This window comes from Notamacropus eugenii, chromosome 2, assembly GCF_028372415.1.
Source record: "Notamacropus eugenii isolate mMacEug1 chromosome 2, mMacEug1.pri_v2, whole genome shotgun sequence".
NCBI lineage: Eukaryota > Metazoa > Chordata > Mammalia > Diprotodontia > Macropodidae > Notamacropus > Notamacropus eugenii.
In genome coordinates this window covers 253,465,431-253,579,873 of record NC_092873.1, presented here as the reverse complement: position 1 = coordinate 253,579,873, position 114,443 = coordinate 253,465,431, and the positions used below count along the sequence as shown (strand labels likewise).

The following is a 114,443-nucleotide window of genomic DNA, read 5'->3' as shown; positions in this document are numbered from 1 at the left end:
TGTAGCCAGAGGCACTGGTTCTGATGGGAGCCTGCTTAACGAGCTGTTTAATATTCTCCAACACACCCCCAGGGCGGGGCAGGTAAATGTAAATGCACATTGATGTACGACCAGGGAGGGGGAACATACCCAGGAGAACAAGCAATGGCTGGGACCTAGCATTCAGACAATGGAGAATAAGAAGGGGGGGGGGGGTGATTTGAATGGGGAACAGGCAGTAAGTAGCCTTCCATTTGTCTGAGCTAATTGTGTGGGATGGCTCAGGTCCCTACATAAATCAGTTACTCAGAGGCCTCTCAAAGTGATGACAGAAAAGTGATTTATTCAATTCTGGAGAAGCCGGGCTTACCTGTAGGAGTAGAAAAGCCGAAGACAAAGAAAAGATTTATATAGACCCTTCGTTACGCAAGTCCCTCCTCCCCCACTGACCATTATCCTCATTAGCTGAGAATATGATCTCACATTCTAGACACGAAATCTAACCAATCCCTTTGGAAATAAAGACATGGAGAAATTATGTAAGTTTTGTCCAATCATTGAAACCCTAATACACTACAGTTTTACATCCTTATATGGAACTATTCTATTCTAAAAATATTGTAACCTTGAGCCTTCAGGCCTTACCTCACCCCTGGGAGAAGAATTACAATCTGAGAAGTCTTCACTAAACCTATCCCACTCATAATGTACTCCTTTGGGGAGTTACCCATTCACAGGGCATGTAAAATAAACGTAAACTCAAACGGGAGCTTTCCTGGCTTCAGCACCAAGCATTGTTCTTTCTAGAGCAACAGGATTCTCACTGGAAGACTGAAGGAAGGAAGGGACGGACAAAGGGGAAGAGAAAGAAGGGAGAGAGAGAAAGGGAAGAGGGAAAGGCTCAGGTATGGAATGAACAGGTCACACTACACAATTGTTAACGTTCCCTTCAGCTCTCAAGACCTCATGATTATGTGATTCTCAGGCAGAGAATAAGGAGACTCCTTACCACAAAGCAAACAGAATGACTGGACACAGGAATAATTAAGGAAGTTGTTTCTCTAAACTTACTTGTGCAACTTGGGTTGTCCAGGGTTAAAGTACACATTGACTCGTGAGCAGAAGGAGCCCAGCTAAATTTAGAGCAAACATTTTATTTTGGATTGTGCCGCCTTGAGAATGCTAACTTTTCACATTTCCACTTTCCCAGACTACAGGCAGAGACACCGGTACAGGGAAGCCTGCTCTGGAGCTGGGGGTGGCGGGGGGAGCTAAGTCTGCAAGAGAGATTTCCCCAACCTGCCTTGTACATTACCACTTAGTTGCCATTTCATTACAACCCTCCTGGAAAGGTGACTGGAGCAAATTACTTAACCTCTCTGGTCCTGACTTCCTTCATCTGTGACCTCTAAAGTTCTTCCAGTTCTGATCCTAGGACTCTCCAATCCACTAGGGACCTTCCTCTGAAACAGCATGCAGTCTATTCAACTGGAAGCAGCTAGACACTCTAGAGATCTGGACTTAAAGTCAGCAAGACCCAAGTTCACATTGGACTTTAGACACACTTATTAGCTGAGTGACTCTGGGCAAAGCACTTAACTTGGCTGCCTCGGTTTCCTCAGCTGTAAAATGAGGTTAATAATAGCACTAAGGTTATTATCAGGATTAAAAGGGATATTTATGAAGCACTTAGCACAGTGCCCAGAGTGTAGTAGGTACTTAGTAAATGTTCATTCCTTCTTTTCCTTTCAGTTATCCCTAGGCCCTGGGTAGCTAGGTGGTGCAGTGGATAACAAGTACTGCGTCTGTTGTCAGGAAGACCTGAGTTTAAATCTGGCCTTTGATACTTACTGGCTGTGTGACCCTGGGCAAGTCACTTAACCTTGTTTGCCTCAGTTTCCTCATCTGTCAAATGAGCTAGAGAAGGAAATGGCAAACCACTCTGGTATCTTCCCCCCCCCCTCAAAAAAAAGCCAACTGGGGTCACAAAGAGTCAGACACAACTGAAAATGACTGGACAAGTCCCTTACTTCGACATCTTCATTCCTTTCCAGGCTGCACTTCTGACTCTCCTGGGTCTTTCTCTATGATACCCCAGAAATCTCCTCACCCTGGAAACTCGGTCTAATCCAGGACTTCACACATTAGAAATATGTACCCCCTACTTTGGCTTTGCACATGGTAACCTGTATGTAACCTGAGATGTATAAATCTTTGCAGAGACAAATAGCATGCAACGTAAGTAACTGGAATGAAGGGTGGCAAAAGGTATCACATACATCACAAGTATAACTCTTATTCTCTTTACCTAAAATAGCTCTTAGTAACTATTGTTCTCTACATTTTCTTGTTTACATCATGTTTAGACAAATGATAACATTCCCCTACAAAGGGAATTCAAAAATGCACTATGCAGACTTAGGACCTTACCTCACTAGTCCTCATCCTTCCTGCTCCTATCTACTGGTTAACAAGAAAGCAAAAGACAAAAACAAACAAAAAAAAAGAACCCTCTCTAGGAAATACAAATAAAATTAAGTCAAACAAGGGTGGGTAGAAAGGGAAAGAAAAGAAGGGAAGAAGTAGAAAAGGGTCATCCCTAGTACCATCTACAAGCTTTGAGGACTAAAAGCCCTGGATATTTTAGGATTTGGGGCAGCTAAGTGGTGCAGTAGATAGACTACTAGACCTAAAATCAAGAAGACTCATCTTCCTGAGTCCAAATTTAGCCTTAGACACTAGTTATGTGACCCTAGGCAAATCATTTAACCCTCTTTGTCTCAGTTTCTTCTTCTGTAAAATAACCTGGAGAGGGAAATGACAAACAACTCCCAAAAAATCCCAAATGGGTCATGAGTACAACTTAACATTATTTTAGGATATCTTTCCCCAACGATAAAATCTACTAGATCGTAGAATAGTTTCCCCAAAAGAATCTAGAGGAAACTGAGTCATTAAAATAAATTAATTCATAATAATAAGCAGGTAGAACCATCTGTTCAGTCAGTCAACATTTATTAAGCATCTATCTGCCACAAATTGTGCTAAGCACTGTGGATACAAAGAACGGTAAAAAATAGTCCTTGCCCTCCAGTAGCTAACAATCTCTTACCCCCCCAGAACAGAAATAAAGTATTTTCCATATCTTGTTTTCCATTATACAAAAATACATTAGAGTGGGAAGAACGTAAAGGGGAAGATTGGTAGATTTATTTCTAAGAAGAGTACTATAGATTCTTAAGGTTAGAAAGAGCAGCTTTTCCTCTTGCCAGTTAAAAAGGTCCCAAATTCTAACTTCTACCATACAAATTGCCCCATAGTGATTATTTTCTGTTGTTACTAGAATTTTGTAAAAACTGCATGCGAAAATAATTTTTTTTTTCCTAGGGAAGGTAAGTGGCATGAATTATAAGTTATATCTTTATTTAAAAAAAAAACCTCACCCCAAAGAGATCAAAGAAAGAGGAAAAGGACCCATTTGCACAAAAATATAGCAGCAATTTGTGTCATCAAAGAAACTAAGGAGGTGCCCATTAGCTAGGGAATGACCGAACAAATGCAATGAAACACTGTTTATCCCCTATGAAATGACAAAAGGGGCAGTTTCAGAGAAACCTGGGAAGACTTGTATAAACTGATGCAGAATGAAGTGAGCAGAGCCAGTGGAACAATTTATACTATAACAGCACTATAAAAACAATGTTGAAAGACTTTAGAATTCTAATCAATGTAATGATCAACTATAATTACAGGGGACCAATGATAAAGCATGTTAATGCTACCTACCTCCTGAAAGAGAGGTGATAGACTCAGGATGCAGAACAAGGTCTTTTTGGACATGATCAATGTAGAAATTTGTTTTGATTAACCATGCACATTTGTTACAAGGATTTGGCTTTTCTTTTTTCAATGGGGGGAAGTCAAAAAGAAAATACTCACACTCACACTGAAGAACTAGGAAGTCTGAATTTTGAAGGAGTATCAGTATATCAATACTCAGTCAAAACCCAGACTTCCCAGGTCCTCAATCTACTCAATTTTCATAATATTCCTCCATTCTTTCTCAGCTACAAAGATGATTATATCTTGCCATCACCACAGGTGGAGACACCACCACTGGAGATATAGTGGACCGGGTTAGCACAGGAATGATTTCCTTCTGTACCATTTAGCAGCATGGGAATAAAAGCAGATAAGGTGATGGTGGGAATAATCCAAGTATGGGGTTTGAAAAGGGATGAGTGACAATTGGATAAAAGAGGCACAGTATTCAATGGCAAAAAGACAGCTCAAGTGGAACTGCTTTTATAGGGTCAAGATTCTGAAGACAGGAAAAGAGTGATTTATGTAGTTGTGTCCCTTTAGAAATTAAAAAAATAACTCCGATGGACTTATAAAAAATGCCATCCATCCCCAGACAAAGAATTAATGGTGTCTGAATGCAGATTGAAGCATACTTTTTAAAAACTTTATTTTTCTTGATTTTTTTTTTGTTTTCTTTCACAACTTGACTATTATGGAAGTGTTTTACATGACTAGTTGTGTATAACCTGTATCGAATTATTTGCCTTTTCAGTGGGAGGTGGGGAAAGGGAGAGAATTTGGAGCTCAAAGTTTTAAAAATGAATTTTAAAAATTGTTTTTACATGTAACTGGGAAAAATAAAATACTACTAAATTTTTATAAAGAAATTTTTAAAATACCCCAAATATGGATTTCTAACAGTGAAGGAATTCTCGTAAAAGATAACATGAAAAATTCAGCAAAAACTATAAACATCTTAAGTGCTCTGGACCCTGCCCCTCCATTCATACATTCTACCAGATGGAGATTAAGGGAGAGAGGGGAATCTAGGAAGTTATAGAAAAACTCCAAGAGAATAGAGGCTGTTTAAAAGCTATTCATGTGTGGTATGAAACAAGGATTACTGTCTTATTTTGTTATTTTGCAACATTTTCACTCCCAAAGACCTACTGAGATTCTCTAAGAGAATCAAATCAGTCAGAAAGTACAATAAAAGATCATGAAATCATAGATCTAGAGCTGGGACATTTGAGATCATTTGTCCAACCTCCTTGGGTTGGTTGGATTTGACATGAAAACACTAAGACCCAGAGAGATTATTAAGTGACTTGCCCTGTATGACTGCACAGGTAATAAATAACCCAGACAGATTTGAACTCTGATTCCAAATCTAGAGCTTCTTCCACTATAATCATGAAAAGAAGACCTTGCTTTAAAACACAGAATCTATAGGTAGTGACAAGGAAACACAGCCCTCATCCATTTAACAAATATTGATTCCCTATTTACAAGATACAAGAGATATTGATCAACATTTATTAAGCACCTACTATGTGCCAGGCACTGTGATAAGAGCTTGAGATACAAAGAGAGACAAAAGATAACCCTGCTCTTAAGGAGTTTACAAAAAATACAGGCTAGACAAGAGGTCAGGACACTACAGCCTAGTTTATAGCCTGATTTTGTACTACCCCCTTTGAGCATTGAGAATGATTTTTTTTACATAAAAATAGTGTTACTAAATTTAAAAAAATGAAAAAATCATTCTTAGCTGTACAAAAATAGGCCTGCTGGCTGGCCAGCGGTAGTTTGCAAGCCCCTACAGCGTTCAAAACTCCAAAGCTTTGTTTTACTTCAAGTGCAATTTTAAAAATGGGTAAGCAAGTGTAGTGGCCTTTGGATAGGAAAGGCTTCTCTAAAAAGATAGGATTTGAGCAAATTCCCAAGGGATGTTGGATCTGAACAAGAAGCACCTTTGTGAGGGCATTCTGACATTCCAATTTTTTTTCCAGAGGTTAGGGGAACTAGAAAACAGTATGAACAATCAAAATTCTGTGGTTTCCTTGGATCAAACACATCTGAACACTATTTTCAACTGTTTTTCCCCCTGCTGACCTATACTTTTTCCTTGACTAAAGTAAAAGGGATTTTTATAAGAATACTGAACTCATTTGAAGTGTTTCTCAAAAATGAAGTGTTCCTATAAACCAAACCCACTGTACGCTGAGAGTGTACAACATACAATGTCTGAATACAACGTATTCAGAGATGTTCTAGCAATAATGATTCTTGACATTGTCACCCTGTGCTTTCTTGCCTATTTCTTTCCCTCTCTTTAAGCCAATTAAAGAGATCCTGTAATGAATCCATTCTGTAAAATGAATTGTCAATCACTATTTGTTAAAAGGTGAATTTTCCTATTTCATGTTTTCTTAAAATGGCACCTGTAAAAAAAAAAAAAGATCAGATCACGTAACATATGGGCTAAAAAGGAAACTTTACAGTTTAACAGTGGAATCAGATGAAAAGGGGGGGGGAGGTAGTGAGGGGACCACTACCCTTATTTGTGCTTAGGCCAGGGTATAAGACCAATTGCTGACAAGTCGACTGTTTCAGCTCCTCTGGTCACTAATGGCTATAAATCCTGACTGTTGAAATACAAATGGGACATGAATGCATCATCCAGAGTGCAAAGACCTTTCCCACCACCTTTTAGGATGGATATGCCTTTTGCCCTGGAACAGGCAATTCTAGGGAATAACTAGAACTATTGCTTCTGTTTTTCCCCCAAGGGTGGGTGGGGGTACGGGAGAAATAGCAACCACATGCAGATAATGTGCCTGGAGATGGGTAAACAGCCCATCTAACATGAGTCTTACAAAGATTTTTGTGAAGCTAAGTATGAATTAATTAACTTAGAGGAAGCCTAAATACATTTCCTTGACTGTATCCTGAGTTTCTGAGATATAAGATGCCAGTGGTACAGATCATGCCTTCTGGATATTTTATCCAAAGTCTAAAATAGTATGTTTTGCAATTAAAAACACTGATCAAAAAGCATTCAGGCATTGCTCCAAGGCAAAGTCTGGGCTAATGTTACTTTTTCCCCCCATAAAGAACACTGACAAGTTATTCTTCCCAATTAAACTTTTTCTTTATTAAATCTACTTAGAAAAGTAGTCTTCAACAGAACCAAAATTACCCTAAATCCATCAGTCATTTACTCTTCTCATGATGTTGAAATGTGTTTAAAAAAAAAAAAGTTAGCACAGTCTTTTATCTACGCAACTTGTATCTCTCGTCTCACAAGATATTTTTACCAGCCACCCTGGAATCTGATTAATGAATTCACTGACAGTCATCAAAATGATTTGGGCTTTTGTCCCAATAGTACATTTCTTCCCATTTGCTTCTGGAAAGAATTTTCTCCTACAAGCCAATGCTACTGAAACCCACAATTGTGTGGCACCAGAACTCTGGAGAAGGACACACTCGAGAGATCTGGGGTAGGAAAAGAAACCTAGGAAAGATTTCACAAGCTCATTTTAAAATACCCTTAAGAGAGAAGTCATGGAGAATGGAATTTCAAGGGCAAAGTTGAGATGGGGCAACGGTTTCTGAAGACTTCACTGTATGTGCGATGGAGATCCTCCAAGAATAAAAGCCAGAAAGGCCCAAGCAGTAACAACACCACAGATTCTGCAAGAAAATGATGGAAGGTAGATGGCCTTCTAACCAAGAATCACTTGGTTTTTTGGGCTACATGTCTATTTTTCTCTTATCACTTCCTGAATCTTGCTCAATTTAGGAAGAAATTCTTTACCACTCAAGGTCCAGGGCTATCACACTAACTTCATACATATATACATCCCTAAGATGGTGCCCTTGTGTTCTGAAAATCAATTTTCCTAGTAAATTTACAGAAGCTCATAGAAACTAAAAGTTGATTTCTTGGCATCCAAGGGGGCAATTTTTATAGAAACATATAATGTAAAAGTTCTATTCAGATGCCATTATCCTCATTTAGCATTTATGTAGCTCAAAGACATTTAATTAGTTGTTCCCTTGCATCATAAATCAACTAGTGAAGATGCCATGATTCAACAAACTGACATCATCTATCTGAAAGTGGAGAATGACACAAAATGACATTTTATGACCCTGGCCACTTACTGGAGTACGCAGTTGATATTAGGTGAATGCCTCCAGTATCGGTACAGGGTCACTTGCAGGTCAGGGTGATACCTGTATTCTTGCAACACAATCCTGACACTTGAGAGGGGGAGAAAAAAGGCATTTTCCCAGTTATTTAGTGATTAGCACTACACAAGTAGGGAGATAATCCTGACCCATTAGACTAGAAGGCAGTAAAAGATGCTATTTCAAGGATGGGGAAAAGTTGGGAGCCACCTACTCCTTGAACTTGTTGGTCATAAGCAGGAACTGGTTTTGGGTGAATCGCCGGACATCGAATTTGCAGAGGTCTTTGAACTCATAATAGATCTGCTCTTCATCCACCCCAGGCCACCTCCGGACTCTGAGGATAAGGGTAGGTGGTCGGCTGCTGGGGAAATCTGGGCCAGAGAAATTCTGGAAAACATATTATGAACTGTCCACAGAAATAAATGCTTTAAATTTCAAATCTGTTATTGCTATTATCTCTACAAACTTAGAGACTAAAAAACTACATTTAGTCACTACTTTTTATTTTGGAGATCCTTAGGGACCACCACCAGTTCCCAGGTCTCACAACTAAAAGGTCACAGGATCACGGACTTAGAGCTGGAGAGAAACAGTGAAGTCATCTGGTTCTACTACTTCATGTCATAAATGAGGAGCAAGACAAATTAAGTGACTTTCCCAGGGTCACCCAGTTAAAAAATGACAGACAGGAAGGACTGGGCCTAAAGAAAATACTGATGTATCTTATATGTTTGAGAAAACTTTAAAAAGACCAGACCCAACAATAAATATGTAAGCTTGGCTTTTATAGATTTGTCAGGATAAAATACACAAGCTGTCACTCTCCTTCCTGCCATCAGTTTTGGTCTCTTGAGTAGGTATAGAGAGGCAATTTGATAACACTGAGAATCATATGTTAAATGCCTAAAAATCTAGAGAGTCACTGCCCTCAAGGAGCTAATAATCTACTGGGGTAAAACACGTGCACAGATAGTAAGTAAATATAAAGTATACACAGAGTAAACACAAGATGCTTAGATCTCAACAGTTTAGGACAATCAAGATGGAGACTGAGAAGCTAGGGACTGGACTCATGTCTGCACAATAACTAACCAGAGCGCCATTCCTGCTGTCTGGCCCTGAGGAAGCATCCATCCCACCCAGCTTACACAGAGTGAGCATGCAGTGGCCTACATCCAGGACTGCCCTTACGCTGAAGACTGGGAGAGGTCACTGGGATCCCTATACCCAACACCCTACCCCTTCTCCAGCCCCAACCACCAAGTGTCTTGCCACTCATGGGCCCCCTCGAATAAAGCAAAATAAAACACACACAACTACTCACGATTTTAGAGATACATGCTCGGATAAGGTTCACCTGGTTCACATAGGGAGCCAGCACATCAAGATACTGCGGGAACGTGGGTTCCATTCTTATGCCACTGTTAGGTGAAAGAGAAAACCCCCAGTCAGTTCCGATACACACATGTAATCACATTATGCTCTGCATCAGATAAAGATTACAATATAGGGTTCACAGATTAAGAGGCAGGTACATCTTTGGAGATCTCCTTTTGCAGAGGCCCAGAGAGAGAGAGATTAACTAATTTGTTGGAGGTCACATCAGTATTAAGTAGCTGAGTCAGGATTTGAAGCCAGGTCCGTCAACCAAACCCAGGACTCTTCATTCCAACACGCTGCCTCCCATGTGGGGGTGGGGCACAGTCTTTGGGAAAGGCTGCTCTATCTATTTCTAGGAACTCTCTCCTCACATTTAAACCTTGCTCAGCTTTTTCTCTCCTCAGTAAAATAAAGCCACTACTATGCATGCTACTCCCTTCACGGGGTTATATTATGAAGAAGTTGAAAATTGTTTTAAATCACTTAATTTCCTTCAAGACAGCAAAAATGCTACCTTCTACGTAAGACCTCTCCTGGTCCTACCAGCAGCTAATGCCTACCCTCCCCCCCCATAGCTACCTTCCACCTCCTCTATGTGGATCTTGAAGATCCTTGTGTAATTTATATAATGTTGTAAACTGTTCCTGAAGGGCAGGAATTATTGTTGCTTTTTCTTTGTATCTCCAGCAATCAGCACAGTGCCTAGCTCATAATAAGCACTTGTTGATGTAAATACTTACTGAATGATTGAAAATGCTTCCCAGTTACAAAAAGCTAAATAAATCTTAAGTTTTTATGAGCATTTAAAATGGGCTAAGGTGCATCAAATAATAAAATTTAAAAACTTTTTATTATCACCTCCACTGAAGTCCACCTTTGATACTTTACTGTACCATGGGGGTGACCCTGGGTTCCTCCAGATTATTCTAGCCATGGTTGGTCCTACCAAGTACAAGCCCAGTCCAATGCCTGAAGATTAGTCAAGCTAAGTTCTGAGGGTTTCATCACTATGTTTGCCCTTGGTAATAAATATCAGGGCCACAACAACTCACTGACTTAAAAAAGGATCTGTGTTAGTGGAAGAAGTACAAGACCAACAAAGTCTCAGGTCTCTGAAGTACTCACCAATTCCATAGGAAAATTCTACTCCCCTAGCTCCATACTACCAGCAATGGCTCTCTTGGCCTGGGACCCACTTTGGACAAGGGTCATTGAGGCTCAGAAGGGGAACAGGGAGGATAAGGGCTAGATAAGGGAAGTGAGGAGTTACAGCTTTGGAGTTAAGAGTAAAGAACAAAGGTTAGGGCAGATCAGGAGCTAAAATGGGAGCTCCAGAAACATTATGTCCTTCCCAACCACTGTCTGCATTGGACTGGATTAGACTGAGCAGTAGAAACCAGCTGAAGGGTCAGGAGGAAAGAAGGGAGAGAAATCCTTCGTATCAGTATTGTGAGGAAAGGTGGGAAGTTCTGGGGTTTTGTTCAACCAAACAGGCTCTTCGAGAAAGAAAAGGACATGAATCAGAACCTGCCAAGTCAGGGGTTTCCCATACTTGTGATGACTCTGTCCTCATTTTCCCACAGCCAGGACCATGCTGGGTACATAGTAAATGTTTAGAAAGTATTTGTTGATCAACTTTTAAAAGTACAAGATGAAAAGAAATACTCACCCGGTTGATCTATATAGAAGCAAGTGTGCCACCTTCAAGAGAACTGGAAGGAAAGAAAATCTGAAAAATAAGTGACTCCCTGGCTCAAATTTCTTTCTCCAATTTATCCCCTACCCAAATGACAAAGAGATTTTCCCAAAATGCAGATCTAATGATGGTCACTCCCCTACTCAATAAACTTCAAAGGCTTCCTACAGCTTCCAGGAACAAATACAAATTCCTGTTTGGTATTTAAAGTCCTTTACAACCTGAACACAACCTACCTCTCCAGCCTTCTTACTCATTACTCCCTTTCCCAAACTCAAGCCCAGTCAGACTAGCCTTCTTGGAATTCCTCACAAGACAATCATGTCCCAACTCTGTGCCTTTGTACTGGCAATGCCCCTTCAAATCTCAACACAAGTACGACTTTCTACATGAAACCTGTCCTGATCCCCACTCTCCAAATTGCCTTGTATTCATTTTATAGAAGATATATACATTTTCTCCAAAACTGGAACATAAGGGTCCTGAGGGTACAGAGTGTTTGCCTTTGACCTCTGAATTCCCAATATCTAGCACAATGCCTCTCAAAGCAGGTATCTAAGAAATGTTTATTGATTAACTGACTCCAAGCTTCATTTTTGTCCCCCATCAATTTCAGAGTGCCATCACATGATGTTTCTGCTTATTCTAAAAGGTGCAAAGTCCCATGAATGTACCTCAGAGAAGTACCAGAACCAGCTGCTTTCTGCCCTGGACTATTGTTTTTTTGGTTTTGGATTTTTTTAAAGTCTTGAGTTTTCCTAAACTTGCCCAGGCTTTAGCCTTACTGCAGTTCAGATTTCCCCAAAATTTAATCAATCCACCAGCCTCAGCCTCCTCACAAGCCAACACTACCACCACTTTTCCCTGACCTATTTTTTCCAGACTCTTCACTGGCTTCCCTGCCTCCTGTCTCTCTCTCTTCATTCACCCCACCCTCCTCCCAGAATAATTTCCTAATGCAGGATCTGAAAATGTCACTCTCCTAATTCTAAAACCTCCCCTCATTTTATCTAATATAAATGTCTTAGCTAGGATTCAAGGCCTCAGTAATCTGACTCCAAATTGCCTTTCCAGACTTATCTTGGACTTTTCTCCTTTACATACTCCATAGTCTGCCAACCCCACGTGAATAAAATAGACTCAGCCCCACACTGCCAACAGTGAAAAGCCTTCCCCTTCTTCCCTCAATCTCTCCAGCTAGAAGTAATGTCTCCCTTTTGGAGTCTCTCAGACATTCCCTTTTGACCTCTCCTATGCACTTATAAACTATAATAAGCACCATCTTACTTGTACATCTGTCTCTCACACAGACACACACTGAGGGGAGGAGTTGTGTCTTCTTTTACCTTCAGCTCTTTAACATAGCACACCTTGCACACAGTAAGTATCTTACAACTATATGAATGGAAATTTTTTAAAAAATAAGTTCGTTTTTTTACCTGATCCACAAAGGAAGGCATCATAAGCTGCTTCATGAGGGTATTTGGTCTCAACTGACACATTTTTCCCCACAAGGTAAAAAAATAAAGAATTGAGTTATGATTAGAAACAAAATTTGGACCAAGAACTATCTACTCTCGATTCCAATCCAACCAACTTTCTACCTTCTTTGGCAGTTAGGATTATAAATGCTTAGCCCATGCCTGCCCTCTCCCAAAATTATGTCTAACACTTTTTTCTTCCTAATTGTGTCAAAGTAAGAAAAAGCAAATATAAAGGCAAGAGAGTGGCAAGGAAAGGAGAGAAGAAAGAGCTTATTGAAGAAAACTGACAGGATGTATCACAAGATCAGTCACAATTTCCCCAGTACCTAGAACACTGCAGATGTTTAATAATTGTTCCTTGAATTAAACTGAATCAAAGACAACTTAGGTGAGAAACACTGAGTGAGAATGTGCCTTCCTGGGGATGAGGCACATTTCAGGGAAATAGTGCTCCCCAATCAGCAGGCCTCACTTTAAATGAAATGTACCATATTTGATACACTCGCTTGCATGGATGATCACTGGACAAGAATTCTTGGTAGGATTCAGGTCACTATAAGAAAGAAAGCAAAAGGTCAGGGATTTTTTCTTCCTTGCAAATGTTCACTCTTTCACAACAGTACATGCACTCAAACATCCTCTTTTCCCTCTGACTAAGCAAAAATAACCCAAGTCCAAAATACTGTGACTCTTGAAGGGAGAGCTCATTCAAAGGACAGGACAAATTACAGAACATGGGTAGTGACCAAACAACACTGCTCTGAGGGACTTGCAAGATTCCTCTATCATCCCTGAACCCTGATCAACATCCTCTACACCTTCTGCCCCTGCCATGGACAGACGCTCCAGGTATATTATATCTAAATCACTAAATCCCAGTTAGTTGACACAGAAACATTAAAAGCAGATTAAGTGTCTAAACCAGCTACAGCTCTCACATCTCTCATTTCTCCACCCCCAAGTGGCTGAGCTTCCTCACAGGGAAGTGGATACAGCTGATGCCTCCCTTTGAAGTGAGGGCATTTCTGTCAATCTGCAAACCCATCCCAACTCAAGGCTTAGGGCAAAGATAAGGCAATTCTTCCTCCTAAAAAAGGCTGGGTTTCCACAAAACCACATTTACAGGGGATGTTCTCCTTCTCTGTATTTTGGCCCATATTATTCAAATCAGAAAATAGCCTAAAGGTCAAAAGTGAACATAAAAACCCTATTGCTCAAAGACACTTCCCATCATGAAAGTGCTGAGATGCCATAGTTTCTGCCCTCAAGGACCAATATCAAAGACCTCTTGCTTGCCTGTTTAGTACTTCATAAACTTCCAAAAGATTTGAAGCTCTTGGGAAACTTAGTTCCTGTGGGGGAGAAAAAACAAGAGGAAAAAAAACTGGGGCATGAGAGTTGAAATCAGCTGGAATTTTATAAATTTTTCACTTTAAATATACCCCAAATGACCTGTATAATAGCCCTTTTGTCCTCTCCAATGTCATCCAACAGAACAACCATCCCTGTTCCTCCAATCAAGACTGAACGAATATGTAGCCTCCTTGGGGATGAGCAAGTAACTCCAATGACAGGTCATAGAAAGACTGACCCCAGACACATAAAGCAGACTGACACACCTCTTTGCCAGGAGACCAATGTACTAAGGTGGTGATCTGAGCCTCAAGTGAAGAGACCAAGGACACACCCTGGGATTTCCAGGTCTCAGCAGCACCAAATAACCATTTTGGTCCAACAGTGTCTAAGGAGTCAAGTTTCATCTTGCATTGCCATCATTATAGCTGACATTTATATAACCCTCTAAGGTTTTGCAAATCGCTTTACATGTTCTCACCACTACCCTGTAAGGTAAGTGCTATTATTACTTCTACTTTAAGGTCAAGGAAACTGAGGCTCTGAATGGTGAACTGACTTGCCCAGCGTTGCCACACAGCCACCAAGTACCTAAGGGGGGGATGTGAACACAGGTCTTCCTGACAGCACCCTACTCACTAGAATAGTCATGCTACCTCCTAGGGAAAAATGCTTCTCTGGGGAGGCAGACTGTCGCTCTGCCCGAACAACTGTGGCCTGGGTCCTGTAAGAGCTAGCAATTATATTTTGACATTTTTTGTCAGTCCCTAAATCATGCAAATTTTGTTTGGTCACTTCTTCATTTTCCAACTCCAACATAATGGGTAAGATTTCTATCTAAGTTCTAAATCACTTTTTCTAAGGGTGATGGGTGATTCAACTACTGATAGCACCCTGAAAAGCGTTTCCCTTGAGGGTTGTACAGATAGTTATACAGTTCCAAAAATATGTGGAATACTAAGAAAGACTAAAGAAAGTCCCTGCCCTGATGATCTCAGTAAACAAAACAAATAGGGAAAAGCACACAAATTTTCATAAAAGATAGAATCAATTTTACTTACCATTCATAACCTTGCACATGACAAGGTAAAGACAGTTACTAGAGCCTGAACTTTAAACTTTCCGGGAAACTGAAGGCAGAAGAAAAACGTACATTGAAAATAACAAAGCATTCCCTTTCCCAAATGCAGCTCGTTTATTTACCTTCCAAATCTCTTTTGTCACGTTCTTGGTATCTATGAGGACAGGAAACAAGCCATGGATGTTCAGCTTAAACTGCTCATAGGATTCTGAGAAAAGATTCAATTAATCAGCATTTGTTAAATATTTTACCACGTGCCAGGAACTGTGTCTGAGGACAGGAATATAAGAGAAAAGGGAAATCTCTGTCCTCAAGAAATGTAGTTTAGCCAGGGGAGACAACATAGACATATAAGGCATCTCCAAAGTTATTAAAGCTTAAAACTGTACTAAGACTTTGGGGACCCTCTATTATATGAGTAAGGTACCATCTCCTTTTATGGTTCTACCTGTTTGTATGGAGCAAAGCAACCTACTCAGAATTCTAAGGGAAGCAGTTACTTCGATTCAAAATTCAGATGATCATCTTGGAATGGACCAAGCTGTGGTATATACTGGAGAAGATATGGGCCACTTTCTAACCGTAAAACAAATGTAATTTATTTTATTTTAGCCTGAAGATGACACTTTCATCACTAATCATAAACTAAGATGGTTGTCAACTCAAAAAGAGAAAGGTGAAAGCTGACTAAAAACTGAATCAGCTAAGCTTGAAGCTGGAAGTGCCATACAGTAAGCTTGGCTGAGATGTGGTACCCAGTGAGGGACTTGGGCTTCCTCCCAAAAGCAGCTAAAATAATATATAAATATATGTAAAATAAAATAAAGGGCTAAAGCCGCCTTCCTGGTGGTGAAGGATAAAAGGCAGAAGGGTGGATGGTTTTTGTTCCAAGAAGATAAACCAGATAAATCACAATAAGCGGCCCCTGTCTGACTCCAAGGTGCTCTAGATATGGAAGAGGAGCATGTATCTGTGGAGGGGGGCAGGTGGCTAGGAAAGGAAATTCCCCCACCTCACTCCAGTCCCTATAATCCCCTAAAGACTAAAAAAGTTGTGTGCTTTCTCAGGTCAAGTTCTCTCTCCAAAGTCCCAGGTCAGGTTTTGCTGGGATGAAAAAGGGGCAAGGACTTCTCCTTCCCTACCTGGGAGAGGTCTGTAGAACTTTTCATGAAGGTGCAGAAGATCCATCATCATGTTATGCCCTACCAAAGGCTAGAAAGAATAGGGCCAAGAGACACAAGAAATGAATCAAAGAAATGAATTAAAGTCACCAAATGTCATCAGTATTTTCTTGCAAAGAAGTCAGCATATCAGTAGCTGTGGGTAACCTCTTCAACCCTCTTTGCACATCAATCTCTCTCTTCCTTTGAAGAAAAGAAGTTCAAGTGCTCAACAAGCAGTTATTAAGCACCTATTATGTACCAAATGCTCTAATAAGCTCCCAAGAAAGCAAAGACAAAAAGAAAATAGGCCCTGCCCTTAATAAACATTAATTTAAAAAGTTTTTTAAGAGAAGGGAAGAAAGGAGTAGGAAGAACTCAGGAAATCTTCAGGATTTTCTTAATCATAAAATCAATCACAAGATGGAGGGAAGATAGCCTACTTTGCTAATAAATACCACCATTTAATTTAAAACTCAGAGCACCAGCACTCTGCTTCAAAACAAACACAGAGCTTCATCACCCAAGGAACAAGGCAATGCCGTAATGATTTACTTAAGGGGCAGTCCTTTTCTAAAGTCATCTGACATCACATTAGTAAGAGTGTGTGTGTTCATCCTTTGTTGCCAAAGAAGACCATGCCATCAGAGAAATAATGACATGACTTGCACTTGACTTTGTTTTGAGTGAGGGAGGGCTGTGCAGGTCACCAGTCTCACTTCTCCTCCTCCAAAGCCATCTGAATCCAGTGACTAGATACTCATCAGGATGACTGGAGATGACCCAGGATGAGGTAATTGGGGTTAAATGACTTGCCCAAGGTCACACAGCTAGTAAGTGTCTGAGGTGACATTTGAACTCATGTCCTCCTGACTCTGGTCAGCACTGGTGCTCTATCCACTGTACCACCTAGCTGCCCCTTAAAAGTTAATTATATTTTACTGGGAAAATAAATGCCAGTGTGCTGTGTCCTTATAGCTGCATTTCCAGCTCAATATTTATTTTTTCAGTGGTATAGAGCTGATTCTACTCCAAGCCTTCAAGTAACAGAAAGGTGGTATTTTTTATTATCTTTTTATCACTAGGCTTTCTTTTTAATATGAATGTGGGTCTCTACCTTCCTGGCTTTCACCAGCATCTGGAAAAAGACAGCAAAACCCCGGGCTGAGAGGAGAATCTTCTCCCTCCTGCAGTCATCATGGTCACGAGAAGAGTTCTCTAGACACCAGCGGTATTGCCTGCTCACTTTCTTTACTAGCACCTGCCAGGAGAGATCAAGGACATGTTATCCTTGGCCTTAGACTTGAGGCAAGGAAAAGAACTCCAAAGCTTAAGAAAAAAGGAAAGAGTGGAGGAGAAGGAAGGAAATCTCAAAGGCGGGCTATAATAATCTGGCAGTTAATCCAGCCTCCCCAAAACAATCTTTTTTCCAGACTTCCACTGAGGAACCCTAGCATCTGGCCCACAGAGCACGGGTCTTTCACAGAGGACAAATTTAAACTAGGTTTGGCTGGGTGACAAAGACTAATAAATTAAGAGGCTACCAAGGGCTCCTCTTGAACAAGGCAGGAAGCATCCTTTAGTCTAAAAGCACAGAATTCTTAACTCACCCCTTTGTCTTTCATCAGGGTCCAAACTGTGGGGAGAGCCTGCCTTAGTACCAACTGTACCTCAAAAGCCTGGAACCCTGAGGCAAAGAAGGGGAAGCAAGACAGACAACAAAGACTGAAATGAACGAATATTCAGATTTGAAAAAATATTCCACTTTCCCTCCTAAATCTATACCTCAAGGTATTTAGACCACAGTAGGAACAAATGGAAAACTATCTCCATACACCCACATGAAATGCTATCATCATGTTCAATACAACCCAGAGCCAGCATCATCTTCTGTTCACATGACATGAGAAGTTTTAGGCAATGAGGGAATGCAGAAGGAAAAACAGAACTGATCAATACGAAAAGTATTCAGAATTACGCTTAGGAAGAGGGCCCTGAATGTCTATGCATTTATGAATCCCCAATCCAGAATGAATCCTACTCTCAAGAGTCACACTTCTATACAGCATGACCCTAAGTTATCCAAAGAGAAGGTACCAGCATCAGAAGTCCTACCTTCTAAGACCTGCCTCTTACCAACAGGCAGGGTCTCAAGTATAAAGAAAAATCCTTATTTTTTTTTAATCTGGCTAGAAGTTTTGTGGGTTGGTGTCATGGACCTGGCTGAGTACTCTTTTCATTTTCTCCTATCTACAAAAAGGAGTCATCTTGCCTACCAGTTATATCAGGAAGAGTCATCCAATCTCCTTCTTGTGCCATCTCCAACCACCGAGTTACCTCATCAATCACCACCTTCATTTGGTCTTTGTCCAATGTACTATAAATAAAATTCCAAGAAGAAAAGGAGACTACAACTAAATAAAATGAAACAATTCCAAATAAACCAGACAACCAAATAAAATGACTCCAAAACTAAATTACTGTTTCCTATGTCTCAATTTTGAGCATTATGATTTAATGCAGAAAATGGGCCACCAAAAAGAGATTACCACTCTTTCTATACAAGTAGTAAAAATAATTTTTTTTTAAAAAGATCTACATTTCTCCTTTTAAGAGAGATAAGTTTCCTGATCCATTCCTGCCTCATAAGGACATTAGGAAAGAAATAAATGTGTTTTCTTCAATGCTAAGCATCATTATTAGTACTGCATTCAAAAGACAAGAGAACCACATGATTTAAAAAAAAAAAAAAAGCTAGCAACAGAGATCCTGGTAAACACAGGCTAAACTATGTCAAAAATACTATCACCTCCCCTCCAACTCTGGTAGGGACAGCCTAGGACCCTGTGCCCAAAGACCCTAGGAATACTCTATCCCCTCACCCCATCAAGTACCAGTCTTGCTTCCAACCCAGGCTCACAGCCAATATCTAGGGGAATGATCTTATATAGATATGGGATGTGGTACCTGTCTCAATAGATACTACATATCCTGCTTCCTCAATAACTACAGCTACTGAAAACCCAGAAAAGAAAGTTCTTGACACCAAAATCCTTGATATTGGTATCAAATGTTTCAACATCAGGAAGAAATGCAGGATTACCAATGGAAACAACACTGAAAGAACAGATTACCCTCTGTTTTGCATTGTATCCTAAGGACCACAGGGCCTTTCCATGGGCCCTGCAACTGAACCCTCTTCTGTTGTCTCTCACTATTAGAATATAAACTCCTTGGGAGCAGAGACAACTGTCTTGTTTTTCTACATATGAGCCAAGTGCTTTTTGAACATTGAAAGTGCTTATTAAAAATCTTTTTATTTATTTCTTCATTTGGGTGAAAAAAAAAAAAAGGAATTGCTATTCAGGAAATAAGGACAATGACCTACCTCTGATGTTTAAAAAAAAAAAAAAAAGAGGAAAAGGTTGAAATTTCAGGCTTGTTCCCTAAGGAATGCTTTTTAATTAAGGAGATAAAAACAAGTAAGACTTTGGGGGAAACTTCAGCACACCTGAAGACGGTGGGATGGATTTCAAAGTTTTTTCTGGTTTTCTGATTCTATGAAACTGGTATCACACATGGACTACTTTCACCAACAGTCAATAGCTAACATTTATATAGCAAGGACTGCTTTCCCAAATGCTAGGTAATACTTCCCTCTGGCACATTAGTACCAAATATATAACTATAAAAGTTCAGTTTATACACACTTTTAGAGAATGCTAAATAAACTGGAGGAGAAACACTTTACCTACGAACTTTCCAATTCCCTGTCAGAAGGTCTTGCTTAATTTTCTTCTCCTGTTCCTCATTCATATATGGGATCCCATTTTTGAGGAACTAAAGAAAATAAGGAAAAAATGCAGTAGTCATCAATGTGCCAGCACCATAAAGTTAAATGGATATTTTGATTTGAAAGGTATGAATAAGAGACAGGGAAAGGCCTTAGTCCTATGTTCTTATAAACATGTCCTTTTGAGACTGTATTCTCTCAATCTACTAAACTAGTGAAAGTTGAGCAAAGGAAAAAACCAACTAACATACCTTATTATAATCGAAACCGTATTGATTCAAAAATAGAATACTAGAGGCCTGGAAGGAAAATTCTGAATCCATAATGCCAAGTGTGGTAGGGAAGAGGAAGAAGTTATATGAATGGGCTATATACCTATTAAAAAAAAAAAAGAAAGAAATATAAGATTGCATGCTGTCATGGGGAGGGAGAGGGGAGAGAGAAGGAGAAAAATTTAAAATTTATGGAAGTGATTATTGAAAAGTGAAAACAAATTAATTATAAAAAAAACACAAAGGAAAAAAATTTTTTAAATATTGGACACTTGTAGATTGCAGTATCTTTAAGTCTCCTGTACTCAAATGTGACTTATATCAAAATAAAATAAATAAAAGACCAAGGTCAATGGCCTAGCAGAATGCCTCATACATAATAGGGGCAGACACTTGAAAGATTTAGGAGGCGGAGGTTTGATTATGTTTTAGGGTAGCCTTTTTTTTAAACTAATTTTTTTCTTTTTTATTTCTTCCTAACAATCTTTAGGGGGACAGACCTGTCATTTCATTGACACAAGGAGCTCTCGATGAGGAAACCCTCTCCACCAAAGCAGCTCTCCCACCTCGAACTTCCTCTACAACTTACCTAGAATTTTCTGGGTTATTGAGAGGTTAAGTGAAATTGCTAGGTAAGTAAAATTGCCCAGGGTCACAAAGCCAGCATTTGTCGGAGGTGGGGCTCAAAACTGGGTATTCCTGATTCTGCAGCTAGCTCTCAATCCGCTGTATCATACTTCCCCTTTCTGCTTTATTTTTACACTGCTGACATTTCCCAGTTCCACCTCTTTTTTCATAACAGAAAAGTTCCTTTCATCAAAACAAACCAGAATATCAATGTGTGAAAGAATATGCTACGTTCTACACCTGCTGTACATGAGGGACGCCTTGCACATACTTAGTTGTTGAATTTTACTGGAAAAAAGTCCTTAAACTTACTTGTTTGACTTTCTTCCCATGCTTGAAAACATCGACAACCCTAAAAGAACAATGCGGGGAGGGGAAGGGAGGCTGAGGTTATAAAAAATTTTATTTCCATTCGCATCCCCTCAAATCACAAATTACATAACTTTTTTTGTAATACTCTGTGTAGCCACATTTCCAAGAAAAGAAAACATACAGTTCCTAAACATGCTCTTGCCATTATAAGAGGTGATCCCTACAGGTTGTTCTCCTCTACTTACATCAGAGTTAAGACTTATTTAATTAAGTCTCTGAAGACAAAAGTAAGTCTTCTCTTAGGGAGAGAAATGCACATTCAAGACAAAGGCTTCACAGGCAAACGAACAACAGATGTGAAAGAATCAGGAATAGGTCGGGCTTCAATTTTCTCTATGGGAATGTTTCAGGACAAAAAAGGAGACAGGCAGACTAACAATAATTTTAGGACAGATTCTATCCTTAGGTGCAGCCTTGTGACTGAGTCCAAGTTGTACAGAACAAATCTTTTTATTAAGGGGATATGTTTTGTGAAGTCTGGATTTAGTCAGAGGGCTGCACTTGAGGACCTAGAGGGTCATATGTGGCCTTGAGGCTGAAGGTTCCCCCACCCCTGGTAGAACATATCCTGATGGTTTGACCAAGAAGAAGCTAGACTTCACGCTTCTACTGAGGCTGAATGTCTCCTGTTAAAAAATGAAGATTGCATAAATAGAAGAGATCAACTCTACAAAGTTTACAACAGAGAGAATTTTGCCTCTTCCTGGACATGAAAGCACTTCATCCCCCCCTTATGCATTTTCATTGACTGTCTCCATTGCCTGGAATTCTCTCCCTCTTCATCTTTGCCTCCTGGCTTTCCTGAAGTCTCAGTTAAAATCTTTCCCCTCCCCCTTCTTCCTCCTTCCTCTGAGATTACCACTCATCTGCCCTATATATAATTTTGGCCTTTCTATTCCCAGTGTTTGGCACAGTTTTAGCACAAAGCAATCACTTAATACATGTTTGTTAACTTAAGGAAGTCTAAAAGGAAAAATATGTCAAGATCACAGGAAACATAAAGTATGATATACATTTACATTATTAAACTAGCTTGGTGATAATCTGAAAATGTGGGAATCCTTTATCAAGTTTTGAAATTAATGAGTTAAACATAATTTTAAAGACTTTTCCAAATTTATCAAAGGACGGCAAGCAACTTGAAAAGATTAATCTCAAAGCAATAAATAATCTGATGATCAATAGGTCCTACTTTAAACAGGTGTATGTCAAAATGAAACTAATGCTTCTACCTACATAAAAATGATTCCAAAGAAATGGCTCAGCTCAGTGAAGGAAACCCTAATCTAGGGAACTGTGAATAACATGGCACCAAAAATCATCACCAGTTCAAGCTGAACAACAAACTTTTGGATAAACCAACTTCCCAACACTCCCAAGTGCACCTAACGATAACAGGATTATTGATTTAAAACTGGACCAGCCCATCTTACAAATGAAGTGATTTGCTCAGGGTAACACAGGAATTAAGTAACAAAACAAGGTCTCAAACCTAGCACTCTCTCCATTAAAGTTAACCAACTTTCATATACCTAAGAGTTTAGAACCACAGGGAACTTAAAGAGATACTAAGGGTGCCACCATCTTTAACCAAGGAACTCACCAATTTGACATACTGTAAACTGCTGAATGCTTCGCTTGGTCTTTAGATACCACTCTGCTGGTGAGTCAAAGAGACTGTTCAAAGAAAACAGGTATTTTACAAATATTGAGAAAATATCTCCAAATAAGCAGCTTTCATTTTGATATTAAGAGAGTTATCGGGCAGTAGAAAGAACACAGAAGTTAAGAGTCAGAAGACAGAAGTCTGAGTTTTGGCTCCAATATTCATTCTATCTATGATACTTAAATTTTTTTAATGTTGCTGAGCTTCAGTTTCCTTATCAATAAAATTATATTTTCCTCTATGTTCCTCCTAAGGTTATGAAGAAAACCTTAGGAACTTTACAAGAAAACCTTGGGAATTTTACTTTTAAGAAAATCTTGTAAACCTTAAATTTTATAAGTTTTATGTGATTATGAGTTATTATCATTAGCACAAATTCATGTAAATGCTAGAAAGAATTCCTGTTCAAGCATGGATTCCGCTTCCCCTCTCTGAGGGAAGAAGATAATACACTTTTATATGGTCCGTATCATGTGCCAGGCAATGCGCTGAACACTTTAAATTTTGTCTCATTTGATCGTCACAATAACCCTTCCAGATGGATGGATACTGTTACTCTATTTTAAGGTTAAGGAAACAGAGGCAAACAGAGGTTAAATAATTTGCCCAGGGTCATACAGTTAAGGGTCTGGGGCCAAATTTGAACTCAGGTCTTCTTGACTGCAGTTCCAGTGCTCTACCTATTGTGCCTCTGTGTGTGACTCAAGTAAGTCCCACCAAGATTCTTCTATACACCCAGAATAAAGGATTTTCCAACTTTACCTTGTTTGCTGGCCTTTTGGAAAGATGGACCTCAAGCCTGTAAATTCTATGTCCAAACCTACAGGTGAAATTCATAAAAGGAAAGGAAGTCCATTTGTGAACAGAGGACCACATTAGTCACCAGGCAGTATTTAGTGAGCACTCAGCAGGCAGGATGCTGTAAGCCTAATGCAAAACGAATGGCTTCACATGTAGAACGGATATCGTATTTCTTGCCTTTACAAATGGATGGTGGAGGGAAGGAGAGAATTTGCAACTAAAAGTAAAGATAAGTTTTCTAAAAAGATGAATGCAGAACGATATTGGGGAGCAAAAATGGATGTGACGTCATCGATTTGTATGTTTCCTCATCTCCTCTCATTCTTGTCTACGTTCTCCCACAGATTCTTGGCCAGATTCTGACCTAACCGAAGGGGTGACCAAGGAAGCTTGTCCACCAGTAAGCAGACCTGGGGACAACAGGACCAATGGGCATGCGGGGCTCAGAATTAAGCAGAGGACGGGGTCCGGGGCTGCCTTCAGGAGCCTGCAAAGCTTGGGCTCTCCGAAGGCCAGGAGAGGAGAAACAGGAAGACTGGCAAACAGCCCAACTGGCCCCAGCCCTCCGAGCCTCCCGGGCTGAGGCTCAGGACTCACTGGGAGCTGGACCTCCGAGGGGGCAATTCGGCTCCCGGTTAAGGGCAGACACCTTCCAGCCCGCAGGGAAGCCCTAACCCAAAGCCAGGGCAGCGGGGCGGGAGTTAGAAGACCACGGAGCAGAAGCGGTTCCGATGCGCCTCTACCACTAACTGGCGGGGGACCCGGAGGGATGGGATGGGGTGGGATGGGACGGCATGGCCTCCCTGCTCTGCCCGCTCCGTTCCCTCGCCTGTAAAACGCAAGGGCCGGACACTCGCGGCCGTGGGCCGTGGAGCCGGGTCCCGCCCCCCCAGTGACACAGGAGGACGCGGGGCAGCTGCCCAGGCCCGGGGGGGCCTCTCCCGCCCAGCGCTCAGCCCAGGCCCGCAGCCGCGACGCCACAGGCGCCCGGGCCCTCGCTCCCTCGGGACGTCCCTGCCGGGCCGCGCGGACCAGGGGAGGGGCGTGGGGGCTTCTGTACCCAGAAAGTCGGAGCCCAGAATGAGCTCCTCCAGCAGGGGCAGCTTCTGCTCAAAGGCGTCGGCGCCCACCTCCATGGCCAACCACGTGCGCACTGAGGCCCGCTCAGCGGAGCCAGGCCCAGACCCTCGGCTTCTTAAAGGGGAAGCGCCCCCGCCCCCGCCCGAGGCCACGCGAGGGGCACGTGGGGCGATGGGGAGGGGGGAGGGGAAAGCAGCAAGAGGAGGGGCAGCGTGGAGTTGCAAGAGACCTAAGAGGAATGGGGGGAAAGAGAGAAGAGGTGAAGGACGGGGAGAGGGAGAGGAGGGAAAACCAGGGGGGAAGGAGGAGCGCGCTTGTGGTTGGTTGTCTGTTCCTCTGTGTGGTCTTCAGCCTGAGCAGAGGTCTGAAAGGGTAGAGGGTCAGTTCAGATGCGGACACCGCAAACCACTGCCCCTTTCCAGATTCCCCACCAGCCTCAACGTTGCAGCTCTCGGTTTCTGTGCCCAGTCTGCTGGCTAAGTTGGGAGTCACAAAGTAAACTTGATTGTCTCCAGGCTATCCTCTGCTTTTTGTAACCCTAACTCTGTTTGAGGCTTGCCGGTGAACTTTTTTAGCAGCTACTTATAACATCTTCCCATTAAATCTCTCCTAATAGTCTCGTTTTAAACACATCCTCTTGTTTACCTTGGCAGGTTGTAGTGGTTCCTAATTGCTATATATCAAATCAAGATTCCTAGTATATGTTTCTGTGCTATCCTAATGAGGTCAAAGAAATAATTACAGTGTAACCTGGGACACTGGACAAGTCAAGACCTGGGATTAAACCTTCATTTTCTACTTATCTTTGTGGCAACCCAGTAAAGTACATAACCTCTTTGGGCCTGTTTCCTCTTCCATAAAATGAGGATCTTAGACAAGAGAAGAGGTAGCATGGTGCATAGAATGTAGTGCTCTCAGCAGTCAAGAAGGCCTGAGCTCAAGTACTTTTGACCTTACTAGCTCAGTGATTCTGGGCCAGGCATTAAACTTCTCTGTGCTTCAGCTAACTCATCTATAAAATAAGTGCCTGGATTCAGTAGTCTCTAAGGTTTCTTCCAGCTCTAAATCCTTCCAGCCTCTGAAGAAGGGGAAAAAAATCCACTAGGATGGTAGATTTTTAGAACCCTTCATTACCTGTCCTAGCTCCTTCCTAGCTTTCTCCACATTTTACTACTTTTCATGTACTGTTACAATTCAGTAGCTCTGCTCTCTTGGCTGTTGCTATCATGAGACTCCATCTCTCAAGTCCTGCCCTTTTCACTGGCTGTACCCCATCTGGGAATGCTCTCCTTCCTCACCTCTGTCTCCTTACTTCCTTCAAGTCTCTACTAAGATCTCACATTGTACAGGAAGCTTTTCCTAGTTCCCTTAATGACATTATCTTCCCTCTGAGATCAACATCCATCTACCATATGTACGTCATTGTGCATTGCCTTCCCCTTTAGACTATGAGCACAGTGCACTGGAAGACTTTTCATTCTTTGTATCCTCAATGCTTAGCTGTGTCTGGCACATAGTGTCAGTGCTTAGTCAATGCTTGTTAACTGACTACGCAGAATCCGCTTGGAAGATCATTTCCACCAAACTTAATTATCAGTTAACGTTAAATTAGTCAATAATGCAGTGTTCACCAATTACCTTCTCCTTGTATTCCTAAATTAAAACCAAGGTCAGAGGAATAGTGGAGACCAGTATAGGAAGGCAATGTCCTGCTGGACCAGAAATGAGGAATGGAGGTTCAAATTCCCCAGACTTACTAGTTATATAACCCTGAGCAAGTTCACTGACTCTCTGAGCTTGTTTCCTCAGCTGTAAAATGAGGCTAATGTGGTTGTGAGGATCAAATGAGATTATGTATAAAATGTATGTGCATACATATAAAAATATATCAATAAAAATATGTATATAAGCATTCTGTGGACCTTAAAGTTCTCTATGTGAGCAGAGTTTTTTTAATTTTCCAAAGGAGTAAGCAGTAATAAACATTAATGAATCTTCACTGATGGAGTCCTAATAGAGCTGCTCCCAGCTCCAATAATCTAAACCTCATTACAGACCCACTGTGCCTATCTGGATTCCCCCCCCTTTAATGTCCTAACTTCTTCACGTAGGCTTCACTGTTTAGTAGAACAGGTGTGTGTCTGAACTATTAATTCTCACAGAAACAGTAGGCATGTCCAGGTGATGGGAACCCAGCCACTGCCTCTACCTAGCTACTGCCCCCAGACCTATTCCCACATATTGGAACAGGTGTATTCTTGTATTCAATCACAATCACATCATCCATCTAGCCCAAGACAAGACCCCAATACCTAACTATCTATCTTGACCAGACAGGACCACAATAGCTAGCCAATTGGAGGGTAGCATGACCAGAATGTTTAACCATGGAAGCATAGATGGGACCCCTCCCCCATTACCTAATCCCTTAACAAACTCCTCCTGCCTTTTTAATATATTCTATGTAAATTTCTGTTATATAATTGCATCTTTACCCTATAAAAATCCATCTTGCTTTCTCTTGGAACTTTGCCTGCTTCATGAGAGGCGTCAATTTCAATAAACGCCTATACTTGGATTACAGGTGGTCTGACTGACTTCTGAGACGGTTCCACCCCAACACATCATGAAACCTCAGCAGTTTTTGGTTTCCTTGGGTTTAAACCTCAATACTCACCATGCAGCTTAGGGTAGCTAAGTGGTCCAGGGAAGAGTACTAGGCCTGGAGGCAAGAAGACTTGAGTTTGAATCTGACTTGACACTAGCTTTGTGCCTGTAATCAAGAGTTAACTTTCTGTCTGCCTCAGTTTCCTCAATTGTAAAATGGGGGTAATAACAGTACCTCCCTCTCAGGGTTGTTGAGAGGATCCAATGAGATATTTATAAAGCACTTAGCATCCCTGGAACACAGGAGGCACTTAATACATGCTTGAAGTCTTCCTCCCTTCTTTTCTTTACCACATGAGGCAAAGGGACCATTTCCAGTTAGAGCCCCTAATGTGTCCAAATGGAGGAAAGCTGCAGTGTGTTAATGACTCTAAGGCACAAGGCCTTCCATTATTTTCTCCCTGATTTTTGGATCTAATCAATTCACATCATATCAAATCCATTTTGGATTTGCTCAGCCAGGCAAACTTACTTTGTGACCCAGTAGATGCTCTCACCTTCCTATGTGCCCTTCCTCCTTCAGAAAATGCCTCTTCTCTGATCATATCCCTAACTCTCTTTAAAAATGAGATCTCTCCCATAATTACTCTGTATGATCTCTAAAATCCATTCCATTGCGTTCAATCTTTTCAAAATAGGATTCCCTCAATACTCCATCCATACTGATTGTACCTGTTTATTTTCTTTGCCTTTGTTCCTAAATATTTATTTGTCATCTCCCTCATACACTTGAGACATCATCATGCTACCAGTGTCTTGGTATCAAGCCCCAAATTTAGTAGATTAGTACTACCACTGTGAAAAATACAAAATGATTCACAAAAGTTCACATTTGATACTCATAAAAATCCCTAATCTGGCAGTGTTATTCCCATATTAAAGATAAAGGGACTAATTGACAAAAATATCTTTAAAATATTTAACATTCTTCTAATATTGTTTAATCTGTGAATTACTTCATTTACCTCATACTTTAAAATCAGCCAGATTTCACTCTTGAAAGAGAATGTGTCTGAAAGACAACTAAAATTAGATTTGGAAGAGAGCTGGATGTAGCCTGAATAAAATAATCACAAAAGAAAAAAATATTTAAAAACTGTCACATTTATTATACTGTAAAATACCAACATGATTATCCCTCAAATTCCTATCTCTTGATAAAAGGGTATCAACTGATTTTTTTAAATTATAAGTCCAAAAGAAATTAAATTTCTCTTTTATTCATAGATTCTTCGGGGTTCCTGTAGCACCACCCCACCTTCTTTCATGGCATTCTGTAGTCGCTGTATCTGGTTTTCAGATAGAGAAGGAGAAAAATAGATTCAGTTAGCACTACACTGAGGTTTAATAAGATTTATGCTTTATGATAGCATAAAGAAAATCTATGTACCTATTACTGTCCCAAAAGAGAAAGTACTTAAAATAACACCAACTCTTGAGGTAATTTTTCCTACTACAAAGAAGAAACAATGTTATTTTTCAAGGAATATATAATTAGTACCTGCTACGTATGAGTTGGCCTTAATAATATTGGACTAACATAAGTGTGCCAAAGACCCTTAGTACCTTGATATGGAAAAGATAAAGTGCTTACAAAGATAATCCCAAAGTCCCAAATAACTGGGACTGCTGCAGGGCAAAGAATTCAATATACAGCTACTCAACCTCATCCAAAAACAATTTATTTCCATCTAAATAACTTGAAAAGTGAACATGCCGATTCTGAGGATGATTCCCAAGAAGTGGGGTAGAAGACCATGAAGTTGATTCCGGCCTCCAGGCACCGCTGAGCCAGAACCCTTCCGATATTCTCACTGGCATTAACACTTCGAGTACTGTAGAGGTGCTTTTTAATAGCCCACTCTCGGGTGGATGCTGAAACCACAACCTCCCCATTATGATGCTCAACAAAGGCTTCTATGTGGTGCTGGGTCCGCTGAACTCGCAACCTAGAGGAAAAGAGGGAAAAAGAAAGATGAGATGATGAAGCAGACCATTTAACTACCAAATGATTCCACCAACTATAATTTCATTTCAGACTCCCTAAAATATTTGCCTGGAAGAACTGTTGTTTTAGGAATGATGTGTAGTATCACTGATTGCAATATGTTTAACTTATATTTCCTCTCAAGGAATCACAAAATCATAGATTTAGAGCAGAAAGAATTGTTTTAAAGACCATTCTGAGTATTGAGATCCAAATTAATAAATTATTTCAACTCAGAAATCTGTCATTAGAGCTATAGATTTGGAAGAGACATGAACAATTATCCTGATTATGTCTGACCCCCTTGCTTTGACAGATAAGAACAAAAAAGGATGCTCAGGGAGACAGACTTGTGTAAAGCAGGTCCAGGTTTCATTTTCTGCCCTCTTGTGGTCAGGCTGGTAAATACACAGAGAAGAAACCCTACTTCAGGCCCCGGGTCTTTACACAACCCCCGAACCTAAAGCATGCTCTCAGCAGGACGGGCAGAAAGAAAAGAAACTTCGGGGTGGAGGTTTCCAGGAGCCCCCGGGCTCCCTCCTTCCAGCTCGCTTCACGCCCGCGGGCCCGTTATGGCCCGGACTCACCTGTGCCAATAAGCCCGGGGCGGCCACACCGTGGCCCAGCCCCGCTCCTTCCGGGCCAGGGCCAAGCGCTCCAGATTGCGAGGGTTCCGGTTCGTGAATTCCGGCGCGACCTCCTCATTTTCCTTCGGGTCCCTCTCGGGCGCTGGAGCCGGGTTAGGACTGGTGGTCAGGGGCGCCAAGCGAAACCCTGCGGACCCGGAACCAAGTGACAGGGAAGGAGGCAGGGGTACTTAAAGGACTCGCCAAGCCCGAGCCCCGCCGCGCGGGGGCCGAGAGGAGCTGCTCGCCCTCCTCCCCCCTCCCTCGGCCTGTGGGCCTGTCCCGGGAACTGCAGAAGCAGGAGCGCAGGACTCCGCGCCCCGCGGCCTCCCTCCCCTACCCCGCCGAGGGCTGCGGCCTGTCCAGCGCTGAACCTTTACTTTAAAGGCGAGCCGCGCGGGCTACTTCCGAGAGAGTTCTTACCGGGCTTCCTGCACAGAGCCAACAGGTCCCGACCCCGCGTCCGCAGCGCAATCATGCTGATAACCTCCGGGGAAGCGGCCTCGGCGGTCCGTTCTGTACAGATCAAGGAAGCAGAGGGGACTGTCTGGGCGCAGCCATATTGGTTCAGGGCAAAGCGTCTAGGAACACTGCGCATGCTCATTACCCGAATTGCGCGCGCGGCACTAGCCGGAACAAAGATGGCCCTTTGCCTGAGCCAGTCTAAAGCAACCAGCTGTATCTCCTTGACTCTTAGGGACGCGTGACCCTGGGCAAGTCGGCAGCCTCTCAGTGTCCCAGGCGACTGTTTACGACCGTAAGAGTGGATAAATGGTCAACGCTACACCAATCAGTAGCAAAGAGGTATTTTACAAAAATCGACAAAATAATAACTTGTCTAGAGAAACAAAAAATCAAGACTATCAAGGAAAATAATGAAAAAGCGTAGAAATGAAGGGGGAATGGCATTTCCAGGCTTCCAACTGTCTTATAAAGCAGCAGTCGTAAAAACTTTCTGACTTTGGTTAGACGGAGAAGACTTCTCTATATGACAAAAACTGCTGAGAAAAGTGGAAAGCAGCCTGGCAGAATTAGGCTTATATCAGCTTCTGATGCCATGATACATTCAAAATGGATAATTACAATATTAAAGATCAGACCATAAAATATCAGAAGAGCAGCAGATCATATGAATCTCACGGCTATACATAGGAGATGTATTCTTAACTAAACAAGAGATAGCAGTAATTACAAAAGATGAAATCATGTTGATTGCACTGGTCAATCAGTTGAGTCAATAAAGGTTGAATAAACACTGGTTTATAAGAAATTATAATATAAAGTAATATGCTGTTCTGTGCTAATAGATGGGGATACAAAGAAAGTCAAAAAACAGTATCTCTCCTCAAAGAGCTCACAGTCTAATGTGGGGAAGACAACTTATAAACTGCTATGTACAAACAAGCTACATACAGGAGAAATTGGAGGTAATTAACAGAAAGAAAGCAATCCTGCAGAAGGGAGGATTTTAGTCAAAACTTGAAGGAAGACAGGGAAGCCAGGAGGCAGAGGTGAGAAGGGAAGAGAAAAAGACAGCTGGTGAAAATACCCAGAGGCAGTGTCTTGTTTGAAAACCTACTAGGAAGCAAATAAAAAGGTAGAGCTTGTGGTGGGTCTACACTGTGTAAGAAGACTGGAAAACAAGAAGGGGACAAGAGTTATGAAATGCCTTGAATGCAAAGCAGAGGGTTTTATATTTAATCCTGGAGGTGACAGGGAACCACCTGACTAATTCACTAAGTAGGGAGGTGACATGGTCAGATCTATGCTTTAGGAATACCACTTTGGCAAGAAATCAATAAAACCATATGCATACAAATGCAATAGTATTGAACCATTTGACATTGCTAAGGACTTTCTTCTCTGGGTCCCCAGAATCTATTTGCTGAGGAGTTGGTGAGAGGGTACCTCCAAAGAGCCTGTAGCCAGTTTTGCATCTTCACATGGGTCTGACTCCTGGATGACCGCTTTCCCAATCAGATGCAAGTAGGGCCTATGGGGGAGAAGGGAAAGAAGAGTGGGACACTACTATTCTTTAAGTTCATGATTTCAGAATCCTGGGCTGCCTCCTCTGAGATCAAATTGAATCTGGTGATTTGTTCTGTAAAAACACAGAAGGCAGAACTAGGAGCAATGAGAAGAAGCTGTAGAGAGGCATGTTTAGGGTTTGACATAAAGAATAAACTTCCTAACAATTAAAGCTGTCCAAAAGTAGAATGGGCTGACTTAGGAGATAATGGGTTCTGACTCACTAGAAGTCTTCAAGTGATATATCCTTCATCCAGGATATTGCAGAGGGAATTCTTATTCAACCACAAGTAGACTGCAAATCTTCTGATGTCCCTTCCAACCAAAGCAAACTACAAACCTTAACACAAGTAGACAACTGTGACCTTATAAGTATCAGAGACTTGGGATGCAATCCCATCATGGAAATGTGGCAGAACAGTTTAGGTAAAGAAGGGCAGGGTAGTGGAATCACATTATATATTAAGTTAAATTATTTATGTGAAAAAATCCAGGAATGAAAGCAAGGAAGCATGATGGAGAACATATGGCTAAAGGACAACAAAGGTAAAAACAGTTTTGAGAGAAATGATTATTAAATAACCAATTATTGGGGAGATCCAGGGGTTTCCCCCTTCCTGTTTCTTCATGCTCTACTAGGTCAAAACAGCATTTGAAGGACATTGGTGATAATGATATTAGATTAAATTTCTCCTTAATCTTGTTCAGACTCCACCTAAGTGGGGAAGCCCATTATGTTCTACACTGTCTTGGGTGGGGGTGAGAGTGGGGAAGGGGGCGGGCAAGAGCCTTTGTCTAGATTGCCTGAGGCTGGGGGTGGTCTGGAAGCAAGAGTGATCAGAGTCATATCCCCCAACCCTTCATTAGAATAGGCCCACCTCTCATTATAATATTCATTCTCTCATTGTTAACCAATTAATTGAGTTGATTCCCCACTGTTGGGAACACCCACTCTTCCAAGGGCATGTAAGCATCTAGAAGCTACCATGATGGTCTTTGACCTTCGAGAGTACTGCTGATCATTTTATTAATTATCTGCAATAATTAATAAAATGATTAATTACCCAAAAATTGTCTCTCAAACTTTTTATAAGTCAGTATTATAAGCAGAGTGTAATAAATATTTGTTGAATAGAGTTTAAATCAATCAACTGGATTTTTAAAAGATGTACACAAGTATCAAACTATCAATGATAAAAATTTTGTTGGACTGTGAAAAGACTAGTATACTCACACTATTGTTGGAGCTGTGAATTACTTCAAACTCTCTGGAAAACACTTTGGAACTATGGCAGAAAAAGGCACTAAATTATTCATATCCTTTAGAGATAACACTATTGGGCATATATCATAAGGAAGTCCATGATAGAAACAAAATTCCTATGTATAACAAAATATTCATAGCAGCATTCTCTTTGGAAGCAAAACAAAAACCTGGAAACAAAATGGGCACTGAACAAGTTGCAGCATATTATAGTTTCATAGACTCAGATTTTGATCCAGAAGAAACTTTAAGGTCATCTAGTCCAGCCTCCTTATTAGACAAATGAGAAAACAGAGGTTAAGTGACTTGCCCAAGATCACACAAGATATTAGATGGAGGAAGCAGGATTTGAATATAGCTCCTCTGACTCCAAATGTAGTGCTTTTCCCACTGCCTTTTGTAATGGAATACTAATGTGGCTTATGTTCAGAGAAACCTGGGAAGACATTGTAAATGATGCAAAAAAAATTGTAGAATCAAGAGAACGGTAAATACAGTATAATAATGTAAACCAGGATAACTGAGTGTAAGGGAATTTTGTGTGGTAGCAGTGTAAAAGTTGGATGGGGGAGTGGGGTACTGGGAAAGGCAATGAGAAATTCTATTAAGAATGATCAATTTGGAGGCCAAGCAAGAGGTAATAAGGGTGATCCAGCAATATCACTATTAGATGTTTCCTAAGGTAACCAGGGGAAAAGGGAAAGAACCTATATGTTCTAAAATATTGATGGCTGTTGTCTTTGGGGTGGCAAAGAACCAGAGATTGAGGGGAAGTCCATCACTTGGGGAATGGCTGAACAAATTGTGGTATATGGTTGTGATAATATGCTTTCCGTTTGATTTCTGACATTGGTTTCCTAGCTTTTTCCTCCAACAAGAAATTAATTTTCAACTTTGGGCATTTGTACTCTAACATGCTGGGAATTCTCTTCCTTCTTCATCTGCCTCCTGACTTCAAGTCTGCACTAAAATCCCACCTTCTGCAGGGAGCCTTGACTGCTCCTCCTAAATTCTAGTGCCTTCTCTCTGTTGGTGATCATTGCTTTATCCTGTATATAGTTTGTTGGTACATTGTTGTTTAATGTTGTCTTCCCCTTTGGACTGTGAGTTCCTTGAGAGAAGATACTGTTTTTTTAACTTTCTTTGTATCTCCAGCTCTTAGCTTGCCACTTAAGAGCCACTTAATAAATGCTGATTGACTTGATTTGAGGTATGCCTGCCAGTAGGATTCCTGGGTCAAAGGCTGTGGGCATTTTATTTACTCTTTAGCAAATTTCTAGACGACTAGGTGACCTCTGAAGTTGCTTCCAGCTCCAGAACTACATTATAATTCTAAAATTATCTGAAAGATGTGTGAGGTTAATCATAGGAAAGGCTTTGGGGAGAGGTGGCATTTGACACTAGCTCTTTCAGAACACGGCTTTTAGAACCCTGGTAAACTTAATACACATCCCAATCCACTCCCTCTATCACTTCATACACAGAAAGTCTTAAAGTAATATGATCTCCTTTAATTCAAGGGTGAGAAATAAAAAGCTCTCAGTCCTCTGGAAGGTCTCATTGAGGTTCCTCAGTCAATAAGACTTTTGATTATTCACTGTGTATCAGACATTGTGCTAAGAGTCAAGGATACAAAGAAAATATAGACCCTCAAGAAGTTCACGTTGTATTCAGATACAGAACACACAAGTAACTTATAGTTACATTGCAAGATATTTGTTATTGCAAGATATGGCTCAGGTTTCCTCAGAGGGAGGGCACTAGCAATTGTCAGGAAGAGGGGCGAGGGCTTGTAAAGCCTTCATTCAGAGGAGATGAATCTTTAAGGAAGCCAAGAGCTAAAGGGGAGGGAGCAAGTGAAAAGACAAGGGAATCTGATGTTATTGTAGCAGAACTCCATGAACACCTGAGTCTCTGGAGGAGGATGCAGAGACTAAGAACAGGACTAAACTATCCTAAAAGTCGTAGGACAAGATAACCTCACTGTACGTAATGTGGATTTTAGTGGGTGTAAAGTGAATTTTGTTATTATTTCTCAGAGTTCAGGTTCCCAGGATCCATAGCCATAACAATCAATAGTTCTCAAGTATTAGATATGAGTTCCAACAGTTGTAGCTCAAAACATCTCCACCACGCTTACACATAGTTATATAAAGACAAAGAATATAAATGTCCACTGCAGCAACACAGGAGCTATAGGAATGGGGTGAACTGGTGAGGCTATTGTGGACAATATGCCTTCTTTGTTGGTCTATAAAACAGGTGGTCCCTAGACAGTGAATGGGGAAACTTAGGGTTGAACGCACAAGCTGGAACGCCATGCATGCCTTGATCACCCCCATCAAGACTTGGGGGGGAATCAGTGTTTGCCTCTGCTAGCCCCCATTGAGGCTTGGGGATTTAGGGGAAGCACAAATTGCACCTATCTCTACTGACCTCATGGACAGGTAGGGGTAGTTGCCCCCTTCTCCCGACCCCTGTGAGAAGGGTCTGTGAGAAGGGTCATTAGGGAATGCTGTAGGAGTTATGCTCCAGTTATCAGCAATCCTCTTCTGAGAAAACTAGACTAGAAAAAAGTAAGATTATTAACCCCTTCTGGAATGAACCTGTGCTAGCAGCCCTCAGGTGTGCTGTGTTTATGTCTTACACCCCCACACCCAGGGCATGGGAGTGGCCAAACAAGGATTTGGATCCTGGCAGCATTTTGAACCCAACTCTTCTAAATCCCGTGATCTTTCCATGGCATCACATACTGGAACACTGCGAATTTAGGAACACGAGGTAAAGCTCTTCTGGGCCCCAAGCCTCCTCTATCCATTTGGGCAGCCTGGGCCCATATAAAGGAGAGAACAGTTCTTGCTGTCGGAGAGTTTTTACGTAGTGCTCGAATGTGTTCTTCTAAGCCTGAAATGGAAAACGTAGAAAATCCTAAAATAGTGGACACAAGTTGGGACCGCAGCATCTTCAACCTTAAACTTACGTGCCCCACCCAGCCAGTTTTCTAGAAACCACTAGAATTTCCTAGCCCGCCTGCGCACCTCGGCACCTGCCCAACTAGTCTTCCTTCTTCCGCTAGCACTAGAAACCAACTCCTCCCATCCCCGTGCGCTTTTCCTCCTATCCTTTCTTTGATTGGGCCAGGGCCTCCTACGTCACTAGTCGGCTCTCCCCGCCCCTTCCCTCCTCCCGTAGTCAATTTCCCTGGGCTCGGTTATTTCGTACGGTTCCTTCTTTCCCCCTCCCTCCACTCCCCCACCGCCGTAGGAGAAAGGAGGGGGCGGGGAAAAAAGGGTTACCCAGCAGCTCCCGCGGCGCTGTTCCCCCTTCCTTCCCCGCTCCCTTTCTCCACGCTGTTGCAGCTTCTGCTTTTCGCGGGCCTGTTTGGATAGCAGGGAAGATGGAGGGGCCCTTGTCCGTGTTCGGAGAACGGACCACTGGGGAGTCTATCCGCTCCCAAAACGGTGAGGGCGAGCTGGGCGGGCGGTGTGGGAGGCCTGCTCGGAGGGACCGCGCTCCCCGGCGCCGCCGCCACCTCAGGCCTAGGTTGCGGCGCCGGCCCGGCCCCACCCCCACTCCTCATCCCCTAGGCCCAGCCGTGGCCCCTCAGCGTGGCGTCGGGGAAGGAAGGGGGCGAGTTCCATTCTCTAGGAAAGCTGGCAGGGCGGGTGGCCGCGGAGATACCGGCGGCCACGTTTTCTTGGCGGGGCCTTGGGCCGCGGAAGTGGGACGCCTGCCAGGGAAAGATGCGTCCCCGGCCCGCGAGCGCGCACGTTTTTACCGACTTAGGCCGGGTCTCTTTTGGTGGGGAGGTATCTGAGATCCAAAGCGAGCCTCCAGCCGTTCTTTTTGGGGGAGGGGGAGGAGATGGCACATGTCCAACCCTGCCCTCCACCCAGCCTACCAGCTTCTTGTGTCTCACGCCCCAATGTTGCGATTAAAGCGTGGCTTTAAAGGACTTGACCAACATCAAACAGCCAGTGCAAGAGTATGGCCCCCGGTGCCTTTTACCCCTAGTCCATTGCTGACTCCATATTTGCTCTTAACCAAAAATACGACCAGAGTTAAAACTGGGTGGCAGTTTTTCTGTTGATTTTCCAGAGGTACGGAGAAAGTGATAGCACCAGAGAGACCTTACCCCTCCTCCATTCCCAGCTTCTCGCCACAGGAGACCCCAGGGTTAAAACGTGGCTAGAATCTTAACTCCACAGAAGGCCTTAGAAATTCCCATAACCAAAGTCCCCATTATATTTGAGAAAACCATGTAATAAGAGTGGCATTCTTACAGCCACTTAACTGAGTACGTGATGTTATTGATTGTGGACCCAGGTGTATCATTTCTTCAGTCCAATGCTGTCTTCCCTTCCTCCCTCCGTTTCTTTTAACTTTATAAGTTTTTTATGGAAATGGTAGGGCCAAAATTAAGCTGGATGACAGCTTTTCTGATTTCCAAGAGTTCTGGGAAAAGGAATTGCTTTTAGTTAATTGAATCACTTTTAGTGTGGATAAAATATTAACATTTCTGCTGCACTTTGATCCCTTACCACATTTTAGTTGAAAGATAAATTTTGATTGGTTATAAGTGGAGAGTAATTGAAAAATAGCTCCCACCTCTTAAGAGGGACTACCACTAGAGCAGTTATCTTTTGTTTTTGTACGATTTTTGTCGTTAGAAGCTAGAGTTCAGTTTGGGATGCTGAAGAAAGTATTTACACAAATGAGTAGTAGAAAATGAAAAGACACCACTGAAACTTTTCAAAAGCTTTTTCGAGATTGAGGCTCTGTTAATGGTACAGAGAAGGAATTGCCAGAGTGTGAAGGAGAGAGCTGAGTGAAATTGTAGAATATAGATGGTCAGACAACATTAACCAAAGCTTCTTCAAATAGTAAATATATTTTGATTAACTGAAGGTTTCACATTTTTTCTTCAGAGAGTAGATTTAAGGTCTGCTCTAAGCTTTATTTATGGGTCTAACTTTTAACAGAAATACTGTGAAATAATTTCCTTGGGAGGTATGGTTTTAGATAGATTGGCTTGTTTAGAAGTGCAATACAAATGTAGCATTAAATTATAATTACTGTAACAGTAACTGTCCACCTCATGGATTACATGATGTAAGAGGGGAAAGGAACAAACATTTATTAAGCCCATACTATGTGCGCTGTGCTTTACAAAGATCTCACAACAATTCTAGGAGGTGGGTACTATTTGTTCTCATTTTACCGTTAAGGAGACAGGCTCATTTGCCCAGGGTCACAGAGTCTAGGGCAGAACTTGAACTAGGATTTTCTTGACTCCAGGTTCAGCATTCTATCCACTGAAACACAAAGCTACTTCCAGTAGAAAAGAATAGTGTACCAATCCCTTCTATACATGGGAGTTTATGTCTGATATGACTAAAATTTTTTTTTCTTATAGGTATTCTATTATGAGGCTTCTTGAAGCTAGTACTAATGTCAGATAGCAACAAATATCATTTGAAATAATCAAGATGCTTCCTCTAATTATCTTATTCTTATATTTTTACAGTTATGGCTGCAGCTTCTATTGCCAATATTGTAAAAAGTTCTCTTGGCCCAGTTGGCTTGGATAAGATGTTGGTGGATGATATTGGTGTAAGTACAGATGTGACTTTTTTTTTAAGACAACCTAAGAGTTATAAGGATAAGGTATTTTGTGGGGTTTTGTTTAATAGTTTGTCATATGAATTCTTTGCTTTTGTTAGTATTGTGGAGCTACATAATATATTTATAGGAAATTTCCTTAATTTTTTAAATGTTCTCTCATGGGAATATAAAATACTAATTTATTCTAATGTTTATTGCTCAATTTCCAAAACAGGATGTGACTATTACTAATGATGGGGCAACCATTCTGAAATTGCTAGAGGTAGAACATCCTGCAGCTAAAGTGCTCTGTGAGTTGGCTGATCTGCAAGACAAAGAAGTTGGAGATGGAACCACATCTGTGGTAGGTAGACACACTAAAAATATGTTGGACTTTATCAGACAATTGCAATATGTGCAAATTAAATGAATACATCATTTTTATATATTAAGCCTGAAATAAAAGTTGGGAGGAGAGAGCAGTATTACTTACATAGTACATAAATGAAACCGAAAGAGCCAATGTGGTTTGGTTACTAGATTGCTGGTCAGGCAGTCTGTGTCACATTTCATCTATATCACTAGATTCCATTTGCGTTATTTCATGGACTTTCAAATGATTAGTTTCTTTGATGTGACAATTAGATTAGCACACAGGAAGACTGTTATGGATTGTGATGTATGATTTTCAAATGCCAGTGTTCAAAGCTTTCCCTTTTTTCTTTGTGGGGTCTTAAGAATTCATCGGAATTTGAACAAAACAACTTTATATTGGAGATTGCATTTTATCTATTTTTCTTAGTTTTGTTTTTACCACCTTCACTATGATAGTTTGGAGTTTGTCACTTTTGAATTAGAATGTAGTCCCAATTTAAGGAGCCAGATGAGTTTCTGATCATTCAAGTGGAAAAAGGGGTGTTGGTATGATATTTGTTTTTAATCTCAGGCCAACCTAAAGTTAGGGTCATCTAGATTCTTTCTGGAACTGTAGTACTTCCTGGGCATGTACCATGTGAGTGAAAGCCCTGATGACCAGTCTTTCACAAAATTGGTCTTCCCTAAAGTGTGAGAAGAAATCAAAACCTGAGCTGAAGACAGCAGCTGTTATGTTGGCAGTAGTTACATTTAAGCAGCTCAAAGGGACACGGGATCAGTGTCTTCCCATTTGACTACCACTTTTTCACTTCATAGATTCAGTGGCTATGCTTATGGGATAAAATACAGCTGCCATGGTCTGATGGAGAAAGAGTGGTCATGTCTTTTTTTCCTGTATGAAATGGCAGAACAATCTAGCTTTATTCTGTGTTATATTTGATTTTAAAATGATGTCTTAGTTAACCGCAACTACTGTAATATCCTTGTCAAACTTAATAATAGCAATCTCTTGAGTGAGGAGCCTGAAAACAGATAAAATGAAGAAAGGCTCAAGAATTGTATTCCTTCCCTATGACTTGCGCTTTTTTGAAGCAGAGCTTTAAGAGAGAGATTTTAATGGCATAAAACAAAAGCTTCACATATTTGTGGAACACTATGCCCTTTTTTGCTAGGGACCTTAGTAGTCATTCTATTCTGCCTTGTATATATAATGAACGTTGGTGTTAAAAGGCATGCTGGCTATAAACATTTCTTCTCTCAACAGGTTATTATTGCAGCAGAACTTCTGAAAAATGCAGATGAATTAGTCAAGCAGAAAATTCATCCTACATCAATTATTGGTGGCTATAGACTTGCTTGCAAGTATGATACATTCATAACAAAATTCCTGTTAATTGAAATGTCTGCTCTGAAGTCACTTAATCTCATAGTCTCCTTGTCTGTAAAATAGATACGATCATCCTTCTACCACCCTATATGTTGTAGTATCTTGAACTCCTCCAGAGGCTGATTGTGAGGAAAGTACTTATATAGATAAAGTGTGTATGTGTGTGTGAACTAACATTTTAATTGAAGGTTTCTGTTATTAATTCTCTAGTTAATTTCACTTTGAATAAAATGAAAAGATTATGTTGGCAGTTGTCACATTTGAGCAACTCAGATGAAGACCAGTTAGTTCAGTAGCTTCCCATTTGACTACCACTTTTTCACTTCATAGATTCAGTGGCTATGCTTATGGGATAAAATACAGCTGCCGTGGTCTGATGGAGAAAGAGTAGCCATGTCTTTTTTTCCTATATGAAATGGCAGAACAATCTATCTCTACTGTATCTTTGATACGAAAATGATGGTTAACTACTGTAATATTCTTGTGAAACTTAATAAGTATTGATTTCTGTGTTTTTAAAATGTTAATTATAGGGAAGCAGTGCGCTATATCAACGAAAACCTCATCATTAACACAGATGAACTTGGAAAAGATTGTCTCATCAATGCTGCAAAAACATCCATGTCTTCTAAGATCATTGGAATGTATCCTTTGTTGATTACAGTTCATAGCTATTTAAATTAATTGAGCCCTTGTATATAATATGTTAGTTGTAATGCTTCAATTATACGGTCCTAGCATATGGAAGTTATATTTGGTAATACCTGAGTTCAGCAGGTAATTCCTAAAGAAAAGTTCTGTCTTGAAAATGAGATTTAATGTAGAGTTGAGGTGTCCTAATACCTGAGGATTCTCAGCTCATTGGTAATGATTGAATTCAATGTAGTATTTACTTCAGATGAAAGGAGTTCTTATGGCATGTGTCTCTGGAATAGTGATTGCGTTTTTGAAAGGGGAAATTTGCAGGAAAGTGAAATTATTTGTTCATAGCTTTCTTAGATTAAGAAATCTAGGAATTTCTTCCAGAGCTTTTGAGGTACTTAAAAAAATTAGGGCAGAGAAATCATGGTATTTTAGAAAGGCATAGAGGTTGGTTGTAGGATTATATTGACATATGTATATATAACATCCACGGTAAAGGCTCCAGCATGTCTGGGTGTAAGTAAGAAATATAATTCTAAGACTAAAGATGTGGATTTTTAAATGAATATGTTGTCTAAAGGGGGCAGTCTCATTAACATCCAAGTAGAATTCTGCCTACTGCTAAATTTGTGGACATTTACCAGTTAGAATGAGGAAGAATATTTGTCAGACTAACAGGATTGGAAAAGGTCCGTTTGCTTAAAAGATGTTTTCAAGGGGGAACTAGAAATGCTAATAATCACCTGTAAAGTGAGTATAGCAATACTTAAAAGATTTATTATAAGCATTGTCTTTGCTGAAGTTAGATCATCAGTCATAAAGTTGCTACAAGTAGAAAGCATATGGAGTAAAGTACTTAAGGCAAGTAGGCTTGTCTCATGGTGTGGAGTTGTGCCAAAAGGGTTCAGAAGAGGGAATGTAGGTGTGAAGACAAGAAGCACAGTCTATAACTGTGAAGCTCTGTATGGGTGTAAATATTTCTTTGGATTTCAAAATTGGCAAGATAAAAACTTTGACTTTTTTCTGATTTCTATACATTACAAATAGCAAATTATAGGTGGAGAAGCCATTTTGTCTTTTTTATTATCTAGCATTTTATGTTTTCCCCAATTACTTGTAAAAACAATTTTTAATATTCCTTTTTTTTTTAAAGTTTGGGTTCCAAATTCCCTCCTTTCTCTCCCCTTCCATTGAGAAAGCAAGCAATTTGATGCAAGATAGACATCTGCATTTGTGCAAAACATTCCATATTAGTCATGTTGTAGAAGAAAAATACCAAGAAAAATTAAGTTTTTTTAAAAAAAAAGTGTGCTTCAATCTGTTTTCAGATGTCTTTTGAATCCAAAGAACCATCAGTTCTTTCTCTGGAGGTAGATAGCATTTTTCATCACAAGTCCTTTGGAATTGTCTTGGATCATTGCATTTCTGAAAATAGCTAAGTTATTCAGTTGATCATCATACAATATTGCTGTTACTGTATACATGTGTAAGTCATTTTTTAAAAATTTTTATTTATTTTCAGTATTCTACAATCACTACGTTATAACTTAGATTATCATTTTTCCCTCCTTCCTCCTACCTTCCCCCTTCCTCTCTGAGACAGCATTACAATTTTGTATAGGTTCTACACATACATTTTTATTAAATACATTTTCAAAATAGTCATGCTGTGTTTAAGAATTAAAATGAGTGGGAAAAATCATCTAACGTGTAAGTCATTTTTTAAGACAAAGTATAACATAATGGTGTGGGCATTGAACTAGGTGTCAGAAAATAGGGGTTCTGATTGCTAGTCAGTGTAACTTTTGGGTAGCGGGTAGCTCATTTAATTTTTGGGCGTGGTGATACTTGTTTGAACTACTCTAAGGTTGTCAGTGATTTGTAAATTGCAAAGCACTGTATCAGTGAAAAACACTTTTAATTGGTTTATGTGTTTATGCTTGCTATCTCTAGGAGTTTGAGTTTGTTGGAAAGCTTAATGGCAAAGACCTTTTCTTTTTTAAATTCCCTTTTATAGTTGCTCCATTGCAAGTCTTTTTATCCTTGACACTGTTGTTGGCTTAGTGACGGTGACTTTTTTGCCAATATGGTGGTAGATGCAGTACTTGCAGTTAAATATACAGATGTGAAAGGCCAGCCTCGCTTTCCAATAAATTCTATTAATGTTTTGAAGGCCCATGGGCGAAGTCAGAAGGAGAGCATGCTTATAAATGGTTATGCGCTGAATTGTGTGGTGGCATCACAGGGTAAGTAAGCTTCAAGGAGTTTGCTCTCTTAACTCTCCACACTTTTCTACTTCTTGTGGTTACCACCAGCCACCCAAGTTTTCCATCTGAGTCTGTTGTTTCTTTCTGCTGTATCACATTCCCCTCCATTCCCATGGCTAACACCTTAGTTTAGGCTGTTATCACTCATAATTGTTAGCACTCGTTCTGCTTCTCTTCTGTACCACTGCCAAAGTGATTCTGAAAGCTTAAGTCTGACCATATCACTGCCTATTGTTTATAGCCCCTTGAAGTCTGGCTTCAGCCAAACGAGCTATGCTCTACTTACTGTTGATTATACAATACATTGTATTTCTGTGCTTTTGACAGCTAGGAGCGCTGCTGCCCCCTTGTCTGAGATGTTGTATCTCCTTACTGCCACCTTCTATATTTGTGCTAACCTGATCATCATCCTTCAGGACTCCTCCAGAGTTATTTTTTACTCCATATGTTTTGTCTTTACTTATCTGTCTAAATGTTGTACTCCAGGAAAATGAAAGCTTGAGGGCATTTTTAGTTTTGGATCCCCACTGCCTGACCCACAGTCGGTGCTAGATAAATTTGTTGAATGAATGGTTCCATGCAAGGGATGTTGGCAATTATTATTCTTTATCAGCTCTCCTTCATACATACTGCCCTTTTTCTTTTTAAACATGATCCCAGAGATTCAAACTATTTTTAATAGACCTAACAGGAATATGAATCATAGCACATATTTAGGTCATCCCCATAGTATTTGCAAGTCACTTTAACTCTAAAAAGTATAGGGAAAATAGCAGAAACATGTGAAGGAGGCTTTGAGTATATATTCCAATGCCTGGTCACCCTTTAGCTGTTTTGTCTTTTATGTCATAATTTAAGCTAATATGTCAGTTGTGATAAATTTGTTTTTCAGAACTGATGAATGGGAGAATTCAGTTCAGAAAGTGACTTTTTTACTTAACGATAAAGAGTTTTAATAAATTTTGTTAGAGAAGCTCTGAATGTAGATAAAAGCCTACATTTTTTTTAATGCTTACCCACAATTGAAAGACATGCCTTTTTTCTTTCTCTTTTTAAGGAAATCTACTTATTAAAATTAGAGTTGAAAGGTAGTAAGTAGTAGTTTAGGGTAAATGTTAAAAATCTTACTTAAAAGAAATCTGATGTTCCATTTTGTTTTTAGGCATGCCCAAAAGAATAGTCAGTGCAAAAATTGCTTGCCTGGACTTTAGCCTACAGAAAACAAAAATGAAGCTTGGTGTGCAAGTGGTCATTACAGACCCAGAAAAACTTGATCAAATTAGAAAGAGGTAGGTTGGGGTTCTCTCCTATTTCAGTCTGTTACTCTTTCCTTCTCACTCTGTCCCTCTCCTTCTCTCTTTCTTCATGATGTCTAAGACAGGGATGCAAACAATTCATGTTTTTGTCTGAGCAGGATAATATTAGAATTGTTCACTAAGCTGAACTGAATTTTGAGTTTATACAAATTAATGTTAGAATAGGCTTCAAGGAAATAAACATTTTAAAATTAATTGAAATCACAACCTATTTTGCAAAAATCTCTGGGAAACTAGAATAGTACAAATTAGAATACACATTCCAAAAGATTTATACTTTTTTTTTTTTTTAAACAATGCTAGGCCTTTATACTTGAGGTTGAAATAGTTTTTTACTATGATGTTTGCTTAATAATGTAACTTTTCATATTTTGTTGTGCTACAAGCATATGTGTGCAAATGACAATCAGATAGAAAACATCTAGTCCTAGCTGCAGAAGCTACAAAAAGCAAGAAGGAATGTTATAGCAAGTGAGACTGTAGGATTGATCCTAACAGGCTTGCCTAAGATTAGTCCTAAAGGCATGGGAACCCTGCTTATTTAATATCCTGCTACCATAAGTCCTTGTAAAGCATAAAATTTCTGTTGTAAGCATGTTTTTGTTAGTGTTTGGCTATGCTAGCACAATTATTAAAGTTGTTGTGAAGAATTACATTGTAATGAATTAAGCACTTGAATATCAAATTTGTTGGAATGGCATTGTCTATAAATCTTGAACTATATTTTTACAGTGCACATGTATACGTGTATATACATGTGTGTATATATGTGCATACTTTGTCAAGAATCTTAAGTAGTACATATACAGAATGTTTTATAGTTGTTAGTGTAAAATCCACATTGATACTTTAACTTAGATTAAAATATGTGGGAAAGACTAACATTTTTACAGCATTTTGAATCTTTGAAATAGTCTCACAATTTAATCCATAAGCTTTCAAAAATTAATGTGATCCTTTATCATTAGAATGATCGATGGTGTTGGTAAATTTGTACACAATACCTTGGTAGAATTTTTGAAGTGTGAAAAATATTAAGACCTTTTTAAACTTTGTAGAGGAAGTTGATTTGGGTAGATAATGTAATCTTAAATGTTATAGAAGAATTATTTGTTAGAATGAAGTCAGTAAATAAAATCGAGTAGCCTATGTGTATTTCTGTTGAACATTTTATTTAGGATACTCAAAACTTTCCTGTGTTAAGAGGGAAATTTAGATTAATAGTGATTATTATGTCTCTTTAGAGAATCTGATATCACAAAGGAGAGAATTCAAAAAATACTGGCCACTGGTGCCAACGTCATTTTAACCACTGGTGGAATTGATGATATGTGTCTAAAATACTTTGTTGAGTCTTCAACTATAGCAGTCCGAAGAGTTTTAAAAAGGGACCTTAAGCGAATTGCTAAAGCATCTGGAGGTAAGTCTGAATATTTAGGAGCTAGTTATTCTGTGCTGGAATTAGAACCGTTAAAGTTGATCAGCTTTTTCCATAGGTATGCCTTAAAATAAAAAGTAACTTTGTGATCTCTCAAACTTGTAATGAGGTGCTTAACTTTTGCTGTGTATACTTTAGCACTTAAAAAAGAAAACATAAACAGCTATTTTTCATTTAGCTGATTACTGCTAACCAGATTTTTAATGAGTTTTGGCAAATAAAAATGTAATACTGACCTTACAAAACTTTTTTCAGTTTGGCTCAGTATTCTTTTTGATTCACTTTGGAAAGTGTTAAACTCATTTCTTAGCAGTCACTTTAGAAGGGATACAACTATCTTAATTGAAGTGATATGTGTGGTTGGTTGGTCCTTTTTCTTAATATGTAGGGGTGTTTGTGGAGTGTAGTTTTTTTTTTACATCCTATCAAGTTGTTACTTGTTAATATGTAGGAAAGTCAGTAGTTCGTGTGGTAACAAAATTGGTCATTTATTTGTACAAGAGAAATCGGGAAAATGCATGTACAATTTTCTCTTTCCTTTCCACTTAATAGCAACCATTTTGTCAACCTTGGCTAACCTGGAAGGTGAAGAAAGTTTTGAAGCTTCGATGTTGGGACAAGCAGAAGAAGTAGTACAAGAGAGGATTTGTGATGATGAGCTAATTTTAATCAAAAAGTAAGCCTTACTATAGAATAATACCAAGCTTATCTAAATTTTTTTATTATTAAATTAAGAGTCACATAATTCCCATTTATTTGCTGCCATTCTTTCAGTAGAATGAGCAGTTATACGCATGGGAGACATTAAGATTAGTCCTGTAAGTTAAGGTGAAAACATCATTTCATCTGTGTTACAGGCTCTTATCACATTGTTTTTGCTAATACACAGAGGAGAGACATTGAGAATTTGGAAAGCATCATACAGAGAGGACCTTTGTCTTGTTTGTGCCATATCAGTGTAGGGCAGTAGTTACCAAAGGATGGGGGGTGATCCAAGAGGGATCTGACTTGTTCTGCATGGCCCTGGGGCAGCAGTGGGTGGAGAGACAGAAAAAGAAAGGCCTGTTTCAGTTGGCACTAACCCAAAATGAAAAAGGCTGTTTGGGCCTTTGTAGAGAGAGACCTTCAAGTAATGGCTGAATTCTTCAGGCACATTGTAGTTGTAGATGGGATTAGTTTTCTGATGTGGGTTAGACTGGTAGTCAGTTGGGTTTTTCAAAAGTCTGAATGACTAATAAACCTTTTAACAATTTTATATGATTTTATGTAGTTTTACCTCATTAAGTTTGAAGAAAATATTTATTAGCTGTCCTGTGAAGTATTAACATTTTAGACTTTTAAATTCTAGAATTCTGCTTTATTATAAAATTGGTTAACCAAGCCTATTTATTACAGCACTAGAGCTCGGACATCTGCCTCCATTATCTTACGTGGAGCAAATGACTTCATGTGTGATGAGATGGAGCGCTCTTTACATGATGCTCTCTGTGTGGTTAAGAGAGTCCTGGAGTCTAAGTCTGTCGTACCAGGTGGTGGTGCTGTAGAAGCAGCCCTTTCCATTTATCTGGAAAACTATGCAACCAGCATGGTAAGAAGAGTGCAGAAACTAAGGAGGGTGGAGGAGGGGAACCCACTCCCATTGCTCATTAGAGTTAATTTCCTTTTTCTTCCTTTAGGGATCACGGGAACAACTTGCTATTGCAGAATTTGCCAGATCTCTTCTTATTATTCCCAATACATTGGCAGTTAATGCTGCCCAAGACTCCACAGATTTGGTTGCCAAGTTAAGAGCTTTTCATAATGAGGCTCAAGTTAACCCAGAACGCAAGAACCTAAAATGGCAAGTATAAATTTTTCTGTCTTTATTGTCCTATTTGCACATACAAAGAGGGCAGAATTTTGGGAGTGCTTTTGTCTAAAGCACATTTAAGAAAATGTAGTCTTTGTTATTAATTGAGGCATAGGGAGGTAAATAGCTTCCCAGAAATTTATATGCAAGCACTATAGTTAAAACACTCAAAGTTGTGAGTTGGAGGAAAGGGAGGGGAGACAGGAAAATAGTTTTATAAGAGATGAAATAGCCTTTTTTTCCCCCAATTGCAGGATTGGTCTTGATTTAATCAATGGAAAACCTCGAGACAACAGGCAGAGTGGTGTGTTTGAACCTACCATGGTTAAAGTTAAGAGCTTGAAGTTTGCAACAGAAGCTGCAATTACCATTCTTCGAATTGATGACCTCATTAAGTTACATCCAGAAAGTAAAGATGATAAAAGAGGAGGAGGAGGAAGTTATGAAGATGCTGTTCACTCTGGGGCTATTGAAGACTGATCTGATTTTTCTTTATTTATAACAGTGTTAATGATTAGTTTCATCCTGTACCATTTTGTCTTGCACTTATTAGACATAAAAAATGCAACAATCTGTCATGCTGATTTGAGTTTTTATAAGAGAGATGAAAGAAAATAAAATCTCTTTCCCTCTGCTGCTTTTGGTCCCTGAAACATGTTTTCACAGGTAGTTAGTCCATTTTAAGATTTAAAGAATTAAAATGTGAAATTTTACTTGAGACCCACAATTATTAGATTTTTTTTTCATCCTCTTTGAACACACATTGCTATTCCCATCCCTCCTCCAATGCAAAGAGCAGCAACTCCACGGGTTCCACCAGTTCTCTCCAGTGTATGTAGTAGAGTAACAAGAATTCGACACCCTGAGGCCCCAATGGGATGCCCCAAAGCTATGGCTCCACCTTGAATGTTGACCTTAAAAAAAAAAAAAGACATTTAAAATCTCCATATTTGCTGTAAATGAAAATCATTTTTCTTGGGTGGATCTAATGTCTAGCTTGTTGCTGTAATATAATGGGAACTTACTTTCCCACTCTGATGGATCAGCTATTTGTTGCCTATGAAGCAGGCAAGGAAATAATTATTTCTGTGCCAGGCACTATGCTGAGGGCTTTTACAAATACTATCATCAGACCCTGTAAAAGACTCAAACAACAGACTCACCTTTTCTGGATTCAATCCCAGTTCCTTTGATACTGCTACAGCAAGGGATGCAAAGGCCTCATTGATTTCAAATACATCAACATCCTCTAGTGTCCAGTTTGCTTTGGCAACCTAAGTGAAAAAGTTGGTGAGTATAGGTAGTATAGTCCTACGAGAAAGTCTCCCTGTCCCTCCCCCAACAGTGGACTTAACCTTTCACTACCCATGCAGTTCTCCTAAAGTTACAAATTGCAGGACAGGTACATTAGTAAGACTGTTCAGTGAAAGTTTCTTAACCATGGATTCATCCCAGAAGGAAAAGAATGAATGGTTGTATTGCATAATAGAAGATCAATGTGAAACCTAAGGATCTGGATTCAAAATCCTAGGTAATCATTGACCTCTGTGGGCCCCTAATTCATCTGTAAAATGAAGGGTTAAGATTATATGATCACCCTCTAAGTTCCCTTCCATCCATAAAATCCTGACTACTATTTAAAATTCAGTACTTACAGCCTGCTTTATTGCTGGGATTGGTCCTGCTCCCATAATCGCAGGTTCTATACCAGCCTGGGACCAGGATACAATTTGTGCTAAAGGTGTAAGACCTCGTCTTTCTGCTTCTGACTTCTTCATGAGGACCACAGCTGCAGCTCCATCATTCATTCCTACGTTAAGTTTTTTCAAGATAGACATTATTCTCAACCCATGCCAAATCTCTCCCTATCACCTGATAGTTTATATCTACTGGAATGCTATATACTATAAAGTTTTACCCAGAAATTTTGGTTAATCTACCATTCTACTCCAAATGAAATGCTCATATTGGACATGATTTATCCCATAATTTATAAATGTGGAAGATAACTGACAATTTTAGTTATGCCTTAAGTAGAACTGCTCTTTTAAAAAAAGGCTAGAATGAAATGAGTTGGAGGAGGCAGGCCTACTTTACTCCAAGTATCCAGATAGCCCTGACTTCCCCTTAACTCATCCAAACTGAGTGAAATCCCAAACTCCATGCCTTGAGTAAACCCTAGGAATTTCCAACTGAGAAAAATGAAGTTATAGGTGGAAGGGAATAAGCATTTACATAGCACCTACAATGTCCTAAGCACTGTGCTAAGCTAATTTTATCCTTAATAACCCTGAGGTAGGTGCTATTATGTGTTTCAGTTGAGGAAACTGAGGCAGACAGGTTTCCCAGGGTCAGCTACGACATCAGCAAGTGTCTGAGGCCTGAACTGACTTAAAACCCAGTGCTCTGTCTATTGAACCACGAGATGCCTAGAAAAACGTCTCTCACAAGTGTGCTTGCTGACTTCTTTACTCTATGGTTAGAACCCAGAGACCCAAATTAACTTGATGGTACTTAACAAGATTAAAGCAATAAAATTATAAAAAAAAAAAAATTAACCTGACAAAATATTAATACCACTCTGTAGTAACAGGACTAGAAATAATGGATGCCTATCAACTGGGGAACAGTTGAGCAAACAGATGAAGGTGGTGGAATATACAGCTATGAGAAATGATAACATGAGGAATGCAGAGAAACATGGAAAGATCTTCATAAACTTATGGAGAGAAATAAAACAATTGGAAGAAAAACACATTAAAATGACTAGGACAATGTAAATAAAATACAAAAAAATGTTTAACTGAAACGAAGGTCATCAAGAAGAAAGAAAAGTCCCTCCTACTGGCAGAAAAGCAGGGGTCTTTGAAGACTTGCAGATAGATACTCTCAGCCACCATATCACACACATTTCTTGCTTCACTTTGTTCATAAGAAGGGTTCAGTTTTAGAACGGAGTGAAGAACATATATGACTGACATTTTAAAAAGGCACACCAATATTGACATTACAAGCAACTTGGTCTCTTAAAGAAACCAAAAAAAGGTGATAACTCTCAATTATGAAATGCTTTGTAGTTTACCAAATGTTTTCTCTTAATTACTAGAAGGTATGTATGATGTTAACTATCCCCATTTTTAAACTGAGCCTCAAAGCCAGGACGCAAACCCAAGTTTTCATGACTCCAACACTATAGCACTATTCAGGAAGGAGTAAACAGATGACTTTGGCCATAGATCAAGTGAGCTTGGGAGCTTTCCTACTACCCTCCCAAAAAAACTCACCTGAAGCATTAGCAGCAGTTACTGTTCCTGATCCATCTGTCAGGAAGCAAGGCTTCAGTTTGGACATTGCTTCTAAAGTGCTTCCATGACGAGGAAATTCATCTGTTTTAACTTCCACAGGTCCTGAAAGGAGAAAAGCAACTCCCTGAGAGTTGTTACATTTACAGACATGGCACTGGCCTTTAGCAGAAACTCCAGATCACATTCCTAGTGACCTTTAGGGAACATGTGTGTGGTGCAGTGTTCTTACCAGAACACACTAGAAAGGACTTAGGCTTCCATGGACTGGAGGTCTCATGTAAACCTAAAGTACTATTAGTAATACTGTCAATAGACACCAACGTAATTCAAAGAGGACAAAGAAAGGAATAAAACAAAGGATTATTATTTTAACTGAAACAACCGCAGAATTCAATCTTTTAAATTAAATCAACATGCACAGGTTTGAGTTTTACCTGCCATGAAAACTAGACTTTAAAAATAAACAAAACCTGGTATAAATGGAGGGTATTAGCAAGAAGTACATAACTCTTCCAATGAATTCTATTTTAAGGGATGTTCCTTTTAAACAATGACCATTAGGCTGTTAGAAGACTATCTCATTCCTTTTCACTTGCTCCACCATATAACAGTGAGTTGCCAAAATGATGAACACAAAAGGAAAAAGGAGAGGGACATAATACATGTTTTTTAGGCCCTTTTAAAAACATGGTGTTGACCCTTTGGCTACGTATATGCAAATGTACAAGAAAGGTGATATTGTAGATATCAAGGGTATGGGCACAGTTCAGCAAGGAAAGCCCCACAAAATGTTACCGTGGAAAGATTGAATGGTTCTATATTACTCAACATGCTTAAACAAACAGGTTAAGGGCAAGATTCTAGCCAAGAGAATTAATGTGTGTATTAAGCATGTTAAACATTCTAAGAGCAGAGATAGCCTCCTGAAGCAGGTAAAGGAAAATGATCAGAAGAAGAAAGAAGCCAAAGAAAAAGGCACTTGGGTTCAACTGAAACACCAGCCTGCTCCACCCAGAGAAGCACACTTTGTGAGAACCAATGACAAGACGCCTGAGCTATTGGAACCAAACTCCTCCTACAAATTTGTGGCATAAATGATTGTAAAAAAAAATTTTAAAAACCAACAACAACAACAACAAAAATTCTGGATTATGAAAAAAAAATATCTCATTTAGATTTATCCCTTTTTTTTTTTGCAGTAGGAGGCAGCTTGGGGTGAAGAAGGAGACTGGTCTCTGTATCTTGACCAAGCTGGAAATGCTAGTTCCCAAAACTGACTGGTATGGAAGGTTGAAAATGCTTCATCTTCCCAACCTGGCTCACTTCAACCCTCATGTAGCCTGGTGATCCCCTGCCCTGTGACATGGAAGCACATCTGGTTGCAAGTTGAAGGCTCTGGCCAAACTGTTCCCATTGCACAGGCTTCACACTACCAATGAACTGATCTCAAAGTTACTGAAAGTGAGAGCTGAATTTCACCTTAGAATGCTCTAGGAGGCCAGAAGATCTGTGTGACAGAGAAAAAAAAAAAATCACACTTTCTCTCTGGGCCTAGTTTCTCACCTGATAAACTGGGATACTTAGACAAAGTATCTAAACTCCTTTATAACTGATTCTAAGGTGCCATGACAGAGACAAATGAAAACAATACGATCTCCAATGGATCTTGGTCTTCACTTCAACTGGCAAATAAGAGAATTTTCAAGTCTCCTTATCACAATGAGACTATAATTCTTTATAATCCATTTTGAAATTCTTGGACAAAACAGTTGCCTTTTCCTAATCAAAAAGATCACCAATACTAAACATGCTCAATAACCACTGATGTGACCTTTAGATGAATATATTAAATTATGTTTCACTGGTGGCTTTCTGCCAGAAAATGGAAGTAAAAAACCAGCCAGCATCTGCTTCAGTTGATGAAAATACTGAGCCTGGTAAAAAGCATGATGCTAAGACAAAAAGACAGGCAGGCAGGCAGACTTAGTTTATAGTTCCAAGTCTACTCAAGAGCTGTCACTCTGGGATCAGACATTTAATCTCCAAGCTTCTGTTTCCTCATGGGTAAAACAAAGGCTGGATTAGCATATTATGTGTAATAAGTCCTTCAGTAGTAGGTAAACTCCTAAAGAGCTGGGGTTATCTTTTTGCTTTTGTACATAGTAGGTGTGTAACAAATACTTGTCTAGCTTAGCTCATGATTTCTGAGGTCCTTTTAAGTTCTGAGATGCTAAGATTCTCTACAAGCCAGCTCCTGCTCTTCTCTTATTTAAGGAATCTGCAGGCCACTTACTTTCCCTAGAACCTTCAAAAACATTCTTATATAAGCATGGCCCCCAAAAAGAGCTATGAGAAGGCACTTCCTCCCACTTTTCTGCAGAGATGGAACTTTGCAAATACTTTCAAATGATCTTATTTTTTCTGCTTCTTGTTTTTTCCCCACCTTCCACTTTTTATTTTAAAAAAATTATTATTATGTTAACGTAACTATCTAGAAGGAAAGGGGGAATGATGCGGGGAAAATTTGGATGACATAAAAACAAAAAGCTATTAATAAAAAAGTATTTTTAGAAATTCCAGTATGTTCACGTTACATGATTTTCTTCTTATATTTAAATATCTCTACTAGTATTTTATGTACTGCAATTCACACCTACCTTTTCTGGAAGGCACAGAAACAGGTACAATCTCTTTGTCAAAATAGCCTGCTTTCTGAGCATTCTCTGTCCTGTTCTGTGACAAGATAGCATATCCATCTTGGTCTTCTCTACTCACTTTCCATTTTTGTGCCACATTTTCAGCTGTTGAAGGAGTACAAGACAACAAAATATATTGGTATATATACGGTTGACTTCTAGAAAAAGAAATATCTTCTACTAAAAACAAGCATCTGCCTTCAACATTGGCATTTACACAGGCTGATTAAATAATTTCTCTCAATTCTTGTTCTAGAATGTTCTTAAGCAGACATTGTGGCTAGAAGTTGTGATGTGACTTTTAAGAAACTATTTTTTCCCCATACAAGTTACATCACCTCCTACAAAAATGAAAAAAGCAATGCTGGGAACACACACGTATGATGCAGTTCAATTGAGGCCAAAGGTATAGAAGAACCCAGACAAGGACATTTGGTAAAGCCTGGTGGCATCATTTAACTTAAGCCTACTGAATTCTGTGAACCCCAGCAGAAGTCAACGTCTGACTACCAGGTCATCAGGAAAGGAGGCCTTACCTCTCTGTGAGACCCTGTCATTCTTTCCCTGCCCCTATTTCTCACTCCTGCCTATGATCGTCACTAACCCCCAAGAAAACAGACATGCTTAATTGAGGGTAAATTAATGTCAACCTTTCCAACTTTCAACAATAGTTTCAGGGACACTGAATATAGATAACGCACTGCAACCTAAGAATCCTCCTATACAAAAAGGGAATTAGATATTCAGAGACTTAAAACCATCCTATACTAGTCTAACATAATTTTGGGAAGGTGGAAGGAATGCCCCCAAAGGTCTGGTTAACTTCATCTGGCTATTAAACAGAAAGAGACAGAGAAGATAAGTAGACAGGTAAAGATTTTCCTATAGAAGCACTGACTGACCTACAGTAAATCCTCTAAGCTCCCTAGGCCTCAGCTTCCTCACTTGTAAAGATTGGACAGCATCTTTAAGGTTGCTTTCATTTCCAATACTCTACAACGATAGGGGCATAATCACAATTGATTCACAGCAATCATACATTTCTATAATTTTTTTTAACCAAAACTATTTTACTACCTTACCTGTAACACCCATGTGATAATTGTGGAATGCATCCGTAAGGCCATCATAGATCACACTGTCCTTCAAGGGGGTCTCTCCCATTTTCAATCCTGTTCTCAAGTGAACAAAATGAGGAGCCTGGAAACAAGAAATGTACCATCACTTTAGACAGAGGTGGGTAAGTCCAACGAAGTCCTTTCCTTAGGGTGCCAGGCAAAAAAGGGCGAAACAGGTTCGCCTTTGTGAATCTCCAACTTGGAGACAAGCAGCAGAGGCAGTACACGAAAGAACCTGAGAAGATGAGCTGACCTTAACAAAAACATAAGTGACGTTCTACAGCTAACTCAGTTTGAGAGAAGGGCAGAGAACATGATGTGAGTTAAGGATGTGCTTTTGGCAGTGAATCTCATAACTACAGTAACTTCAAAGTCATGATGAGTATAAATGAGATTTCAAGATATCTACAACTGTAAGGAGATACTAAAATATTTGTGATGGCTATTGACAACTAAATCACAGGTATCGCTAATGCTACTGTGGTTTTGTGGTCTATATCCATAATTGAAGAAATGCTTAATTTCAGTTCAAATTAGTGAAAATAAAGATGGGTTGGTTTGTTTGCTTTTCTCTTTTCCCACCTAAGTTTAAGGACCCCCTGAAATCTAGCCACATACTCCTTGGGCTATAGGTCAAGGGATATGTATTGAGTGTCATAATCTAATTCCTGTATGAGTGCTTAGACCAAACTCTTTTGCATGGTCACAGACCTCCCCTAGGACGCGCTGATGCTACCAGCAATGAGGACATGCACAAAGGCATTTTTGTGGCAATCTAATGGGAAAGAATACTCCCTTTAATTTAGCTCTCACCGAGGGAAACACCTTCAGCAAGCATTCACCTCCGTTTTATGCAAATAATTTTATCACAGACTTTATTCACCATCCAGGGTAATACAATCACCACACTTGGATTCAATACTACGATCCCCAGTATGCTTTTAAATGAGATAGAAAAGGGACAAAGGGCAAAGACAGGGCCAGGCATGCCACTGAATACCTGTAATCCCTGCTACTGGAGAGGCTGAGGCTGGTGGATCTTTTGGGCTTAATTCTGATCTGCAGTGGGTTTAAGCTAATCAGGACCCGGAACTAAGTTTCCCATTAATGTAGTGAGCTCTGAGGAATGGGGGTCTATTCACAACATACCAGAAAAAGGAAATGGTACCAAAGCTTCAGACCTTATAGTGCCAAAAAAAGTTGACTGAGAGAACAACAGCAACTACTGACCTGAATGTCTACTCTGGCACCCATGACGGTTCACTGATTCCCTCTGCTTTACTTGGCATTACCGCTCATAATCTTTATTATTCTGTGCTCTCTCTAAAATTTCACAAACAAGTTTATATTTTAAACTGGTGTTGTCTTTTGGCTACCATTTCAATCTGCCTGGCAATTAAGTCACCTGTTTGCCGCCTAACTGACTATTTAGGTTCCTCTGGTCCTTGGCTTATAGCGATTTGTTTATTTCAGTCACACTTCTAAAATGATTATAGTTTCCGTATTTTCTTCTGACTGTCATTTTTCATGATCAATAATAGATTAGAATTGTTTCAAGAAAGGAATTTGTGGTTTTGTCACACAAAAAAAAGCAACGTGATCACAGATTCAAGGACCCAGAGGCAAGCTAATCCAGTCCCTTTATTTTACAGATGAGGAAACAGAGGCTAACAGAAGTCAAGTGACTTGGCCAAGGTCACAAAAGTAGTAAAATGGCAGAGTTGAGATATACAATACATTTCACATCACTTGACAAAGTGTTGAAGAGATAGAGGAAATATGATTACAGCTTTTCTCCCTGCAGTCTTCTTTCCAAAAAGAAAGAAGATATAAGTGTGTATCTATCTTCTTGACCTTCAGGTCAAATCGTTGTTACTCAAAAAGTAATTAAACAAATGGGATGAGTACAAGGGTTATCAAATTAGGGTAGTTCATTTTCTCCCCTTAATTTACACTTTTGTTTAGTTCATAACCCTTCTTAAAATAAATCTAAGGACAGTTTATCTTGCTTCTGATTAAATAGAATTTTTTTTCTCTTGTTAAGGGAAGGGTCATGGAGACTCCTTCATTTCTCCAGAGGCCATACCTTGCTCATGCTTTCCATGCCTCCTGCTACAACAATGCTGGACTCTCCAGTTCCAATAGACTGAGCCCCAAGGCACACGGCTTTGAGGCCTGACCCACAGATCATCTGACAGCTCCAAGCTGGCACAGCGTATGGGATTCCAGCCCCCACACTGGCCTGGCGAACAGGATTTTGACCACAACCTAAAAGGAGGGATTGTCAGAGTTAAGAGTTTGAAGTAGAAAGAGTGGCAAACACTCATAGGGATTGTTGAAGAAATTTTAAGTTTTGACCCAGGGTGAGCAGAGGACAGTACAAGGACATTACAGTGAGCAGAAGCAGCAGATGAGTGGGAGGCTTTCTAATGCGGTTGATTAGAGACCTCCTGAAAAGTGTGGCTAACAGAGCCAGATGACCTTCGTTCAAATCCTGGTTGCGACATACACTGGCTGTGAGACTCTGAGCTGTTTGAAGTGGCCCTAGGTTTCTAACTTGCAGAGAAGGTGCCTATCTGCGAAGGTGGAAGGCGTTTTCCCACCTGGAAATTCCTTTTTTAACCAATGATGTCTAGCCCCTAACCTTATTCTGGTTTGAGCCAATCAACTATGGAACTAAAGAACGAAGAGAAACACAAGAATATAAGACAGTAGGGTTAGTTATAATCAAACTTTAGGCTCTACTTCTTTTTTCTTTATGCTTATCAGGCAGCTCCGTGGCAAATCGGACAATGCAGCACCAGGCCTGGAGTCAAGGAAGACTCAAGTTCAAGTCTAGCCTCAGATACTTACTAGCTGTGTGACCCTGGGCAATTCACTTAACCTTTGCCTGCTTCACTTTCTTCAATTGTAGCATGGGGATAATAATATCACTTGCCTTCCTTGTGAGGATTAAATGAGATGTTTTCAAAGCACTTAGCATGTTGCCTGGTATATTAGAGGAACTTAAATGCTTTGTTTCCTTCCTTCCCCAAGGTAAGGGTAAGGTGGTGGTGTTAAGTATTCTTATGTATCTCAGATTCTCTCCTAACACTTGAGAAAATTAATTTGTTAATTTTATTCACATGAAGATGTTAGGGATTACTGTGTTAGCCTCTCAAAGGGTAGCTGTATTTTAAAGCGGATCCTAGAAAGAAAGTAATGTTTTTAACACAAAAGAATAAATCCCTAAAGGTAAAAATGCTTGCATCTGTAAAGAGAGGTATATGCCAAGGCTCTGTGGCTCCTGAACATTAATGGGAAGAAAGGAGTAATCAGTGAATGTGCTATAATTCAGGAAAGGCTTCCCGAAATGGAGTTGGCAATAATAGATCATTAACGAAGAATGTACTAGAGCAGGTAGGTACCGAAAGACCAAAATCTCTAGCAAATCCCCAAATCTGAAATTCGGTGTTAGGCTTACCTGCTGACAAAACATGCCCAAAAATGACCTGGGACACATCTTCAGCAGTGACACCAGCCCTTTTTAAGACTTCTTTAATGACAGTGGAGCCCAGCTCATGGACAGGGACAGTAGATAAAGCACCATTAAAGGACCCTGAAAGAAAATAGTGAAACTTTAATTGAGCTCCTCACAGGGAGCCGGTGGTTTTGGGAAGACACATTACTAAGGTTTTGCCATCTTCTCCAACCCAGCCCACTGTTATCAAAATAGGCATGGAATTAGGACTAATGAAGACAGCTCTTTTTTTTTTTTTAATCTCACTCCTAATTTTATTTTATTTTATTTTTTTATTTTTTATTTTTTTAATGTTTAACAATCACTGCCATACAATTGCGATTTTATCCCTCCCCACCCACCCCCCACTACCTCCCTCCCTCCCCACGACTGCATACAATTCTGTATAGATTCTACATATACTTTCCTATTGAGTATATTTTCACTATAGTCATGCTATGTAGTCAGACTAAGATAAATGAAAGAATCCGTATAACAAATCAGAACATGATACACAAACAGATACACATACACAAACATGATCTGCTACATTATGTGAGTGACTTCCATATTTCTCTCTCTGAGTGTGGAAGGCATTTTGCCTTGAGGTCCACCATTGGGATTTTTTTTTTTTTTCAGAAGTTCTTGTGTTATTACAAAAATCTAAGTCTACCAGAAAAAACTCTCACACACTGTGGTTGTTGCTGTGCATAAAGTTCTCCTGGTTCTGCTCCTTTCACTCAGCATCAGGTCATATAAGTCCTTCCAGGCCTCTCTGAAGTCTTCTTGTTCATCATTTCTTATGGCACAATAGTACTCCATTACATTCATATACCATATTTATTCAGCCATTCCCCAATTGATGGACATCCCCCTGACTTCCAGTTTTTGGCAACTACATAGAGTGCTGCTATAAATATTTTTAAGACAGCTCTTTTTAAAGGAAGCCTGGGCCTCTTTGGCGTTGGGGATTCAGGGCTTTTTGGTCCATTGATACGCTGATTCAACAACTTACAAGAAATGACGCTAATGATCGGGTACATTATCACCCTTCATTCCTGAGACACTAAAATTCTACTTATGGAGTTAGGAGTCTGGAAGACCTGATTCTCAAATCCTGTCTTAAATACCGTATAACAATGGGTAAGTTGCTTAACCTGTGCCTCAGTTTCCTCCCCTGTAACATGGCCTTTAATGTCCCTTGTAATTGGGGTTTGCTGGAGCCAGTTCTAACCGGAGAACCTTCCATTTTCAGTGTAAGCTTTCACACCTCAAAAACCAAAACCTGCTACGAATCTGAGCTTGACTTATGGTTCTGCTGATCGCCTAGACTTAAGTATCAATGATGCCAATCCAACTTAAAAGTGCGTGGTTTTCCCGCAAGAACACCTGGTTAATAAGCATTTATCGGCACAGCTTTGCTTCCAGCTATAAAATTATGATCCAGTGAGACCTCCATTCATTTCTCAACTAAGGAACTACACCTCTGCTTGCCTATAGATACCCTCAGTAAGCCCCAAAGCAGGAGTACTCCGCCCCCCCGGACAACGTGTGATAAGCCCATAGCTCCACTGGGCGCTGACCAATCAGAGGCCAATGGCGAGAACGTGTCTTTCCCCCAGCCAATGGGGGGGGTCAACATTAGAGGTGGTCCTACGTCAGCGAGCCAATCACTGCAACAGGAGCAGGGGTGGGCCGGAGCCGCCCCACGGCCAAAGAACGCAGCGCCCCTGGCCTCGACCCCTCGCCTAGGTCTCCTCCCTTCTCGCTTCCCCTTCCCGGACCACGCGAGACCACCATCACGCAGGGCAGCGAGTCCCTAAGACAACCCCCCGCCCCACAACCCCCCGTGCCAGCGCCGGCTGCTGCCCCAGCCTCGCCCCAGGAGCCCGCTCCGCCCGGCGTGGGGATGGCCGCTCACCTATCGCAGTCCTGGCCGCAGAGACTATGGCCACGGGGTCCGCGCCTGCGCTCATCCTGCAGCTGGTGTCGGGCGGCGGCGGCGGCGGCTAGAGCTGCTCGGCTGTGCGGCTTCCCCGGAGCGTGCTCAGGTCCCGTCTCTCCGTGGCAGACTGGGGCGCTGGCACCGCACCTCGGAGCCCTCCTCTTCTCCCGCCTTGCCCACCCCTTCCTCCTCGGCCCGCCTCCAGGGCCCGTGCGCACTTCCTGGTGGGCGGGGAGACCGAGGGAGGGGCGCGGCCTTCCCCGGCTACCCCGCTCTCCGAACGCGCTCCGTGTGCGAAGCCGAGCGTGTGGAACCGACTGCCGCGCGCGGCCCCGCCCCCTCCCCTCCCCCACTACCTGGGGCTGCCCCGCTGCGGGGAGCCCTGGCCCTGCCTTGTTCCATCCGCTTCGAGGCAGGAATTCAGGAGAACCGGCCTCCGAGGAGAATGAGTTGAACATTTTTTACATTTTGAGTTCCAAATTCAACCGCACTTCTCCCGTGTCTGCGGAGGAGGCCAGCCAGGCGCTCTCAGTTACACGTGTGAAATCAGGCAGATCTAGGAGGACGAGTTTGAAAGATGGCATCCGGCATCCTGGAGCAAGGACTGTCTCTTAAGATTTCCAGTCTCTGGAGCTGGCCCAGTCAGCAGTGTTCACTCCCTTCGAGGAGGCTTCCCCCCCAGTCCATCCTCTCTTCTCAGCTGTCAAATTAATGTCTCTTAAAAGCAGGTCTGACCTTTGCTCCCTGTTACCTCCAGGATCGAGTCTAAAACCCAAATAAACATGCATGGAGCACCTCCAACGCTCTGGGCGTTGTAGGGATACAAAGTGAGACGAAAGGCAGCTTCTGCCTTCAAGGAGTCATCTGATGGGAAAAGACGAAATTCAAACCCACACGAAGCAAGCGACGTGCCCGATAAATAGGAAAAGTGGGCAGAGGACAAGCGCGGGGATTGAAAGGAGCTGAGGAAGGAGATGGGGTTGTCCTTGGTGCTTGGAGGAGGCCGGGGAGGTCAGTAGACCAGACGGGAGGGAGAATGGTCCAGGCATGGAGAACGAGCCAGAGGCTGGGGAGCAACCTGGAAGCCGTGTCACAGGATCAGACAGGGCATGTTGGCAAGGAGAGTGTAAGAAGATTACAGTCCTACGAAGGTAGGAGGGGGCTAGGCTATGAAGGGCTTCAGTGCCAAACGGCGATCCCTCCCCACCTTTTCAGACACATTTCTTACTGACCCCACCCACCTCTTTTGTTGTTGAGGTGACAAGAAGTATTTATTGTAAAGAAGTGTTCAAAAGGCTGTACTACGACATTAATGAATTCCCAACTGGAGGCCCTGGTTTAAAATCCCATCTGGTTGGTGCAATCCAGGGACTTGTACAAGAAGCCGCAGCCTTCCAGCTCCATGGGTTCTCCCTCGCCATCCCCCTGCTTGTAATTCTCTACGTCTCCATGTCTGGGCTTCTTTAATTTCTTTCTGCCTCCTAAAATCCCCCCTTCTACAAGAAATCTTTCTGGATCACCCTTAGTGCTAGCGCCTTACCTCTGGGATGACCTCTCAGTTACCTTTTCGGGCTCTTGTTTGTATGTGGCTGTTTGCATGTTCCACCCCCCACTCCAGATTTTGAGCTCTTGAAGGTAGGGGTTGGTTTTTGCCTTTCTTGCATCCCTAGTGTTTCACACAGTGCCAGACATATAACTAATTAATTATTAATTAATTAATGTTGATTTGACTTGCTGACTGGGTAAATAGAGTAATACCCCTGCCAAGGATAACATGAACTGACCTTAATGTCTTCATAGTAGTAAAAGGCAGCACATATTTCTTAACTATCTCTATAACCTCTCAAGCAGTCTGACAGTTATATTCTTATGTATTTCTTCTGCTTGTCAATTTTAATTTTCCTGGAAGATGAGCTAGCAATTACTTGGGAATCTGGTATTAGAAGATTCTAGATTCAAAGCCTACCACTTACTATCTGTTTAGCCATGGACAGATTACTTCATTTCTCTGAGTTCTAAAATGACAGGTTTAGACTAGATGATCTCTAAGGTCCTTTACAACTGGCAACTTGAGCCAGTGAGTCATTCTTACCTTCGTTACTCTAAAACAAAATAATTCACAGTTCCTGAGTTCTTTACTAGGTCTCGTACTCAGTGAATCAGGCCCAGATCCTGCCTCTTGGTAGTTTACTGTGTATCAGAGACACACAAGTAAACATGTAAAGTGAAGTGCAGATAATTTTGACAAATTATTGAATAATTAAATCAAATAGGGGATTAAAAATCCACTTTATTCTTTTTTTATGTACAACTTGCTGTTCCTTTTATTTTTATTTTTAAATATTAATTTATTTTAGTTTTCAACATTCGCTTTCACAAGATTTTGAGTTCCACATTTTCTCCCCATCTCTCCCCTTTCCCGACCCCAAGACAGCCTGCATTCTGATTATCATTTCCCCCAATCTGCCCTCTCTTCTATCATACCCCTTCTTTCTCTTATCCCCTTCCCTTCTATTTTCTTGTAGGGCAAGATACATTTCTATACCCCATTGCCTGTATGTTTTATTTTCCAGTTGCATGTAAAAACAATTTTTAACATTCATTTTTCAAACTTTGAATTTCAACTACTCTCCCTTCCTCCCTTCCCACCCATCCCCACTGAGAAGGTAAGCAATTAATTCAATGTAGGTTATACATGTGTAGTTATGCAAAACACTTCCATAGCAGTCATATTGTGAAAGATTAACTATATTTCCCTCTATCCTATCTTGCCCCCCCGTTTATTCTATTCTCTCATTTGACCCTATTCCTCCTCAAAAGTATTTACTTCTAATTACCTCCCCTCCCATTTGCTCTCTCTTCTATCATCCTCCTCCCCCTTCTATAATCCCTTATCCCCTTCCCCCGTACTTTCATGTAATGTAAGATAGATTTTCATACCAAATTGAGTGTACATGTTATTCCCTCCTTAAGCCAAGTTCGATAAGAGTAAGGTTCACTCTTTCCCTCTCACCTCCCCACTCTTCCCCATCATTGAAAAAGCTTTTTCTTGCCTCTTTTATGTGAGATAGTTTGCTTTGTTCTATTTCTCCCTTTCTACTCCGAATATATTCCTCTCTCACCCCTTAATTTTATGTTTTTAGGTATTATCCCTACCTATTCAACTTATCCTGTGCCCTCTGTCTATATGTATATAGTCCCTCCAGCTACCCTAATACTGAGGAAAATCTCAAGAGTTACAAATATGATCTTTCCATGTAGGAATATAAACAGCTCAACTTTAGTAAGTATGATCTTTCCATGTAGGAATATAAACAGCTCAACTTTAGTAAGTCCCTTATGATTTCTCTTTCCTTTTTACCTTTCATGCTTCTTTTGATTCCTGTATTTGAAAGTCAAATTTTCTCTTCAACTCAGGTCTTTTCAACAAGAATACTTGAAAGTCCTCTATTTCATTGAATAACCATTTTTTCCTCTGAAGTATTATACTCAGTTTTGCTGAGTAGGTGATTCTTGGTTTTAATTCTAGCTCATTTGACCTCTGGAGTATCATATTCCAAGTCCTGTAATCCCTTAATGTAGAAGCTCCTAGATCTTGTGTTATCCTGATTGTATTTCCACAATACTCAAATGGTTTCTTTCTGGCTGCCTGCAGTATTTTCTCCTTGATCTGGGAGCTCTGAAATTTGGCTACCATATTCCTAGGAGTTTTTCTTTTGGGATTTCTTCCAATATCTATTTTACCTGCTGGCTATACAATATAAGGGCAATTTTCCTTGATAATTTCTTGAAAGATGATGTCCAGGCTCTTTTTTTGATTATGGCTTTTAAGCAGTCCAATAATTTTTAAATTTTCTCTCCTGGATCTGTTTTCCAGGTCAGTTGTTTTTCCAGTGAGATATTACACATCTGCTATTTTTTCATTCCTTGGGCTTTGTTTTATAATTTTCTTGATTTTTCATAAAGTCATTACCTTCCCATCTGCTCCATTCCAATCTTTAAGGAATTATTTTCTTCAGTGAGCTTTTGGACCTCCTTTTCCATCTGGCCAGTTCTGCTTTTTAGAGCATTCTTCTCCTCACTGGCTTTTTGGATCTCTTTTGCCATTTGGGTTAGTCTGTTTTTTAAAGTGTTATTTTCTTCAGCATTTTTTTTTTGAGTCTCCTTTAGCAAGTAGGTGACTCATTTTTCATGATTTTCTTGTATCACTCTCATTTCTCTTCCCAATTTTTCCTCTACTTCTCTTAATTGATTTTCAAAATCTTTTTTTGAGCTCTTCATGGCCTGAGACCAATTCATATTTTTCTTGGAGGCTTTGGATGGAGAAGCCTTGACTTTGTTGTCTTCTGTTTGTATACTTTGTTCTTCCTTGTCACCAAAGTAAGATTCTATAGTCTGATTCTTTTTCTGGTTTTTGCTCATTTTTCCAACTCTTTACTTGACTTTTGAGCTCTTTGTCAAGGTAGTTCTCTGCTTCCAGTGGGGGGCCCCTTTTACATGGGAATGTTCTCATCTACAATGAGGAAGTAAGGACTGACCTGTAACTTCATGGAAACTGTCCTGTACTGTCCTAGTTAAAATTAGAACCAGTGGAGCTCCAGTAAAGTTCATCAATTGACTCTCTGAAAAAAAAAAACCATACAAAGTACACGAGGACAAATTGAGTTTAACCTGCATTATTAGCAAGTTGTTCATCAGTTTGTTAAATTTAGACAATCAAAAAAACAAAACCTTGATTTGTAGTGTTTCCCTGTTTCTGAGGTGTGTATGCTCCCACTGAAAATTTAACAGTCTTCTAGGCAGAAGTCCAAGCTGGTTCCACCATACCCTTGATAATATTCCATATATACAGAGTCAATTGGATGATTAAGAAAATTATCCAGATAATTCAGTCCATAAAATAGTTGCCTAAATTATTTTGGGAATCTCTTTTTAAAGGAATGAAGAGGGCAGGTTTGCTTATCCAAATTATGGTCCCAATACTCTTTGCCTTTTATATTGAGACAAACTGAAAGTATTTATGGCAGCTAGGTGGTGAAGTGGGTAGAGTGCCCCAGGCCTGGAGGCAGGAGGACTGGAATTCAAATTTGACCTCAGACACTTATTAGCTCTGTGCCCCTGGATAAGTTGTTTATTTAACACTGTTTGCCTCAGTTTCCTTGTCTGTAAAATGAGGTGGAGAAGGAAATGGCAAACCATTTCATTATCTTTGCCAAGAAGACCCCAAATGGAGTCATGAAGAGTAAGGTACAACTAATTGACTAAATAATGACAAAAGGTATTTATACACCAACTTTAACTTACTTAAACATGGCTAAATAAACTGGTTGATCATATGTGTGATAATTTTAACCACATATTGCTGTTTTCTTCTAGATAAGTATCAAAGGTAAGATTCATCAATGTTTCAGTTATATTTGCAATCAGGTTTTTTGCATATGCACTCACCTATCATCTTATAGGTACACCAGTTCGTACACCAGTTCTGTCCAAACTGGAAAAACAAAGACTATTCCAAGCCAACTGGATTAGAGGACGTACAAGTATCTAGACATTCATTTATTTGTAATTCAACTCAACCAGCGTAAGCAACCTACGGCTCAAGCCACTGTTAATGCTCTCTTCATTGGTGGATATTGATTACTCCATGATCCAAATCTATGTGAGAGGGGAGTTTAAGAAAGGTGACTTCCTCCATACTGAATGAATAAGAGTTTATGAAGGACATGAATAAGAATCATAGACTGAGACAGTATAAATAAGATGTCACCAGAAATGGTAGAAGGAACTACCCACATCAATGAGATAAATCATCTTTTGTAATAATAGCAACAATGGAGTGCTTATTTTTTAAAAGGGTTATTATATTTACAATAAAAGTTACTTTAAAAAAATTATCTTTGAAGTTAAGAGGCTTCACTGCCCTTGGAATAATTCTGGGCTCTGAGAGAAAAACTTTTGCCTTCTCTTGCTTGGAACAGGCTTTCATGCCATTTCTGGGCCATTTCCACACCATGCTGTCATGCATGTGTTTCTCCTCTCAATCCTCACCGTTTCTTGTTCTCCTTTATGTGTTCTTTTCTACCAGTCAGGTCCTTGAGGGCAGGGATTGTCTTGTTTATCTGTGTTTATATCCCCAGAACTTAACACAGTGTCTATCATAATAAGGACTTAATAAATACTTTAGAATCATTTCTGTAAGTCATTTGACAAAATCTCTCACAATATCTTTGTGAAAAAGATAGAGAAATGTAAATTGGATGTTTGTTCAGAACCAGTTGACTGAGTAGGACCCAGAGAATGTTAATTAATGGACCACTGTCAACCTGGAGTGAAGTCTTGGGAGGAATTCTAGTGCTTTCTCCTTAGCCCTGTTCCAAACAACAGTTTTAATCAGTGAGTTGAATAAAGATATAGAGGGCATGATTGTCAGATCTGAGGATAACACAAAGCTGTGTTAAGGAAGCTAATAAACTAGATGATATAATTTGGATCCTCAAAGATCTTGACAGAGTGAAAAGTTAGACCTAAAAATTCATCTCCATACGCATAGAATGAAGGAATAATAGCTACCATGTGAGAAAAACTTTGATGATTTTGACTGCAAGTTCTGTTGGCATCCACCTGAAGTAACAGTATGACAGTAGATAAAAGAAGCTAATGTGATCTTAGACTAACTACATTAGTAGAAACAAAATTTCCAAACTAGCAAGTGTTCATCCCACTGTTCTTTGCCATGGTTAGAACATATACGAGAGATTATTTCAGTTCTAGGTGCCATGTTTTAGAAGCACACTGACAAGTGGTAGCATATGCAGAAGAGAGGAATGAGGATGGTGGGTGGGAGATCAGTTGGAAGTGGGGGACTCAAAACTCTGCAATCTGAGGAGCAGTGAAGGGACTTGGGATGTTTATCCTGGAAAAGGGAAGACACAATACAAATGACAGTTGTCTGTTAAGTTTTTGAAGGGCTGTATGAAAGAGACTGTATGAAAGACTTGTCTGGATTAATTCTGAAGGGTAAACCTGGGAGCAGGGTTATAGGGCTGGAGATTAGTGCTTGATACACAAAAGGATGCAACAGTTAGAGCTGCCAAAACAAAAACCACCAAGAACCCTCAATGTGTTGCTTCAAGAGGCTATGATGTGAACTTCCTCTTATTGATGTGTGATTGGATGACCACTCAGTGGGTTATTGTAGAAGGGATTCATGTTTCAGGAAGGAACTCAGATGATCCTGTACAACTTTTAGGATTCTGTCATTCTAATGAATATAAAGAATTTTCTCTAAGGTTCTGACCATTTCTAAAGCCTATCTTCCTATGAATTCAGGTCAAATTAAAGAATTCATAAAGATACACAATCAAAAGACAGCTAGATGATGCACTGGATAGAGCTCTGGGCCTGAAGTCAGGAAGACCTCAATTCAAATCTGGCCTCATACTTACTAGCTGTGTCTCTCTGAGCTAGTCACTTCATCCTGTGTGCCTCAGTTTCTTCATCTGTCAAATGGTCTGGAGAAGGAAATGGCAAACCACTCTAGTACTTTTGCCAAGAAAACCCCAAATGGGGTCACAGAGAATCGGACAGGACTGAAACAGTTGAACAATAACAGGAGGAACAGAGGAGAAGGGAGATTCTTTGATGCCATGGACAGAAACACAGGGAGAGGGAGAGCAGAGTGGATGAAGCTGAGGGTAGGTATATAATATGAATGAGAAAGAAAGAAGCCCAGATTTTTCTTTTGGTATTTTGAACCACACTTGTTTATTTGATTTTCGTTTTTGATTCAGACTCACCCAGCTAGGAAAACTGCTGCGTGACACATGGCTTCTAGTCTGCATTCAGCTGAGGAAGAGGGATTTATCACCAGCCTTACCAGAGTATTCCCAGATTCTATCCAATGACCAACAAAAGCCAGGCTTACGTGGCCTGCAACTGAGAAATTCTTAAGACACGTAAAGACAAACAAACTAGTTATACAAGGCATCATTTTCAGTGGGTGTACATAGTTCTTTTCCTGCAAGCAGCCCTGATTCATGCATGGCGCATATTTAGTAGGGTGACAGATCAGATTGTAGAGATGAAAAGAAACCTAGAATTCCAAAAATAGGATGCCTGAGCATTTTTTTTTGGTGGCAGCAAATAACTGTGAACAAAGTGGTTGCCCATTGACTGGGGAGAGTTTTTTTTTTGTTTTTTTTTTACAAGTTGTGGGAAATAAATGTAATGGAAAACAGTTTTGCAAGACATGAATATGAGGGATTTCGAGAAATATGGGAAGACTTATATGGGCTGAAATAGAATGAACAAAGCAGAACCCCAACAATGTGCAGAGTACAACCATGTATATTAAACACAGCGATTGGACGACAGACGTGATAAGGTACTCACTTCTCTGTGTTTTAGACAGGATGGGAGATGCTGCAAATGCTGAATGTGTCATGTAGTTGCTACATTGGTTGGTTTTCCTCCACTGTTTTCTATGACTAAAAGGGAGAGTTCTGGTTAAGAGGTAGGGAGAGGGGTGTGTGCGTGTGTGTGTGTGTGTGTGTGTGTGTGTGTGTGTGTGTGGAGGCATGTGAAATAACTGTGATATGAAAAGATAATATAGCACAGTGCCATACATTTAGAACTGGAAGGGATCTTAGAAGCCATTTAGTCTACTTCCCTCATTTTACAGATGAGGAAACTGAAGTTCAGAGATGTTAATTGACTTGCCCTGGGTAAAACAGGTAGTAAATATCTGAAGCGGGATCTAATCCAGATCTTCCTGACTCCAAATTCAGTACTCCATCCATACACCAGACTACCCTTAGAAATACATTTATGTTGGAACTGAATGCTGCTAAATGGTAACGAACAAACTTGTCTCCAAGAAGAGATGAGAAGGCAATTGCTCTCACTTTTTTTGCAGAGGTAAGGGAACTAGAGGTATGGAACACTGCATTTAACCACAACTTTCCCCCATCCCTGTTCCTAACTCCCATTTCTGTTCTTGATTATGGTCAGTGGCTCTCTGGGAAGGAATACATTTGGGAAATATACATGTAAAAACAAAAGATATTAGAATTGCATTTTTTAAAAATACATTTATGATGCCAGGAAGGGACTCCTTTCTCTGTAACCCAATTATAACCAACTCGCAAGTAGGTGTGAGTTTATTCCATTCATCCTCCCACTAACATTCATGAAACTTGGTAAATTGAACAGGCCCTGTTCTCACCATGGATGCCTTTCAAATTATTTTTTATTCTTTACTTGGAAATTCAACATTTTATGTTGTCTTCCCCTGTTTCTTAGAAATCACTGTGAAATTATTGACAGTTTTGAATATTAGAACTTTGGATAAAGTGATGGATCTTGGTAATCTGAGTAATTTTTTTTAACCCCACTTGAATCCACAGAATTTAATCCTTTATTAGATGCTACTGAGGGAACTAGGGAGCAAAGTGGATAGATCACTGGATCTAGAGTCAGGGCAAGCTTCTTAATTGGTCTGCCTTAGTTTCCTTAACTGTAAAATGGGGATCATAGTAGCATCTACCTTATAGGGTTGTTTGTGAGGATTAAATGAGACAATATTTTTACAGTGCCTACCATGTAGTAGGTACTTAATAAATTCTTCTCTTCTCCCCTTACCCTTGTGAAATGGTTTATCCTTTTGGTTGGGTCAGTCCTCAGTTAAGTTTGAGTGGGTTATATAGCTGCAACTGTAGCACTTATAAAATCTAGACCCTGAAGAAACCATTGCCCCCAAACACAGAGGATGTCTGTGAGTATTAACCAATTACTAGGCCCTAGGTAACTGAAGTAACTTCATATTTGATCACTGCCTGACTGATGTACCAGGAAGTTTCTATGTACCCAATACTAGTTGAGCTAGCTACAATTAGACAAAGAATGCAAGGTTCTACTTATTATAATCAGTTTAGTAAACTTCCTTAATCTATGTAAGGTTAGCAAACTTTCCCAATCATACAATGCCCTTATCAATAAGGGAGGTGGAGAGGCTCACAGTCCCAACTGACTGTCCCTTAGGGTCTCTCTCCCACTTGGTCCTTATGAATCTGCTCAGTAACAACAAATGGAGATAAGGGATCCTAGATCCTAGATCCAGAGATCTAGGCTTGCAATTGGAGTACCTATCCCATTGTATGAGCCACCATTTTTGCACCCATGTGACCTCAGGGCTGGGAAGCCCCATACTTATAAACCTGTGAGAAATAAACTGCTTGACTTGTGATCCTGTGAGCATTTTTATACTCTGTACTTCATCCACCCCATCTCCTCATGGTGGCCTAGTCTGTAGCAAGGTCTTAGCTATATCTGATAGGAGCAAGGACTGAAAATGGCGACCTGGAGTGGGGTGGAGGCGGGGAAAGGAAGGGTGAGGAAAGAGAAGTAGGGTGGAGGAGGGATCATGCTCAACATTTGTGAGCCTTTTGAGAGTGGATGAATTGTTCTGGAAAGCTTCATGGTGATACTCTGAATTTAAATTCTCAATTAAAAAAAAAAGGCTTTGAACTATATGTAGGCTTCTCCAGTTCTCCCAATTCTTTTCCCTCACCCCAAATGCACTGCAAAAATACTAGAAAGATTTGCCATATCCTTCTCCAGCTCATTTGACAGATGAGGAAACTGAGCCAAACTGGATGAAATGACTTGCCCAGGGACACACACCTAGTGTCTGAGGCCAGATATGAACTGAGGTCTTCCTGACTCCAGGCCCAGAGCTGTATCCACTGCACCACTTAGCTGCCCTTTGATTGTCTGTCTTTATGAATTCTTTAATTTGGCCTGAATTCATAAGATCATAGGCTTTGGAACCTTTGTGTCCCCATTTGGGATTTTCTTGGCAAAGATAATGGAGTGGTTTGACATTTTCTTCTCCATTTCATTTTACAAATGAGGAAACTGAGGCAAATAGACCCCCCCCCCAGGGTCACGTAGCACCTAAGGCTGGATTTGAACTCAGGTCCTCCTGACTCCAGGTCTGGCACTCTATTCAGTGTTACCAGTTGCTAAATAAGTTTAACAGCAAGGAAGTCACCATCATTGGATCATGAGGAAGGAGTAAGATCATGAAGGGCTTTGAAAGACAAAAAAGGTTTTAAATGTGATCCTGTAGATAAGGAGATACTGGAGTTTACTGCGTAGGAGGAAGACAAAATCAGACTTGTTTAGGAAGGTCAATTTTACCAAGGATGGACTGGAGTCAGGAAAAGATTTTAGATGGGCTACTGAAGTGATTTAGGTATGAAGTGATAATGGCCTGCACAAGGGTGGTGGTAATAGAGAAGAGGGAGTCTATGAGAAGTGCTTCAAAAAAAAAGACAGGCCTTGGCTACAGAGTGAGCCTGGAAAAATGGCCTGGTGTAATTGAAAAGCTTTCAACGTCAAAATGAGTTTTCTGTTTTAATCTAAAACCAACAGGGCGTCACAATCTTTTTTAGCATAAATAACAGGGTCAGATGTGCATTTTAGGAATACTAATTTGACAGTTGTGATGGAGAATGAGTTGGAAAAAGGAGGAAAAAATGGAGGCCATGAGGCTAATTACAGAGCTATTGCAATTGTCCAAGGAAAGGCGATGAGGAACCTGGATTGTGGTCATTGTTTTGTGTGTTAAGACAAAGAGATGAATCAAAGAGATATCTCAAGTACATGGAATAGACAAGACTTGGCCGCTGATTGGACATGTAAGATTGAAATAAAGGATATTTCTTAGGGTGAGGGACTTCAAGAATGGTGGTGTCCTCAACACAAAAATGAAAGGAAGGATAAAGAGTGGATTTTAGGGAATAAGTAATGAGTTGTTTTGGACATGATAAGCTTGAGAAGACTATAGGGCATCTAGGTAGAAGTGTCAAGCAGGCAATTAGGGATGCAGAACTGACACTCAGGAGAGAAATGAAGTTGGGATATGAGTTATCTGCATAAATGATAATTTAATCCATAGGGACTGGTGAGATCACCAAAGGAGCACATATAGAGAAGAAGCCACAGACAGAACTTTAGAATACAATCATATAGAGGAGTGGGTATTTATGAATCACCTGTAAAGGTGACAGGATATTCAAATAGGTAGGAAAAGACCCATGACAGAGCATCTTCCCAAAAACACCATCAGGGAGAAAGTATCCAGAAAGAGTAAGTAATTAGCAAGACTAAATGCCAGAGAGGAGAGATTAAGAAATATTTGACAGTAACTATTGTCTAATTTTGTCAAAATAATCCATTGACAGACATTGAGTGAAGGGAAGTTAAACAGAAATTGATGGCAAAGGATCAGATGACAAGTTTAGAGCTGAAAGGGACCTCAGAGGTCATCTCAAACTGAGGTCCAAAGGGTCATCACACAGGCACTAGGTGACAGACGATATATGAATGCAGGTCTTTTGAATCCAGGTCCTGTGTTCTTTCTACTCTGCCTTTACTGCCTCTCAAGGGAGTGGAGAGACAAGGGAAGCAAGGAAGTAAAAGCAACCAGGACAGAAAGCTTTTTCTAGTTTAGGCCATCAAAGGGAGAAGAGATATAGGATAGTGAGGGAATGGTGGCAGGTATCTTTACTTCTCCCAAATCCCTACCCTCCTTCTGGATATACTACCTTCAATTCCTTCTATGCATTCATTGTATTCCACTGATTAACTCAATTCTCTTAACCTTCTCTCCTTTGCTCTGCCCTTGTCCTGCTAACTTTGCCCCCATGTTCTATCGTCTGGGGACTGTTTCTATCCTCCTATTTTACTTGAAAAAAATCTAATTGTGTCCACTTTCAAACAGATTTTGTTCTTTGGTCTAGTGTATATTCTGAAAGCATAAGAAAAGCTTAAGTGACTAAGACCATCCAAGATAGGTATTATTCCCCAATATTTACTTAAGAACTAAAAATTTTATCATGTGGTCATGTCCAGCAATTTTCAGTTTACTCTTTTACATGTTACCTCATCTGTTCCTTGCAATAATCCGTGAGGTAGGTAATGAAAGGATTATTCCCATTTTGCAGATGAGGAAATTGAGGTTCAGAAACTTAAGTGGTTTGCCTACGGTTACAGTTTCATTGCACATATTCCCATTAGAAATAAGCCTATTTTCTGGCTTTTCTGATTGGTCTTCATTACAGAAACTGACTCCCCAGATCCTACTTTCTTTTCTGTCACTTGATTCAATGGAACTGAAAATATGCTCCCCACTGTCATTTCAGCATCAATCCCACTCTTCATTTCTACCATGCAACAAATTCTGGTTACTGCTGCTTAATATTTCCTATGAAGCACATTAAAAGTTCAATTCCTTATCAACACTTGAATGAAACTTCGTTCAAACAGCACTTTTCCCTACATTCCCACTAAATATTTAAACCTTTCTGAGCCCGTTTATTCAGATATAAAACGAGAGAAATAGCACCCACTTCAGAGGGTTTAGTTAAGATTGGGAATATATATAAAATGGTTTGTAAGCCTTAGAATGACATAAATATTGTTATTATATTAATAATTTCAACTTTTGACTTAAGCATCTTAATTCACCCTAATCTTCAGCCATTCCTAAAAGTCCAGTCTCTTGATGTATGGATCATGATTCTCTCATTTTCTTTGCTTCTTTTCTTTCTAATGATACACATAACTACTAACTTTCAGAACAAAGATCTCACCCACAATACATTTCAGAGTCTCTAGATGAACTCTACCTTAACAGGGCCTTGGCTCACCCTGACATCTATCAAAAATCTTTTGACCCCAGTAATCAATGGTCATTTTAGTCCCTCACAGGTAAGAATTTATTTTTTCTCACAATTGCTGGAAAAGATTTCACCCACTTCCTGTTTTTCTTAGTCTTTTCCTTTTATCTCAGATGAAATATCCTCTTTAGATATATTCTATTTTGTCACCTTCCCATGCCATAAAAGAGCAGCTTTTCTGACTCATTCCTTCTCCTTCTAGCATTTTTAATCTTCTACCTACTGACATTTATCATTGGCTTTAAAAACCTCCATTTTTCCTATCTTCAAAAAAACCCATAAACATATATATACACACATGTATTGGCTGTAGTGTTTTGTATATCATCCAATTTTTGTACTTTTTATAACTTTACATTCTTAGAGAGGTGTTCTATTCCCAAGATCTTATTTCCTGCCTCCCTCTACAACTTTTTGCAAAACTGACTTTTCTACCATTTTACCGTTCTAAATTATATAGCCTTTCTGCTCTTCTTGACTACCACATTTCATTTTCTTTCTCCCTTGACTTCTATGACATTCTTCTTTCCTAGTAATTGCCTCTTTGACAATTTCTCACCTTCCTACTCATTCAGTAACTGAGTATTCTCAGGGTTCTAAGCCTAATATCCTGGTCCTGGTTCTATCTCCTTTCAAGGAAGTTCATCAAGTCCAGTAGTTTCATCTTCTATATTCTTAATGATTCTAAAACCTTTTATTTCTAGCATCTATCATGTTTGCAATTGATTGACTTACAGGTCAGATCTTTACTTGTATTGTTGCTGTTGGCAAAAGCAAAATCATGTTTCTCCTCTGAACATCCTAGTTTTTCTACCACCAATTCAGCCTACTCTCCCCTTGGAGTTTCCAAGTCCTGCCACTAGACTGACTCTTCCTTTTTATTCTACAACCATCCATGTCCAAAGCCCCAATCGGCCCACGCGCTACTGATCTTCAAGGTCTCCTCTACTTTCAGTTCTTCCAATTAAGGAATTGTCCCTAAAAAGAATGGATTAGAAATACAGATGCCAGAATTATCTCTTATAAATACAATTTTCATGTTATTCTCCTGCAATGCCCTGTCATATTCAAACTCAGCCTTATCACTGGGCTCCCTCTTAAATTTCTTGTTATCCAACTCAGCAACCCTAGTCAAGCATAAAGTGTAAGAAATATGCACTTACTGTTCAGAGATGTGCTGATTTCTATGACCAAAGGCACACCATGGAGGGATAGACAAAAGAGGAATCTACCTTTGGTCACAACTACTTTACACAAAGCATTCTTTTTTATTAACCACTTCCAAGAAATCTTGCCTAATTAATCTCCTATCATGTAACTCATTTTTATGCTAATACTTATGGAATACCATTTGGTAAAGGTGTATTCTTTCCTTCCACTCAAAAATACTTTATACAAGATAGTTGGAGTAGAAAATAAGCATGCCTGTCTCTGGAATATTTCTAAGGGAGACCAGAGACCACAGATTACTTTATTAAAACAAAATTTAGTGTAATGGTTAGAAAGCCTAGTAGGTCCTCCAACATATTACTGAAATCTTCTTGATACTTAAGCTCATCATAAATATTCATTTTTAACTCACATCCTTGTACAGAATTCGTATAATCCACCAGAGGAAAATATGTTTCCAAAGGCATACACATAAAATATATTCATGCCCTAAGAAACTTCTCACAGAATGTTTTTTTCTATCTACTTCAATGATTTACAATGCATGTGCTGAATCAACTTTACTAAGGCTTCAATAAAACTTTGAGTGTCTCTAATTTTCAAGGAAAATTCAACAAAATAATTCTATAGGATACTTTCATTTGTTCTTCACCATCCTCAGAGACAAGCAAAGCACAACCTTGAAAAAATTAAAGAAAGCCAAAGCATCCTTTTTCCTTATTTTAAAAAACTTATTTGAAGACTACTAATGTAAACTGTAAAATTAAGGCTATGATTTTAAAAAAAACCAAAACAACACATTTTATACCTGGACAATAAGGAATACTTTGTGGAAGCTGATTACCCTTAAAAAATAATAATCCTGGATCGTATGTAGAAAATTCATATGAAATTAATATTTTGATGCACTTACATGGGAAAAAGTCCTACATTCAAGAATTTTTAATCTAATTTGATACTACTTGTTAACATAAACATACAACCCTAATAAAAATAAATTATCAACATATACTATGTTCAATGTTACTAGTACATTTACTATATTTGCACTACTGATATTAGGGGGTCCAGTGATTTCAAGAACAAGTACAATTATTTTTTAAAAAACAGTATTCTGATAGGTATTTCAAGGGAAGAATCATTACTTTTAAATATTAAAACATGAACAAGAAAATTACAAATCCATTTATAATAGTGCAGGATACTAATAATTCATTTTGACATCTCACATATACCAAAATTTCAAGACAGTCTAGTGGAACATCTTATATACCACTAAAGACTTAAAATTTACTCATACGATCAGTTAGAAAAAAAATTTTTTAAATGGGCTTTCATTGTGTTATCCACATTAGGCAATAATACTTCTATTAGGCTTAAACTTTTCCTGACAATTTCTATGCTACTTTAATTAGTCTAATAATAATGACTAAATCAAATACTTTAGTTTTTGGCAATGCATTTTTTATCTTCTTAAAGAGCATACATTTTAAAATACCCTAAATGCAATCATCTTATCAACATAGCTAAATTCTTAGAGACAATGTTTCATCCCCATTACATAAGAGAAAAGTTCCAAAATCATTTGTTTACCTGTGATTAGAGATGGCTAGCCACTAAATAAAAAACTAGGCCTGATCTTCTGATCAGAAAATGTGCTTTTTCCTACCATGGCATATCATACAATTACAAATTCTAATACACCACAGTATTAATGATGCAGAAGTATAATTGAAATAGCACTGATTCAATATTCAAAACAAGCAATAACATAATTTACTGGAATGAACTAAAGTTAGATCATGCACTAACTGTCTCTCTTTAAAAAGCATCCTAGACTCAGCATAAACTTAGGTCTCAGTCTTGCAACTGATTGAAGTATGCTGAACTGGAATTCAGATGTTCATGGAAAACAGTGCTATTAAATACTAAAAAAACAACTAATGAAGGAGTTACATTATTAAAAATCTTTATTTAGGTTTGGTCAGTACAGGTAAGATATAGTGGAGTCACAGAGCAATCTGCATTAACAGGATACAACAGTTCATAAAAACTGAGTAACTATGCACACAAAATTCTTAAACATTCAGTCACCTAAAGAGAAAATGCACAGATGTATGGTGGAAAAAACTGTAATTAACACTGAAACTACTACGGGACTCCATCAACAGTCCAACTTTTAGTGATAAAACTACTGTACTGGGCAAACTTGGCAGTCATAAACCCACAACTACTATGACAAATCTGAATGTTGCATAAGGATAAGAACAGTATGAGTAAGAATGCCCTTACACAGCACGGGTTCTAGATATACATGGATTTATACAGACATCATTGTGTTTATACTTTGTGGAAATTATTTCCATTTTCAACTTCACATTAACTCATATAAAAATAACTTGAGCCTACACAAATGTCCTTTTAGCAACGTTCAACGTAATTAACTGTTACAATTTCCAAAGTGGCAGAGGTATTGAAGCAAGGAAAAAAAAAAAACAAAAACAAACAAAAAAACCCCACACTGCACAAAAAGGCAAATTGTGACAAAAAGTATGCACTAATTAAAATTGTTTCTGGACAGTATCCTCTCCCAAATTAAATGACACTGTATAAAAATGTTGCTGGAAAAATGTTACAAAACTGAGCCCTGTACATTTACACTTGAGTCCAAACCATTCTGAACATGACGGGAACCCACAGTTCGGTTACCTTTCCCAGTCACTGCTTTCTCCTCTTGAGGATCATGATTGGAGTCTGTGTCATTTGAGTGGTGTGTGAGAGAGTTTTCACTGCCAGTGGGAGAGTCTACACTTTCATACCCCGTACTGAGTTGGTTTATGTAACTACTACCTCCTCTGCCAGTTCTCTCTTCAGAGTTGTTGGAGACCTTATTACCATTCCCTGGAGATGTAGGAAAGTCATCTTCTGTTGTGTTACCCTCCCTAAAAAATCCAGGCCCAGACGTCCTCTGATGGGAGGAGCTGCCGTTACTTGGTCCATTAGCCAGACGGCTGCAGTCTTTACCCACAACTTCTCCCTGGTCTAAAGGCTCAGAAGATGGAGTCCTGCTGGTACCTGGGACTGAGGCCTGAGACTGCTGCTGGTACTGAGCCAACTGCTGGCGAGTCTCCTTCAGTTGTTGCTGAAGAACTAGAATGGTACTCTGCATACCCTCTACTTCTTCGTCAAGCTGAATAATGAAGTCATTGAGTTCTGTACAAAGAAAAAGTCAAACCTGCTTTTAATATCACAAAAACAAGTTTCATATAGTAGGAGAATAATACTATTATCTAGAATTCAAACAAGGGTATTCAAGTAAAATATTGACAAATGAGGTTTGAAATTTATCTAGGGTTAACTTTCAGATCAATTTCACATATTTTATATGTACACTACAGGTGGTCCATTTGATGTCTTCTTCCTAAGCCTTCTTAGAGAAAGTTGCTTAAAACAGAGGTTAAGAGAAAAAAAAAAGTAAAACAGCCTACTACATTAAGATATATGGATTCTGAGTACTAGGACAACTCATGGAAAACCATTTTTACTTGTAAGCACAGCTAATTAAGAAATCCGCTGACTACGCTAATTTTATTTAACTCTGCAAAATAGTTACAAAATACATTTTCAGAATTTAGAAGGAGGGGGAAAGAGAAGGGAAAAGGCACACTTCCCTAAAAAAAACTCTTAAAGCACCTAAGAAAAACAGCAAACATGTGGCAAATTTTAGTAGGCTGTGTGGATAAATCAGTTTTATAAAACTTACAGATTATGCTTACTAGAAGTAAAAGGGCCAGATAATACATTTTAAGATGTTACTTGAGCAGTTTATTCCAATGAAGTTCATACATTATTTCAAATATGAATTCTAGTTTGCACAATCAATTCTTGGATACTTCCCTCCATATATCTTTACTGTCTCCATAACTGCTAAAGAAAGGAAAAAGGATGGCTGCAACTATGCAAACTGGTTTAAGTATAGCTATGTTGCCCTGCCTCTCTTAAGTACTTAATATACATGCATATTCACTTAATAAATTGGACAGTAAAGGAATGGCCTTTGTATTCATAAGAAATCTATAGTTTAAATGTCCCTTTTTTACCCTTGTCCCCTTTCCCATTCTTCAAATACTACTTTCCTCACAATGTTATTATGTAAAGAAGGTAATCCAATTCTACTACAACTTGTACTACATTCAAGTTGGCAAATTTTTAAAGCCAGTGCAAAGTTTTCAAGGAATACCGTTCAAAAAGTAAGCCCTTACCATCCTGACTGCTCTTAAGTTCTTCACTATATTTCTTCTGTAAAGCCAACTCTGCTTCAAGCTGTGCAATACGTCCCTGGGACAGTTGCCTTCCAAGCTCTTGATTCTCCTGAATAAGCATTCGACACTTCGCCATTAACTTTTTGCCTGTTTGGCTGCAAAGGAAAGAGCCTTCCATCACAAAATGAAGACCAAATCTTTCATAATCTTCCTTGATTACAATTTTAATAGCAATAGTAAATGTTTTCCAGACATCACAATTTATACATTATAGCTCAAAATAACTAAGTCACAATAGTAAATCTCCCTGTAATTACCACTTTTTCCTCTTGTGCATGTTGATCTTCGGCATTTCAGTTACTTGACGTCAGCAGTAAAAAAGCAAAACTTAAATACGTATGGCTAAAATGGCCATTTCTTGCTTTTATATCACAGCATTAAATCCAATACGGAATCCATTCATTCTTACCCCAGTATGCTAACAAAAATAATATTCACGGGGGAATCTAAAGGCCAAGCACGCTACCAAAAATTTTATTCAATATTCTGCTTAGGGAATAATGATTAAGTAGTGAAGAATGAAAACTTGATATTCAAAATAGGTATGTTAGGAATGCCCCGTTTTAAAGAAAACATGTAAAAATCTATGTTAACACACACGTATTTAAGTGTATGTTTGCAAGAAGGGTTATGTGAAGTATTGCTTAAAAAAATTATTTCATATAAATAAGCATTTACTCTAGAGTAATTTACATCTGACTTTTTAGGAACCTTTGTGGATCATATTCACTTCATAAAGATATATATTAAATAGAGATTGATATTTAAAGAAATTCATTAGGTTCTTTTCTAAAGAAAAGAATCCATTAGTAGTAAAAATACATATTCCTTAATTTACCAGTTTTATAAACTTTTTTGTGTATTAATTCTTCCTAAACTTGGACTTAGCTATAGATCAATTTGGGGTTTGTTTAGATATCTACAATTTTATGTACAAAATGATGCATCTTGGGATAGAATAAAGCTACGGGATATATTTTTCAAACAATAATGCAAAAGTGAATATTTACCAAACTGGGCTAGTTATACTTTCTGAAAACCATTACAGTTCCATAGGGAATTCTATGCAAAATACAACAATAGAAAATGTAAACCTTAAAACCTCCTCAATTCAGTTTGTCTACAAACTGGGAGAAAAAAAGATCTTGTTCAGCAACAATATAAAAACTGTTTTTCATCATGTATGTTCAAAATCCTTTAAAAAGAAGACCTGATTAAAATTTTAAAGTTCTTCAGAACTTGAATATAAGAAGGATATTGTTGTCACTAAGTTTCAAACTCATAGAGATCTTAGGTGAAGAAAAAAAAGCTAAGTTAAGCTATTATAATTTAAAGCTTTCCCTTGCAAAATTAAATCAGATGTTTCAATTTGTGATGGTTTTTTTTTCCTGAAAAGTAACTTATAACAGGTTATATATTCCAAAAAATCAGTGCCAACACTGTGTCCTCTTTATCTTTCGTTTAGGCTTCCCATACTTTCCAGATGTGTTGCTCCCAATGGCATCTGGTCCAGTCAAGTCTTGAAAACTTAACAATGGGAATATATACAACCACTTGTTTTCTGTCCTTGATGCGATGTCCAATGCCAGGTCTTGTAGTTAATTCAAGTAAATATTTAGTTTCAAATGCAAAATACGAATTAACTGAATTTCCTTATGAAATATAAACTATGGCTAAACCTAGACAATTGGGGCTTAGACAAAACAAAAGCAATCACAAAGACACAAACACATATTTGGCCAAACTACAAGTCAACACCTAATAGAAAAATTATTCTTTTGCGTTAAAAAAAGAGATCTGATTTATATTTATGCTTTTATTTAGTATCCTTGTTCAATTCATCGTCACTAAGAACTCCAAATTCATAAGAATGCTTCCCCAGAATGTAATCTGTAATTTGTAATATTATAGTTTCCAAATTTTTACTAATTGAGAATCAACTAGGAACCGTATGTAGTAAAGATGCAGTTTGAAATGGATGTTAGGGTCACAAACAGAAGTAGAGAATGTCTAATTTTTCTTCATAAATTCTTTCTGGTAACTTGCTTTCTTGGTAGTATCAGTAGAAATGAGCAAAAAACAAGTCTTTTTGACTACCATTTGAAAGATTCCTGAAAGGCCAACTTGTGCAAGGATATAAAATGGATATTAATTATAAAATTAATTAAAGTGTTTGTTTCTCCTTCAGTTTTAAGCATGACACTTAATTTGATGCATGATAAAATGATAAGAAATGAATTGTTTTGTAAACAAAGAAATTTAGATCTTTCTAGAAGCATTTTTAACGATGTTTCTGTTTGCAATATTGCTGCAACTACTCTATTTATAAGACTGTCACATTTATTCTATTTGAGTTATCTATCATGGGGTAGTAGTAACGATACCAAAACTATTAAATGAAATCTAACTTAGCAAATTCATAAGAATTGTCTATGAGTCTGTATGACTAAATGAGACTATATGGTAAATAAGAAACCCTATCTCTAGATAAAATTCAGAACTAACTTTTTTCAACTCACAAATCAAACATAATAATCAATTCAAGTATTTTGAAAACATAATGTTGTATGATGTTGTTTCCCTGTTTCTTTCTCTTCTTTCTTTTTTTAAAAAGGGAATTTGGCCCCTTAAGAGATACAGCTTCTCAAATATTTAAATGCATATGGATAATTAAAAAACATTGGTATTTATTGGTATTTGAGATGTTCCTAAAAGTATCTTCACACGAATATATATTACAAATATTTCTCTGAGTTCTTCTCCTTCTAAAAATTAAGAATTAAATTGCATGTATGAAAACAATCACCAATTTCTATTTGAACTATGCAAGACAACATATTCATAAACCAATGATAACCTGTTTAAAGGCAATCATATAATAAAACCTGAGATAAATCTCTTCTCTATTCTGCAATTTTAAAAAATGCAGATTTCAAAGTATTCTTTCTAATTACCTGTGTAACAAGTTTTAAAAACATCATATATTGCCTTGAGTAAATACATATCAATAAAATTTCCTATGATATCAAAATCAATCTCTTTCACTTTTAATGGCAAAAAGTTCATACAGAAATCTTCATGCTGTCATAATTGGCTAATTTCATACACAGATTTGATTACTTGTTTTAAAAAGTTAGGAACCATTTTTTTTTTTTGCTGAAAATTATACAAACAATCCCCCTTCACCAGCCCTTCCCAATGCCCCACATAACAGTTCCTTAAATCATATACATTCAAGATACTTACAATTGATTTGAATGATTAAGAGAGAACTTAAGTCACCTTTCATAAAAATTACATTTAAACGCTGGGACATGCTGGAACATTTATCTTCCACTCATCTTAGAATCCAATATCACCTTATGAAAACTTGAATTGGTGATTTATAGAATGATCTGAAGAAAAAAATTCACCTCCAGGATAGTCGGATGGAGACATGAAGAAGTAATGCCTTACATCTAAGTGAGCAAATGGATTTGCTAGCAACGAACACTAGACCTTTGCCAATCCACAAAACATCAAAATCCTGCCAGCCCACATTTCCAAGATTGACACCCCAATCTTCAGGCAGGCAGTCTGTGAAGTTGTCCCACAATATTACTGCAACGTCTTGGGACAAAATGACAAAAAGTACCAAGAATGACAAAGCTCCTTGACTGATACCAGCTGGATAAATGCAGGTCTTTAGGAAGTGATAAATAAAAACCTTTTTCCTTCATTTTGAAGAGCACAACAATACTCTTCCAACTGCCCTTAATAGACCCCAATGATTAAAAATACAACAGAATAAATCAATAGAAATTCCTTGAGCTATTACAACTATTTCAAGGCATATTTTAAGTCAAGAAAATAATTACAAAAGGCCCCAATACAATATGAAATAAAAACACATCCCCATTAACACTGAAGAACGGTTACCATTATAACGTGCCTAATTAATGTGGAGATGTAATAATTTTCATAATACTGGAAAAAAAATATGCAGTGAGGCTTATCACAACCAATATCCTTAAACAGTTTAGTTGTGAAATGATTGCTTATATATAATGCTCCAGACAATTTAAATCTATAGATACTACACCTTCATTTTTGTACAGTCCTGAATCAATTATCTACATCATTTGCAACCAAAGAACAAATCATTGCTTAAAACCATAAATGAGCCCCGAACTAGATGGGCCCAAAGATAAGCATGAGAACTATGACTGGTATGTGTTACTTGATCCTGTCATCACTATTGAAGCAAATTAAACCCTTTATATATTTATATGTATATAGATAGATATAGATAGAGCAAAATTCACCTCATTTGAGTTTTGACCCAGAAGTTCAAAGAATAAGCAGGAAGTCCACAGTCTTATTGGCAAAACTGACTTCTAGTGTCTCTAAGTCACTAGGCTCAAGGTTAAGAGCGAAGCATATTCCATTTTTACATTTTACTGGAATTTTACATGTTCAATTCATGATTTAAAATCTCTAGGTTTTCTTTCCTCCAAACTGTCTGTAGACACAGTGTGCCACAGACTTAAGACTTCTGTTTCTCCCTCTATTTTCTTCAAACAGAAACACTTGTCAAGTGTCTACATGTTCTAGAAAGGGAATTTTTTCGAAGTTGGCCACTTCTTCGGAATAGTCCGACGCTGTCAGGCCTCTGAAGCAAGGGGGGGGAGGAGAGAAAAAGCTGAAACACAAGGTTCATCTGGTAAGTTTTACATTAAGCATTACAAGCTGGACAGTATAAGAATGTGGCTTTTTTGGCTCAAAACGTCTGAGTCTTGGTGTGGAAACGAGTACTTGGCTGTCCCACCATAGCATTCTCGTAGTGGGACTGTCAGGGAAGTCTTGACTGGGGAGTATGTTTTGTTTACCTATCAGGCGTAAATTTCCAGGCACTCAGTTCATTTTGGGCTTGTTCCAGTTTGTCTTTAGTCTGTTCCAGTTCACCTTTCATTTTTAGGAAAAACAAGTTGATTGCTGGGTCCACCATCGTTGATCTCAGTTGGGCAACACTAGGCTGCTGAACTTGTTTGAGGTACTGGATTTGAGTCTGTGCAAAATAAAAAATAAATTATTACTACCACATCAAAGAAGGAGCTCATGTGAGTTTCAGAGAACACATTTCCAATTATGTACAAATAACAATGGATCAAAAAAAAAAGCAGCCCCAAATAGAGAAAATACTTGGTTAAACTGATTACTGATGAAATAAAACCTGTTAAAAGCCTTTTCAAGTGCTTTCAAATCAACAACAACAAAAAAACCAACAGCTATAATCTGTTAGGCTGCTTGATTTTACTGTAAGCCTGAATTTGAAGACCATATCTTTGTGACTTCAAAAGCACCCTACCAGTGACATTTGGGATTGAAAATAAAATGCTGTTCAACCATTTTATAAGCCTACAAGACAAGAAATCAAATAACTCCAGAAGGAATAAGCAATTTCTGTTTTCAAAACATTATCATGTTAAGAAAAATTGATTTGACTTAGAAAAAATACAAGTCTACAGAAAATTATACTGTATGAAAAAGAATTCCCACACAACTACAACTAGCGTAGTGTCTAACGCTGCAATGCATTTGAAATTGAATAGTTCTCATATAAAAATAGTGTAAAGAGTGAATTCACAGGTCTGAAAAACAAAAGGCATATTTCTGATTTATATCTATGCATACCTGTGCAAACTATTAAATATAAAACCCACCACAAAAATACAACTAAAAACAAGACTAATATTAAACTAAAACTTTTTGAGGTAGGCTCTAGATAACCAATGCAATTTCACTGGTAAACAGAACTTCTAGCGAGGAAATTCTTCCCTACTAATTCTGATCCACAATTTATGTAACATTGAGTTGCCTGGTCCACTGCGAAGTTAAATAACTTGCCCTGAGTCACACACCAACATGACAGAAGAAGGACTTGAACTCAGATTGTCCTAACTCCCAGGCTGGCCTTTTACCCACCATATTACACTGTCTCCCACAAACATAAATGTGGAAAAATAGATGAAAAAGTGAAAGTTTTGGCCTCAGTTTGGCATTGTAATTTGATTTAAAAAAAAAAAATGTGGTATGACAGATGTAAGAAACAAAATTTTAATATAAATAGCAACTTAAAATATATAGCCAACACATGTGCCGCCCCCAGCAGAGTATACCCAGCCCAACGCCACCTTCCCCGTCATACTTGCACACAAAGTTCCAAATTGTCCACTTCATTATTGTGTATTGGCATAGTGAAATTACCATTGTGCAGTGTCCCTAAAGTTCTAGTGAAGTATAAATGCTATAAACTACAAAAAAGCATTATTTGAAAGTTTAATTCTTTAAATTTCATTTATACTTATTTACTTTTATGAATTTAAAGTAAATTTTAAGAAAGATGTGGCATCATATAATTATACATTGCGTGTGCACTTGACAGCTTGTCAATACTTTCTCAGACTTGGGGATAAGTAGAAGGTCCTCTAATTTGGCCACCCCAGTCACTTGATCTATTTCCATTAGACTTTTTTTTCCTGTGGGGCAATGTCAAAACTGTCAAGTATAAATCAAAACTTCATTCTTTGGATGATCTTAAGGCTAAGATTACAAATGCAATCCTTTTTCATTTACTGACCAGCAGGTGATGAAAGTTTTTATAAAGATGGTGGTTATACTGAATTTTATTAAGAAATATCAACATTTTAAAAATTTAAATGTGTTCAACTTTTTGCTAAGTTTGTAGTATTCATACCTCTGAAATTATTAAAGCTTAAAACTGCACTAAGACACATAGGGCACACTGTATAAATTTATATTTAGCAATTTGTAAAATAGGACTGTACTAACATTAATCCTCTTACCCCAAAGTGGATTTAGTTCAGGTGACCTGTCCCAAAGCTAAAAAAAGATTATAAATGATGTTTTTAAAAACACCTTTAGTCTCCTCTTTAAATGGCACACTACAGGGATCACATAACTTATTTCACTGTACATTTATTTTGAGGATATCTTTAAAAGCCCATGTGTGCTACCTAAAATCAAGACTTTAAAAATGCTTACAGGGAATTTGTTTACCATACTGGCCATACATTTAGGACTGTACCACACATAGGCACAGGATAGGATAGGGTGGACCTGTGATTTCACTGGTGCAGGGAGCTCCAGAAGAAGAACTTGTTTATCAGTGCAGGTTGGCAACTTCTCTGCAACTTATGACCTTACAGTTGCTAAGACCACACAGAAGTTAAATGAGTTGCCCAGGGTCACATGTCCAGGATGTGTCCAAGGTGGGACTTGAACAGGGTTTTGCTGGCTCAGAGGCCCAGTCTCTATCCCCTGCCATGATGTCTCTAAACACATAACCACTGATAATTGCAATGCCAATTCACACACAACCATGTCACAAATAACAACAATTCATAAATGGTTCCAAGATTGCTGATGTAACATTAGTTGCTTATTGGAATGTTTATTCCAATAGACAAGTTTCATTTTAAAGACATTTTTAAAAATTAGTGAAGGCAAAAACAGTGAGGGAGATACAACAAACTGCCTTACTTGTGGATGTGAAGATACAATTAGGGCAAAAATACCTGAATATATTGGGCCAATGTCTCTAGAATATCGAAATCAATCAAGAAATTATTCAAAACACAAAATCCAGTTAACTCATTCATAACCTTTTGGACATTTTAATGGTATAAGCAATTACCATCCCTTCATAATAACAATGATGGTAATTTATAACATACTCCAGTTAAATCTATTTCTGGTAGAAGCTAAACACCTACTCTGCTTTATTTAACAACAGTATCATCCACTGAATGACGACAGTGAAGCAGAGGAAAGTCTCTGAAAGTAATGCATTTAATTAATAATTCTTTTGATAGCATAAAGGGAAATTTCTGACAATGTCTTGTCAAAAGTTCCTCTCCTCACTTCTCAGGTGACTTGGCCTGGAAGGGAATGTTATCTATCTTCGCCTAACAGGGAATTGATAACAAGGAAGATTTAGAACAGAAAATGAAGTAGTACTCTAAGTTCCTTTTGAGGTCAGGTTTTCAATACTCTTATTTCAATTAAACACAAAAAATATATCCCAACAAAAACAAAATTTTGGATTACTGTCAATGCATCATCATCAGCATAGCCTCATTGAGAGTTGGAAGTAGCTCTCTGAAGACTTCCATATTAAAAGAAAAATCATTCATTACTCAATTTCTCATGAAAAAAGCTAAAGAAATATCTTAGACATGAAGAAAATGACATGCATCAAATGGTTTGCTTAGAATGATAGGAAACATAAGAGATAGGTATAATTCCTATTTCTTAGCCCACGATTTTATCTATAGCTAGAGATTTAGGCCTGGCTTTTCATCAAACACAGAACAGCAATGGGCTAAGATAGGGAACTAGAAATCCTTTTAAACAAGAAACCTATGAGTGCAATTAAAATACTTTTTGTGTTTTCCAAGATTTCAATCAGAATTGAGAACATGCTAAACATTTATGGAATTGTGACAAAAGTACAACTTCAAGACATGCATCATAATGTGGGTTAATTTGGATTACTAGGGTAGGGTCTCATTTCTCTATCAGAAAATTTCAGTCAATGAAAAAACAACGACAATCCAACCTAGTTTTCACAGAGCTGCCAAAAATGTTTCCGTCCACAGGAATAACTGCTGAAAACCTTAAGTCATTCCCTATTATCTCTAGGATAAAACACAAATTCCTAAGGGCATTTTAAAGCCCTTTACACATTGATTCCAGATTTTTTTCCCACATTATTCCCTCTACACACTATCTGTTCCAACAAAAACAGCCTACTTGCTGTTAGATCAATGGGGTATTCTATCCCTTGCCTCCTCCATGCCTTTCTTTGCACTGACTGTTTTCATTATGCTTGGAATGTACTCTCCCCTCACTTCTACCATTTAAGCATCATTTGCTTCCTTAAAGCCTCAGCTCAGGGCCATCTCCTATTGGAAACTTTTCTAAGCCTAATTGTTAGTGTTCTTTACCTCTTCAAAGTTATCATATATGGCCTTCCCATCCACCAGGCAGATGCAGATAAATTTCTGTGTTGTATTCCCAATTTAGAGTGTAGGCTCCATAAAAGTAGAGACTCTTGCTTTATCTAGTTATATAATACAGTGCTTAGTGCATAGTAAGTGCTTAGTAAGTGCCCTTTTATTCATTCAAATACAGTGATAATTTCAGAAGGACTGACATTAGTTGTTGGGTATATATTAGGAGATAGCTTAAGTTAATTTTGTTAAACATTACATTGAGTAACAAAGAAATAGTATTCTGCATTCACAGATGCAATGTAAAAAAATCTGCAGACACCCACAATGTGTTAGATACTATAGAAAATAAACCAAATTATATCCCTGAACTCTAGCAGTTCATAATCTTGTTAAATAGACCAACTGTATCTTATCATAAATTTAAAACATTGATTGTATTTGGAGGGTGGGTAATAAAGATTATACATTCTGTCCAAACATTATCATCAATTTTCCATATATAAAACCCACTGAGGAGAGGTAGTAGGTTTTGAATTAACAATAGTCATTTGGCTGACAGGTCCTACGGTACTAGGGAAAATATGGTTTTTAAAAAGGCATAAAGACCATAAAGGGAAATTATCCTGCCTGAAATGAGACTTTTGGGCAAGGGGATCACACGATGAAAACTGGCGAATCTCACCTTCATTCCCAAAGCCATTCTCAACTAGTAAGAAAAAAAAAGCAATGGTGATGGATTATCACTGAAAATAAAGAGAATAAGGAATAATTTTATGGAGAGAGCAGCAGCAAGATTTAAGAACAGAAATTGAAAAAAAAAAAAAAAAACCACAACCAAAAAGCAACTCATGGTGTTTTCCTTGAAAGCAAAATATATTCTTAAATAAAGTGACTGATGACTGACTTGGTAAAACAACAAGGAAGAATCAAGTGGGGACATTTAGGTATAGCTCAGAGTAAACAGGAAAGACCCAGGAAGAAAACATCTTTCCTAGGTTTTGATTGAACAACAATGGTACAACTATGAAGCTGTTAATAGTTCATATGTCTTGGTAGAAGGGAATAGGGCCAGAGCCTACGATTGTACATTGAAGAATAAATCTGAGGATCCTAGAAATTTAAAGAGTTGGAAGGGACTCCAAAAATCATCTGATGTAACTCCTGGTCAAAGCACAGATTCTTTTTACATCTTCTCCCTAGAGTGGTAATGAAGCCTCTAATTTAAAAATTTGAAGATCTCCAAGGACAGGGAATTTACTATTCTACAAAACTGCCCTAGAATTTAAATTTAATGAACATTTGTTAAGTATCTTCTGTATGTAAAAGTTACAAAGATAAAAAGCAAAAAAAAAAAAAACTGATTCCTTTAAGAAGCCTACATTCTATTGAAGATGGTATGTGTGTAAGATGGTATGTGTGTGTATGTGAAAGAGAGAAAGAGAGAGAGAGAGAGAGAGAGAGAGAGGGATCAAGAGAGACATAAATAAGTTAAAACATAAGTACACCATAGATGAGGAAAATAAGAACATTCTAAAAGATTTAATGGGGGGGGGGGGGGGGGGGGGGGGAAGAATTTTTGTAGAACAGATGACACACTCAATTTGGGCCCTGAAGAAGGGATTCGTATATTTAAGGAGTGTTAAATAGGGATGGGGGAGTGAAAATCCAGTCTAGGGCTGGGATGGGACATGATTGGGTTAGAACTAGTCCAATTAGCCTGGACTGGAAATAAACAACAAATGATTATCACAGCCTAAGGTTACAAAAATCTTAAGGAGAATTAGAAAGGGGGCACCAGATTTGATACTGGTAATGACTAGTTATGGAAATGCTGTAATTTAAAATGTTAATAGAGAAACAGATAGCACACACCATAAACTCGAACTGTAAGAAAAGACAGAAAGAAAGATATGTCAATGGAGAGGGTATAATCAGGACTGTCTGTGGCTGAGGGAATTTTCACTTATATTCATAATAAGTAGCTCTAGTCACTCCAAGTTGTTTTGAGAATCTGTGAGTTCTTTGACTTCTGGCTACTTATCTCTACTGACAAGTCAGTAAAGAAATGAAGCAGTGCAGCATACAGAATAATACCACTTCTAACCTAGTCTAAAGTAAGGCAAAATTAAAGGCAACACTAAATACACATAATTTGTTGGAAGGTTAAGTGAAGTCTGAAAAAAGATTTTAGTTAGGTTGGTTTATATTCAGATAAGGAAGGTGAACTGAAATGATAAAGAAAAAGAAAGATTAAAAGGTCATAAAGATACAGATGAGAAATTAGTGATACGACTGGCTCATAGAATGAAAGAAAAAAGGAAATTTATTTTAATATCTCCTTCTGAGATAAGATTGTTTATAGAAAATATAAAATAGGGTATTAACTCTTTAAGTTTGGAAATTCAGAGTCTCCAGCTTAAAGGAAAATACAAATCCCAATTAAGAAAAAAACCAACCACAAAATGTTAAAAGGTTAATTTTAGATGGAAGAAGTCTAAATTTAGTCTAACATTTTTCAGGTCAAAGTTTATCTACTCTAATGATGAAACATGCTCAACATTAATATGTTGTATTAAGAACACAGCATAAAACAGATAATATAACCTATTTTGTTAAACACATGTGAAACTTTAAATACTTACAGTACACTCTTGCATCTCTTGTTCCTTGGTTGCCAGTCTCATCACAAGAATATTTTCTCTTCTTGCTGACTCTTGTTGTTGTTGCTTTAGCTTTTCTTCAGACTCTCTCAGGCCAGTTACATCATTAGCTAAAGTTTTTGATAAAAATGGATAAAAAAGAAAACCACATTGAGATTACTTGAAGCTTCATTTGAATACTACACAGAACTATTTGCTTCAAATCCACTGAACATGAGAGTCAAAAATCTCAAATCATAATTTGGGATGAGGGTGCTGTTTATAAATAGGATATGTGTGCTCTAAATTACAAAGTCTTATTTCAAAAAGATATAGTATAGTTTTATAAAGTAAACAAAAGGCGCTTGCTAACAATTAGTTTAAAAGAATAAAATTCAACAATCTAATCCCAGCTCCACTCCCCCTGTATCAACAAGGCAATATTCACAGCACTGGTGGTTGACTATGAATATAGAAGGCAGAAGAAAAATAATTTAGATACCAGGAAGCCAAATCCGTCATAGCAACCGAGTCAATACAGGTTATCACCACAGGGGGCAAAGCCATTCCCAAGCCACCCCCCACCACCCCCACCATGGGATTTTCCCACAAACACACTCTCAGGAGCCTAAGCCTAACCCTGTGCCCACCTACATCTTTCCCAGCTCTGACTAAACCCACCAACTTTCCCCCAGCTCTGCTCCAGCCTTCCTGTTCCACCCCTTCAACAAGCTCCTCCCATCACATGTGACTTAAAACTTCCAGGTGATGTAAGCAGGTCACCTGGACCTATTAAATACTGGGAAAGATTTTCCCATTTATATTACCATTACACCCCCTCCTCTAAAAACCTTTAAGAAGAACCTTCATCCTACATAATAATCATATTTATTATTGTTGTTGATTATAAAGTAATCTTACTACAAGAACTGTGTGAGGTTGGTAGTTATTAAATATTATCCTCATTTTAGATATGAGGAACCAAGAATCAGAGGGGATAGGGGACTCACACAGAGAGGCTAAGTGAAATTGGAAAAAAGATTTTATTTAGGTTGGTTTAAATTCTGATAAGGAATGTGAGAAAATGAAATGACAAAAAAAAAAAAAAGATTAAAAAGATGAGTCACAGAGATTTAAAACAATAACAGATCCTCCCAACTCCAATTCTAATGTTATTTTTACATCAGTTAGTCTCTTCCTAAGAAGTATCAAAAATCTACACATTTGTCATTTGTAAATATTTTTTAGCAATAAATCACAATTTTTTATTAGCATGAAAAGCCAATAAGACTACCATTGTGTAGGCATTTAAAATAAGATTTTTTAAACAGTCCAGGCACAATACAATTTACACACACACACCCACACACTTCGTATTATATAGTATAACTCTACAACTTATAAATGTTTCCAGGATATAAGTTCCTGAGCTAGGGAGTAATAGTTTACTATCTACTATATACTATAAAGACTACTACTGTCACTTGTTGAAAGCGAGCAATGAAAATATTTAAAACAACGAAGTTTTTTTGTTATTACCTGGGGCCTTAAGTGTGTGTGTGTCACTATCTATCCCCTTTGCAATTTGATGAAGCTAAGGGATCTCTTCTCAGAATAAGGTTTTCCAATCACTGAAGAAAATGCTACATTTCTGTTACATCTTACTGAAAATAAAGGTGGGAAGTTTTCCTGCTTCAAATGCAGTGAAACTCATTCAAGAATCCCTTGGAGATATATGAACTCCTGCTAAAAAACCTGTTCCATACTTTCATTGAACTCTGATGTCTAATACTGGATGGAAATAATTCAATTTTTGAAGGCTATGCCAATGATGCAAAAGTTTTGGCAGCTCTCACTAAGTTGGAAAGACTTCAAGTTTGGACCTGGAGACAGAACTATATTATGTTACGTGAACACCAGTGCAGGTAGGTTTGCACAGAATGAAGATCACTATAGTGTTGGCCACTGAATGTTTCAGGCCATAGTAACTCACGAGAACATACAAGGGGAGGAAGGTCTGTCAGTGGAGGAAACACTCATTCTGATGAAATCACAGATCTTGAGCAGTACTAAAACTTGTTTAAATATATAATATTACAATTAAAATCATTTTGTAATATTTTATGTTGCTTTTGCATATTCATACTGATATCTGTATTGCCATTTGCAAAATCTTATTTTTCAAGTTATAGCAATCTATTCTCAAAAAGGTTGAAACTCAGGTTACTTACAGTTTAAATCTGTGTACTTGCCCTCCAAAGCTTGTACATATGCTTCATACTGCTTCCATCTATTACAAAAACAAATTCTTCAGTTTATTAAACAGGTTGAAGAAGTTTTTCTGATAGCAGCTTACATTTACATGGCACTTAAAGGTTTCCAAAACACTTTCTTCCAAATAATCCTGTGAGGTATACAGTACCACAAAAAGTACTCGCATGTTAAAGTTTAAGTTCAATTCTAAGAACCTACTAAGCAAGTAAAAAATGTTTGCTGGATCAACTATTAAATACCTTTTAGATTCTAGGCAAACGAGGAAACTGAAGTTCAGGGAGGTTAAACAAATTGTCTAAGGTCACAGTAAGTGTCAGAGTTGGGACTTATATCCTTTGTACTACACAGGGGATGCCATTAAATACACTAGGAAAGAAAAAGCTATTTCATAAATTCAAAAAATTTACTATTTAATTAAATGTGTCTAAAAATGAGAGCTACTTCACTATCACAATGGTAATTCACAGGTTTAGAAAAAATAAAAATGTAGAAAGGAATTCATGCTGAATATATACTATATACTTATGAGCAAGCTAGGTGGATAGAGTGGATAGAGCACTGGGCCTGGAGTCAGGAAGACTCCTTCCAAGTTTAAATCTGGCCTTAGACACTTTCTAGCTGTGCAACCCTGAGCAAGTCATTTAACATTTTTGGCCTCAGTTCCTCATCTGTTAAATAAGCCAAAGAAAGAAATGGCAAACCACTCCAGTATTTTTGACAAGAAAACCCCAATGGAGTCACAAAGAGTCAGACAGAACAAATGACTGAACAAGAACAAAAGTATACTTATCAATAAACAACAATCCCTTCATAACAAAATAGGCCAGACCACCAAGACAAATTGAGGGAAACTTGTATATTACTCTCTAAAAAAGTACTCAGGCAACGTGCACTGTAAATAGTACTAACGAATGTTAGTTATTCTTAGATTGATTCAAACAATATATTATTAAGTTAAAAAAAGGGCACATGAAGGTAAAATGATGCACTGGAAAGAATACTGGATTTGAAATTGCGATGTTGGGATCCTAAACCCAATACCAATCCTTGTACTTGAGTGATGTTGGACAATTCACCAATTCCATTTTCTGGGCTTTAGTGTTTGTAAATGAAAGGGTTGGCCTGGATCTTCTCTCTGGCACCTCCCCCCCAATAATCCTATGATCTAGCACACTATAAATTATAGAGCTAATGATTCTTATTCTTGGTTCATCTGTGGCATAATTCTAGAAATTTTAGCAACTCATTTGAACATAAGATACTATTTACTTATGTAAATACCAAAATTCAATAGTAATACAAGTTGGTATTTAGTTTCTCACTGTAGAGTAATAGCAATAGAAATGTTACCATTGTCCTGATGTTGCTACAGATGTTGAATAGCTACAGTGGAGATCTCTTTGTTGCTAATAATAAAAACTCCACCTCCTGCCCTGTGAGGCTAATCAACCAGCAGTTGCATTAGCAGTAGACTTCTCAGAAAACTGCATTTTCAAAGTTACTGCTAGTGAGAAATTGTGTCACTGACACATAAATTAATTCCAATTTTGGGGGAAAAAAAGATGTTCTTTCCCCCTTCCCAACATTTTTTTTTTAAGTGTTAACCTGTTAATAGTGACACATCTTAGAAATTAAGAACTTTAGAGCTGGAAAAGTTCTTAGGAATCATTCTATCCAATTCTCTAATTTTACAGATACAGAAGCTGATCTTTAGAAAGGTTAAAGGGTTTGTCCAAAGACACAAGAGGAAGAAAAGCACCAGGTATGTCATGCAGAAAGACTGCACATAGACATACATCTCATTATCATCCTTCTTCATCAAAACATATAAATAAACTCTGTACAGACACTAGGGTGCAAAATCTAATTGACCACAGCTTTGGCTTTAACACTATGTGTGCAATGCATGGCCTTAAACAGTGTTAAACAAGTTGTCTTTACAAAGTACTTTCATAAAACTCATCTAGACCCTGGGAAAATAGAAGGCCTTCTAGGTAAGAGCACAAATAGCTATTTTTGCAGGGGTCAAAATTAAAGCTTTGTCTAGATCACTGGAAAAAAACAAGATATAGGATCTCAACCAAACTACACATCAGCTGGGTTCAAATTTCAACTAAGGAAGATCTTAAATACATGAATCTTAATTTAGAAATGGCTTCAAGGAGCAAAACAATCATGAACCATAAGGTGTGCTTTCTCGTAAATTAGTTAATTCTCCATTACTCCTGGAACAAACTCAAGAGAAGGCCAGGAGAGAAGCAAAGATGTACCTAAAAAGAGTTATAGCAAAGGGTATTTCCTTGCATAAGGACAAGTGGATTACTGAATAGTGTTGTTCTAGAATGCCTCTAATCATAAATTTTAGTCAAGAGGGTAAATGTGCAAAGTAAGACAAATTGTCATAGGCATGTAAAAAGGGAGGGGAAGTAAGGTAGCTAAGGGAGATGATGAGATAAAAATGGAATATGTTTCTAGGTATCTTTCCAGTTTACAAGCCTTCTCTTTCTCTCTCTCACTTTTACTATTCAGTCTTTTTAACCTTAGTGCTTCAAAATTAAGAGATTCCTTGTAATCTCTAGAGATGAGAAAACAGGGAAGTTAAATTACTTTCCTCCAAGGTTACTGAGAAAACTCTATTAACATCAAGTCACCATGAAACCCCATCAAAAATAATTAAATCTAGAAAGAGTCCAACTCATTTCTTTCATTTCTTAGATACACAGGTATATATAGTAATTTCAATACGGTTCCAAATTTTAAATTAAAACAAGTCACCATTCCATTTTTGACTCAGCTATGGTGAAACTTAAAATTTTTGAATTTAATGAAACCTGGAGCATCACCTAATCCAATTAATTTATTTTTTTAAAAAGGAAATAGAGAAATTAAGTGACTTGCCCAAGGTTACATGCTAGTTAGCAGCAAAATTCTATCTAAAATCTAGGTTTCCCTTTAACTTTTAATTAATGAATAATACATAATTTACTTGTTACCAATAGAAGTACATCTTAAGGCATCTATTTTCAGGTGTTAAGAACAAAAAAAAAAAAAGAGGGGGAGATCTAAATAGTAACATAGTATACAGGTAGTTTAGCCCACCCATCATTAGTCTTAAGGTTTGGTTTTATTAGAGAGGCAGGAAGAACAGTAAATGGGGGGGAAAAAACCAACCTGGGGCATTACTAAGGAATTACTATGTTGGAGGGCACTGAAATAGTTTAGATTATCCATAGTAGTTTTATTCACCTCAGAGTAAGTTTAAAAGTTTTTACTTTCAAAAGAAATTTTTTTTTTAAATACCCAGCATATCTACTATCTAAAATAAAATAAAGGTTTCACGGTACAGTTGACAGAGTTGGGAAAACCTGGGTTCAGGTCCTGTCTCTGTCACAGACTAGGTATATGATCATGGGCATTTTAACTTGTCCTGGGGCAATTTTCTAAGACTTTAAGTTACAGACACTCTGTACTGCAGATCTGCATTAATGGACGCATAGATTAGTAAACTTCCCCACTAAATACTGTTAAAAATGAAGCCCAGTTTTTGTGGCAAAAGTACTATATGACCTTAGGCAAGTCTCTGAGCCTCCGTTTCCTGAGGGGAGTTATCCATTATATAATACCCAATAATGTATTCACATGGGTGTCATGGGGAAAGCATTTTACGAATACAGTTGCACATAAACTCAAGCTATATTACCAGTCCTGGTTGTAGTCATAGTACACAATAAAAATATTAGAGAACAGTTTAGGGGAAGATACTACTCAGACCTGCACATTTTTAGTTAGATAGTATCCATTACTTTACCTTAGGATCAATTCATCTCTTGCCATAACTTTGAAGTCTGTTTCACTGAGTCGAACCTTTAAACAAAAGTAAAAAATATGAACTCGATGCACGTTAATTTTTTAAAATATAAACTTGTGTTTAGCAACATTGTGTCAGGTACAGTTAGGCACTTAATAGTTTTGATAATGTAGAAGATGAGGCTAGCCAATCTTGCAAAAAGGGAAAACTACCCATTTATTCTTCAGATCTTTAAGTACTGGGTCTAAAAACTCATTCAGGTAGTCAATAAGCGCTTATTAAGTCCTTACTATGTGCCAAGCACTGTGCTAAGTGCTAGGGATATAAAGAATGGCAAAAATAGTCCCTGTTCTCAGTGATCTTAAACTCAAATAGGAGTGATATACAGTTATCCCTTCCACACTGAGGAGGTTAGGAGAAAGGTGCCTCCTCATCTGGAAAATTTTGGGGGCTTCCCTTTGTACCAGAGAAGTCAGAATTTTTTCTTTTTCATCTCTGGGGTATTCACAGGATGTTACTGTAAAGTGTTGATATTATACAATGCTACACATACATTTTATGTATTTCTGAGTTTCTAAATTTTTTCTACTTTGTCTACTGGCCTTCGTTTGTCCTCTGAGGTTTCCACAAAACTCCCCCAAAATTCCCATTTAATTTCTTACACTGAACTGCAATACAAAGTCGTGATGTAGGAGGGTTAACTGTATAAATAGCCAGGTCTATAAAAGATATATAGACAATACAAAGAAAGTAATCTCAAGAGGGGAAGGTCCCAGGAGTGGAAGGTGAGATTTAACCCCTATTTGTCAAAGACAAGCCAAATATCCCTTGGAAGTCCACAGGAGTTTTGCACTTGAGATATGTGAAGCATAAATTAGTTGAATTACTGAATGCTGCTTATTACAAATGATTTCTTTGTTCTCATTTATTTTCTATTTTGTTGAACAGATTTTTTTAACAGTTGAAAAGTCTCCTGTCTCCTGAAATCTCTATAATGTCATAGGATCACTAAAGTTTGATTTACCAAAATTATAGTACAAAGTATTTTAAGATATCCACTGAGGATAAAAAAATGAAAAGACAGGTTCCTAGAACTCTCATCCCTTGGTGTAAATACAGTAGTAGTTAATTGGTCTCAAGAGACTGACTTTCTTGAACCTTCCCTTAATACAATCATTTCAAAGTGAACATTAATCTAAAGGAGTGAGGAAAAACAAAAAGATTACAAGGAAATGCTAAAATCTTAAGAAATAAAGATAACTCAGATTTATACCAAGCATGTATTTAAGTCCTATGGCTAGTTTACAGCTCAAAAAACTTAAAATGTGGTAGCTATCTTGTTTAATTACTTAATTTGGAACTTGATATAATGCCTTGTATTATTAGTCATTTCCTGAATATATATTTTATTTCTTTACTTCTTTAAGCTCCTTGAATATGGATAAAATTTAACCTTTTTTTTGGCAATGCTTCTATAGCTAAGGCTAAAATATTTGCTTAAGTGAATTAAGTTTGGAAAAAGTTTAATGGAGGAAATATTCCACAAAGCTAAAGGGACTGGAAAATTGAGCCTCTGAGGGAAGTGGGGGTAAAAAACCTAGACACAGGAAGTAAGTTCTATTTCATTGCAACTGGGATTTAAATAAAAAAAACAAAAAAAATTTCCTTACCCAAAAGCATATAAGTAACCTATTAAGAGTTTTATTTCTTATCTTGTCAATACTTAAGATATAATATTTTCTGTTAATTTTAACACACACAGTTTTATGGGGTCAAAATTCTCCTTAAACTCTGTAAACCTTTAAAGCATTAATTGAAGGTGAGTTTTACTGTTCCTCTAGACAAAAGGATGTGAACCAATTAATCCCTCTCCCTTTCTCCTTAACAGGGGTTCTTAAACTGAGGCAGGGTTCATGACTTTAAAAAAAGTTTAATGACTGTATTTTCCTATAGTTAGTATCTATTATAATTTTACGTTTTTGTGAAACATTATTCCCAGAAGAGATCCATAGACCATCAAACTGCCAAAGGGATGTATGACATAAAAAAAAGGTGAAGAAACCTCTGCTCCATAGCATCACAAAACAAACAGAATGCTATAGACTAAAACTGTTTCAAACTTACCTTTTTGGGGAGAGGTTCTTCGTTCGTCATTTTGTTTTCTATGAAAGAAAAAAAGGATATGTAAGAAAAATATACCATGTTAGCTGTCAGAACTAGATTTATAATCATTTTTCATTATTGTGTATTTTATCATTCTTAAACTTCGAGAGTCATCATCTCATTCATTCCACTTCAAATTCCCTTTGACAAAGATTATTTGCTTACGTTTCATGATCCCACTCACATTGGCACCTTCCTCCTTAACACTGTTTATTAACTTATCCATTCTCAACACTTCAGACTTCTAGCTATGGGAAAAGGATGATTTCCCAGTATATTCCTACAAGCCCCTTAGGAATAGTTCCATTAGGGTTGCTGAAAACCACAAGCAGCACAGGAGCTAGGAAACAGGTGTGTAATTATCTAGGTTTCTTACTAGTAGAAGAGAGATAATGGGGGTAGTAATAATCCAAACACCCTTTCCTGTCACATATTATACATTTTTTGGTTGGTACCAAAATACGTTTTTCCATATCTACATTACAAATTTCTTTTATGACATACATTAAGTAACTTTTAATGAATTATACAAACTGATAGCTCTCTCAAACACTATATCCCAATCACACATATTCAACCAATATACACTACAAAAGATAGTTTAACATATGGAATTATAAAGAAACTTTAATAGCTGCTCTAGGTAATTTATGAACTTGTATATATAGTCTTTTTTGCTTTCAGTTATCTCCAAGCATGGTAACATAAAGCCAATAAAGTAATGGAATTATGTTAACAGGCTCTACATTCTAAAACTGACTACACTGTTTTACATAGAAGTTAATAAACTTTGTATTATGAAGCCACAAGTCAAAAAGAACATTTTATTTTCATCAACTAGCTTGAGTTACATGAGACACAAAAAATCTGAACCTGTAGTTCTTAAATAAAAGCCATAAACGGGGAAATATAGGAGAACATATAACTTCATTGGCAGGCCAAGATTAACTTTTAAGGTCAGAAAAAGTGACCTTAGGTATATACCAAGAAGTGTCTCAGAAAGTATTATTACTTTTAAAATGCACCTGATTTTGTTTTGGAATTCCTAAACCTTAGATTTTTCAGGTAATGACTAACACCTACATTTAATGTTAGATTGGAACAAAGGAAATGACTAAAACAAAATAACATTTGCAAGGTATAATTCTTTTCCAATTATACAACCTTGAGAACATTCTCTTGAGAGCTGAATCCTTAATTTTTCTAGTTTTACTTTTCTTTTTATGTCACCAATTTCAGATCATTTGAAATGTGATTTTAAGAATTGGGAGCAGTTAACTAAGACTTCCAAAATGGATTTTTTTCCCCTCCTTATTTAACTAAAGAATCCTTGTGGTTCTTTCCAAAGAAAATGCATCTTTCACACTCTTGCCAGCAGGTTTCATTCCCTATTCACACATCACAGTACTGATATAAATATAATACCAGTGCTACTTTAGCCAGAAATTAGTTGAAAATTGTCTTTAAATCTGAAGACTTTGCCAGCTTGCTGACTCACTTAGACTTAAGATTTTAACATCTTCCAACAGGTTCACTGGTGGACAAAGTAATTTATAAATAGGTCATATGATTAAATTTCTGGCTTAACTCTTAGACATTGAGTATACCAAGCAAATTGTTCTATTTCAGTCATTTGCTACTTAAGTTGAGTTTCTGTATGTGTAGTATTCAAGATTGTGTTTCTATATCTATAGATCAGTATGCTTATCAATTTTTCTTTTGAAGTGTTTCTTGGCTATTAAAATTCTGAAAACTAAAGAGTCTTTTGCTAAGTAGAAGTCAATAACAAAGCCTACTTAGAACTGGGAAAAAGCAAATTTGATTTGAATATACAGAAACTACCATACAAATTATAGTGTTAAGAATAGGCCAAATTACATTATAAGTTGCCTGCCAAAATACTCTAAGAGAATTCATCAATAGAAGGCAAAGAAATAAAGCTGAAAAAAGACTCAAATGGGGGGAAAAATCTTATTAATACCATTAATAATTAGACTGGAAACTTATTACCACAAATTCATGACTGTCCTTTGCCCCATCACACGCCACTGTGCTTTTACACTTCTGTACATGATGTTTCTCCTCCTAGTAGAGGGCTGGATCTGGAGTCAGGAAGACTCATCTTCCCGAGTTCAAATCTGGCCTTAGACACTAGCTGTCTAACTCTCTTTGGGCAAGCCACTTAATCCTGTTTGCCTCAGTTTCTTCATCTGTCAAATGAGCTGGAGAAGGAAATGACAGGCCATTCCAGAATCTTTGCCAAGAAAACCCCAAATGGGATCACAAAGAGTTGGGCACAACTGAAATGAACAACAACAAATGCTTGTTGAATTTTGGTCAAGAAAACTATAAAAATTTAGTCCTACCCCTTTATTTTAACTACAATAGACCAAAAGGAAGTCATTTTTATGCTTCAAAATTACTTCATTTTTATTTGTGTTTTTAGGTTTCACAGGTAGAAGTACAAATATCACAGGCATTGAAAACAAAGTTTTCTTTTAGTTAATCATAACTTACATTATGATTTTAGTTAATCATAACTTAACAATTTGGGTCAAAATGAGACTTTTGCCAATAAGTGTACTGCATCGTGTGGAGGATAGACTGGAGTCAGGAAGATCCAGGTTTAAATCCTCTCTGATACTTATTGGCTATGCAATCTTCGGAGAGTCAGTTGTCTGCCTCAGTTTCTGTAAAATTAAGGAAGGGTTAAACCCAATATGATCCTATGTAAGCATGTAAGAAACACAACATTTGAAGAATATTTCCTCAAAATTATGATGAAAATTTTAATTAAATTCCCAGGCTAGTCTCTATTCCAACCATTATCTCATTGATGCTGAGTACTTAAAGATGTAAAATGTTTTTTCATAGGGTAAGTGTAACAATTCGAGGGCCCTTCCATCACATTCTTGATCTAGGTAGCTCCAGTTATCCAGTATTTCCAATATTTTTGCTATTTAAAAATGGCTATTTTAGCTGAATTTCCCCCTTTTCCTTTATATATCATTTAGCATGTTTCAGTACAGAAAGCTACATTTTTTATGTTGGATTTTAAACCTTTTCCCACAAAAAACTTATTTCGATTTATAAAGAAATATGGTAAGACTATAGTTTCTGCTATAGGGATCTGATAACTTTTCAGAAATATTCCCTATCATCTACTGATACATATATTACTAGTCAGACCTTTAAAATCAATACTACAACCCTCCTTTATATTTAAATGGTGAAAAGGCAAAAGTAGTCTTTCTTTGATTCAGCAATGCATCACAATAGTAAAATATGTTAGTCTAGCAAAAAGATTTGAATGTACACAACATCCACAAAATGCACAGCTATCCAAACTGGCTATTCAATCTAAGACCCAATTCACCATTGTGGGCATTCACATTGCATATACTTCAGAAAATGCTAATAATGGAAATAATTCGGTCCTTCAAGTAATTTCAGCACATAAATATCCTATAAACAATGGATAATCCAAGTGCCTTGAGACTCAACTCTGCTTCCCACCCCAGTCAATATATATACACTGCTGAATACTACACTCTAGCATTAAAGCGTGATGTCAATCCAAGCAGGAAAGTAATAAAAGTGATATTTACTCTTTTGGGCTTGAAAACTGATATAGGACTCCCTGTGAGAAAACCCCTTCTACCAATGCACATCAACAACTTTATGGCTTACAGGTGACCTGCCCAGTATTTATGTCAAAGGGACCTGAACTCAGGTCTTTTTAACTCCAAGGCTGACCCTCCATCCACTATACCATGCTCATGTGGTTTCCTCAATATTTACTTAACAATCTACAATTCTGCAGCATCACAGTTCTGCTAAAATAATGTTAATTATGAAGTGTTATAAGAGAAAATGAAACGAGCAAGGAGTTGTTACAATAAATCTTGGGCAGTTTTGATAGTGAATAAGGAAGTTGTAAGAGAAAAGACAAATCTCATTTTGACCCAATTTGGCACAATTTCAAGTAGGGGAAATAGTTTCTTTGATGGGTTAAAGCTGTCTGGACGAATGGAGAATGCAAACCACAAAGTTCTTCAATTTATTCAATTCATCGATAAATATTTACTGTGCTCAGAACTCTATGCTAGGTGCTGAGGGTGATTCATGAAACTTACAAACCTAATGAGGCAAAGGGGTCACTCTCTCCCAAACTGGATTAAATGTAATTTAATTGGGAAATGTTTAATAAAATAAATGAAAATATCATATAACATTGATTATTAATTGGTTAATTAATTTCTTCAAATTATTTGGTGATTTTATAAGTTAATATGCAATCAGCAGGGATTCATTTCTATTTGGATTGACACCACTGTAGTGGAGTATAACAAATAATGACTACTTTAGGCAAAGACAAAGAATACAGCAACAGTCCACCGCTTTCAGTCTGGTTGGTCCTTGGAATCAAAGTAATCACGGATAGCATAAAAAGATCATATCATAGATTACATAAATTATTACACATTATAGCTATTGATCAAGAAATCAGAAAACAAAGTTTATTTGAGTTTGACTTTTAAGGATAGGTTGGAATTAAATGGGCCAAGAGAATATTCCAACCACAGGAAAACAGCTTGAGCAAAGGCAACATCTGAGAGGTCTCTGTGTACTGGGAAAAAAGGGAATCTGGCTGGAGTGTAAATTGCTGGACAGGGACTAATATCAGATGAAGTGAAAAAGTGGCACAGCACCACATTATGGAGAGAAAACATCTGAATGCCAGGTAGAAGAGAGTAACTTTACTGAGTACTTCTGTGGATACTCAAGATTTTTGAGCAAGAGTGACACCAACAAATCTGTGTGTTAAAAGAGTATTTCTAGCAGTATAAAGAATGAGGAAGAGAGAAAAAGACCTTTATGAGATCAATTATGTCAAACAGTACATAGGGATCTTTGTGGACTGTATAATGCATTATTAGAAGTTTCTTGAGAGGAGGGATGTCTTATGCCTCTTGTATTCTGAGCACCTAGAATAATACCTGGGATGTAGCAGGTGTTTAATAAATGATTACTGATCGATTGATACTGCTTAGAAAATTATATATTAACACTACTTCTGTTGCATTTTAAGTTATTTTGTTAAATATTCCCCAATTGTATCATAATCTGGTTTAGGCCAGAGTACAAGTTGGGAATACTGAAGGCTTCATGTTTGACATCTGAGGTCCAGATGCTTGTACTAGCGTATTGCCAGGGAAAGGAGAGGAGGAGACAAATACTTGCTAGAGATATTGGACAGGTAGATGAAAGACAAGTAAAAGGAAGAAATGAAGATTATACCAAGATTTTTGACTGTGAGAAACTTTGTGAATGGTAGTACTGTTGATATAAATAGTTTAGCCTTAAGGATGAGAAAATTTTGGAGAAAACATGATGAGCTCAGTTTTGTATATGTTGAGTCTGAGGTCCTGGCAGGACATCCAGGTGATAGGAGATGCCCTATAGGCAGCTTGAGATCTAGGTCTAGAGACAGAAATCAGGATTGGTAATCATCTGACTAGAATTCACAGAAGTTATGGGAGGGAATGAGATTCCCAAAGTAAAGAGTACAGCATGAGAAAGGGTCAAGAATAATCTTAAAAGAACACTCAATTTAAGGGGACAAGAAGGAAGCAATGACAACATAAAGGAGTGTCAATAGAAAAGAGTATCATATCTTGGCTCAAAAAACTGAGTATCAAGAAAAGTGAATGGTCAATATCAAATAGTGCAAAGAGATGGGGGAGGGTAAAGCTATTGGATATAGTGATTAAGAAGTAACTTGTAACCTGAGAGAGCAGCTTTAAGAGAGTTGGCATGAAAGCCTAACCACAAGGGATTAAAGGTAGAGTAAGGTAGGTAAGGATGCAGAGACATTAGGTACAGATTATCCTTTCAAGAAGTTTAGGGAAGGTAGAAATGGCATAGTAGCTAGATAATACAGAATCAATGAATTAACAAATGTTTATTAAATATCTATGAACCAAGTATTGTACTAACTAGGTGCTGGGGAAAAGAAGAAGAGCAGTCATATCAAACTGGCATATAAGGACCCAATGAACAAAAAAGATGAAGCAGATAAAAAAAAATCGGTCAATTCTCCTAGTTGTTAGCCTTCTGACAATGCTTTAGGGTAGGTCTGCCTACCAGTTAAAAGGATTTTTGAATTATCAATAATTTAATCCTACCTACATTTCTTCTTAGTATGGATAATTAAGGGCTGGCTTGGCCTAACAAGAAAAACGGCTCCTTATCCTTGGAATAAGAAGAGAAGAAGGATCAGATTTACAACTCAAGGGACCTTTAGAGAAAGATGTACCGAGTTCTGATTTGACCAGTATGGAATCAAATATCCTTTATCCCAAAGTTTACCCCTATAAAAGGTCTTGGCCCTATATATTTCTGCTTCTCAATTTCCTTTTCTGGCTCCTCCATCCACATATCACTGCTACCCTCTCCTAACCCTCCATGTAGGTATACATCCACAAGGTGCTATCTTGGTCCTCTTCTGTTCTCTAGCTCTCTCTTGGTGGCTTCATGAACTGCCAGGAGTTTTGCTATCACCTCTAGGCAGAGGACTTTCCCAGGTCTACGTATCTAGTCCTATACCCATTGCCTACAGGACATTTTAAATTGGATGCCTAGTAAGCAGTTCAAATACATGTCAGAAAACAGAACTCAATGTCTTTTCCCCTAAAGAATTCTTACTGTGAATTTTCCTAAATCTGTGGAGTGCACTACTACCCTTTTAGTTTCAAAGGTTCACAACTTGAGCACTATCCTAGAGTCAAACTCTTCACTATTCCTCACCCCACAGAGCCAATCAATGAGCAAACCTTGCCATTTCTACCTCCACCATATTTCTTACAACTGTTCCCTTTCTCTACTCCCAGAGCCACCATCTTAGTTCCTCTTTACCTCTCACTTGGACAGCCATAGTGACCTCCTAATTGAGTTCCCTGCCTTGTCACTCCTACTCCAATATAACCTTCATGAAGCTCCCAGTGATTTAATAAAGTACAAGTCTAACCATGTCCCTTCCTTACTTTTAATAAACTCCAGTGGCTTCCTATTGCCTGTATGATCAGTATAAGCTCTTCTGGTTGGCATTTAAAAGCTTTTTACAAGTTAGCTCTTAACTGAACAGCCTCTACATAATATTCCTTCTCACACTTAGTTCAATTGGCTTTGCTATTTCTCATACACAGCATTCCCCTTTTGGGCCTTTGCACTGGCTGCTTCCCGTGCCTAAAATGTAATCTCTCCCAATACTGCCCTCCCAGACTTAAAGGTTCTTACATTTATTCAAGACTTAGCTTAAATGCCACTTTCTACATGAAGTCTCCCTGACTCTCCCCCTCCCCAAACTCCTAAAGCCCATCCTCCTCCCTAAATTACCTTATATACCTATGTTTCATCTGACAGTGAACTCCCCAAAGCAAGGTCTGTTTCATTTTTGTCTCTGTATTCGTATCACCCAGTATACTGCTTCACAGAGTAAGTGCTTAACAAAAGTTTGTTTACTGATTACCACTATAACATACCTGACAAGTGGCTGTTCAACTCAGTCGAGGCTGAGCAAGAAAGGAGGCAGAGAGACCCAAGGTAAAATGAATTAATAAAGGATGCATGACTGAGGCTGATTCTGTATCTACAGAACCTTGTAAAGTAATCCACTGTAATTTGTATTTTTCAAAATAAAATACTCATTAATAAAAGGTAATTAAAATATATTAGATGTATTTATATAACCACTAGAGTAAATTTCATACAAGTAGATAAGGGAAAATAAGTAACTAAGAACTTTTTTCAATTTTGAAAAATATTACTATTTTTAATAAATAAATAGTGTTGGAAGTACTTTAAAACAGAGCACTTAGGGTCAAGTGAGGGCCCTGCTTAGAGTACAAAGTTGAAGGGCGCAAAAAACCAAAATATGCACCTGTTTTCAAAACTATGACTTTAAAGACAAGCACAACTTATGTTCCTCCTTAGGGGACAAAATTAGATAGTTACAGTGTTGATTCACACTGAAAACTTACTTCAACATACACAAAAAGAGGATAAATTTAAATTAAAGTTTAATTAGAAAGTTATTCTTTAAACCCATTATCAGACAGATTGCATTTCAGAAAAATTGTTGAAAACAGTACCTATTTTCTCAAGGCTTTTTAAAAATAGACCACTCTAAAGTGAAATCTAAGAGGAAAGGAAATCTGAACAGTTAGCTTATTTTAAGGCCGTTTCAACTGGAGGAAGTTAAGTGACACAGTGGATAGAGCGTTGGGCATGAAGTTGGGAAGACCTCAGTTCAAATCTAGCCCAGACCCTGGGTAATTCACCTAAATCTTGTCTCAGTTTTCTCAAATTTAAAATGGGGATAATAAAAAGGTTGTTGTGAGATTCAAATGAGATATTTGTAAAGCCTTTAGCATAATGCCTGGGACATGGGAGATGTTTAACTGGAAATATTATTGCTTTAACACAGTACTATGGATTTTACTAAGCAAGAACCACAAAAATCCAGTTTGGTATACCAAAAAAAATAATAGGCAAAAAGAGGAAGTGGAAAGATGGAATGGAAAGAACACTGACCACTGCATTTAGAGTCAGAGAACCTGAAGCCTCATTCTGTTACTACTATGTCTAAGTGGTCTTAGACAAGTCACAATCCATATGGTTCTCTACTTCCTCATCTGTAAAATGAGGAAGTTGGGAATACATTGCCTCAAAGTCTCCTTTACCTCAATCTATGAATCTATAGACCTTTTCCCATTCAACTTGAAAATAAGTGGGTTATTTTTTTTTTTTTAAGACTAAGACTGATGCTAAGGAACCCTAGATAACATTGGCCAAATAACATTAATATAAAATTAACATATATTCAATTCAACAGCATTTAAGTACTGCACATGTGAAAGGCACTGTGGAATACAAAGACCAAAGTAAAAGTGGGCCCTTTGCATAAGAATTAATACAGTGTACTACATACAAGTGCTGGACTGGATGCCAGGAAAACCTGGGTTCTAAACCTACTTCTGACAGTTATAAACTGTGACCTTTACTAAATCATTTGATCCATTCCTCAGTTTCCATATGTGTAAAATGGGGTTACACTTGTGGTATCTTTATCTACTTTATAGAGCTTTTCCAAGGATCAAATTAGATAAATGTACACAAAGGTCTTGGCAAATTTTAAAAATGCTATGTAAACCTTATTGTTAATAAGGACCTTACTTTTAAATGGAAGGATACACGTCCACAAATACAATATAATTTGAGGAAGGAGAGAATAAAAACAATTAGGGGGTTATCCGGAAAAGTTTTCTGTTAACAGGTAACACTTGAGTTTCACCTAGAAAGAAGTTAAGGATTCTCAGAGAAGTAAGGAGGGAACACATTCCAGGAACATGGGACAGTTTGTGCAAAGACCGGGAGGCAGGAAATGGAATGCTAAATTCAGGGAACAGTGAAGGCCAGTTTGGCTGGAACACAGAGCCCATGAAAGGGAATCATGTGAATCTGGAAAGGTAAGCTAGAGCCAGACTTTGAAGGGTTTTAAATGCCAAGCTATGAAGAATGAATATTAGGCAAAAGGGATTCTTAAGCAGGGTAATGACATGCTCAAGTCTTTGCTTTAGGAAGACTATTTTGGTAGCTGTGTGAAACATGGATTGGAAAGGGAAGTGCCTGTTTGCAGGAAGTCTTACTAAGAGGCTACCAGCAATATCTAGTGGAAAAGTGATATAGGCCTGAACTAGGATGATCTTTTAATCCTAAGGCAAATGTGTGGTAACACATTTTCCCAACATAAGTGTGTTAACAAATGGTTGCATTTAAAGATGCTGTGAGCAGGCATGGCTCAAATATTAGAGACTGAAGTGACAATCCTAAGAATTTCAATCCAAGAGCTACAGCTCACCTATACCACTGTGAATCTATGATAACTAGCTGAGACTAGGCGGCACAGTGGCCACAGCACTGGAGTTGAGCAGACCTGAATTCAAAGCTCAGACACCAGATGTGACCTGTCTATCTCAGTTTTTTCAACTTTAAAATCGGGATAATAATAGCATCTGCTTCACAAGGTTGTTGTGAAAATTAGATAATATTTGCGAAGTGCAAAGTGCTCAAGCGTAGGTGCTTTAAAAAAATTTGTCCTGACTTCCCCAGTTTCCCTATCAGTAAATTGAGGGAACAATGCTCATTCAGTTACCTCCTTCATACCAATAAAACATGGAAATATGAAAGTATTCCATAAATGTACACTTACTCTAAAATAAGTAATATGCTCTCACAAATTTTTAAATTTTAACCTTGATGTTACAGCAACATCCGAAGGCCTGGGTTCTGAATTGAAGTTACTAATTCACTTTTTTAATATGGGCCTCAGTTTTCCAAATAAAGTTTGATTAACCTTTCCCATCTCTTCCAATTATAAAAAAAACTTAGCAACTTCAACTGTGAACTAGACTCTACATTGAAGGTATTCTGGAATAGTGGCAAAAATACTTAACTTGGGAGTCAGAAAACACAGATTATAGTTCTGGTTCCACTATTATCACAGTTATGTAACCCTCAGTAAAAATCAGTAAGTAGCCAAAACATCTTATAAGCTTCAGTTTCTTCATCTGGAGAAAATGGGGATAGTTATCTGCTCTGCATAGGGATCAATGGGTTGAATGTAAAACTAAACTGACGAAAATACTCTGCAAAAAGTACATGACACTAGTTTCATCACCCTCTCCTCAAAGTATTACATATAACATTCAATAAATATGTTGAAAAAAATGAAAGAACAGATCTCTCTCACTACTTGAAATGGGACCAGAGTAAACCATTCTCTCAAGAGCTAAAAGAAAAATTAGAGAACTAGCTTGATATTCTTTCAAGAAACTAAAGCCCCAGAGAAATTAAGTGGCTTGCTCAATGACAAGTAGCCAAGCCCAGGCTAAAACTGAAGTCTTTTAAAACCAAATTCAAACACTGTTTCCTAGAGCAGTCACTTAAAGGCATAGTAACAGAAAACACAATCAAAAGAACATTTTTTTCTAAAAACTTCATATGTTGCCAATAAAAACTTCAGGACTCAGAAAATGCTTAATTTGTCACTAAGAAAAAAAACTGAGTGGCTGGAAGTTTATGACAGGAGGAAAAGAGATTAAAGGGGGTGGGGTTCATATGATTTTCATTTATCCCCTATAGTAGCTAGATAATTTAAACACTTCTTTTATTCAGTTTAAGAGCAAGATGTAATACCCAGGACTCCCAACAACTCCGAACTACAATGCATTATTTAAAATATTTGCTATTCGGGGAGAAAACCCATATTAACCCCTTGCAACTAATACTACCCCAAAGTTTAACAGATTTTTATAAGACCAAGTACTAAAGAGTGTCAAAAAATTCAAGACCCTGTTACACCCACTTTTTTCTCCCCCCAAACTATTTATACCAAACGGGCCTCACCTAAAAAACGAGCGGGCAGAGGAGGAGGCGTGGGATTCCGAACAAGTTTCTGGATGTAAACACGCCAACACTTCTTTAAAGCTACTTTGTTTCCTGTTCCCGCGGATTAAAGCTCATTCTAGCTCTAGGTTTGCGAAAACTGGGGCGGGCGGGGGAGGAGTCCATTATCGCTCCCCAAAAACTCATTTTTTTGTTAGGATAAATTTAAATTTAGGATTCCTAAGGAAATAAACAAACCCAAACCTTTGCTTTTTTTGGCGTAGTTCCTTTTTAAGCCCAGTCGACCCAGAATTCGGCCGAACGTGGCGGGAGCTCCGGGCCCCGCGCCCGCACCCCGGCTCGCTGTCCCTTCTCCCGCTTCCCACCGCAGACACCGAGCAGGGTAAAATGGCCTAGGGCGGGAGCATCCGCGTCCCCGCATCAAAGGAGGCGAAGCAGTTAACGGAGTCGGCGGCCCCGCAGGCCCCGGCTCCTCCACCGCCGCGGGGAGCGGCCTGCGGACCGGGCGAGGCCGGGGTAGGGCGAGGGGGGCGTCGGGAGGGACGGGGTCACTTCGGGGCCCGAGGCGGGCGAGGTCTGTTCCGGCGGCGGCCCCGCGTCCCGCACTTACCTCTTCACGCCGAGGCAGCCCCTGCCGCCGCCGGCTTGTCACATAGACCGGCCCGGGCGCCGACCCCCTCACGTACAGACAGACGGTCGGAGCGGCGGGCGGCCGGGCTCGGGCGACCCCACCACCCCAAGCCGCCTGGGTGCCCTCGGCCCCAGCGACGGCTCCTCCTCCTCCTCCCGCCGCAGAGAATGACTCTCCCCTTTATTTGCGGGTCTCGCTGCTACAAAATGGCGCTGGAAGAGGAAATGAGGCTCCGTCACCCCCCCCACCCCCTTCCCTTCCCCGTCTTCCCGCTCCTCCCGTCGGACGGCTCCGCCCCCAGCCCACGCAGCCCCGCCCCAGCTCCGAGCCGAGCCCGCCCCTTCCCTCCTCCCGTCTCGTCTGGTCGGGGCCTGGCTCACTCACCTGGAGGACGAGGCTTCCGATAGGTCGCCTTTGCGTCCAGCCGGAGTCCGCGGCGGGTACCCGCGGGTGGGCCCCCCGCCCCCGCCACGCCGCTCCCGGCCTGGGGGCAGGGGAAGGAGACGGCGAGCGGCAGCAGCAGCCTCAGCAGGGGCTAGCTCGGGCGGCGGCGGTGGAGGCGGCTTTGCTCCCGCCCCCCCCCGCCCCGCAGAGCCCAAGCTGAGGCGCCTGGAGAGGCCGGCCAGCCGACCTAGTGACGGGTGGGGAGGGGGGGTGGCAGACGTGTGGGGATGGGGTCACGGAGGGAGGCGGGCGGAGTGGGAGGGAGGGGAGAAGGTTGGAGTTCAGCCGCGGAGCATCCTGGGAAAGGCGATGGGGGGCGGGGTGGGTTTCGCCTACTCCCGCGGGCGGAAGGAACGTTCCCGGGGTCCCCTGCTGCTGCTGGTGCTGGAGGGCGCCCGCCGGCGGAGGGATCCTCGGGGGTTGGCTGCCTTCTCGGAAGCCGGCGGGGTTTGCTCGCGCGCCGGCGTTCTGCTGGCTGGTCCTTGGTGTGGCCGGTGTCGTGGCCCGTGACGTTGTGAGGAGCTGCTCCTCGGGCTGCCCGGCAGCCTGAAGACCGCGCCTCCCGGGGGAAGGCGGACCGGCCTTTGTTCTTGTGCGGGCTTGGCTGCAGCTCCTACCGCCGGGAAAGAAACGCCAACGAGGGGCTGCGCTTGACGGCTGGTGCGGAGCCCCGGGCTTTGGGGCGTGATTGTATTCTCATTCCACATTCACTGGAATAAAGTTCATTACGAAGGAGCCAACCAAGTTGGACTCAGCGAAATCGCAATTGTTTTTTGTTGTTGTGCCTTTTTCTTTCCACGATAGAACCGTAAAAGAGCTTTAAATAAGACTGCACGTTAGAGTTTTCTGTACTATGGGCTGGTCAAATCATTGCCGTAGTAGGTGTCCGCCCGAAAACTCAGCTGACCTTAAAGAAGCTAGTCTTTAAGTATTCATTAGGATACAATTAAAGGTAAGACGTGCTTTGTCGAAGGAGACGGACGAAGTTCCTCTTGATAGCACAAAGGAATGATAAGATGAGTTAGACGTGGCTGAAAAGTAGTGATCCTAGGGAAAAACATTTCTTTAGCGTTCATATACGATTTTCCTCAACTTAGTTAATACGAAAATGAAATTGCTTTTCTAACAATCCTGGGAAAGTCTTTAGGGTACTATCTTTAGCAATGTCGAGCGCATGGAATCATGGAGTTTTAAAGCTGTGAAGGGGCCTTCAATATTACGTAGCCTTTTGTAGCCTGGCTTCCAACCTATCTTTCCAGCCTTCCTCACCCACCTTGTGCTCAGTGATCGAACTAAAGTGGCCCTCTCTCTTCCTCAGCGTCTCTGCTTTTGTCCTGGTTCTCCCTCACGAATGGAATGCACACCCTTCCCAGCTCCGCTTTACGGAATTCCTTTCTGCCAGATGCAGTTCAAACACATGAAGCACTTCCTGATCCCCCAACTGCTAGTGCCTTCTCAAACGATCTTGTACTTATTTGTATCCTCCTTATATTTATTCCATATATATTTGTTGTCTTCTCATTAGAACGCAAATCCCTTTTGAGCAGAGTTGGTTTTATTGTGTTTGTATCCCCAAGGGTACTCTGCCGGGAGTATATGCTGTGTTCAGGAAGTACGGGCACCCCTGGCGTGAGGGCTAGCAGAGTTCTTTTCAGGCTGCTCATCCACCTTTGGTGTCCACTTGTCACCCAACTCTCACCTGTGGCTCCAAGAAGATGTAGCAAGTACAGCTGCCATACCCCGGTTTAAAAAAAAAAAAAAGGTCTTGCCAGACAGGCTGAAGCAGGTTGAGAGTTAACTGAGAGCGTTAGTGAGTTAGGGGGAGGTCTACCCTAAGCATGTGAAGACTGTTGGTGAAATGAGCTGATGAGAACACTATAATCAGAAGGCTGTGAAGGTGCTGTGTAGTGTTTGGAGCTTGGTCAGAGGATGCCAAGGTCATCCACTGCATCTAGGCCAGTCATCCTGACTTTGATTTTGTCACTGGACTTTGATGA

General features: G+C 38.9%; 5 protein-coding genes, 2 long non-coding RNA genes, 3 other non-coding genes and 1 pseudogene across 16 annotated transcripts; 6 read left to right on the top strand and 5 right to left on the bottom strand.

Annotated features, from left to right (window-relative positions):
• Positions 1 to 6,918: 6,918 nt before the first annotated feature.
• PNLDC1 (PARN like ribonuclease domain containing exonuclease 1) lies at positions 6,919 to 24,906 on the bottom strand. Of its 3 annotated transcripts, none has more exons than XR_011974688.1 (19): positions 24,732 to 24,906; positions 23,633 to 23,690; positions 22,808 to 22,881; positions 21,145 to 21,184; positions 20,185 to 20,308; positions 19,892 to 19,980; positions 18,417 to 18,517; positions 17,751 to 17,827; positions 17,258 to 17,401; positions 16,123 to 16,192; positions 15,103 to 15,188; positions 13,843 to 13,898; positions 13,035 to 13,099; positions 12,502 to 12,555; positions 11,036 to 11,078; positions 9,311 to 9,407; positions 8,198 to 8,392; positions 7,957 to 8,055; positions 6,919 to 7,482 (listed from the first exon to the last, which is right to left on the bottom strand). XR_011974688.1 is itself a non-coding variant. In XM_072643840.1 (19 exons), exons 1-19 carry the CDS (start codon positions 24,805 to 24,807, stop codon positions 7,410 to 7,412), a joined length of 1,602 nt encoding a protein of 533 aa, XP_072499941.1. In that variant the 5' UTR covers positions 24,808 to 24,906; the 3' UTR covers positions 6,919 to 7,409. The 3 variants fall into 3 exon arrangements, 2 of the variants coding, with proteins under 2 accessions (XP_072499941.1, XP_072499942.1); XM_072643840.1 differs by having other exon boundaries at positions 8,198 to 8,373; XM_072643841.1 differs by lacking the exon at positions 12,502 to 12,555 and having other exon boundaries at positions 8,198 to 8,373.
• A 3,598-nt stretch (positions 24,907 to 28,504) lies between these two features.
• Positions 28,505 to 30,656, bottom strand: MRPL18 (mitochondrial ribosomal protein L18). Its single transcript, XM_072643839.1, has 4 exons — positions 30,455 to 30,656; positions 29,993 to 30,179; positions 29,136 to 29,367; positions 28,505 to 28,707 (listed from the first exon to the last, which is right to left on the bottom strand). The coding sequence occupies exons 1-4, from the start codon at positions 30,633 to 30,635 to the stop codon at positions 28,636 to 28,638; spliced, it is 672 nt and encodes a 223-aa protein (XP_072499940.1). The 5' UTR covers positions 30,636 to 30,656; the 3' UTR covers positions 28,505 to 28,635.
• A 75-nt stretch (positions 30,657 to 30,731) lies between these two features.
• On the top strand, positions 30,732 to 48,836 carry TCP1 (t-complex 1). Of its 2 annotated transcripts, none has more exons than XM_072643834.1 (12): positions 30,732 to 30,835; positions 38,851 to 38,936; positions 39,163 to 39,291; positions 40,567 to 40,664; positions 41,223 to 41,333; positions 43,396 to 43,577; positions 44,761 to 44,887; positions 46,159 to 46,334; positions 46,905 to 47,028; positions 47,748 to 47,940; positions 48,029 to 48,192; positions 48,456 to 48,836. In XM_072643834.1, the coding sequence occupies exons 2-12, from the start codon at positions 38,853 to 38,855 to the stop codon at positions 48,679 to 48,681; spliced, it is 1,614 nt and encodes a 537-aa protein (XP_072499935.1). In that variant the 5' UTR covers positions 30,732 to 30,835; positions 38,851 to 38,852; the 3' UTR covers positions 48,682 to 48,836. The 2 variants fall into 2 exon arrangements, with proteins under 2 accessions (XP_072499935.1, XP_072499934.1); XM_072643833.1 differs by lacking the exon at positions 30,732 to 30,835 and adding an exon at positions 36,410 to 36,784.
• On the bottom strand, positions 31,940 to 36,421 carry LOC140527132 (uncharacterized). The gene is made up of 4 exons (XR_011974686.1): positions 36,362 to 36,421; positions 36,077 to 36,227; positions 33,294 to 33,345; positions 31,940 to 32,024 (listed from the first exon to the last, which is right to left on the bottom strand). It is a non-coding gene; the product is annotated as an uncharacterized lncRNA (long non-coding RNA).
• LOC140530650 (small nucleolar RNA SNORA29) lies at positions 40,085 to 40,221 on the top strand. The gene has a single exon (XR_011976078.1). It is a non-coding gene; the product is annotated as a small nucleolar RNA SNORA29 (small nucleolar RNA).
• LOC140530649 (small nucleolar RNA SNORA29) lies at positions 40,986 to 41,122 on the top strand. The gene has a single exon (XR_011976077.1). It is a non-coding gene; the product is annotated as a small nucleolar RNA SNORA29 (small nucleolar RNA).
• LOC140530639 (small nucleolar RNA SNORA20) lies at positions 47,097 to 47,222 on the top strand. Its single transcript, XR_011976067.1, has one exon. It is a non-coding gene; the product is annotated as a small nucleolar RNA SNORA20 (small nucleolar RNA).
• ACAT2 (acetyl-CoA acetyltransferase 2) lies at positions 48,200 to 61,057 on the bottom strand. The gene is made up of 9 exons (XM_072643835.1): positions 60,741 to 61,057; positions 58,784 to 58,918; positions 57,407 to 57,588; positions 55,285 to 55,402; positions 54,164 to 54,307; positions 51,486 to 51,608; positions 49,857 to 50,011; positions 49,365 to 49,475; positions 48,200 to 49,115 (listed from the first exon to the last, which is right to left on the bottom strand). Exons 1-9 carry the CDS (start codon positions 60,793 to 60,795, stop codon positions 48,945 to 48,947), a joined length of 1,194 nt encoding a protein of 397 aa, XP_072499936.1. The 5' UTR covers positions 60,796 to 61,057; the 3' UTR covers positions 48,200 to 48,944.
• On the top strand, positions 52,038 to 52,692 carry LOC140527130 (large ribosomal subunit protein eL21-like; annotated as a pseudogene).
• A 712-nt stretch (positions 61,058 to 61,769) lies between the features above and the next one.
• LOC140527133 (uncharacterized) lies at positions 61,770 to 66,590 on the top strand. The gene is made up of 2 exons (XR_011974687.1): positions 61,770 to 61,915; positions 66,227 to 66,590. It is a non-coding gene; the product is annotated as an uncharacterized lncRNA (long non-coding RNA).
• Positions 66,591 to 77,631: 11,041 nt separating this feature from the next.
• WTAP (WT1 associated protein) lies at positions 77,632 to 112,516 on the bottom strand. Of its 4 annotated transcripts, none has more exons than XR_011974685.1 (8): positions 112,387 to 112,516; positions 99,864 to 99,901; positions 97,740 to 97,795; positions 93,889 to 93,947; positions 91,661 to 91,788; positions 84,306 to 85,048; positions 79,942 to 80,096; positions 77,632 to 78,892 (listed from the first exon to the last, which is right to left on the bottom strand). XR_011974685.1 is itself a non-coding variant. In XM_072643837.1 (8 exons), the coding sequence occupies exons 2-8, from the start codon at positions 99,891 to 99,893 to the stop codon at positions 78,312 to 78,314; spliced, it is 1,188 nt and encodes a 395-aa protein (XP_072499938.1). In that variant the 5' UTR covers positions 99,894 to 99,901; positions 112,387 to 112,516; the 3' UTR covers positions 77,632 to 78,311. The 4 variants fall into 4 exon arrangements, 3 of the variants coding, with proteins under 3 accessions (XP_072499938.1, XP_072499937.1, XP_072499939.1); XM_072643837.1 differs by having other exon boundaries at positions 84,870 to 85,048; XM_072643836.1 differs by lacking the exon at positions 112,387 to 112,516 and adding an exon at positions 111,982 to 112,214 and having other exon boundaries at positions 84,870 to 85,048.
• Positions 112,517 to 114,443: the final 1,927 nt, after the last annotated feature.

Coding starts and splice junctions, on each gene's coding strand:
- PNLDC1 (XM_072643840.1), bottom strand. CDS start 24,807: ATGGAGGTGGGCGCCGACGCCTTTGAGCAGAAGCTGCCCCTGCTGGAG. Junction 17,402..17,750: donor CCCTGATGAAAGACAAAGGG/GTGAGTTAAGAA, acceptor CTCTCCTGGCAG/GTGCTAGTAAAGAAAGTGAG. Junction 8,374..9,310: donor GAGCATGTATCTCTAAAATC/GTGAGTAGTTGT, acceptor TATGTTTTCCAG/AATTTCTCTGGCCCAGATTT.
- MRPL18 (XM_072643839.1), bottom strand. CDS start 30,635: ATGAGCATGCGCAGTGTTCCTAGACGCTTTGCCCTGAACCAATATGGC. Junction 29,368..29,992: donor CCCCGGGCTTATTGGCACAG/GTGAGTCCGGGC, acceptor CTTTTCCTCTAG/GTTGCGAGTTCAGCGGACCC. Junction 28,708..29,135: donor GGGAATCATCCTCAGAATCG/GCATGTTCACTT, acceptor TCTGAAAACCAG/ATACAGCGACTACAGAATGC.
- TCP1 (XM_072643833.1), top strand. CDS start 36,721: ATGGAGGGGCCCTTGTCCGTGTTCGGAGAACGGACCACTGGGGAGTCT. Junction 40,665..41,222: donor GGCTATAGACTTGCTTGCAA/GTATGATACATT, acceptor TGTTAATTATAG/GGAAGCAGTGCGCTATATCA. Junction 47,029..47,747: donor GAGCTAATTTTAATCAAAAA/GTAAGCCTTACT, acceptor TATTTATTACAG/CACTAGAGCTCGGACATCTG.
- ACAT2 (XM_072643835.1), bottom strand. CDS start 60,795: ATGAGCGCAGGCGCGGACCCCGTGGCCATAGTCTCTGCGGCCAGGACT. Junction 57,589..58,783: donor TGGGCATGTTTTGTCAGCAG/GTAAGCCTAACA, acceptor CCCTCCTTTTAG/GTTGTGGTCAAAATCCTGTT. Junction 51,609..54,163: donor TTCTGTGCCTTCCAGAAAAG/GTAGGTGTGAAT, acceptor TTCTCCTTTCAG/GACCTGTGGAAGTTAAAACA.
- WTAP (XM_072643837.1), bottom strand. CDS start 99,893: ATGACGAACGAAGAACCTCTCCCCAAAAAG. Junction 91,789..93,888: donor CAAGTACACAGATTTAAACT/GTAAGTAACCTG, acceptor CAAAAACTTTAG/CTAATGATGTAACTGGCCTG. Junction 80,097..84,869: donor TGGAAATTTACGCCTGATAG/GTAAACAAAACA, acceptor TTTCCTTTGCAG/CCAAACAGGCAAAAAGTTAA.